Genomic DNA, 128622 nt, shown 5'->3' on the forward strand with positions numbered 1-128622 from the left:
GATATATTACAATGGATGAAACATGGCTCCATAACTACACTCGACAGTCAGCCGAGTGGACTGCACGTGATGAACCGAATCCAAAGCGTGGAAAGACGCAACAGTCTGCTGGCAAGGTTATGGCATCAGTATTCGGGGATGCACATGGTATTATATTCATCGATTACCTCAAAAAGGGCCAGACCATCAACAGCGATTATTACATAGCGTTGTTGGAGCGTTTAAAGGATGAAATCACGAAAAAACGGCCCCATTTGAAGAAGAAAAAAGTGCTGTTTCATCAAGACAATGCACCGTGTCACAAATCAATGAAAACGATGGCAAAATTATATGAATTAGACTACGAATTGCTTCCCCATCCACCATATTCTCCAGATCTGGCCCCCAGTGACTTTTTCCTGTTAGCAGACCTTAAAAGAATGCTCGCTGGAAAGAAATTTAGCACTGATGAAGAGGTAATCGCCGAAACTGAGGCCTATTTTGAGGCTAAAGAGAAATCGTACTATAAAAATGGCATCGAAAAATTGTATGACTGCTATAATCGTTGTATCGCCCTCGAAGGCAACTATATTGAATAATAAAATCGAATTTTGTCAAAAAAATATTTTTTACTATGTTAGCCTACAAACTTTTCAGCCCAACTGTTAAAACACCAACTCAATCAATCAATCTGATACACATGGCCTGTGACAAGACACACCCTGCATATAAATTTGATGTACATGGCAGTTAAGTGTTAATAGAAATATTGTGTTCAGGAGCAATATAATGTGTGAAACATGTCATACAAGCACACTTTCCCCCTACCTCCTTCCTGGTCAGTGGGGTTGTTACAACCCCGTCACATAGATTCCAAGAAGAGCAAGCAAAGGAGAGTAGAGAATGAGAGTAGATAAGTAGAACAGCTGTTACCTAAGATAAGGAGAGTTTGCTGGTCCAGTCAGTGCCATTACTTTGTGTTTTCTCATTTCTTCCTGGATTAAACTAACTAACTAACTAACTCTCTAGCCTTCTTAAACCCGAAGGTTCATGGCTGCAGCAACACAGGCCTTCCATGTTTCCCTATTTTGAGCAAGTTCTATATACTCTTTTCCATCCCTACCGATTTCCCTTAGGTCCATCTCAACGTTGTCCCTCCATCTTCGTCTTGGCCTTCCTACAGGTCTCTTACCATCAGGTTTCCCAACAAGAATCCTGTAAACTCCTCGTTCCTCTCCCATTCGTGCCACATGGCCTGCCCACCTAAGTCTTCTTGATTTAATTATTCTAATAATATCTGGACATGAATACAAATTATGTAGTTCTAAATTATGTAACCTTCTCCACTCACCTGTCTCCTCATCCCTCTTAGGTCCAAATATTTTCCTAAGGATCTTATTTTCAAATACTCTCAATTTATGTTCCTCTTTCAATGTAAGGGACCAAGTTTCACATGCATATAATACTACAGGCAAAATTACTGTTTTGTATATTTTAACTTTCAGTTTCTTAGATATTAAACGAGAAGACAAAAGTTTATGAAGAGAGAAGTAACATGCATTTCCTGAATTAAGCCTACTTTTTATTTCCTCTTTAATATAATTTTCATTTGTTAATATTACTCCTAAGTATTTGAATTTGGAAACTGGTTCAAACGAGTTGTTATCAATAATTAGATTTTGATTATTACCTAACACTTGGTTTCGGCCTGTAAGCATATATTTAGTTTTCTCTTTGTTAACTTCCAAACCTATCTCTTTAGCAGTTTTGAAAAATATTTTAGCATTATTCTTAATTGTATTCACATCATCCCCCAGTAAGTCTACATCATCTGCATATGCTAACAACTGAGTCACACCATTTAATTTTAGTCCTTCTTTAGTTTCTTTTACCTTCCTTATAGCATATTCTAAGGCAAAATTAAAGAGCAATGGAGATAATGCATCTCCTTGTTTTAACCCATCATGAATTGTAAATTTGTCAGACATATTAATACCCACACGAATTTTACTTTCTGTTTCACTGGTGCATACTTTTATCATACTAACAAGCTTCTTAGGTATTCCAAACTCAACTAATATATTATATAGTTTATCTCTTTTGACTGAATCATATGCTTTTTTGAAATCAATGAATAGCTGATGGACATTTTGATTATATTCCCACTTTTTTTCAAGTGTCTGTCTGATGTGAAAAATTTGATCTGTAGTTGATCTGTTACGTTTAAATCCACATTGATAATCACCTATAATTTCATTAGCATATGGGGTTAGTCTTGTTAAAAGAATGTTAGATAATATTTTATATGTTGTTGAGAGTAGAGAAATTCCACGGTAATTATTGCAGTTCATTTTATCACCTTTTTTAAACACAGGAACAATTATGGATTCTTTCCACTGTTGAGGGATTTCTTCTTTATTCCATATTAAACAGATTAATTTATGAATTTGATACATTAATGAATTTCCACCATATTTAATTAACTCAGCTGGTATTAAATCAATGCCAGGTGCTTTGTTATTCTTTAGCCTTTTAATAGCATCTTTAACTTCAGTCAAGTTGGGTTCTGGAACTAAAGGTTCTGCTGTGTGTACTTCATTCACTTCTGATTTATCTCCTACATGGACATTTAAAAGGTCATTAAAGTAGTTCTTCCATCTATTTAGAATATCACTTGGGTCAGCTAGAAAATCACCGTCTTTATCTTTTATCAAGTTTACTTTAGGTTGCCACCCCTTTCTAAATTCATTTACACCTTTATATAAATCTCTGATATTTTTATTTTTGCTGTTTGTTTCAATTTCGTTAATTTTGGTTTTCAAGTAATCTCTTTTTTTACTTCTAAACGTGCGGTTAACTTCTCGCTTTATTCTATTATAATTGTTTAGATTTGTATCATCAGAGTTATTTAACCACCTAAGTCTAGCCTGATTTCTTATTTCTATTAGATTATGACATTCATTATCAAACCATGGCTTACTTTTTCTCGGTTTATGGTATCCTATACTTTCTTTAGCTGCTGATTCTATTGCATTACGTATGTGCTCCCAATTCTTATTTACGTCTGTTTCATTTATATTTTCATCATCATTTAAATCCTGCAAAACATCAAATCTATTTGACAGTTTAATTTGGTAATCTTTCTTAATTCTTTCATCAGTAAACTTTCCTGTATCAAATTTTAGAACTTTTAGATTTTGTTGCTTATGATTTATCACTGAGAGTCTTTCTCTTAATTTAGCAATTACTAAATAATGGTCACTAGCACAGTCAGCACCTCTATGTGTACGAACGTCAATTATACTAGTATGCCTTCTCTTATCAATGAGAATATGATCAATCTGATTGTGAGTTTTACCATCTGGAGAAGACCAGGTATATTTATGGATATCTTTATGTTTAAAAGTGGTACTTTTCACAATTAAATTCTTTGAGGTTGCAAAAGTAATCAATCTTATACCATTATCATTACTTAAATCATGAAGACTTTCTTTACCAATCGTGGGTTTAAATGTCTCTTCTTTGCCAATTTGTGCATTACAGTCACCTAACAGAATTTTCATATCATACTGAGAAAATTTATCAAAGACCTGTTCTAACTCTGCATAAAAATCATCTTTAGTATTATCATCTTTATCTTCCGTTGGTGCATGTATGTTTATTAAAATAATTTTACACCACCTACCCTGTAAAACTGCATATGATATCCTATCATTAATAAACTCTACTGTTTTAAGAGAGTTAAATGTGTTTCACACATTTCTTCCTGGATTACACCATGTTATCCAAATTGCATGCAGTGTATCCATCTCTCCCACTATGGAAGCCAACCTCCGTGGCAGAGGGGTTAGTAGTGCATGCTACAACACCAGGGGTCCCAGGTTCGAATCCTGGGGAGTCTCTCTTCATCAATTTCTTCACATCACTCATCCCTGTCTTCGCGATTAGCCAAAAGTGGCAGAGAATTGAAGTAAAATGAACCAAACCCACTACAGAAAAATAGCCCAGTCCAGGTGATATCAAAGTGATAAGCGACACATGCAGCACATCATGTTGCTGTGATTTGAAATATTGCATATATTTCTTGAGATTTGTATCTAAGTTACATGTTCCTTGTCAATTTGGTGTAAAAGTTCCCTTAGGGAGATTGCTTATCAAACTGATAGGGAATTTCAGGGTTTTACACCAGACAAGCCACATTGTACTCAAGTTTTCATTTTTTTATATATCATGTGTGCAAAAGGAAGAGACTGAACTAACACACTGCACACTAAAGGAAACAAGGCCCAGTCCAATTGACAGGCAACATGTGCATCATGCTACATCACCCAGGTGTGAAAGCTGGCATGCATTTATTTCTGAAGTATTTTTTTTTACAAGTAGCATGTTACTTGATTGCCACTTGACATGGCAGATATGTCTTTGGTGTAAAATTTTCCTTTACCTGCTACCCCTACAAATAAAGGATATATGCAAGATAGGGTGAACATGTATCTCTTAGGCACAAAAGAATCTTGTATTAACTATATTTACTGACAACTTTATCAACACAAATCCCTGAGGGAGATTTCACACAGAAGCAATAAGTCTCAAATGGTCTATCTCCAAATTGTAAACAAATCCAGATGTTTTGGCTGTGGTCTATTTAGGATGCATTCGTTTCATTTTTTCTTTCGTCTGATGTCTACGTACAACCAATATTGATATATTGTGTTTTTGGTTAATCTACAAAATTTGGAATCAAAGTTACTGTTGCGTGCAATTGTTCTATCTGAAATTTGAATAATTAATTACAGCATAAATATTTAATCAAACAACAACTACTTTTTAAAGAGGCTTCAATTATCAGCCTTTTGCAGATGCAAACTTTCAGCACAATCGTGACAAATCTTCAATAAATACGTGGGTTGGAAATTTAATAGTGGCAACACTGCTGTATATACGCCATGAAACAGAACCGGGGGTTCTCACTTATACCACACGTTAGTTTGATACCTACTAGTAAATGGACTCTTCCTTCCAACACTAGGTGCATGCACAGTGACGAGAGGAATAGAGTATCGTTGGAGTTGGCTGTCTAAAGTTGAGTAGTCAGAACCCCACTAATGTGAAATTTTTGGTGATTCTTGCTGTATCTACAGGACAGACCATCAATGCACAGTACTACTCTTAATTTTTGGAACATGACCTGTGTTGCGAAAGAAGAGGGGCACTTTCTGCTGAATCCTCCCATCATTTTGCAGGACAATGCTTGGGTGCATCTAGTGCAGCCTGTGACCGATTTGTTAACTTGATGGGGCTGGCAGATGCTCTACCAGCCCCTGTGACTTTGATTTGATTCCTACGATGTAGCTTCTGAATTGTTCCAGAGATTCTTCAGGGAATATACCGCTCCATTCAAACCATTAACCACTGCTACAGAAATACGACGACTTCCACATTGCTGGCAATTGTTGTACACAATGCTGGTGACTACATCGAAGGGCTGTAAAAGTTTCACAAAGGTCTCTCTTTTGTATTATTTAAGAATAAATAGTTGCCACTATTAAATTTCCAACCCATGTATATCAAACTTTGAAGCTCTCTCCTGAAAAATTGGACACACAACATTTACATTCTCAGCGGATGATCTGTTGTGCGTCACTTGAGGAATTCACCAATCAAATTCTAGCTTGTGCAGCTTTGCATGCTGCTGCAGTGCAAATTGCTGTTGATTGGTTCGTTCTCAAGGAACAAGTTTAGCATGCTGTCTGTCGCTTCTGTGTGAAATTTCCCTTAGTGGTCCAACATTGACAAGTGTCATAACTCCATTCAATACAGGTCTGAGAAAAAGGCACATTTAGAAAACTTGGTTATATTTAGCTATTGGAACACAAACACAGTGGTGCCTCTACGAGCAAGAATTTGAAGCTAAGGAAAGACTTCTAGCACTGAAATGTTGATACTTCATAGTTATACACAACTCCATTTCCATGAAATGTGGAGTTACACTACTTGTGCTCTGAACCTCTCGTCTATTAAAGAAGATGAAGATTTCATTCAGGACATGAATAAATGTTTACCATTTTCCATCGATTGGTAATTGGTCAATTTTTGTATTTCTACCATTTTTTGAGATACTGTTGAACATACATAATTTATTCAACTATGAACATTTTATGTTGGTGTAAATATTACTAATGAATAAAAAAATATATATACTGTACATAGATTTTAATTTTAAAAAAGGACTACACTTGTAGGTGATACATATATATTTCCTTACAAAGTGGTACAATATCTTAAATCGTACAGAGAAACCTTCTTTCCATCATCTTTCAATGACATGGGCTTTGTATGATAACTTATATACAGTCAAATTTATAACAGTATGTTGAAAAATATATTTGTGCTACAACTCACAATTGTACTTGTAGTTAACAATGATAACATTTAATAAAAAACAAGACAAAAACAATGGAAGGAATTACATTCTCTCATTATCTGGTTCAAAAGAGTTATCACAGTACAAAAACAATTGTTAGTATATATTTACATCCACAAACAGGTGCATCAATTTGAAATAATGCATGTCTGTGTGAAATGAAGCTACAGCAGAATAGTTTATTTTATCCATAACAAATATAAATTAAAAAAATTAAAACAAAAACATTTTCTCCTGCAAACAACCAAAAAAGATATAACAACATGACTAGAAGGCTTTTTCGATGGACAGTCCAAAAAAAATTAAATTTTAATTCAGAGTAAAACCTCCTTATAATTGATATGCAGTAAAGCACTAGCACCTTCTCTTCAAAATACAAATTTTTGCATCTGCAAATATGTAGACATCTTACTGTCAACACTGACTGCATAGCAAGTTAAACCATCTTCCTAGTTCCTCTTGAATGGCACATTTCGAACAGAACATAGTTTACATCATTCCACAGTACCATTCTAAATACCCATTTACCACAGAACAGGCTTCTTCTCGTTAGAATATTTGACTTCGTCACTTTATCAAGTCCACTTTGCATAATGTATGTCTAAAAGATCATAATGGAGCATTTCTAATCTTCCCTTCCCCCCCCCCCCCAAAAAAAAAAGTCCATAATGTACTCAATTGCAGGATTGTTCAAGATCGAGGAATTGTAAATAAATTCAATTCCGGTCCAGGAGAGAAAATTAGAAAGTATAAATGGGTTCTGGACTGTAAAGAACCTTATCATCTTTGAAGTATTTCAATTCGGTCCCGGAACCTTTCTTCTGGATCAATTTACAAACAGTCCAATTTTGGTATTGAAATGAAACAATATGCAACTTGGACATAAATTTAAATTGAGAGAGGAAAAAGTTCCGGTCCTGTTATGCAACCCTATATAATTTATGGGTTCCTGAACATTTAACAACCCCAGGGTTATTAAAGGTCCATAAATTGTAAATAAATTCAATTTCCACCCGGGAGAGAAAATCAGCAAGTGTAAATGGGTTCTGGACCGTAAAGAACGTTCTTATCTTTAACGTATTTCAATTTGGTCCCGGAATCTTCTTTCCGGATCAATTTAATTACGGTCCAATTTTGGTATTGAAAACATATGCAACCTGGACTGAATTTAAATTGTGTGAGAAAAACGTTTCAGCCCTGTTACAGAACTCAATACAATTTATTGGATTCCTGGAACTTTAACATAACTGATCAATTATACATACCAGAAATGAAATAGTGTAACGCCACAAAAACACTATTAAATGGAAAGAAGATGGATGTTCAATGTGGCTATTTCTTCTCTTCCCTCCTAGAAGTTGTAATGAAGCTTGAAGGTGAGTTGTATAAAAGTTCACAATGTTATTTTTTTTTTTTAACGTGAAAGTTAAATGTCAACCAGGGGAAAAGAATTTACTTATCTTTAATTTGATATTACCTTTTACTACTTGGCAATCCTTTAAAACTCCGTAGAGAAGCAAAATTATTCTTGGATAGGCAAGACTATTAACTAAGTTATGTATTTCTCATTGCAAATATTCAAAAGTTAAATAATCATAATATAACTAGTATCTCTATCCAACATTTATTTTAAACCTTGAATGCAGACCAATTGCAAAATGTTACGTCGTCACTTGTAACATGGAAAAATTACCATTTTCCCTGTTGAGAAACTCTTGTAAACTGTTAATTCGGTTTCCCAACATTCAAAGTGAATTGGTCAACATCCCATACTGTTATAGTAACACACACTGGAAATTTAGCCATTAGTACATGACTCTGAATATTACAATGAGAAATATAGAGCGATGACAAACAAAAGAATCTTCGGCCAGAAGCCTTCGTGCATCTTCCCCTCCATTCATTCAGCTCGGCCCACAGTGAAGCCTGCTCCACTCTACCCCTCCCAAGTGCAATGCACAGGTCTTTTGCTTGCAGTTCCACTATACAAATCCTGTCCTATTCAAACAAACAATTGCCCGAGAAAAGTCTTATTCTTGTAAATGAACAAATTATATGCATCATATTTTTGTTGTTCATGATTATATTTTTGTTATTGCCATACACAAAAGATGTCATGGAAATATATTCCTGCAGGAATCCTGTGTTTATATTACCATCAGTGTCTGCTATTGATTTAAAACCACGAAAGATCTTACACATGTTTACAAGTAACATCTTCTGAATGAAGACGGGTACATTCGAAGGGAGGGAGGGGAGTCAGGACTGAATCATGTGAAAAGCAGGCACAAGTGTTTGATTCTATCTTCCCCTACTAACAAGAAATGCCAAAGTTGTCAAATGTAGAGATCTCTCGCTTTTCGTTGTTTTTAAACTAGATCATGTTTTTTTCACTTGCGAGTTTAATATGTTTGTGGATTGTATAAAGATGAACATGCACAGATTGAAAAAAAGGGGGAATATGGCTGTCAATATCCTAATCCTGTGGGGACAGATTACATTATCACGTACTCTAGGGTTAAGAGTACAACTTACTCATATGTCCACCTTACATACAAAGGCCAGTTGAGACTGGAGATACACATTCGTGCGAGATCCTAATCGCAGAAATGTAATTAGATCTAAGAACCCTGGTTTACATGAGAATAGCCATAACTGGGGAAATCCCACTTGAAAAGTTACTATGTTATCTTGAAATTAATGAAATATTTTACTAAATACATCACATCTGAAGCATTTATTTTCATTACTACACAGAGAATAAGATCATTTTGTTCTGCAGATATTCGAAGCTTTAGCAGCAGAAATTTGGACGAACTAAGGTGATATATTTTCATTATTAATTTTTAACTAAATTTTGAAGAATTGGCCAAAGTACTTTCCAGTATTTAAGGCTTTTTTCTTTTAATGTATGGAATTCCTTGTATGGAATACTTTCATACAAGGAACCACTTGCAATTGCAGTATAGCAGAGGTAAAAAATTTTGCAGTTACTTAGTTCAAGATATCACCAGCATTCCTGTGGTTGACAAACTTAAAAATATTTTTTTTTATCTTTGAGACATGTATTAAACTAACCTCAGACTCCCTTGATACGAAGAATGTATCATTTTTTTTTTACCTTGAGACAATATACTGGGTATAATATGATAGTATTACCTTAGCGTAGTACTGAAAAATTTCCATCACGCTAGTCAGTTGTACAAAAAGAAAAAGAAAAGATTCACACATTTTCTAATACAAGACTACCATTTTTATCACACAATAGTCAACATTTAGGTGTCAATTGCATTAAGGAATTACTACTAAGGTTGAACTGATACCAGCTGATTCTACTTCCGAGTACAGAGTGCCTGAAGGATAACTGTATATATATATAAAAAAAACACTATGATTGGCAATGACTTTCTGGTAGCCAAGTGGTAACTACTCTCTCTTTAAGCGTGAGCTATGCCAGGTTCAATCCCACCCAAAATTTTGGTGCGGACCAATTGCGGAACTACGAGTACTTGAAGAGAAGTAGCCCACTTGAATCTAGAATGGCAGATAACAGCAGATATGTGGACTCACCAAAAAGCTTCTTGCTCAAAAAAGTGTTCTATCATGGCATTAGTTACTCTCTGAATATTCTAATGATCGCAATAAGTGCATGAAGCTTTGAAGTGGTAAGTTTACCATTAGTGGCAGCGACTGGGTGACAAAACTGGGGAAGGGGACAAGCACAGTTTACTTTCTCTTAAATAAGGCTTAACATTAAACATTAAGAGGCCATAGTGTGGGGGCAACTCCCCCCCCCCCCAAATTGCCACCACCGGTTACCATGAATATTCATTACATCAGCATAAATTTTTAGACTAAACTTCAACTTTAGTATTAGCTCAACTTTAATTAAGTATATACTTCTACAGAAAAAATGAAACCTCATTTCAAACACCACAGCAACTTTTATAAACTTCCCACATGAAAATTTTCATCCCCTCCAAATGGAGCATGCTTTTTGTCACAAAACACACACAAGAAAATATTCAAACAACAAACATATAAAGAACAACAATTTAAAAAAAAAACATTAAGGTACATATGAATATGTACATATTTTTTTTGTAGACAACAGAATCTTATTTTATATTTTACTTAAAAAAAGTGTACATATAAAAACTGTATAGTAGAAAACTCATAAATTTTAACAAATCATTTACAATGGTACTGTTACAGTGGACAGTTCTTGCATCACTGTGGTAATATCAATTCCCAATTGTCTCTTCTGAGGGAAATTAAGATAGCAAATACTGCATGAATCATTGAAGCTGATAGTTGCTCCATACTGCTTTACAGTAATACTGCAGTAATGACAATTGTGTATGCAATCATATTTTCAATACATTGCAAACAAAAATGCATGTTGACAATTAAATTTCAAGATTGGCACACTGTAAAATACTTGCAAATGTGAAAACTGTGTGTACTAAAATAGGGTAGTGAATGAAATGTCAGCTGTGTTCTCTATGCAACGTTGGGCATGTCTTGGGAGAGAAAACCTACGGGGATATATTTGCTATTGGTATACAGCGAGGATACTCCACCCTGAGAAAGAATGTTTTTGTTTCATAAACAAAGGACATGTGTGTGTTCCTGCAACAGCATGCACTCATGACACCACAGAGCAAATAAAGCAATTGATAGTCTTGAACATGAAATGTTAGTTATTAATCATTAAATTGTGTATCTGATAATCTTAGAAAGACATGGCAACAGGACACATGGTCATTTCATTCAGAAATTATTTGTGCATGAGAACAATGCCTGCAACTTTCTTGGCTTCCAGAAAAACGATGTAAAGGAAATTATCTAGAAACTATAAATAGATATGGAACGTATTGCATTTCCAAAGAAACATGTTGAGGCACATCACATTTACTACATCGAAACAAGTCTGAGAGGGAGAGTGTATGTTACATTCTACCCAGCTTTTGGACACTTCAATAAAATATCACATGGAAATTTCTTTTCAGTACTGGCAATTGTTCAGCGAATTTATTCTCTGCAAAAAATGCTTTTTTATGAATAATGAATGCCTTTAAATAGAATTGCAATGAAATATTTGCACATGGCAGTTCAAAAGTGGAGTTAATGAACTCGGAATGAAGTAAACAAGACCTGAATTGTGAATCAATAAAATGTGATCCTGCATCAGGATAATGCACTCACACCTATTCATTGAAATTCATGGCACTTGGAAAATTCTCCAATTAAACATCCACCATACTTTCCACACACATCACTTGCAGTCTTCCAGCTTCTGAACACTTTCATCTTCAATGAAAGATTGCCCAGCCTTGAAAGCATTGTTGCGTTTGAAGAGAATTACTAGAACAATATTAACCCATTGACATCATGTTTAAATACCTTCGGAGTTGACCAAGAAATTGTATTTAAATTCCATAGTGCGGCAGTTTGAAGGGCAAAAATAAATTAAAATAAATTGCCTAGATTAAAAGTTGAAAATGTTGTTTTCCATAAAAACCAAACCAGATCAAAGGGTTGAAATTTGAGAATATATAAGCTTTATTGGTTCAGAACTGTGTAATAATCCAATATTTTTCTGAAAATTATCTCTGTTTTGGGATGTGTAGAAAACTAGTTTTAAAGGAATATTAGCATTGAACACCAGATTCCACGAAAAATCGAGTTTTGATCCTAGTGTCAAAATAACAGATTATATGCATTTTGAGAGGCTAAATATGCATAAAAATTCGAAAATGACTTATAAATGTAAATTGGTTACTAAACTGGGGAAAATGCGAAATTTTGATGCCATAATGGCTGAGGAGAGTGGCATACGATAAAGAAATGTTTTGTTTTTTTCTTACTTCACACAAACACATCGAGGGCGCCACACTGAGGAAATTTCAAACATCACATATCTGGACTTCGTTTTAGAATGAATACAAGTGACAGCTATGAACTACACACTGAACTACGTGCATTCCTATCAAGCAGTGTAGCATTGCGAGCTGAGCTCGTCATACGACTTATGTGTCATAACAGGTTAATGCAAGTCCTGCTCGTCATATGACGCGAATGGGTTAAAGTCTCACTCTTGTAATCTATTAATTTCACAGATTTGTCTCAAAACAAAACAGTCCTGTCTTTGGTTATCTAGCTTAGCTGTTTTCTTTTTCAACTTACAAATTACAATTTTTCTTATGCAAAATAGGATACATTTCTGCCCTCCTATTAACCATCCAAATTCTGAATTCAAACATACATTAATCCTTCCAAGAACTTACACAAAAATACTGTATCTTGTCCTAAATAAAAAAAAAACCTGGACTACACACGATTATGATGTGATTATTGAAATGTAGTCTTGCTACACAAAACAAAACTCTTATATTAGAGGATTTCAATCTGAAATAGACACAAACTTATTCCTTTTACCAACCAGGAAATATTAAAGCAGTGCTTTTTCAAAGATAAAATATGTATATAAAAATGAATAAAATGGTGAACAACATAAAAAAAAAAAAGACTCGCATATAAAAATTAATGTATATGGACAGAACGAATGCATCTTCTAGATTCAATTCCAAATTTTAGTCTTGTTATTGGAACTTCAATACTTATTCGGGAAAGGGAACCAGAGAAGTCCAGATGAAATCATGTGCTTGGCTATCCTTCTGCCATATTTAGCATCCCTTTTTGTAATTCAATTTGTCATGAACAATTATGCAAATTTATAAAAGAAAATGTTATTGTTTTTCTCTTTAAGACTTGTCATACAATGATTATTAACCAAGCAGCATTTAAATATTAATTTACCATCAAATACGTTTGTTCATGACAAATTTGAACACTGTAGTTCTTACAATGTTAACGAAACAAATATATAGTTAATGCTTTTTAATACAGAGTAGGAACAAAGTCACTTTCCCCCCAAAACATTTGATTTCTTCATTTATTGGGGAAAGCGACTTTGTGCCCACCCTAGTCACACATAGTTAACTGGGATTTAAATTCTTTAAAGTCTTAACTGGGAAGAACAACTGGTCCCCTTGCTTGCATGGCAATGATCAACTAATTAATTACATGCAAGAAAATATTTATGAATATTGAAAATGCTTCAGTTCTGTTAGTTACTCAGAAATAACAATGCTCTATTACAAAAGCAAATAAATACTGGTAAAGAAGTTCAATTTATATTGTAAAATTTTGCATTTCCTCAATGGACAGTCGCAAAAAAAGGTAAGTTTGGGCAGTTCCCATAACAAAAAAATAATAACTGTAGAATGATTTGGCATACTCCCTAGCCCATATCCAAAATTCATAAAGTACTTGATATTTTGAAGGAGGAGTCCGTAACAGCAGGTCAATATTAACAGCTCTACAAACAAGTTACATCAGACTACACTCTATTATCACAACATTTTTCTGAATATTGTGCAACCTCAATTTCGATAGTAAACTATTCTCCTCCTAGTAAGTTTTAAGGAAAATAAATGAAAGAGAGATAGGTTACAAAAATACTTGTGTGTACACTAAGAGAACAATATTCTTGAGCATCTCTATAATAACATGCTCCATTCTAGTTTGCAACACACATGCTTATTTTGTGTTTAAGCATAAGTCATGTGTGCAACAAAAATAATAAAAATGTAGAGAATAAGGAATTCCAAGCAATGCAACTACAGCAATATTTATGCAACTCAAGGCACCAATACAATACAATTAGAGCACCTCATTTTTTTAAAAAAAATGTCGGCACATTCCTGGAATGTTGTATTGCCCTTCCTTATTCTTGTGTTGTACGATCCTCCAGTTGATTCAAAGAAACATACTAACACTAATTGCTAGCACCATTACTTAAGTATGCACTATTGTCATAGCAACAACACATACAATTTTCTTTTAAAAAGTTTTGCTGAAAGAATTTCACATATTTAGTCACCCACTTTATCATCAATTTTCTTTTAAAAAGTTTTGCTGAAAGAATTTCACATATTTAGTCACCCACTTTATCATCTGTAATTGGTTAACTTTTCAATTATAATTAAGGATGGAAACATCCTTCAATAATACACATAGTTGGGACCAGGCATAGCCAAATACTTATTATTTTTTTTTAAAGGGAAAGGGACAAATCCATATCATACTCTTTGCTGCGTATGCATACTCTATGCAATGTTTCACTTTCTGAATCTTCATTAGAGTGACAAAAAATTTTGTATCATTAAGATCCTTGCATATTAGTTGATATGCAAACTTTTGAATTTATTTCCTGCCAAATTTGGAAAACTTATATTGTGCACAATACAAATTTATACCTGGGTCTTTAAAATTTTTGTTCATAAATTACCACAGTGACAGGATATAATAGGTGGTATCTTGTGAACCTTATGCAAAATAGAATATGATTTCCAGAAACAAAGTATGGTTTTGCCCACTCTCACATATTAGAAATGGCTGAAGGTCATGGATTTAATTTTCTAAGAGATCTACAATTGCGAAAAGAAAGAACATATTGTGGCAAGTATTAAATTTAATACCCAGCATGCAACACAGACAAGTAAGCAAGCAAGTAAGCAGGAAAGAAATACTAGAAAGAACACAAATATACATGTCTTGCTCAGAATTTGCACTAAATAATGTACAGGAAATAAGTTGGTGATTTTATTAAACAACTATTCAGAACGATTCAAAAATAAAAACAATTAGAGAAGTATTTTAGATTACAACTAAGATACATTTTAAACTTAGTTGTTAAGTTTTTAAACTTTTAACGTCAGCTGTTATTTGTTATGCCTGGTCTCAACTGTACAATGCTAACTAATAATTTTTACACAAGTTTAGCAATGAAAAATTTAAACACAACCCAATCACTTTATTCTTCATGGCTAATTTTACCATGTGCACATACTTGCATTACAATTTTAAACTGGAAAAAGGGAACCAATAAAAAGACCACCATATTTTACAAAGGAAGGGTATAACACACTAAAATACTGTTCTTACTGAGCAACGGAACCATGCATAATGATGTCAGTCATAAATTTTATTCCTGCTTCCCTTGCGGTCTTACCACCAGTGTCACAAGGGGGCGATAAATTGGCCAGAATGCAAACAGAACATGACCTGAAAAGTATACCGATTTGTACACATCCCACCATTTGTCAAATTGAAGTAGCACAAATGGGGCCAAACAGTAACCCATGAATATTGTTACGTAAGCCTTTAACATCAGCCAGCTGACTGGTCTTACTTTAGGATCCTTCAGGAATTCCTTTAGATATCCATTTCTGTCAAGTATATCTTGCACCTGAAAAATAAAGTTGCATAAATAGTTAATCAGCATGCACTATACCTTCTCCTTTTCTCTACACAGTGCTTGGTAATCTACTTCCTCCTCCATTAAATACTTGATTGATCTGGTTTATTTTCCAAGATGAGAACCAGTGATGGTATGATGGAGGGATACTCACAAATAACACCCATGCTGAGATTCAAACCCGAAACCCTTGGCATCGTAGCATGCTGTGCTAACCACTCCTCCATGTAGGTTTGCTCCTTTAAACAGTTGAAATGAATCACTACAAAATATAATGGACCAACTGTTTATTGCTGGCCTTGCGTTGGATGAATGAAAGCGAGCAGCTACTCCTTTCTCAACTTTTTGGGGCACACACTTCGGGTCTGAAGCAGGGCACATCCAGCTGCTGTCACTAAAACTAATTACTAAGAACTCTAAAACTGGTGCTCCTAACCTACAATTTTGTTTAGTTCTAACAATATATATGTGGTTAGATTAGGAGGGGCAGGTTTAACAATCTTAGCAATTAGTTTTAGTGATTGTTTCCAGCTGGAAATGCCCCACACGCTACACTTTGTGTGAATAAAATGGTGGAGAACACAAGGAACACCTACATCCTCTGAAAATACCTGCTCTAGTGGTGAGCTACCATTTTGATGTGAATTAAAAAAAGAGCAAGTCCCCTGAAACCATTCTGATGCTTATACGTACATGCACGTATGTATCCATCACGTTATACAAATATTATCTCTATCTTACATCATTTTTATTAACACAACCCAAACCCTTACAGGCTAAAAGGAATTTTCAAAAGAAGAAATAAATACCAATCCCCCCTCCAAAGAACAATAATTGCAATAAAGTCACATGAAACTCACGAATTTCAAATAAAAATAGATATCTCCATACATCTCATTGTCATTTTCCCTTCTTCTCTCACATGTGTCTCCTGTTCCTTGCATTTGCACTACCTGATATCCTTAGTGATAGTAAATGAGCCTGATAAAAGGTCCGAAACATTGTCAGCAATAAACACTTTGTGGTCAGGTTTTGCGATTCATTCAGCTACCGTATTTTCTCGAGTACCCCTCACCCTCGAATAAGCCACACACCTGGATTTCAGAGAAGGGAAATGCAAAAAAAAAAAAAAAAAAAAAAAAAAATCATGACACTATTCAATCTTACACTTCCCTTAAAATTTCTTAATTTGCTTGAAAATAGTATTTCTGCATATGTTTGTGCATTATACCTCTATTGAGTGATACCTTATTTTGTACAAAGAAGAAATAGCACACTTTAGCAGAAATGTGGAATTTTATTTCAAATTAAGGACACACAAAAAAGAAGCCATCTTTTACACTTACGACTACTCTTCTCCACTACTGCCATCATCAGAGCTTGCTTCCCCTGTATCACTGTCCCATTGAGTTTGTTTGATATGGAACACTTTTTGATACTCTTCTCCACCAACATGGGACAATGCATTTTTAAAACACTGACAAAGCAGGTTGACATCAGGATGCTTAATTTTCCCCCCTGGTGGAAACTGGTGGTTATTTGAGGAAATCCAATTTGTATATTGTTCCTTTAGAGCAGTTTTGAAAGGCATCAAGAGGTTGCAAAACTGATGTTAAGCCTCCAGGAATTATCAATTGGTCAGTCGTTTTTGAATCTAGAAGATGCTTAACTGCAGGGGTTGTATGGCCATGGAAACTGTCCATTACGAGCATGTTTCTCATGTTTAAAAGTGCTCCAGGTCGGTTTTGCCACACACGCTTGATCCAATCCTGAATTAGGCTTTCATCCATCCAACCTTTTTCTTGTGCTTGCACAAAAACTCCTTGGACACTAATTTTAGGAACAGTTTTTCTCTTTAGCACAATATATGGCAGAAGTTTTCTTCCATCTGCTGTAACGCACAACATCACTGTGCATCATTGTTTTTTCATATCCACCCGTTCGCACAAGAACACCTTCTTTCACCCTTTTTATTAACGGTCGAGTCAATAGCATTTCAAAATAAACTGGGGTTTGATCTGCATTACCGATTTGAATATACAAATATATATGAAGATACGATTTTTCCTCAAATTTATCACATAACGTTGGAAACGTAGGATTTTGATTTTATCTTCAAATGCATCAGGAAGTCACTGGGCTAAAGTTGTTGTTCTTTGTAAACTCAGATTGTATTATCTAAAAAAACGGACAATCCAACCCCGACTTGCTTTAAAACCATGAACTGGAACTTCTTTTTCCAGTGAAAGAGCCTTCAATTGACACATTTCTGCAGAAACTGCAAATACAAATTGTAGTTTTTCACATAGTCATGCAGCTTCCCTTCTATTTCCGGAAATTTAGCCTTTTGTCCTCGAAAAGCTCTCCAATTGCCACACGTTTAGCAGTATTTCCTTTTTTTCTCCAATCTCTCACACAACTCTCACTTATATTTATGAGCATTTTAATTTCCTCCACTTCTTGAATGACGTGTAACTTTTCATGTGCTGTAAAATATTGCAAATCTTCTTCCTTTAGTGGTCATCTTGCTTTTAGCATCCATGTGAAGCAAGATTTGAGTCATTGCAAGACAAAACAAGCCTTACAACTTCCCACACCCACACCCATGCAGCTGGACTGGCCAGACATAAACATCCAGCTGGTTGCTGTCTTCATCTCTTTCTTGGCGCCAGTGTGGCTGCAGAATGATTCCCTTGGCAAAAGGGAAGGAGAATATTCTTTTCCCTTCTGTCTGTAAGCTTTTCATAACTTAAGTTGACCCATTTTTTTTAAAGGAGGAGGAGGGGAAGAGGTGAAGAAACAACGCACATAATGCAGTGCACGGAGAGAGAACTGTGATTTAATTAAACCAGGACATAGAATGATTTTTTCCACTTGATACACGAATTATGGCAAACGTGTTTTGTTTTCTTTCCAAGAACACAGGCTGTGAGATAACATCTTGACCTCCACTCCTCCTCTAGTAAGCTTGTATAACAGCTTGCATACCTCCACAGGATAAATTGTTTACACCTGGTGATAAGATCTATACTCGAGTAAGCCGCGCACTTCCATTTTCTGCCACGTTTGTAAGGAAAAAAAGGGCACGGGGTATTCGAGTTAATACGGTATTTCAAGGAGCACCCATGAACTTAAATTTGGAAATTGGATCAAAACCAATCCAGTACTCACATACCTTACTAGAATGGCAAGTTGGGTTCTGGACCACTTCTGTAAACAGAGTATGTGTTCTTTGCACGATCAATGCTGTATATGACAAAAAAATACAATAAATCCCACTTTGGAAGTGGCCTTTTTTTTCTCTTATGGTGGTGTTTAGTTCTAGGTCCCCATAACTTTCTCAAGCTGACACTATCAAGACATAAAGGATGTCTGTAAAGAAACGTAAGATTTAATTTAAGAAAAAAAAAAAATATTTATTAGTTCTCAAAGTTACTACATTATTTGAAAGGGTTAATATTGCCATTAAATGTTGATTAGGATATTTGACAAATGTCCTCCACGATGCATTATGCTTTATGAAATGTCCAGTTGCAGTGACCGACAGCATACTGAGGTTTACGAACACTCCGCCACACTTGCTCACAACGGCAAGGTGATGTTTTCCCTGAACGGCCAGTATGAGGTCAGCCCATTTTTTTTTTTGTCGTCTCGAACCGTATCTGGTTTTTCAAATTTTTCAACTAGTTTTTCCCAGTTGTTTCATTTCTCCTATCACGTAATTTGCACACAGTCTCAGCGAAACATTCTCCGTACTTGTAATGAATTTTAACGATCGTCACTTGCTCCTTCATCATGTAGCACTCCATATTGACTAACCACAAAGTGTTTACTACAACATGTGACCTTGCAGAACATAGCCAACCCCACGGAAAAAAATGTCACACACAATTTAAATCCTCCATTAATTTTGGGACACCCTTCATATATAACCAACCTTATATGGCTGATCAATATACAGTAATAAATAATGATTTAGTTTGTGCTCTCCCTAGATTCCACCCTATGAAAATTGGCCTTCCCACCTCCCTGCACCTACTGTGGTCTTTGTATTATACTTTTAGAGCTCTCCAAGATGTTCATGCTTTCTCATTTCAGTAAAATGTCTTTTGAGGATTTTCGTGGTACAGCCATGGAAGTTCATGGCACACTCGTTGACAATTACTGGTGTACATGAAGAATCAGGCGAAACAATAAATAAAAGTAGGAAAACTATTATTCTGTAAAATATAACGACATGCTGGTAGTTGTAAGGTCTAAAGACAAAAACAATCAACTTACATCTCTCTCCAATTTCATAACCACAAATTCCATGAAAAAGCACATGTAGTATCCTGAGTGAAATCCATGCCACAATGCGAGGAAAAAGAGAGCTGCTGCTTGAGAAATATATCTGTTGCCAAGGAACTTCAAACGTTTGTACACATACCTGAAAATTTAAATTACTTCTCTGAAAAGGCAGGAAATAAGAATATTTTACACAATTCCTTAACAGACAAAATAAGTAAATAAACAGGCAACTACAAATGAAAAGAAATAAGAACAAGGGCATTAGTACTAAGTGACTACTTCATTTAAAGATGAGACACCTTACGTAAAACCAAAAAGAACAATAAGAATTTTGAGAAATAATAAAACGGTGTGTTACCTATGCATGTGACATATGGACATTAAAGGAAAGAAAAAAATAGAATAGCTTCTAATCTTTGAAATGAAAGTTTTGAGAAAGACAGTGAACTGGATATAATGATAAAACAAAGGAATATAGTGACAGAAGTAAAAATTCGAAGGATAGCCTTGATTGGCAATATCAAAAGGATGGAACTGTTCAGAGAATAACAAAATTGGAACAATTTGCAACAAGATTAAGAGAAAAACTAAAAGAAATGGGACGACAATGTACAATATTTACAGAGAATGAAAGTTAAGAAATTGCAGACAACCAGCAGAAGAAAGAGAGCAGTGGCATAATATTGTTGAGTTGGCCGAGACTCGTAAAAGAGTTGTAGCATGGTATAATGAAAGAAAATAATTTATGAAATGCAATAAGCTGCTTTTATGTGCCATTCATATAGTACAATTTAATTAAAATAGCATTACTGACAAACATTCCACAATATACAATACAATTTCATAAAGATAAATTCACTTTTAAGTATCATTAATAAAAAAAAAGTTTACAGTAAATTCAACATGATCAAGAATCGAATTAGTTAAATAAACAAATATGAAACATTTTGCATATCAAAAACCCTGGTAACACTAATATACAACCTATGACCAAATCCTAAGACCCAATTTAGTAAAATGCTCGCTTATCTCCATCTTGGGGACCTCTGTGATCTCTCAATATGCAGAAAAGATAATGGTGTGAGAACTTTTCTTCCCTAGATAAAACTGCAAACATGTTATGTGCGCTTTCCACGGTAAAAGATCATGAATGTAAAGTAGTCCACTCATTAAGACGTCTGGGAAGGGCACATCATAACAGATGTCAACAGTAAAAATGATAAGCTAACAAAAGGAAAGAGAAAAGAAGCCCGAGGATGAAATGTCGCAATGTGCACAAAATCAAAATGTGCATTTATTCTTCACAAGTAACACAAATTTGGTGTTTAATTATACCAGAAGTAGATATATACTTACTCTGCAATCCATGTGTTGGTATTTGTATTAAATGACTGTATTATGTGCCCAAAAGTGGTTGCACCTTCAAACAAGCCAAGTTTGACATTCTCCACACCATTCCATAAAGTCTTTCCTTGTGGGTCTTTCCCATTATACGTTAAACCTGAAAATAGAATCACATATTTCCTTTATACCTGTTAATGACATGATTAAAGAGTCTGTCAGAAGTAGTGATGTAATACTAATAGAGTGGAAACACGATTCTATATTTTTGAGGAACTAATATGAAAGAAACAAAAAAAAACAACTTAAGATGCAAGGAATATGTAAAATCTGGGGAAATTTTACAACATGCTTTATTGCAAACATGAATTTGAATGTACAGGGTGGCACGCGGGAGTGGGAGATTTTGATAATGCCATAATGCACAGTAATAATATATATATATATATATTGTTACATAATTCAGGACATAAAAAGGTACATGTATGCCATTTGCAAAAAACAAAACATAACTCATGTTTTGAAAATAACGTCCTCTAAATGGCATCTCTCCCTGAAGTAATGTTCCTGCATTCGGAAATGGAAGTTTCTGATAACTTTCTGCAGTACGAATACTGTTACGTGTACTCCTTAATACAGATGCACGGGAGAGGATGGTAAATCGGGCATCCCTCCCTGAGGTAACATTCCTGCATTCGGGAATGGGCGAATCTCATAACTTTCTGCAGTACGTTCTCAGTAATAGACCGAATCTCTTCACATACAGCAGCCTTTAGTTCCTCCAGTGTATGAGGACAAGTAGTAAACACACGATCCTTTAAATATCCCCATAAAAAGAAATCACACACTGTTAGATCTGGCGATCTTGCAGGCCAGTTCAAATAGCCGTTCCTGGACATGATATGCCATTTAGAGGATGTTATTTTCAAAAGGTGAGTTATGATTTGTTATTTGCAAATGGCATACATGTACCTTTTTATGTCCTGAATCATGTAACAATATATATATATTATTACTGTGCATTATAGCATTATCAAAATCTCCCACTCCCGTGCGCCACCCTGTATAATGCAGGAAAATTTGAAATCGGGGGTCCAGTGTAGTGACTTTGCAGTGAATGCTGCGAACTTGGAAAATTACTTTTGTTAGTGCACATTACAATCTACAAGAAACAAACTTTCCCTTAGTCTCAAAGGTTCAGCAGTGCAATCAAAAATGATAACTACCGGACTGCTGAATGCTTTTATGGGAGGCCCAGGAACAACTTTTAAGGTAGGTAATTTCAGGCACTAATCCCTCTTTAGATCATCATGCATAAATAGCAGTTTGTCACACACAGTATCTCTTCAATGAGTACTTTGGATCCAACATGCTGATCACATCACTTTCACTGTAGTTGAGATTGTGAGAATGTGTCGAGTACCACTGTCATTTCTCCTCTGAAACTTTCACGGCGTGGTACAACGCACAACTGACAATTTTCTTTCCTTAGTGTTTTTATAAGGGTTGTAGAGATACTGGTAGTTCAGTATCAGAAAATGCTGGCTCAAATTAATTTAATCATCGACACAGGCTGATACTTTTCTGGAGTTTATCCCCACTTCAGCTTACATGTGCAAGAAGCACTCAACAATCGATTCGGTGACAGGTGGATTGGAAAGAAAGGGCCTATTCCATGGCCTCCAAGAAGTGCGGCCCTTACTCCCTTATACTTTTTACTATGGGGACATGTGAAGAACATGGTTTATGCGGAGAAAATTCAAGATGTCAACCATCTAAGGCAAGGAATTATCGCTTCTGTGGCAACCATCACCAAAGACATGCTGGCCAGGACGTGGCAAGAAGTCCATTATCGTTTGGATGTGTGCCGTGCTACAAACTGGGCACACATTGAAATTTACTAAATTGTAAACAAAACTTGATAACATTACCTTCAAAAACATGTACACTACAGTCCCGTTTAACCAAATTTGATGGGACCGATGGTGCTTCTGTTGAACAAAAATTTGGTTAAACCGGAATAAAGGTTTTTGATATACAGTACGTACATTTTATTATGTACAGTATTTTGATATACAGTACATAAGTATTTCAGTATGCAGGCATGCTAAAAATAGATGGGGGTGGAGGAGTGGGTGAGTACAGCCAACGCATCATAACAATGAAGACACAAAAGTGCTTCGTCGGTGCTCCCGCATAAAACATGAGTAACAGCTTTTTTTAGTAATTCGGTTAACCATGAAATTTGATTAATCGGGATTCGGTCAAACGGGACTGTAGTGTAATTACTTTTTCCTGAGTTTGAGTTTATAATAAAATATTGAGCTTCAAAACCCCAGAGTTCTTTTATAGACACCCTATATATTAAATTATATTTCTTAGAATATGGCTGGTTGGTGATACAGTGGAACCCCGATCTTACATTCCCGGATTTTACATTTTCACATATTATACATTTAATCTTGATGTTTATTTTACATTTTAAGTTCTTTTAGCTTGGTTCCGAAGGCGTATAGGGGGTGATGTGGTCAGCACCCCTCGGGAGTTTCCACCAGATACCCATTTTATATGACACTGGGTGGGTGCTGGAGCTGCTTGAACAGGTGGAAAACATAACTGTTCTCCCTCGCCGGGGATTGAACCCGAGTTTCTCGCTTGGTCCCCTGAAAAACATAAAATCGAGGTTCCACTGTAATTAATTTTAGGCACCAACCAGCGTACCCATTGAAGGATATGACAGTGATTATTTCTTCCCAGCTGCCAAATAATCAAAAGCAATGCTGTTTCTGAACTTATGTATTACTTATAAAGGTAATTTTATTGACAACCAATGAATTACGAAAAGATGGGACTTCATTGATATTTTATAATGGAACATTCCCTGAATAATATAATCATGCATCATTCTCCCATATACCCCTTATGATATGCACACCAACTTTGAAAACACATTTCCACACCGAGTACAACACACATAAAGTCTTAAATCAGCATGCATCCTCCATTATAAAAACAATACTATATTTAGCCTTATCTGCATTAAATTAAGGATATAAATACAACACAGCACAAAAATAAAAAGGTCACGAAGTGGGTTCCAAAATTTGGGAATATCTCATGACTGATGAATTGAAACAAAAAAAAAAGGGAAAAATTCACTCTTCATCGTCACAATCAAAAATATACAAAATTCTTGGATTTTACATTTTGCAACATTTACGCAAAATAGAAGTTCTACCATAAAAGCTAAAAGCATTATTCACCTCCCATGAAACCATCCAGCATCCCCAAAAAATAATAAATTTGCTAAATATTATTATTGTGAACACACAAAATATGCACCATCCAGGAAAACGTCAACAACAATATCATCCACTCGAAAAATCTAACTGCATTGAACGAAAAGATTATGAAGTTACCTACCAATTCTTTCCAAATAATATAAACCTCCATTTCCAATTCTAAAAAAAATATGAGAGGGCTAATGATGAAATCTACAAAATATACTTTTAAAGGCTCAAGAGAATTTAGTATTATTATTTCTCTTGTAGCCTACGTTTGTTACAAGCATAAAAACATAAGTTTTTGTTGTGACATTTTAGGAGAACACACACTCCCTTCTTCGTACATACAAGAAAAATTAAGAATTTTATACCTCTTGAGTTGCTGTTTTAAGTTCACTTCATGCACAGATATGCTAATCAAGACTGGACCTGCAGTATAAAGCGAGATCTAAACCACTATGTGCCTCCACCAGGTATCAAACCAGGTTACAGGTCTCTCTAAGCACATTATTGAAAATTACAAAGAAAGAAACCGCAAAACCTGAATGGCAATAAATTCGGCAATCTTTATTTTCCTTGGGCTTTCACCATTAAAAGAAAAATGATTATATGAAAGGATTCTGGTTACAAAAAATATCATTGCCTGCAACACTGCCATGAGATGTAGTGGCTGAGATCAGCAGAGTTCCTGCTGAGTTTTAGGACCATTTTTATCATTTATCCTGATTATTGGGATGAGATATTCCGAATCAATGATAGCCCATTGTGGCATTTAGTTTCATGTGCCGTGTGGCTGTATTTGAATCCTGATTTTTAATGCAGGTTATTCTGATGTTAAATTACAGATTCTTTTATCTTTTGTGTAAGTTTTGAGTTGGCAAATGTTAGTGTTGCATAGTTTTGAGTTTGCAAACATGTTTTACAAGATAATCATAATCAAATTGAATGAAGAGTGACAGACTGGCAGAATTCTACAAATATAATGAAACAATTTACAAACTGAAAAGTATGCAACACTAAAATTTGCCATCTCAAAACTTGCACACAAACATTCTGTAATTTAATATCAGGATAACCAAATAAGATGGGAGTAAATTTATCACTCTGTTGCTGCAACAAATTTGCATGAATTGGCATTTTCCTTCTTTGCAAACTGAAAAAAGTTATCCACATTGCACAGATAGGTTAATCGGTACTGGACCTATAGTTGAAAGTGCAAGTCGAACTATTGTGCAACGTATCTCCACATCAGGGATCAAACCTGGGGCTCCTGGATTACAACGTAATTGTGTTACCACTATGCCACTGGGAAATCTCAATATTCCAAAGAAAAATAATGCATAATTTTTGACATGAAAGCAAATTACAGATGTCACATTTCACCAATACATCTACACTGGATAATACTGATAGCATACCAAATAATCTGACCCATTCAAGCTTCAGAGTATTAACTATAAGGTATGCCCAAATGAAAAGGAGACTACGGTTATATCTAAAGAATATCATATTACAGAATATTTGCATTACATAATATGTGAAGTAGTTAATGTGTAACATGATACCTACACATAATTGCCATTGAAATTGATGCACTGATTGCAGTGCGTAGGAAGGGAGTGGATGGCTTCAGTGTAGAAACTCCTGGGTTGCTTATGGATCCAGTTTTCCACGTTGTTCTGCACATCCTTGTCACAGGTGAATCGTTGACCTTTCAGTGATTGTTTTAAGGAGCCAAAGGTATGGGAGTCACATGGGAAAATATCGGCGCTGTACGGAGGATGTGTGAGGACTTCCCACTGAAATGTTCTCAGCAGGTCGAGGGTTGTCTTGGCCACATGTGGCCTAGCGTTGTCCTGGAGCAGCACTATCCCTTTCGAGAGCTTATCTCTGTGCTTGTTTTTTGATGGCATGTTTAAGCCTCAACGTGTTGCAGTACCGTTCAGAGTTCACTGTTTCAGGATTACAGCTCTCTGCGCTGATCTGGAGGAATCCATAATGCACCCGTCCACGCAAAACAGCTCTCGCCAACTGAGGAAACGGCAGGCTAAGTCATTCGCTACACCTGCAAACTGGGACAGACACCACACCATCTCTCGGCAAACATATTTACCTTCTTCAATTAGATACAATGCTGCTACAGCAAAGGTCTCCTTTTCATTTGGGCATACCTTATATCTATATTGTTATTTGTTATTAACTTAAATACAGTTGAACCTCGATTTTAAGTTTTTCAGGGGACCAAACTGAAAAAAACTTAAAATGCAGGAAAATGTAAAATCAAGGTTCCACTGTGTTACCATTAGTTCAAGCAACGTTTCTAAAAACTACTTCATACACATGTCTGCAATCATGCAATACTGTCCATTCTCACCTGTAGTAATGCATACTCCCTCTGAAAGAAGCCAACATGAAATATACTTGTACATTGCACCCTTTGCCCACAAGCCCAACACTATAAATCGCAGCAAGGCTGGTAGATCCTAAGAAATGAAAGATGAGAACACAAATCATACATTCAGATACATGTCATGACACACACATATTTGTCCCTGCATCATGCCCAGTGCTGTTACCTGATCCTTACCTACGCTTTCATTTTTGGATTAAAATAATAAAAATGCTTTACACACCCAATGACACAAAGCTTGGGAATTTTTGTCGTAAAACATGCAACAAAATTTACTGTCATATAAACAAAACTTTTGAGACCTCCTGTTTCCAATTGCCATCAGTTTTTTATGTCCCTCAACAAGAATTTCTTCACAACATATAAACAGAGTAACGTTCGTGCAACCACAAGACTGCTACAAATAATATATTGACTACGAATCGTGCACAGACTTTATATGTAAAATATAGGAGGAGAGACTATGAAAATACAGTGGAGCATGACTTCACTTATGAAAAGAAACTTTTCTAATTGATGATCTTTGCATGTATGTTTTTAAATAGGCAATATTTTTTGATATGTTCTAGTGCAAGCTGTAGTGTGATGCAAATTATAAGCAATTTTACCGATATACAGGACAATGCTGATAGGCCACCAATTAATGTGACCCTTACATTATGTACATGGTGATACAGTTCATCAATCAATGACAGAATACAACCAGAAAAATAATATTCACATTCAGTTAAACTTGGATATAGCACCACTGGCTACATGTTAATTTGACCACAGTTCTCCTTGCTGAACAAACACCTACATTTTAACTCTCACGTTTATAACCTATACGTAAAAATAAAAGTAAAAAATTACACTAGTTTTCAAAAGAATTGATTGATTGATTTGCTTTATTTTGTGCCACTTTTGGCTAATTTGCAAAGATGGGGATGAGTGATATGATGAAATTGATGAATGGATACTCACAAACATCCATGCCCAGGCCAGGATTCGAACCCGGGACCCCTGGCTTTGTAGCACGATGTGCTAACCACTACGCCACAGGGCCAGAAGTTTTCAAAGATATCCACAAGTAAAAATGTCCTGCAGATATTCAGCATTTTACTCAGTGATAACTCAAATTTTATGCTCAAATCAAAACAGAACCAGTCTCTAATATTTGAAACATAAATTTCAATTTATTTTTGGTTCACACATATCAGGGGATCACAATTTAAGTTCCCCTACTCAGAGCCCTCTGGAGCCTGTTCAAAGGAATGGATTGCACTGAAACTCGTGGAGGCTATGGAGACCAAGGGCAAGCAAATGCTGACCACAAAGAAGAAGTTGCAATTTTCACCACCAGGTGAAAATTTATTGCTGCAATGGATGATATTCTATGTGACATCAGCGACGCAGAGCATGATGGGAAATCTGGCCAAATCCGCACGTGGTTTGGCATCAGTCCGACAAGCCAGAGCAAGCGTGTCGCAAAGCATATGCTGCGTGCATGAAAATGACCCGATGTTTAACATCTTAATTGTATTTTTGTGGATTTTCAAATGAAGTTTCCTCTTCGTGAATTAATGAGTTTCGTGTGTTTGTGTTGTGTGCATTCCATTGTTTATGTATTAATTGTGAGAGAACATCATACCTTCATACAGTTTCTGCGGTGGGTAAGATGGCGTGATTTTTCCAATCCGGGGTGAAATATGAATTGAATTTTAAAGGCAAGTACTGTGTTTATTGATAGCGTTATATGACTTTTATGCTACTCTTTACATGCACATGCTTTACAACGTGTGTGGTAGCTGTACGATCTCTTACAAACAGTGCTCGAAAAATCTTCATCAGAGTTAGGTGCCAGCTCTGAAATTCAGGTGCCAGGAAACCACCTACTGGCAATTGTGCATACTATAAGAAGTTGAGCATCACCGTATTCAAAACATTGCTAAATCATGTGAGAAAGCAGAAAATTAGGGGTTGGGAGACAAAGAGTAAGGAATAGTTACTGATTCTATGAAATGTTCACAACGTTGATAAAAAAATCATAACACCATGATATGAAAAACTCAATATGCTGACCAAGGCAGAAATTTATTTTATTTTAAAACAAACCTTCTACTACTTGGTACAGAGTCTGAAGAAGACCTTGCTAGAAGGTTGAAACGTTACGTTTAATATGTTTTAAAATAAAATAAATTTCTGCCTTGGTCAGCATATTGAGTTTTTTAAAAAAAACATTTTCTAACTTACGCTGTACTGCTATTTGAACTTAGAATCATCAAAATTTCGTACATGCAAACTTAAAAGAACGGCAATATTACAACAAAAGATCACAGTCGCCACGATTTTTCGAGCCCTGCTTATAATGTTCACAAAGAAAAGAAAAGAAAATGAAATGCTGCTTATCAATCAGAGGATGCGTTCACAGTATACGTATATTTGTATATACTTTTCAGCATATCTTCTATGGCTATCTCAATACACATATGAAAAGTGACAATTATACATTACGGCCTTAAAAAATATAGTACACAATTTTGTACTTCGGAACATTTCTATAAATTATCATTTTCACAAGACAAAGTATGTTTTTAATTCACTATTTTAAATTTGTTTTCAATAGGGATGGGACCGATTAATCGGTACTCTATCGGTATCGCACGATATAGGCATATCGGTGTATCGGTAAAATTACCGACTATTTTACCGATCCGATATATCGATAAATATATGATAATTTAGTGCAAAATTCTGCCATTTTGTTGTAATTTTTATTGATAATCTCCATGCCCTACTTTCTAAAAAAGTAAATGTCAAAGTATGCAACTCCTTTTGCACTGCAGTCACCTTGAAGCACACATATATTAAGGAGGTCAATGAACCTTTCAGGTTCTTCAAGGACCATTTCTAATTTTAAATCGGTACTTTATCGGTATCGGCCAAAATTTCATATCAGCCCATCCCTAGTTTTTAATTACCCTCCACCGGGAATCAAATTTTGGATCCTTCGATTACAAGGTGATAGCATTAATCACTGCACTATCGGATAGGTCTGATTGATTCCATGAGAAACATGCTCCATAGTCCTGTCTTTTTTCGTATGTTATGTAGCTTTATACAACATTATTTTGTGGCAAATAGCATCTTTTTAGATACTCCGGTCATTGTTACGAGTCTTAGCAAAATGTGAAATACTACATTTGGCATATAACGGTTATATTTGTACCTTGAATCACTGCCACAAAAGCTGTGATCGCAATACTTAGCAAACGGGTTTCCAACATGCTCCGAAACATTTGCCGGAATAATGGGTGCGGGCATGCTTTCGCACAATGAATTGTGGGGGAAGTTGTTTGCTGAATATCGTCCATTAGCGAACAACATGCCAGGAAATGCTCCATGCGACCATTGGTAACACTCTCTTGTGCTTCCAAAGGGTCATTCACGTTGACAGGGTTAATATAGCACACTGCAGCACACTGGTGGTTGTTACTCCAGTGCCACATTTACACCTTGTGCTGAGTATTTGAACTACTATGGTCTCCATAGCCTCTATACCAAGTATCCGTTGTCTTGAACGGGCTCTAGAGGGCTCTGGGTAGGGCAACTATAATTGTAGCCACCTAGTATTTATATATCCTAAAACAGAAACTTAACATGAATAACTTGATCTACTACACAATTATAACAGTACAACAGTCTCCATTTCATTAACCACAATAGTTAATTTGTACTGAACATGGCCACATGATCGAGAGAACATGCACAGCTATCAACTCATACTTTCAGCAGGCTCAGAAACAATGTATTACAAGAATATAAAAACATCCATACTGAGGTGCATATAATGAAATTATAAATATCTAACATGAGAGATGAGAAAACAATTCTAAGCATCCGTGGCATAGAATAACTTCAAGCTTGCAAGATATATTTCCAAAAATGGTACTACAATTATAATTGAAGGCATTAAATTGGGAGTTAAACCCAAGTGCACAGGATAAGATAAAAAGTGATATTTCACACCATGCGTTGTCAACATCATAAAAACAACTAAGACAAAATCCAAACTTGTACATTTGTTTATTCATAATTGGGAGAAGAGAGACGTGGTAGAAGATCAATACAGATAAACTAGTACTCACTTCATCCACGAAACTGTTTTTTTTCGTCTTCTTTGTTCTATTAGTTTCAGTAATTTAATAGAAAGAAGAAAATAATAAAGTGAGTACTAGTTTCTCCGTATTTACATTTGTTTAGTTGATAGTCCTAATTCACGGATTGGCATCAATTCATTTTCAGCAACATAACAACTGCTTCACACATCAGATTACATTTGCCTTTTATTTCTCAGAATCACCTGCATCTTCGAGGTTATTTCCTTTCAGGTCAAGGAAGTATTTTTTGTAATTTTAGATATTTTACAGTGCACATACTTAGTCAATCGTCCTACTTTGTCAATTCAAACTTCAGAAAGTGTCTCGTCAGTCAATAAACTCTAAATTTCGTGTTTAAGAATATATTTTGCAGTTCATTTTGCATCATTTCGTGACAAAACAGAGGAAAATGTACCTCACATCTATCAGAAACATGAAAAATGAACATTACAGCACGTCAAAAACAAAATATGCATGCCTCTATCCACAAATAATATTCTTACCTCCTCACACTATTTAACAAGTAATGATCTCACACTATTTAACGAGTAATGATCATTCTCATTTTTTATTGATGGCCCTCATATTTATAAAGAAAATCATTTTTCAGATGATGTGCCATCAGGATATATTTCAAATGAAAGCGTGCACGTCAAATATTACTGACCTAATGATTGTATGACACCTCAGTATTAAAAAAGATTGAACAATAACAACATAAAAGTAACATGTAAGAGAGACTGTAAGACACACATTCAGGACAATTAACAATAAACATGCAGACAAATAGAATACCTGTTAGTGATCTTGTGCTAAATGAAATTTAAACTTACCTTATACTCCTCAGATAACAAGTAACTGTCAGGGAAAAGCTGTACTCCAACTTGAAACAGAGCAAGGTAGAAACAGCCTAAAAGAAAACGCCACAATCCAACACTAATGCAATCTGGTACATCGGTAATGGCTTCCTGTTGAAAGATATTTAGATAAATACACTTAGTACAAAGGAACAAAAATATATAATTAACAAAAGGTTCTCACTGTGACTGGAGATATGTGAAAAGTGTTGAAATACAAGATTAATTTTCATTATTCCGCATCATTCTCGCTTGGCTTGTGAGAGGTATTGGGATCGTTACCGAGCATCTCCACTACGTATCATTCTTACGAATGAGGGATCGAACCAACCACTCCTAATTTAGTTATTTGGGTGATGTAGCTCACTGATCATTCATCCTTGCGTATGGAGCAACTCTCTGCTCATGGTGAGCTTGATGGTAAAGAGCAAGAGGTACTACTGAAACAAGTTATACTACAAAACAACTAGAAAATAATTGAAATGGCAAATAGTCAACACATGGATTTCAAAACCTTCGGACCTGAATAATACATGGTGAGGTTAGGATAATTACGTGAAGTCTGAAGCCCAAATCAAAGATCGAAGTGTAAGCCTGTACTGACTTTCTCCAGGGTTCTGCTAGCTTGTCAGCCTAAATCAGGCAGACTCAACCTCGACGAAACACAACCAAAAGAGTCCTCTTGACTGTATCAAGTCAATTCAAAGTCTCGCTACTACTCAATTGCTCTGCAGTGGAGACTTCCTGCGTGCCGATTCGTCAAGTCTCAGGCTTCCTATTCCGTTGGCAAATTACTCTCTGTTTACCTGTTGTTACACCAACACTTCAGGAAGCCTGCTACTTGATCTTGCATAATAGAAATACCTAAGAGGAGCAACAGCTGGTAAAAACAAATGAATGACCCTTGGTCAGATTGAAGCTTTTTAGAAAATGTACAGGCTTACGCTTCATTATTATTCCTATTATATCATCTGTCACGTGCCAGTTCTGACGACACAATGAGAAATGCAAGGAAGAAATGTTTCCCGAGAGCAACAATAGATGGCAGCGCACCATATAAAGAGGAGCAGAGTTAATTGTAGAAACTAGGAGCGGAGAAGAGTGATTATATATATTATAGTAAATGCAAAATACATAAAGGAAGAGTATAAAAATTATAGGAGTGAATAAAATGAATAAATAGCCAATTAAGATAATTAGGAATATGCTCATATATGAAACGATTAGGAAAGTTAATAAGCGAGCAAATGAATTCAGAAATGTATCCGTTTTGATCCTTGTGATCAAAATCTTGATTTAATACCTGTGACGAGGAGAAAGTCGTCAGCTTTTTTTGTTGTCCATGCCTCGGTGGCGCTGTGCCCAATTAGATGCCCCGAAGCACTTACGGCTGCGCTCATTTATTAGAGGCACTGGGCCATAGGCAGCTCTTGCTGTTAGCGATCCTGGGCTATTCCCTTTAGTTGTTACATACGAGGTGGCCCCTAATCTTTCTATAAGCATAGCTTGTGGTGCTGTATAATGCTAAAGAAGCGGGGAAAGTGAGGAGGAAAGAGAGTAAAGGAATATATATTGAAAAAAAAGAAGACTTTTCTTAAATCAAAGAAAATAAAGAAGAAGAAGCCTTTTACTTAATCAGAGAAATAAAAGAAGCCTTATCCCAAACTAGTAGAAGAAAAGAAGAAGCCTTTTCCCAAATAAAAAGGAAGAAAAGAAGAAGAAGCCTTTTCCCAAATAAAAAGGAAGAAAAGAAGAAGAAGAAGCCTTTTCCCAAATAAAAAGGAAGAAAAGAAGAAGAAGCCTTTTCTCAAACTAGGAGAAGAAAAGAAGCAGAAGCCTTTCTTATTGGAAGAATAATTCATCTCTTTTGAAGAAAATGATTTCCTTTCAATGATACATATATATACACTATCTACCAAAAAGTAATTGGGCACCTATGATGGTGGTTAATTTTAGTATCTAATTTGAATCACTTAGTATCATTTAGTGGGACCACTGGTGGTTGTTCGTGGCACAATGAACTTGCAGGCATACTGTACAATACTAGACAATGAAATGCTTCCAACCTTGTGGTGTTTTTACGGAATGGACCCCTGTTACTTCCAGGATGACAATGTTAGGTGACATGTTTCGGAGGCTACTATGCAGTGGTATGCCGACAACAATGTTCACCGATTGGTCTGGCTTGCACAGAGTCCTCATTTCAATCCCATAGAACACCTTTGGGAGGCATTGGACTGGTGGGTGAGGTCTCGGGAGATGCGGCCAAATTCCATTGTTCAACTGAGTGACATCTTGCAAGAGGAATGGCGACACATTCCAATGGACATCCTCCACAAACTAGTCGAGAGCATGCCTGACAGAGTGGCTGCTGTTATAGCAGCAAGAGGTGTCTCCACGAGGTTCTAACAGGGTTCGCACCACCAGACAACCATTTTGTACACATGCCCAATTACTTTTTGGTAGATAGTGTATATATATTATGTACATACAAGCTTCGCTATATATTTTTCTCTGTATTGTGTACAGTTTTCTGAATATAGATCTGCATTAACTATATCCCTTTGGCTATAGAATGCTTTCTTATTTGGAATTCTCGAATAAAGAACTATCCCCCGAGATTAAGAATATTTCTATAGCCGTGGTAAATAACATTTATGTACCATTACACGAAGGGGGCGTAGCATGTGGCACCCATAACTTGGGGCCTTACCTTACCCACGAACGAGATGTAGCACACCAGCATGAAAGTAATCTGCATTAAGAACACTTTCAGTAAAAGTTCAGTTTCTAAGTCCACTCTGCACTCAGATATGCTAATCCAGGACTGGATCTACAGTTTAAAAAATACCAATATCAGTGTGTGCAAAGAATTCCGTTCTAATTATATGCATCAATTTACCAAGAGTTTTTCTTGAAATATTAAAGAATTATGTCAGAATTTAAAATGCCTAATCACAAAATTTAGATTTTCACAACACTGGAGCAAATAAGGGAAACTTTAAATTTTGCCTAATGTTCAGGATAACCAAACTTAGCAAGTGTAGTTTGGTATATTTACAGACCCCGTGAAAGATCGAAGTGCCAGGAAATTATTTGTTAATATATTCCAACCGATACAGTCCGATACCACTGGCATCAGTTCATACCAATACATCTTTCAATTAAAGCACAAATTAAAGCTAAAATAACAGACTCCATTTCAAGAAAATAAAGAAAAAAACACTGAAATAAGATGCTCACCTGCTTTGCATATTCTCCATTTACAAGATTTAGATACCGTTTCATAGGAAACTGGGGTCCCACAAGAAAGCTAGATGGAAAAAAAGCATGGCCTCCGATTTCTAACAATGAAGGTATTCCTTTCAGTGCATTAATTTTTTGGTAGGCAGACAGCGAAGACTGCAGGAGAGAAAAAGTACATCAGATTCAACTTTATTTTGATAATACTTATGTAGTAAAGAGTATAGTTAATATGAAAAATATTAATGGTTCAGTTCCAGAAATAAATTCAGATTAATTTCACATTAAAATAAAGGATATCATTTTAAAGAGGCCATGTATCTAATGGAAAATTGCCTGTAAATACAGTGGAACACTGATTATATGTTCCTAAATATTTTCTTTTTTTACTTTCTGGTGTCCACAAAATTTTCTTGGCTTTTACAGTTATAAATTTTCTAGAGCCTCAGTGTCCTGAATCGACATCTTACTGTATATACTAGGTATTAGCGATGTGACATTAATAGGTACTCTATGGGTATCGACAGACATAGGAATTATCTGTAATTTTACCGATCCAATATATCTATACATATTTTACAATGTACTGCAATATTCTGCATCTTGTTATAATTTTTATGGACATAAACAGATAATCTCCATTCCATACTTTTTAAAATAAATACCTATATATGCAGCTTCTTTTGCATTGCAAAAGCTTGGTTCATCTGGCAACAGATATTCAAGTATGTTTTGCTTAAAATTGCATCGTAAGTATGAAAATTATGGTGAAAATAGGGGTAACAATAGTTAAAAAATTGGATTTTTAAGCCCGATTTTTTCAATGAAGGGGTTAACATAAGGTTTCAATACTTGACTTACCAGAAATTGAAATTACAAGTTATGACAATTGAAAATCTGCGAAATCTCATTGCAAAAGGTTTGATTTATTAGGTACCCACGACCTGTTGGTATTGTCAGCTCCAAAACTGAGCTTCCCAAAACATTTTTTTAAATGTAGCAGTACATGCAGCTTTAGATAGGCAGTGGCATGCCCAGGAATTTCGAAAGGGTGGGGTGGGGGGTTACATATACTTTTTTAGTATACAGCCCTGTTTTTGCCACATTATCCTGCCTTTGATGTTCTTCTTGTTTGTTCCTTTTTTTAATCAAGAAAAGAGATTCGGTGAAGTAGATGTGAGTTCATAATTGGGAAAAGAGAGACACGGTAGTATATAAATACAGAGAAACTAGTACTCACTTTCATCTGCAAAGCTGGTGTTTTTTTTTTCTTCTTTTTCCAGAGGTCACTGCCACCATCCTCGTTGGAACTTGATGTACTGTTGCTTCGCGTTTGTCTTTTGTTTGTAGTTCTCTGGCTGCCACTAGGTGCGGTGTTGTTAACTGTGCATCTCGGTCTGTGTCGTCTGCTATTTCCGGGCGATAACTGTTGTAGTAGGGGAATCCAAGAGTGGTGCACTTGCCTGCTATTGATGTTTAGCTTGTGCGGGAAATGCTTATGGCATGCGTTTTCTTGATTTTGGTGTCTACGAGCGCGTGGGCAGTGAGTGTGTTTGATTTGAACCTTTTGAATTTTATGGCTATTGTATTTGGTATGTTTAGCAAGACCAGTAGTGGGTTGGGCTTTTTTCGCATCTGCTAGGTGCTGTTGGATTCTTTCATTGACAGATCTGATAGACCTGCCGATGTAATGAGCCTTGCATTCATACTCTGCATCGTATACACCTGGGTTATGAAGGGAGGAGAGGAAGTACCGTTTGTGTTTGTTCATTTTATCAGCTATTTTGGAATTGGGTTTGTGCGCTACTTTGATGCCATATGGGAGAAGGGCTTTGGATAAGCGGTTGGAGGTGGTGGGATGGTAGGGGAAGGCAAACCATTTATATTGGCTGCTGGAGGTTGATTGTGGCTGGGTTGCTTGCGGATGGGTTGATTGTGCTTGGTTAGGGTGTCTGACCTGTATTTCTGCTGTACTGCACCAAGTGGAAAGTTGTGCTTCAGTGTAGCCATGTTTCAGGGCTATTTCGGTGATGGTGGCCATCTCCTCTCGTAGATCCTCTTCTCTGCAACAGTAGGAGAAGGCTCTTGTGGAGTATCTCTTTTTCAGCCAGGTACATGACGATGTTGGCTAAAGGAGCCGATAGTGGATTGCCCATCGCAAGACCCTCGGATTGATTGTAGAATTTATCCTCAAACTGAAAGTAGTTGTGTTTTAGACAAACTTGTAATAGCCTGGTTATCTCTTGCACCTCTAGAGCAGGGATTGTGTTTGTTGTCAAACATCTTTCAACTGAACGCAGCGCTAGGTCCAAGGGGATTGAACTGTATATATCTACTATGTCAATGCTGGCTAATTTTGCACTGTCAGCTTGCAGTATTAAGTCACTAGATTTTTAGCATCGGCACTGTTGAGGAACATATATGTTAGTTTGTGGTTGAATTGGGATATTTTGTTTCTTAGCCAGTTTGTTAGGTGGACTGTGGGGTAATTGAAGCCAGCTATTATAAGGTGCATGGGGATTCCATGTTTATGAGTTTTGGAAATGCCATAGGCAATGGCAGGTGAAGGGTTGAAAAGGAATTTGTGGTCTTGTTCACTGAGTATTACACTCGATTTCACAGCATAATTCACAATTCTATTGTACCTGTCTGTGGGGTCCTTTTTGATGACACTGTAGGAGTCACTGTTCAGTTTGTCTATTACTTTCGTAGAGTAATCACCCTTGTGCATGATTACAAACTGGTTCGTTTTGTCAGATTTTAGACACCAAACTTCATTGGCGTTCAGCCATTTGCCAAACTCGGAGAGGACAGATGAGATTTCTTGGTGCACTGGATTAGGTTTCCTGGTTTCACTGTTGGTCATCACTTTTTGAAAAATTCCGGCTGCTGACATTCTGATGTTTTCTGAATCTTGGGGTTTGGGGGCAAAACAAGCTGTTTTTTTCTGCTGCACATATGAGGTCGAGGGTGGGGGGCTTACTGTTTTGAACGTTAAACTTACAGGGTGACAATTAATGAACTATATGAAATAAAACAGTCATAATTTCTGAACGGTTCGCGTGATGACGTCCAAACTGTGTGGTTGGCCACAGGGTATGATGGGAATTCGTATGCGCATGCGCACGCAACATGTTGATGTCGGCCATTTGCAAGTGAAAATGTCACGGTACAGCATGCAGGAGTGTATATCGGTGCGATATTCCTTGATGGCACGGTGACTACTGCATGATACGTGAGGTTCTTGAAAAATGATTTCATACCCATTATCCAAAGTGACCCTGATTTCGACAAGATGTGGTTCATGCAAGATGGAGCTTGACCCCATCGGACCATGAGTGTGTTTGACGTCCTGGAGGAGTATTTTGGGGACCGCATTCTGGCTCTGGGATACCCACAGGTCACTGGAAGGGGACTCGCTTGGCTGCCATATTCCCCGGATCTGAACACCTGTGACTCATTTTTGTGGGGCTATGTTAAGGACAAGGTGTACAGAAATAACCCCAAAACTATTGCCGAGCTGAAAACTGCCATTCAGGAGGTCATCGACAGCATCGATGTTTCGACACTTCAGCAGGTCATGCAGAATTTTGCTGTTCGTCTACGCCACGCCATCGCCAGAGATGGCAGACATATCGAACATGTCATAACCTAAATCCGAATGTCTGTAGTACCGTTTACATGATGTGCAATACAGCTTGTGTACTACGTGGTTTGTCACTAATTTCCAATTTATTTCATATACTTCATTAATTGTCACCGTAGGCAAGGAGTTCTTTGAATTTGTTTGGGATCGAGAGATGACAGATTTATGATGTTTTTCCTTGTCTGCGATCTGGGTTGATCGTTTTCTCACTAGGCCATGTTCCTCCCAGGTGGTGGTTTGTTGCGGAGAGACCTCGTTTTTTGGTTTTCAAAGATTTGCAGCATGTATTTGATGTTATCCTTTGCATGTTCCCACCTAGCAGGTGGTAGCGTGGTTCCCAGTTTATTTTTTTGTTGTTCGCATGCGTGAGACAGTTGGCGAATTTCAGCATGTTTGTCAGAAATGACAGCTGATAGCGCACGTTTTTGTGAATTATGAATGACGTTCTTCATTCTGTAACTGCTATTTTGCACTTTCCACTGGATGAACTTGGGAAAAACATCGCACCGTTTGCACGCTTTCAAGAATTTTACGTCCAATCGACACACAAGTAACTTACGTTTGTTCTGTTCGTATTCCTGCAATTCCTTCACACGCAAATGTTCTGTATTCATAATTGGGAAAAAGAGAGACCCGGTAGTATATAAATATGGAGAAACTAATACTCACTTTTATCTGCGAAGCAGTTTTTTCTGTTTCGATTAATTTCAGTAGCCACTGCCACCATCCTCGTTGGAACTTGCTGTACTTGCTGACAACAAACAGAATCCCTGCTCCAGAGGTACAAGAGATAACCAGGCTATTACAAGTTTGTCTAAAACACAACTACTTTCAGTTTGAGGATAAATTCTACAATCAATCCGAGGGTCTTGCGATGGGCAATCCACTATCAGCTCCTTTAGCCAACATCGTCATGCCCCTGGCTTGAAAAGAGATACTCCACACTCCAGAACTACAATACATCCGATATGGAAGATACGCGGACAACACAATAGTCGTATACAAAAAGACAGAACAACTCAACCTTCTAGTGAACAAGCTAAATAGCATCCACCCCAGGTTCAACTTCACCATAGAACAAGAAAAATATGGTAAAATCAACTTCCTGGACATCACCATCAGCCGTGCACTTAACAAATTCACAACCACTGTCTACAGAAAACCGGATGCAGGCAACCAGTACATACATGCTCTCTCTAGCCATCCCCCCAAGCAAAAAGCCAGTGTGTGGCTGAACTTTATCGAAGAGCCTTCTCCTACTGTTGCAGAGAAGAGGATCTACGAGTGGAGATAGCCACCATCACTGAAATAGCCCTGAAACATGGCTACACTGAAGCACAACTTTCCACTTGGTGCAGTACAGCAGAAATACAGGTCAGGCACCCTAACCAACCAATCCGCAAGCAACCCAGCCACAATCAACATCCAGCGGCCAATATAAATGGTTTGCCTTCCCCTACCATCCCACCACCTCCAACCGCTTATCAAAAGCCCTTCTCCCATATAGCATCAAAGTAGCGCACAAACCCAATTCCAAAATAGCTGATAAAATGAACAAACACAAATGGTACTTTCTCTCCTCCCTTCATAACCCAGGTGTATACGATGCAGAGTATGAATGCAAGGCTCATTACATCGACAGGTCCATCAGATCTGTCAATGAAAGAATCCAACAGCACCTAGCAGATGCGAAAAAAACCCAACCCACTACTGGTCTTGCTAAACATATCAAATACAATAGCCATAAAATTCAAAAGGTTCAAGTCAAACACACTGCCCACATGCTCGTAGACATTAAAATCAAGGAAACGTACGCCATAATGCACTTCCCGCACGAGCTAAACATCGATAGCGGGCAAGCACACCACTCTTGGATTCCCCTACTACAACAGTTATCGCCCGGAAATAGGAGAAGACACAGATCGAGATGCACAGTTAACAACACCACACCTAGTGGCAGCCAGAGAAGTACAAACAAAAGATGCACGCCAAGCAACAGTACAGCAAGTTCCAACGAGGATGGTGGCAGTGGCCACTGAAATTAATCGAAAAAGAAAAAAAAACAGCTTCGTGGATAAAAGTGAGTACTAGTTTCTCCGTATTTAGATGTGAGTCATGCACAGCAGAAGATTCAGAGACATGTTTTGATAAGATGTGAGGCAAGCCTGGAATTGATCTGTGCATGGACAATCTCTGCTGTCATTCTTTCTTTGCCTAATGTGCCGAGAGTAGTGACTTGTGAATGTTTGTTATCTGGAACTGGATATGGAGTGTTCTGTAGAATTTTTAACTAGACAGGACTATCATAAATACTTTGGTAAGGTTGCCAAAGACCTAAAAAATCTTAATGAACTCGGTAAAAATGATAAAACACTTCTTAGGTCAAGACTACAGGTGGATGGCTTAGAGACAATATGCAAATACCATTGAAAATAGTTTTTTATATGGTAAAGTATGTTGTGATCTTCAGAAGTACCACTTACAAAAAAAGGTTAAGTAAGGGAATTTTTAAAATCAATTTGCATCATATGGTAAGGCAAAAAGTGTCAAGTAAGCCTTATACCAGTTAAATCAACATGCCTGACATGTTGGAGTAAAATTTTCATATCTGGAGAAAGTGACTCACTTAAATGCCAGGATGGAAATGATGTCTTTATGCCAACACAAGAAAAACGAAAGGAAATGCATGAAGTCTATTCTGTTTTTGATGTATCTGCTGTTTCAAAACTAAGGAGGTTGATTGCAGAAAAACTAAAGTGATCTTGCTCGAAAAACTAATCACATCATACGATGAGTGCAAAGGGAACTGGAAAGTTGCTTTTCACAAAGTATTAGAACTGAAGAAAAGGAAAGCAAGTGTGACAATCCTTTGCATGGCCAGTACAATAATATAATGGAAATAATAAGAAGAAAAATGTAAATGAGCAAAAAACTAATGTTGAAAAGGCCAGAATCATCAGTTTGATTGCTACCACTTGGTCAAGGAAGAACATATGTGATGAACTGAAAGTTTCTGATAATTTACTTAGGAACTTAGTGAAAGAACAAAGAATTCTGCCTGATTTAAAGATAATGAATACGAAACTGGAGCTGACAACACCAACTGGTCATGGGTATTTAATAAATCAAACCTTTTGCAATGAGATTTTCGCAGATTTTCAATTGTCATACCTTGTAATTTCAATTTCTGGTAAGTCAAGTATATAAACCTTATGCTACTATATTTTCTGACGCTTTATTTAACCAAAATTTAAAAAATAAAACACTTCATTATTCTAAGTATGGGATGTAGCTTAACCTTACTTTGCAACATCAGAAATTAGGTGACTTACATTACCTCATATTGACCAAAACGAGTTGAATCTAAAAGTTGACAGTTTTACTGTGAGTTAGGTTCATGCAGGGCTTCCTTTGTGCCAAATTTCAGATTTTTTCAAGTGGACCAATCTGAGAATTTAACCCCGAAAACTGTAATCTGAGAATTTAACCCCGAAAACTGTTAAAATTCAATGAATAGTCATGTTTCAGCCCATGCTGTAAAAAAGGATTGTATTTCTAAGCACTGCAGGCAGGTCTACACATGGAAAAAAATCAAGCCTTAGACTAAACCCCTTCGTTGAAAAAATTGGGCTTAAAAATCCAATTTTGTAACTATTGTTACCCCAATTTCCACCATAATTTTCGCACTTACGATGCAAATTTAAGCAAAACATACTTGAATATCATAGGAAGTATACTTCATTAGCTACAAAATGAATTTTGTGTCAGGTCTCTAGTTCGAATGGTTTTTGAGATATTAAGGTTTCCGAAAAGTGCTACATTAGCAAAAAAAAAAAAAAGCCATGCGCCATGTTGGAAAAATGGCTGCCCCAGGAGAACAAAAGTAAATAAATGTTTTTGAACATTGGTTTCGATATCTAGAAACATGTACAAACGCATGTACTAAAAATGATTTTTTCCTAAAATTGTCCTGCAACTAATTATTTTAAAATTGGTTCATTTGGCATGGAATGACCCAAAGGTCAACGAACCATTTGGAATTTTATAACAGATCTGTCGAATATCGGTTACCGGTATTGGTCAAAATTTCATATCAGCCCATCATTAGTACAGTGGAACCCCGATTTTACGTTCCTCAATTTTACATTTTCCCTCATTATATGGTCCAAACATAGCAAATTGTTAAGAAATTTTCCTCGGTCTTACATTTTCCTGCATTTTAAGTTTTTTTCAGTTTGGTCCACTGAAAAATGTAAAATCGAGGTTCCACTGTATGTATCAAGATAACAATTTCGATGTTGCAATATTCAACATTTAAACTTCAGCACAGACCTAAATTTCTTTGAATACAATTATGGTACAGACTATTATGTGTTACTTAAAATACCATTTGACATCCTCAAAATATTTAGAAAAACTTATGTACATCTTTTGGTACCAAACACACTTACTTCATTCTTTGTCCCATCATACACATCAAAAGCAAGTCCAATTAAACGAAGTGTCACTACACACTGTGGCATACTCCATGTGATGTCATAGTGCTCTGTGCTAGTCATGTAATATCCTGCAAGAAATATGAAAAATTGTAAACAATTTGCGAGTTTTTATGGATTCTATAAATACCAGAGAAAACTAAAATTCATAATAAAGGATGGTAAATACAGCAAAATCATCACAGATATGGCAGAAAAACAAAGCATCTGGGAATCTAATCAAGCATGCCATCTTGGAATCATTTAAAATGCTTTAATTCATATAAATTCTTTATCAATATTTTGTAGCAAAAGTGGATTTTGTGATTACCGCTAATTATGCTAATAACTAAGACAAAATCCTAACATGGTTGGTATATTGTATCAATAATGCTCTCTCAATTATATTTTCACTTGGCCCCCAATTTTAATATTAATCTTAATATATGAATATACATTGGTGGCCGCGGTGGGTCAGTCGGTAATGCGTCTGACTACCATGTTAAAGGTTCCGGGTTCGATCCCCGGCCGGTTCAAATCCGGGAACTTTTCTAACGATGGAAGCGGCTCCGGCGCACACCCAGCGTCGCATAACATGGGTACCTGGGGGAAACCCTGGGGGGTAAAGGCGGTCAGGGGTGTGATGCTGATCACATCACCCCCACTCACGACCGGATCAAAATAGTGTGGGCGTTACACCCACACCCCCTATACGCCTTCATGGCGTGGTGCTAAGCACAGGGGAGCACTTTACCTTTTTTTTATTTTTATGAATATACATTACTAAAATCATTTATATATTTTACATCAATTCAATAACAAAAAATTATGCAAAATTAAAAATAAATATGGCCCAACTACCAATTGCTGGATGCTAGCCTCATCACCACACATGTACCTGTTCTATATCATATGAATTTGATACATATCTAAATACACATCAATTACACAGTGTGCATTTCTTAAAGAATGAATTTTTCTGTTTTATGCATGTGTTCACACCACATGGCTCTACATCCATGACTGTGGCCTCAGATGGGGACAAGTCCTGTCATCTTGAAAACATATATTGTTTCCTTATTTGCAGGTGTATTCAGTTATGTATTGCAGAATTAAATCTGGTTCCATTTACATATTCTGCCATTTTTACTTTTAATGTGAGTAGGCAAGGCAAGCTAGGGATGATTGTATAAACTAGTTGACCTTAAATTATCCACAAAAATTCACCAAATTCAGGCATTATGTCCTATAAAAAAATGGGACCAAGATTAAGTTCCTGGAATTTTCTAATCAACAAATCTAAACTTGGGTTTAACTGTTGTATTACTAAATATTTGTGATAAATAAGACATGTTGGAAGCATGCATTTAAGGCAAAATCCTAAGAGGGCAGAAAATTAGTTCACAAATCCTGTTTCAAAATCCTCACGAACAAAGAAAAAAAATTATTTGCTTTTCTGAAATGGGTGGTAATTATTATTATAAATATTTGTTGTTATTCTTTATTGTGAAGGATTACATCTTTATGGATCACTGATCCAATCCAATCTCTAGCCAGCAATATTAATAAAACCAGTCCTTGGTATATTTTGCATTCTCCTTTTTGATACACATTTCTTGCTTTCACCAATATGCATATTCCACAACCTTCAAGTATGAACTCACATTAATTTGAAAACTTGTCCATATTTTCCTCGTCCTCACTTACACCTTGCAAAACCATCCAACATACAGAAGAATACTGATAAATCAAACTTACCGAAAAGAAGATGGCCCATCGTAAATATGAATGTTATAAGCACAGAGGGCACATTGCCACCCATTACTGACAGGTTACAGAACATCAAAAAAACAGTTGTAACTGTATGCATTATGTCCCATCCTTAAAAGAAAACCAATCATAATTATTATTAGGAGCACATTTGGAGTGAATGTATCTAATAAACTTATACATAAATGTGTGCTGATTGATACATTGACATTGATCTGAATACTTTAGTTACATATATATTTAAAATGACAAATGACAGAACACACACACTAATATGACAAGCAGTCTTATGGATTTCTCAATACCGGTACTGTAAGTCTTAAGCATAACAGTCTGTTATAGAGAAAACACATTTTACAGGAGAAAGTACTTACGGAACTGAGTTTCTGTAGACTTTTGAAAGGTCGTGGAAGTGTTTTCTCCCTTCGATCAATTTATTCGACCGGTAAAACATGTATTTTTCAACATTAATGTCTCTGAAATGCACAAAAGCTCTTGCCTCCATTACCTTCGACTACGTGAACTAAATGTTCCGTGTGTTCCCCCGGTCAGCGTTTCCAACGATGCCATTGTTTTCCCAGAACATGACAATTTTAGCTATGTTTGCCTAACCTAACAGAATCTAACCTTGCCGTGAATGGTTCGTGGGCTAATCGAATGGTTTGTGGAGCTATCCGTGTACGGTTCGTGGGGTTTTGGAACCCGTACAAAAAAAAAAAAAAATCTGTAACATGAAAGTAGGAATTTTTCGGTTAAGATGGTTTGAAACACTGCATACCCACAGATGATAGACAACGCTAGTCAAGATTTGCCCGCCATATTGCATGTAACAGAAGCGAAAAAGCAACGAATAATAAATGCTCGTAATGTGAAAAATTACAATTATTTCAGTGAAAAAAGCAAAATCTCACCTTAAATAATATTTCGCAATGCATAATAGGTAAGTACGAATGTAAAAAAGATGAAATGGATGAGTGAAATGTGTTTTCCCTATAACAGAGTGGTACCCTTTATTAATTGTCAGTCGCCAATGAGAAAAATAATAAAAAATGGAAGTACCACATTACATTTTCCCACATTGGACAGTTAATCTTTAACACCATTAACCCTTGTTTCCATGCTAACCAAAAACTCAATATGCTGACCAAGGCAGTATTTATTTTATTTTATTGAGTTCTTAGTTAATCTTTGTACTGGTAAAGCAAAATATTATAAAATTTCCCTAGTTTTTTAAGATTTTGGTAACAGTATCCTATCCACTGAACAGATTTATTCATTTTTACAGAAGAAACTACTTACCGAAATGAGTTTCTGTAGCATTTTGAAGGTTTGTGGAGGTGTTTTCTTTCATCGTTGAATCTGTTTGACCGGGAATGCATGTATTTTTGAAGATAAGTATCTCTCCGATGCCCAATTGCCATTGTTTCCTCTAAATGAACCAGATGTTGCACACGTTTAATGATGTAATCTCCTCTCATTGTTTCTAACCACGGCTTTGTTTTAGAAGAAAATGAAGTCCCCCTTTTTTTTTTAACTGTATGCCTAAACGAACCAAACCAAATCTAACCTAACCTTACCATGAATGGTTTGGGGGCTATGCAGGAATGATGTTTTTGGGGCTATTCTTGATTTGTGTGTGGGGTATTTTCCGGTTATAACCCCAAATTTTAACTGTTTGCCTAACCTAACTAAACCTAACCTTACCATGAATGTTTTTTTGGGCTATGCGGGCATGATTTTGGGGGCTATGAGTGAATTGTGTGCGAGGCATTTTTCAGTTGGTAAGGTTGGAAACACTGCAAATCCACTACGCAAGTCAAGCTGTGCGGAAAAAGGAAGAACAATAATAACTGTTAATCTCATAAATTGAAGTTATTTTCGTGAAAGAAGCAAAATTACACCTAAAAGAATGTTTCGCAATGTACAATAGGTAAGTATGAATGTAAAAAGTGATGAAATAAACAAGTGAGACGTGTTCGGCAGATAGGATATAGGTAATAAGATTTTCAATTTGGCCCCCTGAAAACATAAAATCCTGTTTTCATCACTCAATATATTGGTGAAAGGTCCCCAGCATATATTCAGGTTTTGTCGGGAACCTTGACGAACTGTAGCCCCTTGAGAATTACATGAAATTTTATTAATCAATAGATTTTAATGTTTTATGTGATATAAAATATGTTTCAGGGTGCAGAAACCACATATAACAAAGTATGGCCCACTGTTAGGTTCTATATTCACAGACTTCAGGGTAAGATAAGAGAGGTAAACAACTCCACCATAATTATCTCCGGAAGCTAAAAACACCAGAAAATATCCATAACAATCTCAAACACCATGCAATTTTTTTTTCAATTTCTAACAGAGGTACAGAGAGTCAAGGGTATCTACAACTCTTATTTCTGCTCCTGCTACAACATGCAACTTCTCCACCTCCCAGGCGAGTGTTTACATTTTTTTTACAACTGTGGTATGTGTATTCTGTTGTTGCTTCTTCTGATTCTATATATTTACATTAATTTACAATACGAGATCATTTCTAGTCCAATGATCTTTAAAACATCATGGATGTAATTTGTATTCAAATCTGAGAATGTTATTCTCAGCAGCAAAATGAAAACAACAAAAAAAGATGGGTTCACTGGCAGACTTTTCATAATTTTATTCGGTATTCTAGTTGTGATTTTTTTTAATCATGGGCCAAAAGTATGTCAATACATAGAGAAGCACAATGTTTTCTTGTCCAACAATTACTTCCCTCTGGGAAGCAGTTTCTTCAATATGTGTGTTAAAAAAATTAAAAAATGAATTTACTTTGAAGCTTAAAATAATGTTGATGTAGTAGGATTGCAAAAATATATTAATGCATTTCTTTTGGAGATGATTTATTACCATAATTGAAGTATCCAACTCCAATTCCAGTAGCTATGAAGTAAAGATGCTGAAGAAGTGGCGCTTTCCCGTTTAATGTCAATCTGTGTATCAGTGCTACTACATATCCTGAAAGAAAAGAAATTTTCTGTATGATACACGTGATATCTTATTTGGAGAAAAATTATTGAATTAGTCCAAAGCAAAAAGGCAAAAAAATGACCCTTTAAAATATCGAAATACAGGTACTACGTAAGTCAACATGGTAACCAATGGAAATCGAGATTTGAAGTTAACTTTAGCTACTTTATAGAGAGATATGTATCATGTTGAAATTTTATGTGTCATCTATTTTGTCATACCTATCAAGATTGAGAGCAGAAGCCGCACTGCTGGCTCCGAGGGGCCGAAATATGTTGATAGCTTCGACACAAATCCATCCGTGTGACTTTCGCTGTCTGCCATCTTGAATTGTGTGACGGAAATGTACGAATATTTCCGAAAGGACGGTATTTCCCATCATGCATCCAACATCCTGATATCGAGAGTGCTTGGCTTGGTGAAATAAGACGCTGGAAGTTTATAATTTTGTGGAAGAGTGGTGACGCAGTTCGTCAAGCTGCATCCTGAAATGAGTTCGTACCTTCAGGTAGCAGAGGATGAAGGCGAAGAACCTATTGAGTTACCAACAGAAGATGATGGAACATTATTACTATCGACTCTTGCTGCACAATTTCCTGGGACCTGTGGGTTGAAGTACCGTAACCCGGAATCTCGCGCAATGAGAGGCGTTCGTTTAGTGGAAGGCAGACTTCATCCACCAGAAAGTGGTTGGGGCAATTGTGTTTATTATTGTGTTTTCCCCAAAGGTAGAGTTTACATTCACGCTGATTTTCATATAAATGTGTGTGTATCTATCGACTAGAAAGTGTACGTTTCAATTCATGGTAATGTGAGTTGGCCTGTTTGAACCCTGCCATCATTTTGCCTTACTGGGCTTATTCGCACTTTTACAGTGTATTTCATGTGTGGAGATAGTTTTGTGGAGCTCCTGTGTTTCCTATAGAATCAAATTATAGTTGTCTGCATAGGATAATTTCAAAAGTTGCAAATTTTATAAATGAATATGTGCTGTGCATCCTATGCTCGAGTGAATTGCCATGGTGGACCTTATAATCTCCACATCTGGGAAACAAAGTTTTTCATTTATGTTAGCACACGTGCTATCAATTTGTTTTTGTCACAATATTTTATGTGGCATTAACCCTTACTCTCTAACAGGATAACTGACAGCTCTGTATCGCATGGATATCATGGTGCTATATAGTGTGTATACTGGCCGATTTTTTATGTGAATTTTGAGTCCTACTTAGATGATCATGATTTTGTCAAGATTTAAAAGTTTTTTTTAGTACAGAATTTCAATTTGCTTCTGATCAAATCAAAAAGCTTATGGGGCCAATGATTAGTGAACCCCGCCCCCCCACCTCAAAAATTAGATTGTATTTCTTAATCAATATATCCATTTTACATATAATTTTTTCGGTAAATGTCTGTTATATCGGAGACACATTTCTATCGGATATTTTCAGTTTTAAATGGTTCATACTTACCAATTGTGTATTGCGGAACATAGTTGAAGGTGCCATTATGCTTTTTACACGAAAATAACTTTGATATTTCATATTACGAGTAATTCTTTTGGGTCCTTTCTTCCGTTGCGGAACATACAATATGGCGTGCACAGCTGTGGATCATCGCACGTCGTGCTTGTGTTTTGTCGATTTGGAGTGGGTATGCAGTGTTTCAACCTTCTTAACCAAAAAAAATACCTACTTTCGTGTTCATTATGTCATCACAAACCATTGATGGATAGCTCCACGAACCATTTCCGGCAAGGTTAGGTAAGCAGTTAAAAAATAAAAATAATAAAATTCTGGTTAAAAAAGGCAAGTTTGGAAACACTGGCGAGACCGCGTGACTTTCGACACTCGCGCCATCTGTAGGTACATAATGGAAACAATGCCATAATGTTGTCGCTTTGCACAAAATGCAAGTTTATTATATCAAAAGTGCTTATTTCTTGTTGTGTAGCATTCTACGGTGAGAAAATACTACAGAAACTCATTTCCGTAAGTAGTTTCTTTTGTAAAAATGAAGAAATGTGTCTCCGATATAACAGACATTTACCATTTTTTCAATGCTGGGACTCCTTCCCCCAACAAAAAGCAAAAACATTTTCGTCCCATAGTGTGACCCACATAATGCCTAAATCCTAACTTGCTTGGTTCAGTACCTAATCATCAATTTTTTAAGACATAAAGAAATTCAGATACATAATTTGAAGTGTTATTTGTTCCCTTGGAAAATATGTGTGATCTGACATTGGCAACTGTCAGTATTGTACAAAAACAATTTGTGCATGTTGCTGTCATTTCTACATTTGTGCAATATAGTTTGCAACATTTGACATTCTGGTGTGTTAGGCAATTTTTGTGCATCAAGTTTGTTTCCTGCTAGCAAAATTTGCACAACCTTTACACATTTAAATAGCACAGACAAGTACGGCATGTTTCAAGTGCAACATGATATCCACTACAAGAAATAGTTTACAGTAAATACTTCGGTAACACTTCAATATGGTCCCTACGGATTTCTTCATTTTTACAGAAGAAACTACTTACGGAAATGATTTTCTGTAGCATTTAGAAGTTCGTGGACTTATTTTCTTTCATCGCGGATTGTATTTCACCTGGAATTGATGTATTTTTCAACAGAAATATCTTTCCGATGCAAAATTGCCATTGCTTTCATTTTCTTCCACTACGTGAACCAGATGTGTATGTTTGATGACGTAACCCCCTGTCAGTGTTTCCAACCACGCCGTTGTTTTGCAAGGAGATGACAGTTTTCACCGTTTGCCTAACCTAACTTTGCTGTGCATGGGATATGTGGCTATCCGTGAATGGTTTGCGGGACTACGCGTGATGACATTTTTAACTATGTTTGCCAAAGCTAACCTAACCTTGCCGTGCATGGTTTGTGGGGCTACGCTTGCATGGTTCGTGGGGACTTTTTGGTTGAGAAGGTTGGAAACACTGCATACACACTGAACATTATTTACTCATGTCAGAACTTCAAGTTATTTTCGTTAAAAAAAGCAAAATACCACCTTGAAGAATCTTTCGCAATGCAGAATAGGTAAGTACGAATGTTACAAATCACGAAATGAAGGAGTGGGAGGTGTTGGGACCATACTGAAGTAGTAATAATACTTCTCTACCGTAAAAACTGAATTGGCATCCTCAACATGCAGTGAAACGTAAATCATTGGCAGACGTTATAAAAATTGGCAAGTCCATGCTCCAAACCTCAAATTGACTGCAACGCTAGTATTGCAATGAAATTATCGCTACTCTCTGTCCTGTCTATTTAAACTCGCGATGGATGGTCATTATCATTAATCTCTCACTGAGTGAGTTAATGTCCAATATTATGAAAAAAATAGTAATAATAAATACGTAAATATTTTAATATCATATTTACTCGAATCATTCAATTATAAAAGCAAATCACTTTCTTCAAGAAATGACTTTTCTCTTCCAGCCCTACTAAATTTTCACTTTCCATCTACTGATTTATACGAAGGGGTGGCCAGAAAGTAATTTTTAATTAATAGGGACATTAATTTTTGGCAAACGCTAAAACTGTGATAAATGGTAATTGCTGTGAAGTTGTGTTTATTAATGTGCAGTGATGTGTGGACACATTTTTCGCCCGTTCGAAATATTGAAATAGTGTGAATTGTTGGCGTTTTTAGCGATTTTTTTAACGAATGTCCTAAAACCACGAAAAATTCCATGAAATCCAACATTCTTGTCATTTCTAGGCCATGTTTGTGTACATAGAACGTGCACGTTTTCCAACATTTTATTCAAAAGTAAAGTATAATGCTTGTTGTACATGGAATAACTCCGACAGCCACATTAAATCATGTATTTCCCACGAATTTTTTCAACTTTTATCAAAACCATTTGCATCACAGAGTAAAGTGGCTTGGGTCTAACAGGAGATCGAGTGTGTATCTACCGCAACACGGGAGCTACAACTTCAGTATTTGTCGTGCGTGATGTGTTTTGAATTACCAAGCTAATTGTGAACTCAGTCATTAGGGCATCTGACTACCATGCGAGAGACCAGTGGTAGATCCCCTGCAGGGGGGAAATGGGATCTTTTCCACCTATTTAAACTGCTCCGGCACCCACTCGGCATCATTTCAAGCGGGTACCTGGAGGAAACTTTGAGGTATAAAGGCGGCCAGGGGCGTGATGCTCATAACATCACTCCCACCTTCAGCTGTGATCAAGTAAGTGTGTGGCCCTAACTACACACCCCTATACACCTTCATGGCAAAGTGCAGGGGAGCACTTTTACTTCCTCAAAAATCTGTTCAAACTGTCACGAAAATATGTACACCATGTGACCTTAAATATAGTTAGTTAAAATAATAGTTTAAAAGCACCATGGAGTATTAAGTTTTGGTATATTTGCCAGAAACTTAAAACTAAAAAGTCAAGAAAAGATAATGCCAATTTTTCGTGCCATAATATATGGGTATCTGTAACGTGAGATTGATTAATTTAATTTTTTTGGGTGCGTTGCCACTTATGGTCATTATGCACCCTTCAGTATATACGTGGAAAATTCCATTATCTAAAATCCTTACCTTGAAATAAAAAAGGTGTATCGAGATATCAAACTCGCACGAAGAATCAGAAGTAGGCCATGTGACTTGCATTTTGAAACAGTAGTTTAAAAACGCCATGATGGTATAATTTCAGATAGTTGCCAGAATATGCACTAAAATGAAAATTTGAATTTTGGGGAAAATAACACCGAATAGTAAAAAATAAAAAAATACACCAATTTGAAAAAATATAACATAAAATCAAGGTTCCTACCGATTAGGAATAAATAAAAGAAGAATATCAGTTGTAATTTATTGCATTAGTAACAGTGAGTCCTAACCTAATCACCACCGTTGTTCTGGCATTTGTTGTAGCATGGCACTACATTTTGTATGCCCATGGGATATGTATCTTGACAACAAAGACTGGAACTACCTCTATCGCAGTGTAGCTGTCAAATCCTTGTCCTGCCAGAAACCTCTTCAGTTAAACAAAGAGATGAAAGTCGGTACATGCAAGGCCAAGGCTGTACAGGGAGTGGTCCAAGATCTCTCACCTGAAGTGATGCAAAGGGCCTGCGTGTACTCAGCTGTATGGGGTTGTGCACATTCGATGGGTCTTCCGTGAATTGTCTACACCATTGTCTGACCATACTATCACTCGCGACGTCCAGTCTGCACACCTGACACGATTGCTGGTGGCTCTGTGCCAAATTCTGAGCGTGCAAAAATCTGATTACTACACGTCGGTGGGAGACTGTATGAGAGCTGCAATGTTTAACCTAGAACTGTCCTAAAACTGCTGCATTGCAACAGCTACATGCCACTTCTTCCTTCCTGCATGTGTGTGTGTCGCTCTCCGACCACTAGTGTGTGCTGCGTATAGACACCATTGGAGCTTTTTTCAGGTTGCCCCTCATATAGGAGCTCTTATTAACAGTGTGTTACTGTTTTAATGTGTGGTACCTGTACAATGCAATTCTATAAATTCCCTGCATTAATTTTCTAATACCTACATACTCTTTTCGTTACCAATAATGGTATAACTTCACTTGGATATACTGTACTGAAGCAGAAATCCCATTGATAATGTAAGGAAATATGACCCTTTCTTTTGTACAATTCAATTGTTTCACTTATATGCAAGAGTTAAGTTATTTGCTTTACAGAGAAGAGAGAAGTAGCTTTATGCATCGAGAAATTAAGTCTATTTCGTAGAAGATAATATTGGTACTTAACAAATCCATACTTGGATCTGTATGAGTTTATTATTTCCATTTGCAAAAACATTGATTTAGTTTCTTATGTAATTATCAGGGAAAAATGTAAATTTTGTCGTGGACAAGTCGGGGAATTTCATTTCTGCTTGTTTGTAACCACCCTGAAATACAAAATGATAAAATATTTGTACCTCTTTTAAGAAATACGTTCACAAGTTTCCACTTGTTTGAGATAAGTATTTTTAAGAAAAGATTAATGCTTTTCATGCACCAATAGTTCTGTAGTACCAGTGCTGACTTGTGTGTTAATTGGTAATAGTTAGGGACCTTGATTGTTCAGTCTTTTTTTTTCTTTCTTCCAAAATTAGCATTTTTATTTCAGCACACTTTTCTGACAAATATACCTAAAATTACACTATTGTGCTTTGAATTTGGTATTTTAATTTGTATGTCACGTAGCTTACGCCTCAGTTTCGTACATTGGAACCTATTTTTGAGGGAGTTGTTTACCATTATCCCTTGCACAATAATTACTGATATTGCCCTCTGGCCATAGCTGTGCACTTCATCTCTGCCAGATTACACCAATTCAATTGGTATCTCAAACATTCCTTACACAACAAATACCAATGTTAGAGCTCCCATGTGATAGTAGGTGCATTATTACGTGATTTCAAATTCATGAAAAATCACTAAGCTGCTGACCAAGGCAGTTTATTAAGATGTAAAACACTTAACACACAATGTTTCAACCCTGTATTAGGATCTTTCTCAGATGAAGAACTAAACTAAAATGATAAAATATACTAGACACAGAAAGGTTACATACACAAAACAAATCAGTTTGACAGTCCTTATCTTGGAAGATTTCTCCAAAGGAATTAAACATATCAACTCTTGACAGTAGACTAATGGGTCTACCACACTGACAGGTTATTGACAGGTCAAGATTAGCAAGAGTCTGGAACCACCTGTTTACCATTCCCCACCCCTCCTGCCTTTTTGGATATGGATGAATACCTCCTCCTCTGGTCATCTTTTCTTCTCTTTCTTCCTTGTTCATTCTTCTTTTTTCCTTCATTCCTTTTCTTCATCCTTTCAACTTTCTCTAAAACGGTCTTCCATTCCTTGTTTATCTTGAGTCCTCCATTCCAATTCATGATGTATTCTCCTTTCTTTTCTATTTCTTTGGCCTCCTTCCATTTTCTCACTAGTTCTCTTTTCCTATTCGCCTAGCCGAATCCCATTTGACTATGACATTCCTGTCTCTCTTCAATCTCGCATCATCCATGTGTTGCTTTAACCTGTCTTTCAGTCTCTTCTTCATTTCCCCTATATATACACTTTCACATTCTCTGCACTTCACCTCGTAGATAACCCCTTCCTCTTCTTCCTCTCTCTTTTCTTCCTTCTTCTTGCACTTAAAACCGTGCATCCTCCCTTCCTGTAAGTTCTTATACCCACTTTCCTCAGCACTTTGCATATCTTCTTTGTGGCATCTCCCATACTTCTTATACCAAACCATCTCTTTTTCTTCCTTCTCTTCCGGTCCTCTCTCTTTTATTTCTTTCCTTCTTCTGTTGATGTTGTGTCTGTCTTTCTTTTCATAACCATTCTCTTCCAGATGTTCCCACAGGCTATTAATATTGATTTCTTCTTCCCCTTTCTCTGTGCATATCTTCTTTATTCGGTCTTCCTGTCAGTGTGGAAGACCCATTAGTTTACTGTCAAGAGGTAATATGTTTAGTTCCTTTGGAGAAATCTTCCAAGATTAGGACTGTCTAACTGTGACTAGTGACCCTGCTATGTGTGTGTAATCTTTCTGTGTCTAGTATATTTTATCATTTTAGTTTAGTTCTTCATCTGAGGAAGACCCTGATACAGGGTTGAAACGTTACATGTTAACTGTTTTTACATCTTAATAAACTGCCTTGGTCAGCAACTTAGTGTTTTTTAATATGGAAACTAGGCTTAATTATATTACAATTGCTCATGAAAAATGTGTTTTGGACATGTCACTGTACATACATAAAACACTTTTTTTTTTTTGCAACAATTAACATTTCTCGGTGTATCGCATTTGTTAAAAAATAATGTCCAGTGTCCGTGCGTCAGTGTGAATTTTGTAAGTGTTCACAATGTACCTACATTTAATTTTGGAAATGTGCTTTTGGTACACTGCTACAAGGGTCGTTCAAGGTTGACTGGGATTTTCGTACGTAAAAAATCGATGAATATCCGGATCATGATGAAACGTGCGGGTGACGTAATGTATTCCTTTGCGAGTAACTAGCGCCCGGCATGACGTATTTCGCGCATGCGCAGCAGTTGCAGCGAACATGGCGGCAAGCAGTGTGTCTGTGGCTGTGGAGCAGCGGTGTGTAATCAAATTTCTCGTGAAGGAGAAAGTGAAACCAGCTGAGATTTTCAGACGATTGCAAGCACAGTATGGTGAACAAACGATGTCGCGGACAAGAGTGTACAAACGGTGTGAGCAGTTTCGCGAAGGACTGGAGCTGGTGACAAATGAAGCGCATGGACACATTCGCCCGACTGCAGTCACACCAGTGAATATCGCACGTGTTGAGCAAATGATTCTTGAGAACCGGCAAGTAACAGTGCGGGATATTGCTGCCGAGTTGAATATCAGTGTCGGGAGTGTTGAGACAATCATTCACAACCACTTACACTTCCGCAAAATCTGTGCAAGGTGGGTTCCCCGCCAGCTGACATTCGATCAGAAGTGGACACACAGGACGGTCTGTGAACAGCTTCTGAATCTGTTTCGAGCAGAAGGTGATGAATTGTTGCACTCCATCATCACGTGTGATGAAACATGGTTGCACAATTCAACCCCAGAGACCAAAAGACGCAGCATGGAGTGGTGGCATAAAGGTTCCCCCCCCCCCCAAGAAAAGCAAAACTCAGCCATTCGCTGGAAAGATCATGGCAAGTGTCTTCTGGGACATGAAGGGTGTTATCCATGTGGATTTTCTGGACATTGTTGAGTGGTGCTGTACGAAAGTCCATTCGCAAGAAAAGACCTGGGATGTTTTCTGGAAATGTCATTCTTCTCCATGACAATGCCCGCCCTCACACGGCCAATGTGACAACAACAACTCTGGCCGACATGTGCTGGGAAGTTCTGCTCCATCCCCCCTACAGTCTGGATTTAGCCCCCAGTGATTATCATTTGTTTGCACCCCTTAAAGACCATCTGGGAGGGAAGAAATTCACGACAGACGAAGCATTGCGGAGCGATGTCCTCCAGTGGCTATGACAACAACCAAGTTCTTTCTACGCCAAAGGAATTTGGGAGCTGCCAGAACGATGGCAACGGTGCCTCGGCGCGAACAGAGAATACTTTAAAAAGCTGACATAGTTTGGTGTTTCTTCTGCTACCTATTTCCTCTGCAGAAATAAAAGTCCCGGTCAACCTTGAACGACCCTTGGCAGGGGGCGGGTGCATTTTCTACATAAATGAATTATGTGCTTTTTAGGCTGTGGACACTTTTGTTCAAGCCACAGTAGGGCAGTGCAAATGCACCATAGACACACTTACTTTATTCAGTGATATCCCATAACAATTCAAGATAAAATGCAAATTTTTCCTTATGTTTATATGCATACTAATTACATAGTTTGCACAAGTAGCAACAAGTAGATCAAGTTAGGTGCTAATGTTAAAAATTACTGTTACATTTTGTTACGTGTGACGACAAATTTTGAAACCCTAGTTCTATTATCAATTTAATGAAATGTATTAACCCAATATGATGGCCATATGCAGCTAGTAGCCAGAAAGAGGGCTCGGTGCGCTAAAGCTCCCACCCCCCCTCTGAAATCCTACACTTATCTAATTTAAAAAGTGTAGTTTGGCGGTAGTTAATTTTACTACTTTATCACGATTAAACATATTGTACAATAAGTTGTCACTTCTGCAAAATTCATCTTCTGGGCTTCTGTCCACCCACTTTTTCACCTTTTGATGTCTGCTGATGATTAGGGTTGATACCCCTCTGAAATAAAATTCTGGCTACAGGCCTGGCCATATAGTTACTCTAGATTTACTGTGACTGTAAATATCTGTGATTTGTGTAAATAGCAACCGTTTAATTCTTCTGCATGTTGCACAAATCTTTGCAGGGTGTTTTGTTGACAGTTGTAGTAGAACTAATATCAATAAAGGAAGCCAAGTACTTTTTTTAGGTTGTTTACTAATTGAATTCAAGCAATTGTGGGAATTTTTGCCACCCTTCATTATTCATGAATTCTGCATGTATTTTGTCACTGACATTAAAAAAAATTCATGTAAGGAGATGCAAGTTTCTGAAACAATTATATGTACACATTACTACTGTATTTATCGTGGCTCTTACTTCGTTTCTGAGTCAATCATGAAAATCTTGTTTTTGTATTTTTTTTTTGTTTGAGCACAAACAATTTTCATGTACATATAAGTTTGTTATTATTTCAGATTTTGATTTGATTTATTTTACTTTGCTTCTTGTACCACTTTTGACTAATTTGCGAAGATGGGGATGACTGATGATATGATGAAATTGATGGACACTCACAATCATCCATGCCCGGGCCAGGATTCAAACCTGGGATTCCTAGCATCGTAGTGTGATTTCTAACTACTACACCAAGGGGGTGGCTGATTATTTCTGATGTTGAATTCATTAACAACAAAGTCTCTCAACCCATTCCATGTGACAAGCATTTTTTTAGTTTTATTTTCTGAAACCTTTTTATGATTTTATTGTAAATATTTGTTTGCTTGGAATGTTACTCTCAAATTAGGTTATTAGTCTCCTTTTATATCCAAGGTGCTTAAGTTTTGTTGCAGACACAGGTGAATTGGGCACATTCTATTTTAAACCGCAAATCCATTCTGGATTAGCTTATTTGATCATGAGCTATACTCGAAACTTTGTTTTTGTCACTTACTATTATTTGGAGAACATTTCTCTCTCATTTATTAATATATCTGAAGTGTCAGTTTCTCGTCCATGTACACTGTGAAAATTGCATTCTTGGAGGCTAACGATATACATCCAATATAATCCCTTACCGAGATTGTGTTCTGTTTATTTTTTTTCCCCTCCTGAAATTTATCCAATCATCATCCATTCTCATTGCGATTATCCAGAAGTAACTAGTGACAATTTTCATCAACATAATACTTTAAAAGCTGTCAATACATCACACCTCCATGTTTGACCTTTCTTAATTGAAACTGCCTATTTTATGATTATTTTAAGATCGACAAATACTCAAATGTCCTTACTTCACCCATGATATCATGCAAATTTTCAGTAATGTTCATGAGAATAACGATTATATTCCAAAATTGGCAACCTACAAAATTGAGATAGAACACCAAACAAAGATTGGACCAATTTTACAATTTGTGGCAACTAATATCAAACATGATCCTGAACCCATGTCAGTTTGTATGTACTTATTCCTATCCCCTTCTACCTAGTGTGTAGAGGTTTTACATCTGTCATGATCTTCATTCATTCCCATGAAGTGTCACTGTGTCAGAATTATACAAATGTCATTATATTGAATGTATAATGCACAAAATTAAGCTTGAATAATTTAATTTTAATTTCTATATGTATTGTATATGAAATTATATGGTCTGATATTTTTTCTGTTTCAGAAAATAAAAGAAAATCAGATGACCACTTAGAAAATTCAACGGCAAAAACAAAACGTATGGAAACAAAACAAAAGTGTTCAGATTTAATAGTACTTGGTTTGCCGTGGAAAACAACAGAGCAGCAGTTGAGAGAATATTTTGAAGCATTTGGTGAAGTTCTTATGGCACAGGTAAGAACTTTTGAAATTTCATTTACCATATTTGCTGGTGTATAGGATGCACCCCCCTTTTTTGCACACCTTTATCACTGAATTCATAGTTAATGTACGGTATTTCAAATATAAAGAAATATGTATATCTTCTTTCAACAAATAACTAACCTAATCTAAGTAGGAAAGAATACATTTTTAATCTTCTTCGTTACAAACAGGAAGAAAGAATTAAATAAATAGTCTAACTCAGAACAGAGAAAATTTCCGGAAATGAAGGTAATCAGAAACTGAGTATCAGCATATAAGACACACCCTGTTTTTCAGACCTATTTTTAAAGGGAAAAAAAGTGCATCTTATGCCAGTAAATGCGGTAATATTTGTCTCAGTCCTATTTACCGAATCAAATATTACCTGTTAGTGGACTCACGTAAACCTCTTGAGATGGGATTCCATCGCCCATGATGGTATCTGGTTCTTCTTTACTGGTTATGTTTTTTCTTAAAATAATAATAAAAAGGCCTATTCTCTTGTTGGAAGGTAATTTTTGATATGCCCTTCACAATTTACACAAAAATTATAAAATATAGGACTGTTATGTTCCTACAACCATGCAAAGTTGTGTTGATAAATCATTCAATGGGAATTTTGGAGCCAAATTATTGTACTGAATAATGCTTTCTACAAAAATTTATCTTAAAAACATCTAAAAACTGTTTACTTACGTATTAGCGAGTTTTTTGTTGTTGGAGCAATGTTTTGGGGTTCCTACAGCCCCCTTCTTCAGGCTTCACTTGGCACTAGTTTATCCTACATGCTGCGCCACTTTTTTAAAAACAAAGTTTGGGTTAAAAGGTACTATTGGAAAATAGAAATGTTTTAAACAAACATGCCTAAGCCTTGGTAAGAAGCTTCTCAAACCCTAAAACTGTTAAAAATGTCCCGCACACAGTCGCCCATAATGGTATCTGGTTCTTCTTGGAATGCAGGAAGTTGCATCCCTTCCACTTACCCCCCCTCCTCCTCCCCGCCGAAGCTTACGTCACATCCACCACAAAGTCCCATGTTTCCTGACTGCCTGGATAACCTCGGGCGTAACATGGAAACAAATTCTGTTTTTCTTTTTATGTTTTAAACATTATAACCCAGATTTCTTCTACATTCCCATCATCCCTGTTCAATTTCTTGTGTCTTTCCTTACAAATGTAGGCGGCCTCATAAACATTCCTATTGATTGGTTTATTTTCCCTCCTGATAACCTCTCTTTTTCTTACTTTGTGGGATTTTTCTAATATATGTTCCGAAAGACCTGTTCTGGGGACTCCCTCAATTATATTGTCATGTTCTTTCCACCTTATCCCCATATTCCTTCCAGTTTTGCCGATTTATTTTTTGTTACAACTACATTTTATTCTATAAATGCCCTTCTCTTCTTCCTCTTTTTACTTTTCCGTACCTTGCCTTTTATACTCTGTGAAATATTTCTAGATACTTTGGGGGCTGTCATCCCACATTTTATGCCGTACCCCTTAGTTATTTTCTCTATCTTTTCGGAGACTCCTTTGTAATATGGAATCCTTGCGTGCCTATATTTCCATTCTTCTTCTTTGTTATTTTTCTCTTTCCTCTGTATCGCAAATTTTATACGCTCTTTTATGTGTCTCCTTTATTTCATTTTCTCCATACCAGTTTCTTTTTCCTATTCTCATAACCCATTTTTCCTCTTTTATTATTTATTATTTTTTATTAACTAAATTGGTTTCCATGTTACACCCGAGTTTATCCGGGCAGCTCAGGAAACATGGGAGTTTGTAGTGGATGTGACCAGAGGCGTATATTCGGGGCTATCTAGGCTATCTTCTAAGCCCAGAAAATATCTATCAGAAAATGTGCATAAAATGGTTCATTTCAATAAGAAGATGAACCTGATTTCTTAGGAGTTGAAAACATTGCCTGCTTTCTTTGAATTCGCGAGACGGCTGGCCCAGTGCTGGCTGGCAACTCCACAGGGGTGAGGGGCAAGCTTGACAGGGCTACCTTAAGAATCACCCGATCAATGTTGCAAACCAATTTTTCCCAGCATGTAATTTTCCCAGGAATGGGGAATTTTGAAGCCAAATTATCGCAAGCAAGGGGAAAGTGTGTCATATGGCAGGGACAAGAACATCATTGAACGCTTGCAGAGGAGTTGAAAAAGAGATCGTTGACCTTCAAACAACTAGAGATACAGTGGGGAGCAGATAATTGTTGGCTGAGCGGGAATGGTTTATGAGTGCATCTAAAAATTACCGAAATGACAAGGACCAGTTCTAGTCTAGGTGGCGTCGATTGGTTTGGGTGCTTGGAATTTTTTAAAGGCAGCGAGTGAATACAGTAGTGAGTGGATTTTATTTTTGTGAATGATATGTGTGTGATGTGTAGTGAACTGAAATGAGGGATATAATTAACAAGCTGTCTATTCGGCTTGCGAATGACGATAAGTTCCAAATCGTTGTGGATTTTTCTTGTATGTCCACTTTATGAACAGATAAGCTAATGGGGATCGGACCTACAGTTAAAGTGGTATCTAAACCACCATGTATCGAACCCGGGACCCCTTAGTTTCAAGGCAACGACTGTACCACTGCGCCAACAAGGAGTACCCGAACTTAAAATGGTGAAAATAGGTAGGTTGAAATTTTATTTTTATTCTCGTATATAGGCCTACATAATATTTCACAATATGGGCCTCTTATTTGTACAAATAAGAATAAAATTCTTGAAATCCTTTCCTTACTGACAGTGTACATTTCCATGTTTTATTTATGAGGTATATATTTTTAATCCCAGAGTCACATCACTTCAACCTGCCACCCCCAAATCCCCAAATGGGTTAAAAAAAAAACACCCCCATCAGCAAATGTTCGCGTCCATTCGAACACTATGATATGGTGCGATAGTCCAGGTTCTTAACCCAGTATATGCCACTGGATGTGACGTAAGCTTCGGCGGGGAGGAAGAGAGGGTAAGCGGAAGGGAGATATGTCTGCAACTTCCTGCATTCCAAGAAGAACCAGATACCATTATGGGTGACTGTGTGCAGGACGTTTTTAACAGTTTTAGGGTTTGAGAAGTTTTTTAAAGTCTTCGGGGATTCTTGACGGGAGTAATACTGGTTTTGAGAAGCTTCTTACCAAGGCTTAGGCATGATTTTTTAAAATAACGAAATACTCTCTAATATGTAAGTAAACAGTTTTTAGATGTTTTTTTAAGAAATTTTTTAGAAAGCATTATTCAGTTTGCCACGAGTGAGTAATTCGCACATGTGCAATTATGATTTCAAATTATTATAGGAAGGGAAAAGGGAACAGCAGGGAACTTCCCCTCTGTGACAAGAACATCACTGCTCCAATGAACACTTGTATAGGAATAGAGAAAGAGGCCGTTGGCATCTTCAAACAAGAACAGCTTTGTTTTATGTCTTGGTGACATAGAATATTTACCCTTCCTAAGCAGAAGTTCATTGGCTTTCTTGCCATGGCAGTTTGCAACAAAATTGGCAGCCAAAAGTGTAATTTCGAAAATTATGATTTTTCATGTGGTAGCATGGTCAATATTTGGGCACACGTTGCCACAAAATTGTGGATTGCTAGCTCTGCTGAACAAGACCAATGCAGCCAAAGTATCACTTTTTCACTTTGCCTATAAAATCATTATTCCAAAATCCATTTAGTGTTGCTGATGTCCTTATTTGTTGCAAAGCACAAATTAGCTGCGTACCAGTAACAGAACTTTGAATTATATCCCTTTCTCTATCTTGAAATTTCCGTTCTTGAAAGAAAATGGTGCGAGCCGTTTATATGCCAAATTAATTACTCAAATTATTTTTGTCAGACAAAATTTGCGGAAAAATATAATACCAGAGGTGCAACCGCAATTTTTGTCTGGGGGGGGGGGGAGGGCAAGTACCAGGATAAACGTATCAATAATAATAATATTAATAAAGGCTTTATTATTACTACTACTGCCAGTAGTAGTAGTAGTAACAAAGGCTTTATTATCCTCATAAATTACGCAAAGGGGGTAGAATTCTGTGCTAAAGCATTTGTTTGGAACAAACTATATGCAACATTTTTCAAAACCATCAATTTCACATTAGCTAATAATGGAAAACAAGCACACAAACTGTATTTTTGAATGGCAGAAAATGAATGATAAATGCATCCTGAGGATACATGTGTAACTTTCATGCACAACATATGTTTTACACATATGCAACATTGAGTGACATAAAATAGAAAATACATATTCAAGAAGCTAACACTAAATTGTGTACGTATTGAAAGCTTATTCAATACAAATATACAACACATTTTATTTAAATACAATACATTACAGAGAACAAGCAGAATGTGAGCGAAGCGAGGATGAAAATTTGTCAGATCCAATTTTTGCAGTTGAAAACAATATTGATTTAATAGGGTGCAAGTAATTTCACTGGACGCCATGGCATTCTGTCTTTTACAACTTTTTTTTTAGATCACTCTGCACCCATGGCAGACTTCCGCCACCCCTAACTAAAGCTCTGAACTTGACGAAAACGAGAAAAGCAGACAATGCGAGCGAAGCAAGAAAATTTTACAAAAAAAATAAAATTTGAAATCGAAGGGGTAATCGCTCCTCTGTGATTCCCTGCAGGTGCCCTTGGCTGTCAATGTTTGCCCCTAATAAGCCGCAAATAATATCACTGCATGCAAGGCATTCTCTCTTTCACAACTTTTTTTCATTTAGATCATTCGGTGCCCCTGGCCGACTCCCACTACCCCTAGCTACAGCTCTGAACTTGACGAAAACAAGAAAATTACATAATGCGAGCGAAGCAAGCAAGAAAATTTTACAAAATGTATTTTTATTTGCATAAAATTTGAAATTGAAGGGGTAATCGCTCCTCTGTGCTCCCCTGCAGGTGCCCTTGGTCGTCAATGTCTGTACCCCCTTGCTACCCTAGAATTGACTTCTGTCGAAGGTTGGGGGGGAGGGGGGTAATGACACCCTGCCACCTCTGTGATTGCGTCACTGTATAATACAGATATATTTAAGCAATATATATTTACTTTAGGCTCACTGCCATTATTAGTCAACCTTATTCTGCACAGTTTGTCTGCTCGACTAATCTTGTATTAATGTGAATACCCCCCCCCCCCCCTCCATCCAAACCGATTCAAAAGGCATAAGAGGTGGTGTTTCATTTCAACCCGATCACACATAGGTAGGTAGAAAAACTCAACATAATAACCAAAACTAAAAATCAATAACAAGTCAATGAAACGATACAATCCCCCCATTTTTGTGTGAAGATATATAGAATTGATATAAAATTTTGTCCCCCCAAAAAATTCCCATGATGTGGGCGCGTCATGAAACCCCCATGGGCACCCCTGTCAAAGCACATTAGAATTTTCCAAGAAATGCAATGCTGTAATTAGTTTTATGGTAGCTGTAATGGTATAACAGTTATTGACACTGAAAGTTGCCTGTGATCAAATACCCATCACAGATGCTCATGCAGGTCCATGCAGAGTGGATCTCACGACTCGACGAGTGTGTTTAGCACGATTGAAACCACATTGAGTACACCGTCTAGGACATACTGGTGTGTACCGTTGCAGCTATCACAAAACTAATTACATTTCATTTTTGGGAAAAATTCTAATGTGTTTTGATACCCCACATGACGTGCTTTCCATTTAAAAAAATTGACCTCGATTCAATATGGCGGACTTCAAGATAGCGGGAATCTCCCGGAAGCAGATGGGTCGCATCCACAGGCCGGATTCTCAGGAGAAAATTTGTCACGCTTCCCCCAGGAGACTCGAATCTGAGCACATCCTGTAGCTAGAGTCCAAAGCATGATGCCTTAGACTGCACGACCTAGGTGTGGGACTTAAAAGGTGCAGGTATGCTCTGATAAGAATTTATGTAATTTGTACATAAAAAAGCATGTTACATATTTCCAAAATTTTCAGAAAACCCCGAGGAAGCTCCAATTATGGTTAATAATAAGAAGAAAAATATAACCACGAAGATCTAAAACCATTGCCGCATCATACAATGAGAACTTGATGGAAAAATATTTTTTATACCTAATTTCGATATACACAGCATAGAAATTGAAGTGGAATGTTTTCATTATTTTACAAACCTATTTGTTGCATGAAGGATTGGAAACTGGCCAGTTCTCATCTGATCATTATCTTGTCCATAGAAATCTTCATATGTTGCATCATTTCAGAATGGAACATGTGGCTATAGTGCTAGGGTAACTATGGCTGTCAAGTAACTGCGTATTTGAAAGGGGGGGACTTAACAGGTGTTGAAAACTGGTTACATGAGTCACATTTGTTCACTTGGCTGGGCTGGTTATCATGGAAACTGCTCATTGACTAAGTAGATAAAAAATGGGCATTTGTACAGCTTGGACAACCATTTATTCCACGCAGTGAGGCACTGGGGGCTGATTACGAGATTTAGATTTAGTTAGTAGCATATGTTAAAAATATATATAATAAAAAGTGCAGTAGGTGACCAAATGCCTGAACTTTCGATTAGCTATGTGCATAACACATAACACAAACCTCATGCACAGAAAAACTGGGATTGGAAGTAAAGGTGTCTCAAAAATATGGGACATATTTGAAATGCAAAATAAAAGATGATGATTAACTTGGAAGCAAGTATTTTCATGGAGATGAATAGTACGGGGTATACAATTAATTGTAAACATGTTATTCATTCACAAGATGGCCTTCATGTTTTGATGATGATGTCAGGAAGATGGGTACCGTTTGGCCAAACAACTGTCTTAATGCAGCAATTGATTGTGGATGTCAGAGGAGGCCCATTTTCATCTCAATGGCTTCGTCAATAAGCAAAATTTCTGATATTGGGCCCTTGAAAACCTGTGTATACTGAAGAAGTGCCGTTACACAGCAACAAAGTGACTGTATGAAGTGCAGTGTCGTCGTCTGACATCATGGGCCCTTATTTTTTTGAAGTTGGTTATTCTTATAACACAAATAAGACCTCTCTCTGACTTTTTTGTTTAAAGTCCACTTTATGCACAGGTAGGCTAATCAGGAATGGACCTGCAGTTTCAAGTGGGATCCAAACCCTTAGCAATGTGCCTCCACCGGGTATCAAACCTGGGGCTCCTTAATTACAAGGTGATGGCGTTACCACTATGCCATTGGAGAGGCCTTAAGATCTCTTTTCTACAGGCTTCCTACACAGTGTAATGACTTCCCATCAAGTGTTGATATATTTTCCTCAGAGTATGTCTCCGGTCTTCCATCAGAACAAATTCTGCAAAATAATATCAGTAGTGCCACCTTTGACTTCTTTTTTTGTTTTATTTATTTTTGTTCATTTCATTCTTAATGATTTCAGCATAAAGTGGCCATTTGTGCTGTAAGTGAAATTTTCTCAAACAAATGAATGGTCTTGTTCACCCAGCATTAGTGGAACGTAGGGGGATATAAGGTATCAAGTGACTTATTTAGGAGTGGACAGTGGTCCATTCGTACCGACCTAATATACAAAACCAGTTTGAGGATGGATAAGGAGTCTGAGAGTACACCCAGGTGTTAGCTGTGAACTATGGGAGCATGCAGCAGAAGAGTGGAAATATTGAGGTTTCTCCTACCTGTCTCAACTAATGCGAATGAGCCAATCTGCATCCTTATCCAGGTTCCTTCTGTTTATAGTGCATGTGCTTACAAGGTGGCTGGAGATTCAACAAGACCTGTCAGGTCTGGAGAACATGCTGGAATTGAATAGCCCTCCAGCAATTTGTGGGTTTTGGTGATTCCTCACCATGTGGACAATTGCACCCAGTGTTTGAGTTGATTGAATTGTTATTTTAAGTCCACTTTATGTGCAGATAGGCTAATTGGGACTGGACCTACAGTTTAAAGTGGGATCCATACCATTGGGCAATTTGCCTCCACTGGGTATCGAACTCTTGATTACAAGGTGGTGGTGATTCTACAATTCATCAATTTCATCACTCATCCCCAGTCAGTGTTGTACACTTACACACTTCCTAAGGCACTCAGTGCTTGATTGAGCTATCTTTTTTTTAGGAAAGTCTATATATGTAGCCATTTTTTTTGTAAGCAGGTTCCATGTATTGACAAGAAATGCGAAGATAACTGTATTGAAAGCTTGTATTTTCAATGGTATATTATCTGTTCTACAGAAGGACATTGTGTTAGTAGTAATATAATGAGTTAGTTTATTGATACCTCAGTGGTGAGTGGTTAATTCAACATTTCAGTATCAAATTTAACATGTTCAAGTCCTGCCGGACGGTGTGGCCGAGTGGTTAGCACATCGTGCTGCAACGCCAAGGGTCCCAGGTTCGAATCCTGCTCGGGCTTTGTTGTTTGTGAATGTCCATTCATCAATTTCATCACTCATCCCCATCTTCGCAAATTAGCCAAGAGGCACAAAACGTGAAGTAAAATAAACTCAGTCAATCAATCAATGTTCAAGTCCTGGTCTGCGTATGGGAGTTTTCCTCATTCATCCTATCAAGGAATCCTCGATTTGCTAAATATGTGCAAGCCATCACCTTCAGCAGCTGCAAAACACTACACAAGTTCTCACAGACATCATCATGGCGATCTTTCAATTTTTCAGTCTGCTTGCATGGCACCCACCTTGCAGAAACTTTATTGAACTTCAGAACATCATGGACAATATTCCATTCTGATCCAACTGCTGCAATGGCCTCTGTCAAACTACTCAAGGTTCCTTATCGAGTTGAGGAGTGTCTGCCACAGAAGTAGTACTGTTTAGAAATTTCGGAGTACATTTATACACTTGCTGCAGTGACAATACATGCATCACCGTACTTCACTTTAATTATCCAGTGAATTTTGATATGTTTGATCCCTCCACTACTCAAAAATCTTGCAACACAAATGGTGTTCCTCCTTGGTGTATATTGTAAGTGGAGCTGCCATATTTACACTATTCCTGTGAAAGCCTCTCTAATTTTGACATGCTTCCATCTGTCGGTCACTCTTCAAACCATGAGTATCATGGTTGCCAAATTACAGAACAGTCAAGTGCTGTTTGGATTTTTTAAGCACATAGCAATACATTATGTGTGTGACATTCACACATAAGATGTAAGGTTCTAGACCTGTGATTGGATTAAAATATCCTTGATGAAATGATTTCATAGAATTTTGAAGCATTTTGCGGTGTCTGCTAACAAATGAAAAAATTATGTTGATATATCTTGAATGCATGAAAATCATTAAAGAATATGTGTTACGTGTGTGCTGCTTTAAACTGTAGCAAAGTTTGACTTCATTTGTCTGTGAAGCATACAGTCTATATGTTAATAATCATTTGGTGAAATATGTAAATTCACAAATATTTAGATCTTAATACAATTAAAAACAATAATTACCATGATTCATTTTCTTATATCCATAGAGTAGGAGAGGAATGCCCAGTATAAGGTTTCCATTGTACTCACTTGTAAAATAAAATGTTAAAAAAATACAAAATTACCAAATACTGAATGGACTTTTATAATCTCCATCTATGTTGAAATCACAGTATAGTAGTTCTGGATGGTACAGGAAGTACAAGGAACAGATATACTGCTTTTTAAATTGTAGTTACCATCACTGTATAAGAAGACCAACTTTTCAAAACAAACTACTTCTCATTACAAACTACTTCTCATTCTTATACAAAAGTGAGTAGAATTTTTTCATGTCAATTTGCCTGTGAAAGTAGGTTTTTTACTGCCCACAAGTATATTGCTGGATCAATTCATCACATTTTCCCTCACTGTATCTCACAATTAGAATATTGCTCTGCCTTTACATGTTGCTTATATACATTAAAATACATTAGATGTACAAAATACCATTCCACCAGTAAAAAAAGCTTTAATGTAAGAAAGAGTGAAGCAGGGCAAGTTTCTTCTCTTTTTGGGATAATTGAGCAAAGATCTAAAAGAATATTAAACAGCTTTTTCATATGTCTGTGTTGCATGGTAGGGGCTCACTAATAGATTGCTTGGCATAGGAGGAAGATATGCAAGGTGCTGTTTCTTCCTGCTTTTTGTCTTACACTTCTAAGAATGGCTGACCTCCATGCAGTGACGGAGCCAGGGAAAAATGATGGAGATGGGGGTGACAAAATATTGTGGGGACAGTCACATTAAAATGTCCGAAAGCACTACATATACAGGGTGGGGCACGGGAACCGGACAAATTTGAAAAAGTCACTACAAAGTTAATTTTTGCTGGAAAAAATTTAGTTCCAGAAATATATAGTGAAGATCATAGCATTTTATGATATACTTTCAAATGTTCCGTTAGTAGTAGTTACTAGTATTTTTGTTTCTGTTGGATTACCAACAGCGAGTGAACTTTGCACAGGGAATGCTTACACGGTGTGAGGAGAATGAAGACATGGTGTTGTTGAGTGATGAAGCTCACTTCTCCTAAATAGTTCTGAAAATAAACAGAACTGTCACTACTGGGCTGTGAAAAATCCCCGACAACTCTATCAGAATCTCCCCCACAGCCCAAAAGTGACCGTGTGGTGCGCTGTAGGTAAGGTTGGCATCATTGGTCCTTATTTCTTTGAGGACAATGGTGTTACTGTAACTGTCAACACTGATCGTTACATGCAGATGTTAAACACATTTTTGGTACCTGAATTACGGAGGAGGAGGAGGATTACTCGTCAAGCAGTGTGGTTTCAGCAAGATGGCACCACGGCTCACACAGCCAGAGCCTCAATGAATGCTCTGTTCTGTTCCTGAACCGGGTCATTTCCAGATTTGGAGATGTTCCATGGCCCCCTCGATCCCCAGATTTGTCTACGTGTGATTTTTTGTATGGGGTACCTGAAGTCTCACATCTACAAGAGTGGGTCATGCACACTAGATCAGTTGAAGGAGGCTATTCGTGAGACCATCGGCCAAATCGACAAAGACATGCTGGAGAAGGAGGAGGCCAATTTCCATGATTGCCTTCAAAGTTTCTTCTGCAAAAATGGACTCCATTTGTCCAATGTAAATTTCCGCACATGACTAGCATAAAATGCTATGATCTTAACAATATATTTCTGTAAATATTTTTTTTCCCAACAAAAATTAACTTTGTAGTGACTTTTTCAAATCCGTCTAATTCCCTTGCCCCACCCTGTATATACGTACTATATATAATAATAATAATAATGGTTTGTCCTTTATTTAAAGTGAACATTTACTGCCTAAATTTACTTCTTGATTATGAGTCTCCATATGATTCGCTTTAATAAAGGCATTAATTCTTTTTTTTTATTATTTGTGGGAACTGCCGGAAGTTGCGTTGTTTCTAATGGCCTATTTCAGTATTAGAAAACATTTATAATTTTATAATTCGTTGCCTTTTTTGAGATAAAACTACTGATATAAATATTCAAGTTATAAGATGATAATATAAATGACAAAAGAATTGTTTCAAAGAGTTTAATTTTCTTGCAAAGTCAACATGATGTTGGAAGATATTAATCTTCTTAATTATTAGAACAGGGTGGCTACTCACCGGGAATTATGCGTGAATTCTGCTTGAATTTTTCTCGGTAGATGTGAAAAATTACATCTTTTATTAATCCAAATCCTATTGAAAAGTATCGATAAATGTCCTGAAGGGAGATTTTCACAGTTGAGTTTTTATTTTTATCGAGGAAGGAAAATAATGTGTGAACAATAAAACAGAATTCTCTCTATCTGTTAACTTTGTTACTGTCCTTTGCAGAACAATCTGACAGATGGAAGATTATTGCAAGATAAGCTTTCTTGAAGATGATTGGGTAGATTTGAGTTTGAAATTCTTACACAATCAACAACATTGGAATCACACAGACACTTCATATTGTTACTATACTTCTGTGTGCATATCAGTGGTGCAACCACAGGGGGTATTCCCCCACCCCCCAACCTTGAATGGAAATCAATTCTCAGGAGAGCAAGGGGGCAAACATTTACGGCCAAGGGCACCTACAGGGGGCACAGAGGAGCAATTATCCCCCTCAATTTCAAATTTTATGCAAATAAAAATACATTTCACAAAATTTTCTCGCTCTCTTTGCTCGCAATGCATGCTTTTCTTAGTTTCGTCAAGTTCAGAGCCATAGCTAGGGAGCAGTGGGAGTCACCCCTGGCCGCCGAACAATCTAAGTTATAAAACTTGTAAAAGAGAATGCCATAGCGCCTCGTGAAATTACTTGTGCCCTATCGAATCAATATTGTTTTCAGTTTGAAAAAAAAAAAAAAAGAAAGTAAGAGATAAAGTTTTTTGTTCGCTGCACTCGCAATATGATCGTTTTCTGTAATGCATTGTAAATTACCAGAGAGAGAAATAAGACTTCTCTTAATGGATTTTGTCTTAAATGCATGAACAATTGTTGGGAGGAAAAGGAGCGTGCACATTTGAGACACAATTTACGTAATTTTTGCTGTTGGTTTGCTACTATTTATATTTTGAGCCTTGGCAACACTGATTGAAGTTAGGCACGATTTGACGTTTGCACGGGATCGTCTGGCATTATTGACCATAACGTACTTCAAATATTTTGTCAATAGCTTGATTTGTGTTGTTTATGTTGCCTTGGAGATTGTGCTACAACAATAAAATGTAATTAACTCGTGAACATTTTCGTGCGATGATTTTTTACGATTTTCGACATGGATTATCAAGATAAGAGTGCATCGATCAACTTACTTCCACATTTGGCGATGAAGCCCCATCCATTGCCACTGTGAAACGCTGGTATAACGAATTTAATCGTGGCCGCCATTCGCTCACCGACGAGATTCGCGAAGGTCGTCCAAAATCAGTTGTTGTTCAAGAAAACATTGATGCTGTGCAAAACCTAATACTGCAAGATCGTCATGTGACATACTGTGAGATTGAGGCAACCATAGGCATTAGTTCCACCAGCATATATAAAATATTACATGATCATTTAGCTGTGAGAAATGTATGTTCTCGTTGGATCCCACACAATTTGACAAAAACTCAAAAAGACGCTCGCGTCAATTGGTGCAAACAAATGCTCAATAAATACAATCGTGGTGCTTCAAAAGGCACAGTTGCCTTTGAGATTGTAACAGGTGACGAATCATGGATATATGCATATGAGCCGGAACGTAAACAGCATTCGACTGAATGTATATTTCAAGATGAACCCAATCCAACAAAAGTTGTTCGCGCTCAAAGCACATCGAAACAAATGGTCGCCTGTTTTTTTGGGAAAACTGGTCATGTGGCAACTGTGCCTTTAGAGGAACGTAGAACTGTCAACTCTGAATGGTACACAACAATTTGTTTGCCAGAGGTCTTCGGTCAAATATGGAAAACAAACAAACGCCATCGGATCATTCTTCATCAAGACAATGCCAGCTGTCACACATTTCGTCTAACAACAGTCAAAAATTCGAATTGATGGGTCATCTGCCATACAGTCCTGATTTGGCATCCAATGACTTGTTCTTGTTCCCGAATGTCAAGAATAAATTGCGTGGACAACGATTTTCGTCGGTGGAAGACGCCGTTGATGCGTTCAAAAACCATATTATGGAGGTGTCTCAAGAAGATTGGAAAAACTGCTTTGACAAATGGTTCGAACGAATGCAAAAGTGTATTGACCATAAAGGAGAATACTTCGAAAAACAATAAAGCAGTTTTCAATGCCAAATTCCAGTTTTTTCATTGTTAGGCTCAAAATATAAATAGTGACCCTCGTGTATATATATATATATATATATATATATATATATATATATATATATATATATATAAACTTTGAATACGTACACAATTTAGTGTTGACATGTGTTTTCTTATTTTACATCACTCCATTTTTGTTGTTGTACATGAAAGTTATACATGTTATATGTACAAAAAGAATAATACTCGGAATGCATTTATCATGAATTTTCTGCCATTCAATACAGTTTGTGTACTTGTTTTCCATTATTAATGAATGTGAAATTGAATGTTTTTTTTTAAAAAAAAAAAATTGAAATAGTTTTTTCCAACACAAATGCTTTAACACAAACTTCTACCCCTTTTTTGTGTAATTTACTAGGAGGATACCCCTTTTTTGTGTAATTTACAAGGAGGCGAACATCTTTGACACTACTACTAATAATAGATATAATAATGTCATTATTATTATGTTTATCCTGTTACTTGCCCCCCCTCCCCTGACAAAAGTTCGTGGTTGCTCCTCTGGTGCATGTGTATGGATGTTGAGAGGCGGCAATATGCAAGGTTGAAATACAGAAAACATCTGCTTGTGGCCTTGAATTTTTTGAAAATTTGCCTTGAAGACCGGGAATTATACTTGAATTTTATCATGGTCCTAGAGTAGCCACCCTGTAGAAACAACGAAAGTCACTTAGTGAAGTGCAATTCTCCTGTAGGAGAATTCTGCTCTCTGTGCTTTGGAGAACACATTGCCCACCTTCGGTACGTCCAGCACTTGACAATTCTTCTCAATAGCAAAGACAGCCAAATGAGGCAGCTAGCATCCTGGTTCAAGCAAGGCTTTTCAAAGGTTTCATAGACAAAAAAGGTTATTTTACGTGTTACATTGGAAACTGGATTTGTTAGAGAGAATACAACTAGAGAGTGAACCTTGTGAAGTGCCAGTTTATACTTTCCTAGGATTTCGTTCCATCTTCATAATGCTAAAGTGTTTTGGGCAAAATCTGAGTTTCACTTTTTAGGGAAATGTTATCACAGGAATGAAAATCTGAAAAATTCAAGAAATATTGTGACCCTGGTGCATATCTTACTCTACCACTCCAGCGCTTGTTTGTGCTACGCAAATACAGTCACCTATGGAGTTCTTGGGAAGAAGTTCTTTTTGATATGTATGAGAAAGACCGAACCTCCATCTAATGATTGAAGAGCGGCAAATCCTAAAAAGCAGTGTGGACATTATGCAGATTAATTTGTTTTGAATCGAATTTTGAGTATAATTTGCACTTTAAGGTTCAAGTTCAATACATTTCAGAATAATATCCCCTCATTTTGAAATTAACTTCAAGAGTATCGAAGAAATTCCCTTTGTTAAGTTTAACATCAGACTCATCATCTCAAAAATCAAGTCCCTGAATAATAAGAAACCATGATGTATGCACAACAACTGACATATAGTGTTGGATTTCTTGGATCACCTTTGGTCCCGGGCTCGGTCCCCGGTGGGGCCACTAAACTGTAGGTCCAGTGCCAACTAGCCTTACTGTGCATAAAGTGGACTTAAAAAACACCAAATCTTGAATTGCCTGTGAATGTCATTTACTAATTACCGTTGTCACTAACGACCCACAATTAGAATAATTTGCCCGTACTACAGATGATGTTTTGTGTTCCTCAGAAAGTTCGTGATGTTTTAGAACCATCCACATTCAACGATTTTGTCCAGTTCTTAAAACTAATTAAGACTTGGATTAACCGCGACGATTACAGGACATGAATGAATGAGAAATCACCTTTGACCAGGTCGGTGCTCGAATCTTGAATGAATGTCACACACACACACATATATTAGATCAAATTAATATTTGATAGTCAAGTTAGTATTATAAGCAGGAAGAGTGATATAATGCAGAATACACCACTTAGAAAAGTTTAAAATCGTTGGACTCTTATAAATGAACTCTCTTATTATTCAATATTTAATTAGCTTCAGATGGGGGGGGGGGATGAAGTGTCTGACAGGGGTGTGCCTTCCCCCTTTGGCATCATCACTGCCTACATGGCAGAGTGCGTAGCACAACATTCTACAATGCCAGGAGTCCTGGGTTTGAATACTGGCTTGGGCATGGGTGATATTTGTGAGTGTCCCTTCATCAGTTGGAGGCACATAGTGGTTCGGATCCCACTTTAATCTATAGGTTCAGTCCCAAAAGCTGTAGGTCAAGTCCCCTTACTGTGCATAAAGTGGACTTAAAGAACCAAATCAATCAGTCGATCAAAACAATACAAGTGTATAGCGAAGGGTGGGCTAGCCAATAAAAACAACTGACACAAACAGACGTACGCTTGCCAACATTGTAATGGGAGAGCAACGTTACCCCTAGAAATTTGACTTCGAACTGTGGTTATTGACACTCATCGAGACACACATCCCTAAATATGATTGGTGGACAGATTAGAGAGCTGTGTAGCAAAAGGTAGGTCAGCCACCAGGTGGGCTTGCAATCAGTATAATTCCTCTTCTTTTTTGTCTTTTCCACCTGGAATCATAACGCAAACAAAGACCTGTTTGTTTAATCTTATCTTTGACTATATTAAGGAACTCTTTAATAAACTTTTGATTACATGTGTCTTCTTTCACTTTATTTTACAGGTTAAAAAAGATCCTAAAACTGGACAGTCAAAAGGTTTCGGGTTTATACGTTTTGGAAATTACGAGACACAAATGCGTGTTTTAGCACAGAGGCATATGATAGATGGACGGTGGTGTGATGTGAAAATCCCTAATTCTAAGGTGAGTACTCTGATTTCAGCTTTTCTTCATAAAAGTCTGCATGTGTGACATTTCTTCATGCTACCATTTTTATTATATGTTGCCAATGCTGTGTGGGAAAGGGGTGGGAGGGGTCATGTAAGGATAAGAGAGACCTGTACAGCGATTTGTTAGCAGAATTCTGTTACATAAAAGTTAAGAGGCCAATTTCCACCAAATTTGATGAAAGTATCAATGTGTAATCTAACTATTATTGACTCACTGATTGAAAACAAAAATTACCAATTGGATAGGCCCTATCCAGCTTTCGTCGGAGTATTTAATGGTTTTCAAATATTTCACCGTTGAACCAAACAGCATTGTTCTACCAGTTGTAAATTTTCCGAAAATTTGTCCATGTGGCAATGTCGGTTTACCATTTCTAAAGAGAATGGGTGAATAAAACCACAAGTTTGGAGCACAGGCGAGTCTCACTTGTTGTTTGCAGGAGGTTGTTTCATATAAAGAGAAACACTACTATAAGAAATTGGTTGGTGCTAGCTTATGAATTTTGCTGCAGTTGCATTTATATTTCAGCTGGAAACATTTGTTGAGAGTAACTTTCAAATCAAGAAGGTTGATGATTGTGAGAGTATTTTTGGATCGTTTCATACAGCTACTGGACCATCTCCAAAGTTTTGTTTTTAGGAGAATGTTGGGGGGGGGAGTGGGGGGAGGAACAGAATATGTTTCATTTCTGCACTTTTTCGATTGTTGGGTGGATGACCAGGTCATGAGTTTGGTGGATTTGTAACTTTCCTGCTGCTCCATATTCTTTTTAATGTGATCTTTTTCGAAGATATAGTCAGCAAAACAATTTCCACAGTGATATGCATCTGATTTAAACTCTTTTTCACCTAATAAAAATTGCAATGTTTGGTATTTTTTCACATTTTCTTCAATTTTCAGCTATAGCACCTTATCATTTTTTTAATCGTATTTTTCTTTCAAATAACATCTGCTGAATGAAATTTAATGTATTAGTTTTGAATAGAGATAAATAGAAGCCAAATGAACAGAAATCTTAACCTTTGGTTGTTTCTCCTGGTCATGCTAAGTGGGAGTTACATTTTTCTCAAAGCAACATATCCATATAATCCAAATGTGATTTGAGAATATGATACACTGTATACTATTTTGCTGTAACCTTAACTGTGCTTGTTGTCCATGAAGAAATTGAAAATAACAAAAAAGTGAAAAATTTACTATTGTGCCCAAAACATCTTTAGTTACACCAAGTTGTAATGAAATTTCATTATTTTCTTAAAAAACGAAGCACATTTTTTATCAGGTTTCAATATCTCATTGCAATCTGTTAGACATTCCACGAGGCAGTATATCTGGATTTAGTGTTTTTTGGTCTTTTTGGCACAAAGTGTAACAACTTGCAGGTGTGAAGTTGTTGAGTACAGGTAGAAATTAGATGCAAGAACAGGGGAAGAGCTAGGATAAGTTCTGAAGCAGCCAGATGTAAAATTTCTGTAAGTGAAGTCTGTAATGATATTCAATTTTGCACTATTTTTTAAACCTTAGACACTGGGGCCAATTTCCCTGCTTTTACCTTAACCCCAGGAGTGTCGTCAAGCAGAAAGTTTTAAATTTGCCAAGATTTGAATAATATTTTTTATCTTGGAAAGTATGAATGCTAGAGTTGCAAATGATGCCTCATTTTGTTCAGTCAAGATTAGGCTATAACCCTATAGTCCAAAAATGCTAATTTCCATTTACCAAATAAGAGAAAGAATGTAAGATTTTTTTTTTTTTACGGAATTGTTTTTGGCGGGAAGTTTAGAATTCCCCCAAGGTTTTTAAAAAGAAGTTTATATTTCAGAAACTGTGTTTGCTAGTGACAAACTATGCCTAGTTTTTTTCAGTACAGACTAGGTTATAAGCTTCTGATTGAAAAACCTAATTTTCATTTATCAAGTAGTAAAAGATGAAGACTGAAGTAATAAAAAAACAGATTTTTTTGTGACAGATTCAAAATGGTACTTGCATATTGCTTGATATGTTTTCCATTCTCATGGTAAAAATTGTGCACTTACTAATGATAGTTTCAGAGAAAAAAGTAATTTTTAATAGAAAGCTGTGATTTTTTTTTTGGCACAAATGCAGCGGAATCTCGATTTTACATTTTTCAGGGGACCAAGCCAAAAGACTTAAAAAAAAAGGGGGGGGGTTAATATCGAGGAAAATGTCTTAACATTTTGCTATGTTGGCACCATGAAGGTTGAATGTATAAGGTGGGACACTGGTCTTCGTGCCGGGATTAGCGACCATACCTGCGGAGGACACAAGGAAATTGGCAGCAAATATCTGAGTACTTCTTTGGGAAGATGATGTCTACCATTTACTGTAATAAAAGCTGCACTAACACCTGTGTATGTTGTAACTAAAAATAGCTGTATATAGCTACTTTTTTATGGACACACATGCAACATCCCAAGATTGTAAAAGGAAATTTTTATGTTGGCATTCTCCATATCGGGAAGAATGAGACGTGAGAGACCAAAATTTACTCTTAAAAACTGAGTAATATGTAGTCTGTGGCATATTTCTTCAGTCACCTCTCAATACCCTCTATTCAAAATATAAAATTATCAAGTGCCTTTTCAAAGGCATATTTCAAAAATACACTTTAAAATGTTTATTACAGTTACCCTTAGTAGAATTATGAAATTAAAATGGTTCTGGATGATGTAACGTTCCTTCTCCTGTGTTACTAGCTTTTTGCCCCATATCCTTGTGCTTTGAGCAATGATACTCCATACTATGCTACATACACTTAACCTTCCCACATGGAGAGGACACTAGACACTAAATGATGTAAGCTTTCGAAAAAGGATTAGTGTTGTTTGATTGGCATTTTAAAAAAAAAATGGCCCCTGATCCTGCTGCAGACCCGTATTTATACTGATCTGTTGCCGTGGAACTTCCATTGGTTTGTAGGGAAACCATCATCGTGTTTACTTTTGCTGTTCTGATGCTAGTGAGCATCATCTTCTATAGTTGATATTTTGCCTTTTGTATAACCCATTCATATATTGATTTCTGTCCAAACTTCCATCTTGTTTTCCTTCTCTTTCAATGATTTTCTATTGAGTTTATTTCTAAACTGTTTATATCTTGTGAAGATTTCCTGGTTGATATCCCGAGAAAACATCTTCATCATTTGCTGCCAGGAAAGCTTCAAGAATTATATCTCGGCTTGCTTGCTTCTTTCTTTCATTAAGTTTAGAATCTTCATCATTCTTCAAGGCTTCTCAATTCCTTTTATCTCTTTTCAATTCCTTCATCTGCACCATTAAATTCCTCCTGTTCCATCCTCTTCCATATCTACTAGGTGCATGTTCTAAATCTCCTAATTTTTCTAGAGGACTAAGTACACTAGAAAGCTGAAACTGCTGTCGTTTCTCAATATAATCTCTCTCTAAACATACACACATACACAACTTTCATGGCCTGATTCCATGGCCAATACAAACACTTCTAGGGGTCTGTTGAAACCAATATAAAATTGCTGATGCAACGCCATTGTCTTGGGATTGGTAAACTATACATATCCATACCATTCCTGCTATGATCATATCAAACACCAGTATTGTTGTGATGGATTCAGGCTTGTGCTCATCTCTCAGCATTAGCAATTCTCATCTTGAAAAACTTACCACAGTTACAGGTCTTCATGCCAGATGGTGATATATCTCATAGTCGATCAACTTCCCCCAAATTAACTTCTTCTACATGTGCAATATGTTGTCAGACCAGCTGATCCATGGCATGGCTGTCTTGGTTCGTTCTTGCAAAATGTTTGGCCTTCTTTGAACTTCCACCACACCCATAAGGGTAGATTCTTAACATGCTTCACCCAGCAGAGGATGAATATTGATGGATGTCCTTCCACAAACGTGGCAGAAACAAATGAAAAACTGCTGTTCTTATAACCTAAACATTGTCATCTTTAATGTCTAAAGTGCTTCCAATATCAAGCAGAGGATGGTGTCATCTTTCTTACAGAACCATAAAGAACTCAGCATCTTTTAAAAATACTTTCTTGTTTCTATCAGTTCCCATTTTTTTAAAGTACATGTCCTACAGTTTTCTTTCCATCTTGCTCTTTTCATTGGTGCTGCATTCTGGTCTCAGAGATTTTTGTCTCCTATCATGAATTTGATAACTACTTCTGTATCTTTATACAATTACTGTATATTTTGGCTGAAATTTCAGCTTCATCATGGTAAACTTTCCATGCTCATTTCAGTTAATAATTTTTATGACACCTAACATTAGTTCTTCAGTCATCTGCTTCTGAACAAATTATCCTAAATTTGTCACGGCTAAACCTTGTGGCCATTTGACATCTGTAAGATATCTCTCTCATTTTCACATTTTCCACCTGGAGAAGTGATGTTACATTCCAGGTTTGACATTTCTAATAAGTTTGCTGTCTTTTATGTACCCTATGAAATCTGTACATCCAATTGGAGGATTATTGTAATTCCATAATGTTTTGCTCATGAGTATGCCATCTTAAGAGCTTTATATTCTTGGAAGGGATAATGCAATTGTTTCCAGTTGGCTTTCATATACCCGTATTTCAATTACTGGAATGGCTTCTGCTTTCCTTCAGCCATTGCTATTTTACAGAGTATAGACTTTATTCTTGCCAGCTCACTATTTGATTGGAGGAACACACATGCTGTTGATCAGCAGGTGCATCAGACCTAGCTAGGAGGAATGTTAAACTGATCTTTCTGCTACTTGTGGCATGCTTCATATGCAATAACAGACCAGGTCATAGGATCCAGTGATGACATTGCAATATCAACTTAAATATGAACTTGCTATGTACCATTTTACATACAAGTTGTTGAACAATATATTCAACCAACATTAGTTTCAGTGCTTAAAGTTTATCTATGCATGAACACAACATGTTCCATAATTGTTCTTTTTTGCTTTAGTTAAGACTCGCAACATGTGGTTTTCAAGTTCTCTTTAAGAACTAGAGAATACAATCTTGAGTAGACTGAAAAATCCTGAGATTATGGGACTAAGGACACTTATCCTGGTCTTTCATTCTGACAATTAATTTGTCCCCTCCTTTTGCCACGTTCCGCGTACATCTTTACTCCGCTGAATAAAAATCTGTATAAAATCAGTTTCTCAATGTGAATTGACAACGATTATGGATTTTAAAAACACATGCAAGGGGCTTGAAAACGAAGACCAATATTGTATTTGTAGGACTAACCAATACTAAGAAAAAGTTGTTTTGCAAAATTGATAACGGTTTTTTGACAAATTCTTAAAATCTGAAAATTAAGATTTATGTTTAAAATTTTTCTGCCTGTACCATACTAAAATTTCATCACGATTGGACAACCCGTTTTTGATTTATAGAATTTCAGAAAGAGTGATCGTTTGTAAGACTAAAAAAGACTGGCCCTTTTTTGTTCTCACGACGATAAAAAAAATATAAGGCATATGTCGTGTATGTATGCAGAGGTTAATTAATGCATACACGTAGGTACTTATATGATATAAAGATTAACGCGAGGATACAAAATAACAAAGATTTAATAATCAACTTACAAGACAATTTCTAAGATGGCTGAACATGCAATCTCATAATAAACAACTTTTCAAACAATTCAGATTCAGATATTATGCACACTTAACATCCCCTTCCCCTCTTCCTTATTTAATTTACTTATAACTCGGTCTATCTGGCAGTTTTATTTGTCGAGAGGACCTTCTGTACTGCTGTTGCTGTAGGCTAAAGGAATTATCTGAATGTGACGTAGACTGTTGGTCACCTGGCGTTGAAACTTCAACTCGCACTGTACCACTTATCGTTTTCATATCTTCCAACCATGAATAAGTCTTCAAATTTGTTCCTGAGAATGTAGGAAAATCATTTGCTGTGGCATTTTGTCACCTGATGCATCATATTCTCTTCTCAAAGCCACCAATACTCTCTGCAATAATTCTTCAACATTGACATGCGAATTCTTATTCAATTGCTCCAGTACAGCACAGTCTAGCTTTGTTTTCACTGTCTGCGCGTAGCGCTCAACCTGACCATTGCTTTCAGGATGGTACGCAGGAGAATGGTACAAATTGACATGACGTTCATCACAGAATGTTCTAAATTCTGAAGAAGATATTGGGGGACCATTATCCACCACAATACACTTTGGAAGCCCGAAAATAGCAAAATGTATGATTAGATAATGCTTTACTTCTTTAAATGAAGTACATGAAACTATCACAATCTACCCATTTGCTGTAGACATCTACTATTATAATATAAGTGATGTTTCTGTGCACAAAAAAAATCTGTATGCATCCTTTCCCATGGATGTCTGCATTCAGTCCATGCACTATACTTCTTAGCGCTTGTATTTGGCGTGACAGCCGCACAAACTGCACATTTATTTACATACTCTTCAATAGCCTTATCTATTCCTGAACACCAATATATCTCTGAGCATTACTTCAATTTTTACAAAACCGCAGTGATCTTCATTTGCTCTCTGAATAATGTAATTTTGCACTCCTTTAGGAACAACCAGTCTCAGACCCCAAAACAGTAACTCATCCGTGATGCTCAATTCTGCCTGTCTTCTCTTGAACGCCAATAGTTCCTTCAATTCATCTCCTTTGAACCCTTTCACATCTTGCGGATTGATTGATTTGCTTTATTTTACTTCACCTCTTGTGCCACTTTTGGCTAATTTGCGAAGATGGGGATGAGTGATGAAATGGACATTCACAAACAACAAAGCCCGAGTGGGATTCGAACCTGGACCCTAGGCGTCAGCACGATGTGCTAACCACTCGGCCACAGGGTCCGACAGGACTTGAACATGTTACATTTGATAGTGAAATGTTGAATTAACCAGTCATCACTTGGTCACTGAGGTATCACTAAACTAACTCATTATCTTGCTACTAGCACAATGTCCTTCTGTAGAACAGATAAGATACCATTGAAAAATACAAGCTTTCAATACAGTTATCTTCATCCCAACGTTTCATTTAAATAAATGACGTTCTAATCGTGGTACGCATTTCTTGTCAATAAGATGGAACCTGCTTACAAAAAAAAAAAAAAAAAAAAAAAAAAAAAAAAAAAAAAAAAAAAAAAAAAAGCAGCTAGAAATGTAGACTTTCCTTACAAAAAAGATAGCTCAATCAAGCACTGAGTGCCTTAGGAAGTGTGTAAGTGTATAACACTGACTGCAGGGCCTCCTCAATCACATTGTAGCAACATCATCATGGCACAGTGTAAGCATCGTCACCTTGTAATCAAGGGGTTTTGGGTTCGATACACGGCGAAGGCACATAGTGGTTCGGATCACACTTTAAGCTGTAGGTCCAGTCCCAATTAGCCTTACTGTGCATAAAGTGGACACCATAAAACACCAACTCGACAACTGTATTTTCTATTTGTGATTTTTTTAAAATCTAAAAACTTCAAAGGTGACCTGACTTCATTATGTCCATTGTGATGCATTTTAAACCACTACTGTAGGCATGGATGCAGTGGACCACAAAGCAGCATGGAAATACAAAATCTTTTCCATTTTTATAATGTTATAATATCTAGACTAGAACATAAATCACTGAACTTGTATATGTCAGTTTTTGAAAGATGGATGACTGTGAATTTGCTCAGTTATATAGTATATATTTTTTATTGAACACACTTAACACTAGTTTACTTCTAACATTACCATGTACATGCAACACTTATTCCAAAAATACTTGCCATAATCATGTTTCTAATTGTGCAAGATTCTGTTGCATATTGGGCCATGTGCACATAGGAGATAGTGAATTGTCAGACTGCGATCTCTTGAAGGGATTGGAATTGCATGGTCAATGCTTCCAAACAGGAATCTTTTGGAAATCTCTTCAGTGTGTGCACATCTTTCTTGTGATAGAATTTCAATCACTTGGTTATAAAATCAGTTATGGACATTTACAACTATGGATCAATTGACAGGGATCTCACCCATGCTTTCAAATGGCACTGGTGAAACCAGTCGGTGATAATTGTTGGGTAGGAGCCGTAAATCATGCAATCCATGCTTTTTAACAAAGCATTCCATACGTTGTGCACTTTTCTGAGCCCTAGTACTAAATGAAGATGAAAGCTGCCACACCCAAGAATTTTATGCAGAATTGGCTTGTGTATACGGTCTACAGACTAGTATCTTCTAGTCCCCTTTCTCTCATGTACCATGACTTTAGTTGAGTTTCTGACATCTTCTGTCGGTACAATAAAGTACTGACATTATGTGCGAAAATGATGATGGTTGTGACTGATTTGTGTTGATGCTCAGGGAAATGTGATATTGTAAAATTTTCACATTTGCAATCATGATCACATAATACTGTTGATAGTAACGTACTGTGCAAGTTGGCAAACATGTTTTGATACTTACAATTTCAACACCAACTGTCCTGGAGGTTTATATGATGTGCATTTTCCGTGTGAGGAAATGTGTTATTGCTAACCAAAACATTAAACTTCACAATATTATTTGTGAAGACTCATGAAAAACTAGTCACAGTTCAAGTAAGTAGAAGGAGAGAGAAATAGAAAGTTTAAACACATTGTTGCACCGAAGCATCTACACAAGAAATACAGAAAATGAGAACAATTGTTGCATCAAGGTGTCGATATTTCTCTATTTCCCTCCACCCGTTTTTGTCTCATTATATAGATTTACTTACAGTGGGATTAAGTACGTTTCAGTGTTTGTGTTGTTATTGCCAGTTCAGATTGCAAGAAAAGAAAAGAAATTAGTTTGAAGCGGAATGTAAGACTGTTGCCAAGTATTTTCGGTAAAGTTTCATTTTGAAGAATTTTGTTATAGTTACGGCTTGAGAAGAGTCTGTGTGAATGTACGTTAATTTTGTTTTGTTTGGTAACAAATTGTGGTCACTAAGTTGTTTTGATAAAGTTGAAGCAATTTTGTATTTATAGTAATAATACTGCATACACGTAACAGCTGATATTCAGAGCGTTATCCTTCCAGGATTATAAGACTGTAAAGAAATGTCCTGGAATTTTATTCTCTGAAGTTGGCTAGCCTATTGGTGGGGTTAACTTTCAAGTCTAATCATGATAGTTTCTTAGTGTACACATATTTTGAGATATGATACCTGTTGCTAAAGGATATTGGATATTGTTGCATTTATGTAATGTTTATACACACATTCATCTCAGTTGATATTTTCACTCTTGGAACCATATGAAGAAAAACTTTCCTTCCAGGTACCTCTCTCTTTGTTTGCATATCTGCTTTTGGCATTTTCAATATATTTCCCATATATAGGTTTGATGGTCTAGGTATTAATCCACTTTTGGTAGCTTAAGGGGAAGTGTGACAATTTTGCACCAATTGTGCATTTATTTCATTATCGTCAGAATGGGCACTGCTACTAAAGAAACCTCGACTATACAAGAGAGTATGAATTTCTCTCCATGTTGCAAGTAACATATTGGTTACGTGCGTGTTACTCACTATCTATAAGTTTACACTCCAGTTTACCGTAGCGGTGGTTTTTACATGTTTTATTGTGAGTTTTAAGGGGTTTTTAGCAAAGTGGTTTTAATTCTGTATAGGTCAAGCACTATGAAGTGTTTTTAACCCGAACCTTTCACCCAGTATCCTTACATGACACTTCTCTGACATGGCTTGATATTCCGAGCTGAAAACGACAACCTGAGGAAGGAAGCAGTAAAGCTTCCGAAACGTCGTCCACATAAGAATACATACTCACTTGCGTAAGTAGACCAATTTGAATACTCTAACGTATTTTTGTTCATGTTGCAAGTGGAAGCAGTTTTTTAAGGTGATCATTAAGCTAGACACGATGTTTGAAATGAAAGATATGATCAACAAGTATTTACAGAATCCCATGTATTCCTTATGGGAAATCAATTCTATCTTATGGCTGAATAAAATAATGCTCCCATAAGCGTAGTGCATTTCTCCTTGCCTTCTACGGTCATCCTGGCATGCCAAACCTGATGGACATAAAAGAGCTAAATTCCAACTTAAATGAAGCTAAAGTTGAATTTAAAGAAGCTAGATTAACGAAGGCTGGATAAAGTGTCTCTTAGAGTAATTTTAGGTGTCAGAGGGGTGGTGGTGCTGCTATTACAATTAACTTTAAAGTGATGACAATGTATTCTTAGTTTTCAATGTCTAGATTTGGCGGCTTCACCCATCTCAATAATCTACTGATGGTCATATGAAATCGAATATAAAGGATTCCCGGATAACAATATTTTTTCTTCATCTCAGCCATGGCGCTACATAAAATTAGCTGGGGAGGTAAGAGTGGGTGGGGTGATGCACCAACAATATCCAGTGCAAAATGTACATTCATGGCAAAAGTTGGTCTATGTGGGCTGGAACCAGTGATATGCCATAGTGGGGCTGGAGGTAAGGTGCCACAGGTCACAGCCAAACGAGGGCACGAAAGTACCATATCTTGCTCCAAAGGAGCCAAGTTGGCAACAGTGCTCCCCAGCTGCCACAGAGAAAAGGACCTCGGGGCAATTGTCCCTTATCCTCTTAAGGCCAATTAAGTTTTCTATTTCTTTATGTATATGTAAAACAACTTTGCTTATTAGATACTTAATTTCTGCATCGTACATTTCCTGACTCCGCTAAATCATAAAAGTTCATTTCTTCAGGTCATACCTCCAGACCATGTGACTTTGTAAGTAAGACTTTGTGTAAATTGAAGCAAAGTGTTTTAGAAAACAAAGATTTTTTGAATAATTAATAAAAAGAGAAATATGAAAATCTGTGGATTTTTCTGCATTAAATAGTTAGAACTGGTGTAGAGCCACAAGTAACATCACCCGTTGTGTGCATTTGCATGTTTGCTTTCTTTGCATTTAAATCCTGGGGTGACTTAGTCAGACACGAATTTCAGCTTATTTTGAAAATCTGCAGATAAATATTAAAATGTTCTAATTTGCAAGTGACACTGACATGCTTTCAACAGATAAGTAACAAAATGTTGAGTCATATTTTAACAATAGACAATAAGAATACATACGACGAGAGAACAATATTATAGTTGGTAGGGACATTTTTTATATATTTTAATTATTAATGTACTAGACAAATAGTGTCTATCTCAATTTGTTGAATAATTATTTTCCTGTAATGAAATTGTCTTATTAGATGAACAGAGTTGTTCTCCAATATTTACTGCATAAGTGCTGCACATGTTTTGTGGCTAGCAGAGTGAAAACGGTTCTGTTGTGATGGAGATTAATGTGACATGTGGTTCTTGCAACTCCCGGAGATAATTTTTTTTCAGTGCATGGAAGAAACACCGTGAAAATCAAGGGCATTGGACAAAACCAAAGAAATAATCCTGCAGTTCTGCATGCAGAATCTCTGAACATTCATTCTGTGTCAAGTTGAATTGGACAAACTTTTTATTTTTCGTATATTGATTGTGCAGAATGACATGTAGAACGTGTTATGTCCTCGCTATTGCATACAATCCAGCCAATTACAGGCAGAGGAAGATGTTCATTATTAATTATTTGAAGATGGAACCAAGATTTCCTGTATTGAAAAGAAACAATGTCTGTGAACATGAAAGTTGTCAGCTGTTGAATCTTGGCTCAGAAAATCCACGTGCAGTGCATGATCACCATTGGCATGTTTAGCATGTAAAATCACAAGGATTGCTATTAAGACATACCCTACATTTGCCATGGAATGGTTGAAAAATTCATAATTTGGAATAAACTTCAACCACATTTGGAGCAAGAAATTCTCATTTGAAGGCAATTTTCCAAAAGGAAGAAGGTTAGTTATTTGCATCCCTTTGTCTCGTTCATTGGCTACATTAGTTATGGGGTGTTTCGAAGATGAAATTATGACAACTCTATGTGTAACCAGTAATTTTTGGTGTTTTAAGCATATAAATATATTTGTGATGTATTCAAATATAAAGAAAAAAATTGATATATTACCATTGAAGGGCATAATATTTGCCCTTTCCCAGAGGTACACGAAGAGGAAACCAATGGACACATGAATTTCTTAGATATTATGTTATATAGCAAAGACAATAAGTTTTGTACTAACAAAAAATTCAACAAAACCCACGGCAGCTACTGTGTTTTACATATCACTCTTGACCAGTAACTGCGATAAAAGATAAATATCACAAAACTTTGGGACAAGCCTTACTGGTTTGTGCAGAGCCTGAGGGATTAAAGAATCAACTGAACACTTTAACTGAATGGCTTATTGCAGAAAGGGACCTGAGTCACTTTTGTACAATTCTGAGAAAAACAATGAAAAATCGTATAATATTAATAGTGTAAGAAAGAAATGTGCCGTTGTTGGCTCAAATATTCAACATAATGAATAGTTAATTTTGCAACCCTCAATGCACCCCCCTGCAGTATGCTGCTAGACACAGTGGAGATGAAAAAATTAACTCCAATACCTCAAAAATGTGACTCAGGTCCCTTTCTGCAATAAGCCAATCAACTATAAAAGCTACAAGAATTGCTACAGTGAAAAATCATTGCACATGGAGAAATGAAAATAAAATGTAATCTGATAACGATACTGAATGCAGTAAAATAAATAGACAAAAGAATGGACCGGAATTAGAAGCAAGCAATGAGGGTGGAAGGTGGCTTGCATACATGGAAGAAAAGCCAGAAAAATACTTATGAACCTCTTTAAGAAATCAAGACATGTACCATATTACATGTGAATGTAATGTACATCATCTAGTGAAAACAATGTTAGACAGAATTGCAAATCATTTCTCATAAATAAAAACAGCGAAAAACTATCTGGATTTCCACCCGTATCAGTGAAACAGGCTGTAAAGTTTCTGCTAAGTAACAACTCAAAACTGGTAGTTATGTTCAACTTCAAAATAGATATATGTAAGAGAGAGCTGTATTCATTACATGTGACAAAAAAAGGAATTACATCCAGATATCTTTGACTCATTGTCATTTTGCAATTCATTCAGGAGGTTCCTAACACCATCTTATCCACATGACAAGTTGTATTGACCAGTGTGAGGACATCCATTTTTCAGTTTCCACAGTGACAGTGTCCGTGAGGAGTGGACAAAGATGTTTCTTCAAAGTATCGTGTGATAGTAATGTTATTGTATTCTGCAATAAGGTGATAGAATTTATCATAAAGAAGGATTTATAAAATATTCAGGTGAAGATATCTGTTACTTTAGCATCTGTAAACATAACAACTGTGTATCCCTTGTTAATAAAATCTGACATGCCTTTTTCTGTCCAGAACATAAAAAATACTCAATACTATTCGTAATGAACAGATTTCATAGAATTATGAAGTACTTTGTAGTGTCTATTAACAAAATAAAAAAAAACAACTAGTGTAGCAAAATTTAACAGTCATTTGTCTCTGAATCACATAGGCTACATATGCTAAGAATTTTTATTGGTGAAATATGCAATTCATATGCATTCACAAACATTTAAACCTTAATACAATTAATTTACATGGAGTAGGACAATTTTCATAGAATGCCCCTGTATTGGTGCATTCAGTTGGTTGACTTACTATGCATGGTGAACCACTAATATTCATTGATTACATAACTAATTCCTGTTTCATATTCAATGCAGAACATTGATATTGGTGTGGAAACTCTTAGCACATGATTATTTGTGATGAGAATCTAGAACAAGTTCCAGCAAATTATGTCTATTGATATAAAAATATTTTGCATTGTAAATGGTTTATATCTATTCTTCTTGTTTTTACAAGCAATAGAAAAATTTGTTGACTATGTGACCTAATGGAGATAAGCAGGTCCTTGAATTCCAGTAATTTTGAAGGCATTATCAGCACGTGAAATTAGGTTGTTAATTCTGCATGATTTTTTTTCCACACATATTGACTTGACTAGTTGGTTGCTTCACATAAATAACATGATTTATTTCTATTAACGTAACCATTAGGCCAAACGTGGATATTTAAAATTACAAAGTGGGCTCAAGTGGAAAACATTAGGGGCACCTTCAGAGGTGTTCATTAAAAGCATCATAACAGCAAGAAGTATTAGATTTTTACACATGATGCTTGTTGTCGAGTATAGCATTTTTTCACTGTGGGCCAGTGGCGGGGATTGAGTTCCAAAACCTGGGGGGCAAAGACAGTATATTTCCCTTTGTATATAAGGTTTAGAATAGTGTGGGGGCAAAAGTGGTGAAAATTGGGGGGGGGGGGGCAACTGTCTTATTAAATAAGATATGGCTTGCATCATGAATAAGATACCATATATATAGACCTATCCTGATTCTCAACTTTTCCATCTTACCTTCCTTTCCCAACCTTTGTATATTAAGAGATTGAAAGAATTAGTGTGGCTGATAACTGCTCATTTGTACTCTTATCAGTTTATGGGTAAAAATTAACAATAATCTTAGCAACCAATCATTGTTTGTATGATGGTTCAAGATGTGACTACATCATTCATGTATTATTGGAAATACTTGCTTGTTGAATTGTTTGCCGTACTGTGAATGGAAAAGGAGCCCTGAGTTAATATGTAGATATATTACTCCCTTCCGTAAATGGCTCAGTTATGGAAACACTTGTTTGAGAATATATTTTATTACAGCAACTTTGTCATTTCCAAGATGAAGGATCTCCCCCCCCTCACTATCTCTCCCTCGCTCACACATAGAGGAGAGAAAGAGAAAGTAATAGTTTTGTGTAAGCATTCTTACCTATCGGCACCTCAAAATCCTCCAAAGTTGCAAATTTGAATTTTTAAAGCTTGGTGGACTTGAGAACTACCAATTGCAGATCACTTAGAATGGTTTTCATATGTTTTTCAAATCTACAACATTTTCGATATTTATGAACTATCGTGCTAGATATTTTATGCTGTACATAAGATCGTAGAAATGTATCTCCATGGCAAAGTAAAATGCTAAATCATGTTCTTCCTTCTATCTTTGTAATTATACAAGCTGGAGGGTTTTACTGCATAGAATGTCCTCATGTGGGTCAATAATCTTTGCATTGCATATAGGGTTATAAGAAATGACCTTCTGAGAAAATGCTGAAAAGTCAACCCCTCTACAATGTAGTGCACCTTGGAACAGTTTGCTTGCAGGTTAATGAGGCTCTGGCATATGGACCCAGAGTCAGTATAATCCTCGGCGGGACTGTGTCTTTCCCTTGTACAACCTCTGTTGTTATGGAAATTTTAGTTGCCCTATATTTTATGACGCGAGTTTGAATTGCAAAGTTTTTTTTTTAATTACTAAGACATACCTTTTGGATCATTAATGATGATGGGCTTCTCTCTGTGTATTGTGTTGGGTGCAAATAGCTTTAGTGCTGAGTCACCCAACATTTTACTTCTAATTAATCAGGATGGGATATCAATAACTGAAGCTACTGATTAGTACAGTCACCAAATTTAATAATACTGGTGTTAATACGCTTATTTTTCTTGCTTTATAAATATGGCTACAAGAAATGTGGAAGATTGATTGTAAAAAGAATAGAAAATATGGCATAACTTCAACTTAGTGATATTGGTTGAATTGTACACTTTGCAAATCTGCTGTCTATAAAGAACTGAGCTGTGAGGTCATTGTACCCATAAAAGGTATTTTCATATGTCATACATATAGCTCCAACTTATGGATTTTATTTATTTGTTTGTCTTTATTTTTACCTCCGTGGCGTAAGATGGAAATAAGGATTTGGTGTGCTGAATTCTCATGTTTGAAGGAATGGATTTAAAATCCTGTCTCTGACTTGCCTCTTTTCTGGCGAAATACTGCGATTAACAATTGAACAGTTCAGTTTGGCCTGTGTTATTACATATTACCATTTGAGCTAGAAGTGGGTTTATAAGTAATCTTTGCTTTATTGCATGGAATTGGTTTGATTGATCAAATTAGGTTATTTCACATCACTTTCCTGCCAGTTTTAGCTAATTGCAATGACTTTGAGTGTTTGATGGGCAGGGTCTCAACTAGGAGATGGGGATCGAAGGGGCTGAAGCCCCATTGCCTTCTCTTTCCTTTGAATTACGCAGTGTGCAACACAAGCACAAGTTCATGCACAAATGACCAGCAAGGAAGAGGAAATCAATCTCATGGCATTTCCTCCTTTTTTTAAATGAGAGAACCTTAGAAATTAGTTGCAAGTTGTTTTTATCTGCTAGTTTATTTTTTTATTTTCGTTACCTATAAAACATATTTGAAGCAAGCTGCAATGTTGTATTTCAATGTGTGTGTGTGTGCCTGTGTGTAAGAGGAAACATTTTGTAGTATCCTCCCCCCCCCCTGTTGTTTATACACATTATGAGCTTGTATGTTTTCCAGCGATTATTTCTAAACCCATTTGTTCAGCTTGTTTAAGCACTTCATCATTGATATGCCTGCCCCTCCCCCCTAATTACGTACTTGAAATTATCTATTTAGTACTCATTGATGTAGATAATTTACTGTTCATTTGATGATTTGCTAGAAACAAAGAATCATTATTGCACTCATTTCGCATGCAGCCAGACGATGACCTCAGGTTTATATTGTCCTATCTCTACACTGGATCATCAATACATTTAATTAGTATGGTTAATTTTTTATCCATTGCTGGTATCAACCCCTCCTCTCCCATCTTTTACAGAAATTAAGTATTGTTATATTAAAAATATTAATGCACACAAACAGAGATGTACAAAGAGAACAGATATATTATAAAGTATATAAGAAGTCATATTTTAATACTCTCATCGACCTCGTCTCCCCCTGTACTTTTTCATTGCTCTTGGGGTAGTTGTTACATGATATCAGTATACAACCATAAAGATAAAATGAATATCTCAAAATGTGGTACGTACACAATATGGTATGTAGTCTAAAAATATTCAGTCTATCTCCCCGATTGATAACCGTTACAATGCTATTCATTTGTGACATTTCTGCATGGCAGAATGGTCAGTTTGATATGCTATGAAGCCATAGGTACCAGGTTTGAACTCTGATCATGTATGAATATGTCATTGTGTTTCTCCTAGCACTATTTCATTATAATGTTCTTCATCCTCATCAAAATCAACCCAAGACGTAGAAAATAGATGGAAAATAATTAAAATGGAAGTATAATACAATTGATATTTAGATTTTAACCTTGAGATTTTGTATTTTGGTCATTAGTAATTTATTGAGCCATAATTAGCATTTTTATTTTCCACTGCATACATTAATCTCAAAAGTCTTTTGTTTGTGCATGCAGCTCTATTAATTTCCATTGATATCTTGATATGCAAAACAAGATGGAATTTATCCACTAATGTTATCAGTAACTGCATTTCTAAGCTAATAATACCACTGTTTCTAACTTCGTTTACACTATCGTCACCAGAAAAATGTTGTAAAGGATTCTCGGTAAGTTTTGGTAGACACTTGGTTTTGTTTTTAAAGCTAATTCATTTTGTGCCACTTAAAATCACCATGAGCTTGTGTGAACAGTTGAACAAGAAAGGAAGTGAAAAATGGGGGTTTGGATGTGAAATTACAAATTACTGTAATATAGTTATCAATAATACATGAAGCATATATTACTCTGAATATACTGTGATATCTTTTTCTCCTGGGATAACCTATTTCTGCAAATACAAGATGGCATGTAGATGTTTCTGTTGAAACTTGAGTTTCTTCTTCTGTACTCCAAGATTACTTTGTGTAAAAGTGTATGCTGAAATGGCTAATTATATATGTAGCAAAGTTGTGACCTGTCATTTGTAGTTTTTGCTGTACAGTGTGAATGAAGTGTGGAAGGATTTGTTTGTGTTCTGGAATACTTGTGTTGTGAATGACAGTGTGTACAAGTGAAGTAATGCATTAACAAGAATACTCATCAAAAAAATATTACCTTGAAGAATAATGCATTGAACATATTTTTACCCAATATTGAGACGAACGTTTCTGAATTCACAGAAGATGCTGGATCGAACAGATTATTCAGACGACTGGAGAAGCTGGTCATATAGCAGTGGTTCATCCTACTATTAGTCCCGAAGTGAATCATCTTCAGACTAAATGTCACAGACCATGTTCCTTCAGTTTTGTGGACAAAGAGTGCGGAAGAATGTTACTTACAGAGTGTTTGTTCTGGGAATATGGAATGGGAACATTACCTTACCAAAAAAAAAGGAAAGTGAAGCAATTAAAAGTACATTGCATCAGTTCAAAAATTTTCTGCTGTGGTAACGTTTGTTACAATTATTTTTCATTACATGTGGATAAATTTCAGTTTGAAATAACATAAATGTGTGGGGGGGCTAATATGTAGGCTTTTTCAGAGGTTGTTACCAGTAAATTGGCGATAGTAGTGTTTTGTACATTGCGGTAGTACGTTTCACACAATATGCAGTTATAACTATTGAACATTTGTGTCTGTTAGGCATATGGATGATTATTTTTAATCATTATAATGTATGTAATGTATTTGTATTCAGAACTGGTACTTTTGTCTTGTGTTTTTGTGTTGGAGTTCAATTGTTGTTTTTTTTTGTTTTTTTTAAATACCTGATAGACTGTTTTTGAGTATGAGCTATCTTGGATTTCTGTGTATTCTTTGAAAAATATTAGAGAAAGACATTGAACATAAAAAAGTTAAAGCAAGTATTCATTTTTCTGTATAAAGTTTGAGGACTTCAATTGTAGGGAGGAATTTAAAAAAATAAAACTGATGCTGCATTCCTTTTCATACAAAGGACTATATAAAGAATATATTCATGGAACACTTTATATATATACACAGAAAATAAGACCATGTGTAACCTATCAATATAATTGTTAATGAGTGATGTTTTTAAATGCCTTATTTAATAAGTGTCACAAGTAGTTTAAATGAAAAGGAAAGGTCATATATAAAGCAGAGCACCTTTCAGTAGCAAATCCTTCCTGAAATGTAACTGTAATATGTATTTTCCAACATGACACACACACTCACACAAACACATAAAATTTGTCACTTAAGTATTTCATATATTCAGATATGGTGTAAGGATAAGCCGTATTTTGCTTAAATTGTGCAGTTGAAAACATGTTCTTTATTTGCATATTGTATTACTGTAGTGATTTTCGTAATTGCAGGGTGTCAAATTATTCACATTTTTGTCTTGATATGTGTTACACATTAAAACTTAGCATGCCAAACTATAGCATTATACTTTATTAATAATGAAATCTTTCAACTACTTTTTCAGGGATGGGCATATTTTAAGTTTGTTCTGTTGATACAATATACTGGTTCAGAATTGGATAATGTATAAGAAATAGAAGTTTTATATATTTATTTTTGCAATTAAATTCTGTTCCAGTAAGATCATAGTTTGCATATTGCTAGATTATTGGTAACATTGTTACAGTACTTTTTTTTTTTGCCCATTCCTGCTTTGTTTCCTGTAATGACATCACAATAGGTGTGTGTTTGAAGCTGACATTAATTGAAAATGACGAACTTGAAAAGAAATATGACTGTGATTCACTGTAACAAATGAATGGAAAGCAGATTATATTTATAACTAAAGGCTGCATTATAGTCATATTTTATATGTTCAGCAAAACCCTTCTGTAATGAGTGATGCCTATTTGCAGTAATTCTGTTGTTATTTTTAATGAGCCTTAAGTTTTGAAGTTATAAATTTTCTTCCCGAAAGAAAAACTGAACTTTTTTTTTTAAGTGAAATAAAACTGAATAAAAGTTGCTATGTGAAGATAGTAACTTAGTTGTTTTTCATTTTCCTGATGAGGATTCTTGTAAATGCTGCAATAATGAATCTATTAGTAATTTTCCATGCCATAGGGCAAGTTGTAGTTTCACCTGCAATTTTGTCTGCAACATCTTTAATGCTTAGTAATGTAGTAATGAAAAATGCAAGTGAAGGGAAATTATGTATAAGGATCCTGTTATTCAAGGTGATGTACCATTTAAGAAAGCAATTAAGTTTATCGTAGTAAATGTCTGCAGATTATAGTTTAAATCCCATCTGAATCATGACTTTCTTGCATGTATTCTATTAGGAGAATAATGAATATCATCCAGGATAATCAAATATATTCTGTAATTAATAATAGTATAACTTGCAGGCAATGAGGATGTTTGGTAATAATATTTATTTGGGAGCATGCTTTCCTCTAGAGAACATATTTTCTTGACATGATAATTACACAGTGACATTGACAATGTATAGGTAGATATGAACCAAACTTCACAAGTTATGTTTTTCAGTGATATTAATCATGTTGTGGCTATACAAAATTATTCTGCAAATTGAATTTTCTACGGTTTTGAAAAAAACAAGCAGGGAACCATTTAAAAATATTAAAATGGTTTCTGAAGCTATATAACAATATACTGTGAACAATATAGTGGCTAGCATTTTCATTCAATAATACAACCAGTGCTTCTAAAAAATACATACAATACTGACCACCAAGGAAGGCTGAAGCAAAATAATTAACTATCTATAGGAAGAAATGTGAGTTTGAGAACATTTTATTTTTCATCATATTGATATTGGAAACCCTTTTATCCAGGCAAGATATCTATAAGTATATCACATGCAGATTATACCGAGTGTTTAGTATCTGTATTTAATCATTGACATCTTATAGCAATAAGCTTGTCACTGTTGGCACAATATTTTGATACAGAAATTACCCATTGTAATATCAGAGCTTACAAAGGAAAATACCTTTGCTGTGGAGATGGATCTCCAAATTGTGCAGTGCAAAAAACTGAGCTCAGTTCAACTTTGCTAAATAATGTACATTCTTATGTTGTAATAAATTTGAACTCCCATTCGCAGTAATCAAGCAACTTTACATAAATCCACATGCCATATTTGACTACAACTGGGACTTAACATGGAAAATTGCCAGCATTGATATCAAGATATTTCCCTTCCAGCCGCCCCAAGATATAACCATGAAGAGTGAAAAATTATACTTGAGAATAAAATTGAACCTTGTCCTTAAGTTATTTTTAGATTTTTGCATTTCTAAACAATCTTTCTAAAAATAAGTTAGTCGCAGGCAACCATTTATTGCTTTCATTAGCCACACTATTTATACAGTACACACAACAGCACAAGGATATGAACAGGAGACCTTGAAAAATGGTATTTTATATCCTCTAGGTCAGTGGTTCTGAAACTCTGGTACAGGTACACCCCCAGGGGTAAATGAACATCTTGAAGGGGGTACGCGATCAGCTCTGAAGAGAAATGCGAGAATACCCACATGACAACATTTTTGCTGCAGATGTGTAGAGCAGACTTCATAGCTTTAAACACTCAACAGAAAAATAAGGCAGAGTTTGTTGCTGACGTTCTTATCTTTGTTTCGTATGTTTTGAAATAAAATACTCGTTCGAAATCTCTACCCATGTCATTCTTCAACTCAAAAACCCACAAGCATTTGTTTAAGCAGTGGTTCCCAAGTTTTTCGTTTCATGGCACCCTTAGAGTTTCAAGATTTTTCTGCATCACCCAAGTCAGAATGTAGGCCTATCGAACACTTGAAACGCTCCGTTAGTGTGGTTAGGCTGCTTGCCTTAAGTTAAAAAAGAAATACATATTTCAAATTTAGAAACATTTTATGTGTAAAAAGTACGAAATAAGCACATATTTGTAATAAGTGTTGTTTCAGTGAACATTTCGCAGTGCTCTTCTAAGCCAGCCACGGTGCCCCAGGGTGCTGTCACACACACTTTGGGAACCACTGTGTTAAAGTGTAAAAACGTCACGAGTACGACTAGGTATATTTTTTTCATCCATGGTCTACTTAAAAAACAACTACCAAAATAGACTAAATTTGGAACAGAATCTCCGCTTGAAACTTTCAAGTGCACAACCAGACATCAAGAAACTGTGTCAGGCTATGCAGGCACATCGTTCTAACTAGAAGCCTGATGATTTACACTAAAAACTCCAATATTGTGCTTGACAGTTTGTTCACAAACTTTTTTTTATTCTTAACTTTTGTTTCAATAACTGTGGAAATATATATAAAAATTAAAGTTTTTTTTATGTACTTCTTATCGTACATGTGTTTCACATTTTTATTTTTGAAACCAATCGTGAAGATTGTAAACGTAGGAACACCAAACAAAACAATAAACACAGGATTCTAATGTTTGTCAACCATATTTCCACATACAGCCCAATGCCATTTTGCAATATTGCAGATATGCACCTCCAAGATATGCCCCACTAATCAGGCATCCAAAAAATTTCCCCAAAACCCACAATTCTGAGAAAACCTATGGTGGAGGCTACATTAGATGTTTAGTTACGACTAAAGGGTACAACGAGAAAACAGTTTGAGAACCGTTGCTCTAGGTCATGTCATGCAATACAATTTGAGGGTCGACACAGATTTTTTTTGTTGAAAATGTACTGGAAGCAAAATATCCTGTGGAGACTGCATCATTCCAGTACAGAATACCCCTTTAAATCATGCTTGTATAACCATCCTAAATGAAATTCACTATTTTATGCTTTTACACTGGGTAAGGGTGTCATATATTTTGTCTATATATATTCACATTTCATAGGTTGGCCACGAACTTTATTGCTCGCACAGTCTGTTACTAGCATATTAAAATTTATGTTAATGTCAGTGATGACAACCATTAACCAGTGATGCATGGCTGCATACATACAGGATAAAAATGACATTTTTTAAGGGCTTGTAGCTTTGAAAGGAAGCTTTAACAAAGTCCCACTTACAGATGCACTTGTTTTTGTTGCCAATGTAGTTTCTGTGAACTGTTCAAGTTACAGTAGTCAAATATCCAAACAAGAAACTTATATTATGTTTTAATACTCGCAGGAGATGTACAATTGTACACTTCATGAAAAGTTCTGGCAAAACCAAGGCTCAATTCGTAGAACAATGTTGTTCTGAAATAGTGTTGTTTGACTTCTGGTCAGGAATGTATTTTGCACCTAAATTATTACAAGAAACATGTATGTAGCGAAACCTTGATTTAACATTGACAGTTTTCATATATAATACATTTCAAGTTCTCGGTACAAAAAGATGATTTTTTTTTCTGCATCCAGGGTGTTTTTTTCCCCATTGTGTAAGACAACCTAACCTAACCTAAAGCTTGTAGCATGTGAGTGATAGTTATTCAATTAAGTTGTACATAACCCTGTATAATAGTGCACTTTTTCAATTGTACTATTATTCAACTTTATTATTATTACCTTTTCAATTCAATTTTACTCTTATTTTGAATTCATCTTAATCTACAACTGTGTTCAAGTTTATGAATTGTTGAAAACTGAATAATCTTGAGGGGAAACCAGGACTTGACACCTCAAAACTTTGTTCTGCATGGGTGTTTCTTTAGTGCAGAAGTTGCAAGTTCATTTCCATTACACTTACATATCTATAATTACACTCATGCTCATAAATTAAGGATAATGCAGGAAAATGTGAAACCGTGTACAAATAAAACTGTGAAATCATGTCCAGGTACCGTACCAAACAATCTGCAGTGACTGTGTCCTTGGGCAGGTGTGTGGTGGTGCTGTAAGCTGACCAATGACTCACAGTTGTGACTGCTGTCCAGAGTTCGGTGCTGAGGGGGGCATGCAGTTGTTTTAAGATTTGCAAATGGTGACTGTGTGTTGGAAATGACACAACGAACACATCTTGATGACGTAATGAGGGACAGGATAATAGGGGAACTGGAGGTGGACCAAACACAGCAGAGGGTGTCACGGGAGCTCCAAGTGCCACAAAGCATCATCGCACGATTATGGCAACGATTCCGCGAGACAGGCAACGTGTCATAGCACTACAGCAGCAGACATCAATGGTGTACACCACCACGAGAAGACAGGTATCTCACAATCAGTGCCTGTAGATGCCGACTGAGTACTGCAGGGGGCCTTGCTCAGGACCTTACTGCTGCTACTGGAACAGGTGTTTCCAGACACTGTGTACAGACGACTTGATAGGCACGGTTTATTTGCCCGGAGGCCTGCAATTTGCATTCCACTGACCAATGTCCACAGAGGAGCCTGTAACACTTGGTGTCGAGAACACCGTCCATGAACAATGGACCAGTGGTCCCAGGATCTCTTCACAGACAAGTCCAGCTTTAGTCTCAACAGTGATTCTCATCATGTAATCATCTGGCGTGAACCAGGAATCTGATACCTTCCTGCTAACATCATTGAAAGGGACCAGTATGGAGGTGGTGGTGTTATGGTGTGCAGGGGCATTATCTTGGGTTCACGTACACCCCTGCATGTCTTTGACAGAGGAGTTGTAACAGGTCAGGTGTACCGGGATGTCATTCTGCACAACTACGTCCGCCTTTTCAGGGGTGCAGTGGGTTCCACGTTCCTACTGATGGATGACAATGCACATCACACCGAGCTGTTATCGCGGAGGAGTACCTTGAAACAGAAGACATGAGGCGAATGGAGTGGCCTGCCTATTCCCTCGACCTCAATCCCATCGAGCACACCTGGGATGCTCTCGGTCAATGTGTCGATGCATGTCTTCCACCTCCTAGGACTCTTCAGGAGCTCCGACGGTCACTGGTGCAAGAATGGGAGGCCATACACAAACAGCTGCTTGACAACATGATCCAGAGTATGCCAACCCGTTGTACTGCATGTCTCCATGTGCATGGGCATCACATACCGTATTGAACCCTATGTACATGCTCAAAAACCAGTGGGACAGCAAGTTACCATTCCCCTGGCGTTGTATCACATGTGTCCTTCGGCTTTGTTCGCACGTTTTCGGTAATAAACGGGGTATGTGGATGTGTCTCTTGTGTGTTACACATATCTCTATGTTATCTAAAGTAGTTTGGTGCAGTGCCGCATCATGTGCCACCTTAAGCTCCAATTATCCTTAATTTATGAGCATGAGTGTAAATAGGGTAGGTGAAATCCATTTACACAGTAACAGAAATAAAAGCACAATTGTTAATGAAACTAACACACCTTTTCCAGAACATTTCTAATCTCATCTACTGGAAATTGTCACTATACATAATGATTTGATCCATACATGGCACTAACATGCAGGCAAGTATGCTGTATGCACTATTACACTGTCTAGGAAGATGTCACTACAAAGTTTGTGATTTGTGTTAGTAGTTTGGGGTAGGTAAATGTGTTGATAAAGACATGTATTGCTGATTCTGCCTGAAGAGAGTGCAAAATGTTACACCGAACAATGATAGAGTAAAACTTACTTTTTAGACAAGATTAACTTATAAATGTGTTCCCGAAAATTGTTAGTAGTGTTAGTTATTATGAATAAAGAAGCAGTTAGTTTTATTTTGCTGTCAAAATCCATCCTGAATTAACATAAAGTGGTGATACTTGAGAGCAAGAAATCTGCTGCGGTGTTGCCAATTGCATGACTATCATAAATGCTTTTCAACTCAAAAGGCTTCTGCTAAAACCTTTTGTAACCTCCCCCAAACTAAAACTACTCTAGAATTATGAAAGTGCAGCAAATTTATGTTCCCTAACCAAATGTGCATTCACCATGTTTTGTAAGTTAGGTTTAATAAGGTAATCTCTTAAACCTCACTTGTACCACAGCCTTTGTGGGCTTAGTCGTTGGCCTTGCATGTTTTGAAATCATACATTTTTACATAGGTTTAATTGGATTTATTTCCCATAATAAACCATCAGTTGCTTCATGGGTGTTACTGTCTGTGAATTGCCCTATTGTAAAATTGGGAAAAGTTATGGCTGAAAAGGAAACGGCCAGTAATAATAAAATTGACAAGAAAGGTACACTAATGTGGAACAACTCACGATAGTTCCATTCCCACAGTTGATTCACAAAAGTATAGATTCACCATATCCCCTTTGTGGCATGGCTGATGTTCAACCTGTATTTGATCTCTCACCAGGTGTTCTGTAACATCTGTGGAGTTACCGATGCTACAGCAATTCGGATCCTGGCAACAGATCAGGCAAGTCTCTTACTTTGCATTAAACACTTATTCGAAATTCTAATTCCGCTAATCCATAACAGCAGTGTACTTTTGCTGGGAATATGAAACGTACCGTGTTGCAATTACTAGATCGACTTTGCACATGCATTGTAATACTGTTATCTGAAAAAAGCAGAAAATGTTAGGGACTCTTATTTACATTGTTCACTAAATTAGTCATATATTACTTGGCACTGAAAATTTCAAGTCATGTTTATTGTTTTTTAAAAAAAAACAGCCTTTTTTTATCATTGACAGCAAAAGATTCTGTATATTTTTAAAATGAACATTTAAATGGTCATGTATTTGAGATATTACCAGCAGTAATTGTTCAGTTTGTTATTTTATGTTGCTTTTCTCTCTCAGGTTAATCATGATGATTAGGGTTAATGATGAAATGGATGATAGGACAACGATACAAACAAGAACCACTGAACTTGCAGCATATGATAATGACCAATCTGTCATGGAAGGTTGCTAAAAAATTTAATGATATTGAAGCAATTCAATCATATGTTAAACTGAGTAAATATGATTCGAAATTTCTGAACTGAATGTGAAAAATTGCTGCACATGATATAATTTTAGTGGAATGACTTGTTTTTATGTGCATATCTCTTGTGAAGAAGCATGTGGAACATTTTATCCAAGTTGTTTGCTTTTGAGTTTAAACTTTGGGGATTTAGTCACTTTAGAATGGTATAGAATGTATTTCAACTGAAAACTGGTTTTGTAGAGTGAAGAATATGGCAACTTCATGGTGTCGTAATTGTGGCTGTTACTTAGTAAAATTTCATAAGAATTGGGAAGGTTTCAGGAAACGGATAGCATGTGTTCTGAATACCATGCAGTGTTATTGTCAGTAAAACAATACAAAGCATTTACTTTTTGTCAGATACCCAAGACAACATCAACATACTCTATTTCATTACATCTGCTGAATTGTTCATGCTGTTGGCTGCTATGACATAGGCAAACGATCATTAGTCCATTACATCAGTATTAATGTGTTGATCTAATATTACATGGGAACTGGAATATGTAATTCATTCACTTCCTTAGTGTATACTGTCATGACAAAAGATTAAAGATCAGATTTCATTGTGGTTGTATCCTAGTGTGTCAAAACTCTTACTCGAGACTTATTAATTTGAAGTAGCTATGATTTTTCACTGAAGTAATAATCAATTTAAATAATATAAACATCTTAGAAAGGTGAACCCTACTCAAATTAACAACAAAAAGAACTTTTTTTTCACTTTCATCGTACTTTTATGCATTGTGCATAATCTTTATAAATATATCATAAAAGATAATATAATTAGGTAACTTCTTCACACAGCAAGTTACAGGGTTTTGATACTTGGTCTATCAGATTAGTAAAATTATCAATAAATTTACCATTAACCAATATGGTATTATTGGATGATTATCGACTAAGCATTTAGTTCCATTTTTATGTTCAAATGTTGCTTCAGTTGTTCCAGAAACTTGTAAAGGATGAGAAAATAACACAGGGAGTATGTAACAAACCGGAAAATACTGTGCTTCCATAGCCATAGTACACCCTCCCCCCCTTTTTTTTTTTAAGTGCTCATGAAGTTTAACTCTGACATTAACCCCTGCATGTAAACTAACTAGATACATAAAAAAGGTTTTCAGTGAATTATAACTCTAAAATACCTACTAACTTGTGTGTGCCAACTTACCAAGTCTTCAGAATTTTGAGAGAATAACAAGGTAGAATACTGACTCGTGGTAAGTGGGTAGTAGTAAGGCTAGCTTAGGATTCTCCAGTGCTGACCCATAAACTATGATTATAAACCACCTTCAAGGTTGTTGCATATTGCTTACATGGACGATATGTAATTTGAAGATGATGTGGCATATTAAGAATCATGACAGCTCATTTCTGAAAATCACTCAATGAAAATGAGCTTCCTATTATTACAGTGGATTTAAGGAAAAGTATGTGTAGAAGATCAACAGAAGTGGCAAGATCATATTCTTCAACATGGTGATTGAAGTAGGAATTGTTAGCTGTGATTTCCCTCCAATTTGGGCATAGCTTCAACATCAAAATACTTAATAAAGGGGCCAAACATTATTTTACTATTAGTTACTTGAAATTTATACAACAGTAAGTACTTACAAGTGAAATGCAAAAAGATAATGAAAACTTAGGTCTTTCTTACAGTACTTTGTGAAAAATTATGTGCATTGATTGCACTGTACCACAAAGTATGGCTTTACACATTCTTGATCTTGGCTACAGTGGAAGTGATGCAATGAATATGATGCTCTGGATGCTTCTTTCCTCCAGGAAACAATAGTTAGAGCCTGGGTGAACCACAAAATGACTTTATGCAGTGGCAGAAAAATTTTCGGATCTCTGCATAGGGAAGGGAAGTCCAATTCCCTACCGACTAGGATAAGATATACTTGTATTCACATGTATTATAAACAGACAACTTCCTAAAATTTTTTATTAATTCCAATGTCAAAGTTTCCATGAGACACTTCTTACTTAGACATTGTTATACATTAACATAATCCATGCATCATTTTAGCTCCATCTAATCCTAACAGCCAAGTCACAGAATATTAACCTATTTGCTCATATGGTCATTTGCTTCTTAAAGGTGCACAATAAAAAACAATAATTTTATTCTCATGATTAAGTTATGTCACCTAGTAAACTCGAGTGGCCTTCATTTTTTTCTAGCAAAGGGAAATATTTCTAAATTTTAAATAATACAGATAAAAGTACTGATATAAAATTTGCTAATACCTATAACACTAGCCTGCAAATCAAAACCTTTTATTCTGTGGTATGAACCTCAATAGGCGACTTTTATTAATTGTAATGTGCTGATTTCGAAAATGTATTCCGTTTTGTTGTATCACGTCGGCGAATTTCACAATGTTATTTCATTATTATATCAATTTACCCCATTTAGATATAGTGTAGAAATTGCAAATACAAGATAAATACAATAAATTATAATAATATAGTAACATAGTACATAAAAATTATATATAATTACATTTATTATGTAATATATGTGTCTAATTACATAAAATAAATTATATATTCTATGTTAAATGCAAGGAATAACCAACCTCATATTACAACCAAGTACTTTGAACTTGTCCAGCATTTCTCACAATATCTTTGTACAGTGGCTCCTTCACATTACCAAGAAATTTCCTTGCAACTTTTTTTTTGAATGCTTCCCATGCATCTTCTTCAATTTTGTTCATTGTCTTGTTGAAATCGTCATCAGCTTACGAATTTGCAGTCTATCAAATACACCTTCTCTGACTTGTGATAATGTAGGAAATTTCATGCATTAAGTATTGGAAACATGGGCCACTTTTGTCTAGTGCCCTTAAAAAATGTTTCATAATTCCAAGTTTTATGTGTAATGGAGGAAGAAGAGTTTTCTGACTATCTACAAGACTCCCTTTTGTAACATTTCTTGATCCTGGTTTCAGTTCCTCTCTTTCAGGCCAATATACAGTATTCCAATGTTTGTCTCTGGCCCTACTATCCCACTCGCACATAAAACAGGAAAATTTCTTGTATCCTCCCTGTTGTCCCAGTAATAAGCCAATGACTAAGGTCACCGCATATTTGCCACTGATGCTCCTGGTACTTTATTTTGTCCAGAACTAACTGCAGTGTTTCACGTGACTCCGCTAGGTATGTAGAATGTGCAAGAGGAATGGATGTTGATTAATTGCCATTGTGTAGCAAAACGGCTTTAAGGCTTCGTTTGCAGGAGTCTATAAAAAGATGCCAGGAACAGGGATCATATGCTTCCTCTCCTATCTGTTGCACAAGATTAGGAACATCGATACAAAATAACAGTTCACCTTCTTATGTGCGGTATTTCCAAAAATGTTTGTCACAGTTTCTATACCAAGAAAATGTAACCACGGGAGCCGAGAGATTCTTTTCATGTAGACTGAGCCAAGTAATTCACTCTTTTCTTCCGTGAGCCTTAGGCCACGCACCAAATCATTCAACTCAGGTTGGGTAAATAGTTTACGTGAAGTGTCTAATTCTTCTGTTTCGGTATACATTTCATCACTGCTTGAATATGAGGAACTACTTTCAAATTCATTCCCACTTGTGGTGGTTTAGGTACTGGCAAGTCTGGCCATATTGAATAGGTTGCCTAGCTGATGGTAGATCAGGGTATTTTATTCCTTTCTTTTTTTGTTGTAACCAGTAAGCTGGGACAAACAAAAATAACAGTCATGATGATGATTTTTCGGTTCGCACCACACCATTGGTATTGCGGAAAGCAGTGCGTTCTGTTTTCCTTCATACTAATAGCATAGTTAGGGTTACCAGATTGCTGTAAGGGAAATGTAGGACACAAAACATTCTCCATAAATAATACATACTTCTATAGAGCACGTTAGAAAGTAGTTGAAAAATTACACTTTTCAGTTTTTTTTAAAAATGAATTCATTAAAATTTCAAGACTTGCAATCATACTAATCAATGCACCTCTTACTACATGATTTAAGTGTTATACTTCTCTGAGGAGACAATTTTTTTCAAAATTTCAGGTTTAGTCAAACTATATTGATGTTAGAGTAGACAGCCAAACTCTTTGAGATTATAGGGACCAGTAACAGACATTTTACAGACTTTATGAAAAAATAATTTCTCTCATTAGTCTGTTGTGCTGATGGTAATAAAAGTACACTCTGAACATTTGAATTAAGACCTGTAATATTAAACAAATATTCAGCAATTACCGTAATTTAAAGTTCGAGAAATTTCATCTTGGGTAGTCTTTAGTTCAATAACAGGGTGTCTACCAAAATAACACATCCAGAATTCTTGACTTTTTCTGGACTTTTCTATACCTTTTTCCAGTCTTTCTTAACGTTTATTTATCCGACCCCTACTTAGGTAAAGTTGGAACTTAGTAATTAAGAAAATAAATATTTATTTATTGAAAACCCCCTACCAAAGGGCCAGTTAAGATGAAAACTGAAGCTGAATTTAAGAAGAGAATTAAATCTGCTTTCTCGTATTAATGCATACTGAACTGTGTTTGGCAGACAAGCGAGGCTTTGGCATCTGGACTCACAGCCAGTATAATCTTATGTGGGGCTTGTGTCGGTTGTCCCTATATGTTTGTGACTGTCCCTTCATCCATCTTACCTTACCGCCATTCATTATCATTTTCGTGATTAACCAAAGGGACAGAAAAAAGTTAAGTAAAATAAACTAAATCAACCAATCAGTCATTATGATAGCAAAAATTCTTGACCACAAGAATAATTTATTGACTTCTTGACCTATTTGTTGATTTCTTTACTTTTTCTTGACTATTCTGAATAACTTTGTTCTCTATACCCCTGCTTTACAATCAAATTATATTGAATAAGAATGGCAACACCTTGTTCCATCAGTGTAAACCCTAAGACAAGAAATTCTGCCAGGCATTGAACAGTGACATTATCAGAAAGTGGTCCCAAAATATGTTCATTAAGTGCTTCCGTTTTTTTGTATGTTTAATAGCAGGACAAACTTTTTTTCTTTTTGGGCAATGACTGAATCAAAATAAATTTCACCATTGAGTTTGGAAGCGCAGTCCATGGACTTGTAACTTGCATGATTTTTTTTCTGCTACCTACTTTCCTAATTAATATTATGTGACGCTCAAAATGTAAGACATTTATGATATTTTTCAAATTCCTCCCGGATGCCGGATATAAGGCTAAAATGTAGGACATGTCTGGGAAAAATCCGGACGTCTGGTAACCCTAAGCATAGTCCCTCGACACAAGTGTTACATGCACTATGTGGAGCAAAATATTTATCATCATCACCTACCTTTACTCTGAAACACAAGAAGTACAGTTTATTCACGGAAGAATCTTATTTTCTGTACATTCCCATTGAACATATAACACCCAGATATGTTTCTACAGTGCCATTGTGCATCAAATCTAATGTATTTCTCATTTCATTTTTGTTTCATTCAAGATCTTTGTTCATATTCAGCATAATGTAGAGATGCGGTAGTATTACCATGCTGCACACATAATGTAGCTATACAAAAGGAAAAACATAAATTGTGCAACAACTGGATGTGATACACAAAAACTGTTGTTATTTTCAGATTTAGGTCATTGATGCCTATTTGAATCACCTATTTTCAATTTTACTGCAGAACCATTGCAGGCTAGTGTAATGGATACCCAACAAAACCATTATTAACAGACAAACATGCCCTAAAGAACCTGAAGGGTTTGTTCACCTTCTTAATTAATACATGTTACAAATTAACAGCAATGCATTTGTCCCTAAAAAAAAAAAAAAAAAAAAAAAACACATACGGGAAATTTACTTTCAAAGATGCCAGGGTGTGTGAATCACACCTTTATATTCATAAAAGCATAAAAATGGCAGAATTGTACACACAATTAGAGGTTATTGTGGAGATATTGGATTGGTAAAATTATTTGTTGTTAATCCTCTAAACCAGTGGTCTCCAATAGTTTTCGATTGACGACATACTGTACTGAATCCCTGTCATCTTGCGACAGTTATTTGGAGCTTGAGTTATTATCAGGGATGGACAGGAGGGAAGCAAGGGGGAAATTCTCCTCCCTAACAATCAAGGGGAGGGATAAAAATATAATTTGTACCACCCCTAAAATTCAGCCTAAATAGTGGGCTTTAGTAAGAGTGTACACCACTTCCCCTATTATTGAAAAGTCCACACCTTCTGTGTTCCACAGAATTTGTCACATAGCCTTATGGTTAAACTTAACTTCAGCATTCTTGCAAGTGTTCACTGTTTGGTAAGGTCTGTCTCAATTAAATGTACAGTACGAAAGATCTCATGGTAAGTACAAAATAATAAAAGTCTTTCTGAATGGAACGAATATATTTGTGTATATATGTATGTGTACATATACACTCCACAGCAAAGAAGAATCGCCCCCTAGTGATAAAATCTAATATTTTCTTTCAAGCAGTATGTTTTATTTTTTGAATTATTTTGACAATTGTACATACTGTACGTAATTTTAACATTTTCTGTTATTTTACTTACTCTAACAATGAAGGTAATAAGAAGAAATCAACAAAGAAAACAGTTGATTAAATTGTTAAGCTTTATGGCCTTTATTGCCTTCCGCTATTATTTAGTTACCTTTGTTTGGTCTGATGTAATGTTCAATTGTTACATTTGTTTAGGGATTGGTTTCATAACCTCGCTGAAAGATTTCTTCATCAGAAGTCTTCCTTCTTGCTCACACAGTATCACCAAACCTAATTGCAGTACAATAATGTATGATTTCACTTCTGCCCGAAGTCAGTATTTCGTATGTCCACCTTTTGCTTTTCAAGTTGATGAGCCATGCTAGCAACTAAACGGGAACATGTTTCAGAGTCTATTTTTTGGTACCAGATATTAACAAGTGCCTCAATGAGCTCCCGTTGATTACTGAAGTTCTTGTTCAGGAGATGCATTGTCATTATGTGCCATAGATTTTCTATTGGGCTCATGTCCGGTGAATTGGGTGGCCAAAATAATGTTCGAACGCCCTGCTTTCTTCCCATTTCGATTTACTGTACTTTGTGTGAGCAAGAAAGAAGACTTCTGATCAAGAAACCTTTCAGGGAGGTTATGCAACCAATCCCTAAACAAATGTAACAATTGAACTATACATCAGACCAAACAAAGTTAACTAAACAATAGCGGAAAGCAATAAAGGCCATAAAGCTTAACAATTTAATCAACTAACCGCTTTGTTTGTTGATTTCTTCATTATTACCTTCATTGTTAGAGTAAGTAAAATATCAGAAAATGTTAAAATTACGTACAGTATGTACAATTGCCAAAATAATTACAAAAAAATAAAACTTACTGCTTGAAAGAAAATATTAGATTTTATCACTAGGGGGCATTCTTTTTTCCACGGACTGTATATGTATATTTACTTTGTAAAATTTTACAACACATCTGATGGAGCTTCTTGTGTGAGTGGTTGGGAATCGTTGCTCGAAACTACTGAATAATCTGTCACATAATTACTCTGTGCGAATTAAGCTTTTTGCAAGGGGGGGGGGGGAAGATATATGTTACCAGTCAGTAAACTAAACTATTGCCTTGTGGTTCTAAGTGCCTTAGAACATTGAGTCTAACCTAGGTCATTAAATCTTTTGATAACATTTGCACAAAATTTCTAAGAAAACCCAATCTCTTGCACAAAAAGAATTATCGAACTAGTAACACTGAAAGCTTGACCTTTCCTTGGCAGGAAAATGTTTGATCACTGGACCATTAATGGACACAAATAACTTCTCAATTGTGTTTGTTACATATGTATGTAGTCATATACTATATGCTTTCCATTCAATTTTTCTTTGATGTGGATAAAAACAACTCTGGCAGGGATAAAAATAATTTTATTTTGCCTGGGACAAATTCTTTTGTGGGGGCGGCAATCCCTGCCTTCCCCCACCCCTGTTAATTCACACACTGCATTATTAGCATGTTGGGTATCTCATTTGTGGTATGCATTTAACAGAAGTAATCCTGCTAAATAATTTTTACTTATTACATGGTCTATTTCCAGAATAAAGTAAACATCAATAAGTTAATGTAATCAATCTGTTATAATCAGAAGGGGAAAAGATAAATTAAAAACTTGCGAATGTAAGATAAAGCTAGATTAATAACTGAAGAAAAGAATATGTTGAGATACTTATTAGGCAGCTGTACATCAGGTGTTCCTTTATCCAGCAAGGATTGCTGTATAGTTTTGGTAGTGTCATAAAGAAATGTTTAGATTTGTTAGACTTATAACTAACTGGACCTCGGATTTTTAGGTTCTAAAAAGTGTGCTTTTAGGTTCCTAAAATAGGCTCTAAAAATCCGAAAATAGGTTCTAAAAACCTTAAATTAGGCTCGAAAAATCCTGAAATAGGTTGCAAAAAGAGTTAGTTTGGTACAAAATTCCTGAAAAATACTGATTAGATACAATCGTTAAAAACAAAATTTCACAAGAACCGTAATACCAAATATTAATTTTCTAAACAAATTTTCATTTGTTTATATCATTTTCAAAATTATCTACAAATTATTATAATACTGCACTTGTGCTGTTAGAAAAAGTTACTTGTTGATATGAAAAATGAATTACGTATGTATAATTTGCTGCACAATATCAGGGTGGCTACTCACTTGTAATTCTTGTAATTCTAGGAATTACACGTGAATTATTGGTACCGGATATTATGCGTGAATTATTGTATCTGGAAATTATTCATGAATTTTGGCAAGACACGAAATAAGGTACAAGCGGATGTTTTCTCTATTCAATTTTTTTCTCCGTAGACGTGAAAAATTGCAACTTTTATTAATCCATATCCCATTAAATTTATACATGTTTATAAATGCCTTCAGGCAAGTTTCTCTCAGTTTAGCTTTTATTTTATTAATTTTTTGAGGATGAAAAAGAAAGCTACACAGAAAATAAAACAAAATTTTCTCATTCCGTTTATTTTGTTAGTGTCTTTTACAGAACAATCTATCTGACAAACGGAACATTATTACAAAATAATATATCTTGAAGTTGATTAGGTAATTTTTTTTGTTACATTGGAATCATACAAACCCTTCATATTGTCAATATTGTTGTGTATGGAAGGGTGGGTGAGAGTCGTTAATACGTAAGGTTGGAATAGAGAAAACATCTGCTTGTATCCTTGAATTTTTGGAAAGTTCACCTTGTAAACTAGGAATTATACTTGAATTCTATCATGGTCCTAGTGACCACCATGAATCTTTTTGCATTATCCACACTAAAACTCCACCTTTTGTCTGTGAGGATCTTTTCATGTGCTGAAAATTATCTTTCATCAGAAACATAGTCAGTAGTGCTAATTTCAATGCTGAAATATTACTTCGCAAGGTGAGAATGCCAAAATGGACTAAACTGATGTGAAAGTGAGCAAGGCCACACAGATCAGAAGTTTGTACTTGGGACTGTGCAGGCAGTAGACGATTGGGTGCCAAAACTGAGAATGGGGAGGGGGGGACAAGTACAGTTTACTTTATCTTAGTAGGCAAGGCTTAGCATTAAGAGTCTATAGTGCAGGGGTAAAAAGTAGGGGGGAACTAACTGTCCCCTTTTGCTGCCACTGTCTGCAGGTAACAGTAACGTCAGACATTTTTGTTTTGTTTAAAGCTTTGATAAACATCATATACTTGGAGGGAGGGTAATCGACAGAAAACATGTTTCAAACATGCCAGTCATTGAATTATTTCCCCACCAAACCTAGTAAATACCTCTGCGAGATATAAACATCCTGTAAAACCTAAAAAAATTATAAAAACATTTAAAAAGGTTTAATTTAGACACATATACCTAAAATAGGTTCTAACAAGCAAAATAGGTTATTTTAGGCACTTTGTCAGTTGTTTCATTTTTTTATGAAATGCCGATATAACATTTCTTATTTACCTGCAAAAGAAAAAATAGGTTAAAAACCTAAAATACGAGGTGTGCTTATAACCTGGCTTTTATTTCACTTTTACATTATTCAAATGTATGATGATAGCCATCCCCACAGACACAGACACACACACACACACACACATGCAGGCATGCATATCAGCAGTTCTTAATGTTATTACAAGTAACAGGGTTTTACGTATTTTTTTACTATTCGAAGTTACTGAAAGAGAAAACAGAGAAATTTCTTGGTTTGTGTGTGTATAATGAATAAAGAGAAAGGAATCCTGACCTATTCTCAATAAAAGCTACAAACAACAAAATAGTAAAATAATAATTCATCTTCTTTACCTATTTGTGCCACTGGCATAGCTGCAAACTTCCTATGAATGTGTAGGCACCTCTAAAAGGCTGGGTTAACCATAACCCATTTTCAAACAATTCCGAAGTTATCAGGAAAACTGGAATAAAATTATAGCACTAAATAGAACCAATGTACAGTCACCCAAGTATGTATGTATGTTTGTATTTGTTATTTAGCATTCTTTGTCTTCCACTTTTGGCTAATTGTGAGGATGAAGATGAGTGATTAGATAAAATCGATGAAGGGACAGTCACATGGTGTCGAACAAAGAATCCCCACACCCAACTGAAACCCGGGACAAGACCAAAAGTCAACTACTTAACGTTCTTGGCCAGCTAACCCAAGCACAATCACCCAAGAGTACATCTTCAAGAAGTGTAATGTTTGAAGTATTTGGCATTTAGCACAAATTCTTCCATTAAACTTATAGTTGTTGCCACTTGAACATAATTGTCCTCTGAATTTATAATATACTTGAACTGAGTAAGTGAATGTCCAAAAAAAGTCACACAACCAAGACTTCGAAGGTACATAACTTGGTTCAGAAAGCAATGGAGACGTGAAAGTTTCACTGGGTATTAACTTTGTCTGTGGATATTTTTTAAATATTACGTGCCGTTTCAGTATGTGGAAAAAGTTACCAAGGTTTAAAATAGATTTTGTACAAAGTGAAAATAAACATGAATAAAAGAGAGCTGTGGAATCAAGTGCAAAAAAAATTCATATGTATTGATGCTCTCTTTGGGTTATTATCGAACTAATAAAAGAATGACAGAGACAATTCCACACAGGCAAAACAGCTACAGCGAAAAATCAGACAAAGTCAGGGTTGCCTTGGTATCTCAGTTTGTAGTGAAATGACACTATGCCAGATACCCAGGTTTGAGTCCTGGTCAAGCTTACATTTTTCACTGAAATGTCTACATTCAGAATTTTACAGGAGGTAATTATTTAATCACAAGATCCACATCTCTGCACATTGCTGCTGTCTAAATAATTAAAAATTATGCATTTTTTGTGCATATTTTGAAGAATATTTGGACTCTATGAAAGTGTAGTCAATCCCGTAAGGTAGCTGGAGTCCAGATAAGTATTGCTCTCAGTTACTGAGTTTCAATCAATACTTTCCAATACCTATAATGAATTGGTATCAGCTCAGCCCGAACTTAGTCCTATTTATTACTTCTCTCCCTGTATATATTAGTATCAACCCATGCATAATATATGATAATTTACACTTATGTTGCCATTTATTTCTTTGCAGGAGGGTCAAGTACAACAGGTACCATGTAAAGTGTTTGTTGGTCGCTGTACAGAAGATATGGCAGCTGATGATTTGCGTGAGTATTTCTCTAAATTTGGAGAAGTGACTGATGTCTTCATCCCTAAGCCTTTCAGAGCATTTGCCTTTGTAACTTTTCTTGATCCGGAAGTTGCACAGAGTCTTTGTGGGGAGGACCACATAATAAAAGGAGTGTCGGTTCATGTGAGCAACGCTGCACCCAAAAGTGACCCAAACGCTAGGGGTCCATATGGTCGAGGTGGTCGCGATCAAAAAAACTTGGTTGGCGGCCCCTTCGGACAGGGGCATTATCAGGGGTCTGGCAGCATGGGGATGGGGGGAGGAGGGGGTTGGAATCAAGGAGGTCCTGGGAATAGGGGGAACATTGACATGCCAAATTTACAAGCCTTGGGTATAACGAGTAACATGGGTCAGGGAGGCGGACAGGGGAGTCAAAATATGAACAACCCTTTGGGTATGGGAACGCTTAACTTGGGGGCTCTTCCGATGAACCCCGCGTTGGTAGCCGCAGCTTTAAATCAAGCAGGATGGGGTCTCATCGGAAACCTTCAAGGCAATCAGGGGAGCCAAGATGGTCCGCAGGGCTTTGGTAATCCCTCGGGATTCAGCGGGAATCCCAACAGCCAGTCTGGGCAAGCAGGGCAGAACGTCCCTCAAAATCAAGGTGCTGGAGGTGGCAGCGGGTTCCTTAGCTGGATGAATCAGGGTGGTGCTGCAGGGGATGCCACGGGGGCGCACGGTTCAAATACGCAGCAAGCGCCGTCATGGCCCCAAAGAGAAAAAGGGGGCAGTTTCTTAAAGTATGATGTGTAATTAGTCATCTGGAGATGGGTGGGTGTTGAAAGATCTTTGTAGATACTGTGTGGGTGATAATTTTTTTGAGTGACGTGAGCAGAGATGGGTGGTTCATAACATTATCTTGTTAAATAGTACACTTGTTCACATGAGTTCACATTTTGTACATTCAGAATTTATTGTATGAATGTGTCCAAGATTGCACATTGAATGCTTGAAAAATTCTTGTAAAGCAGTGAATTGTGTTTTTCTTCTTTTAATTTTTTTTTCTGTTTTGTTTCAAAGTCTATTATACAAGACCTGTCTCTGCTACAGCAAAGTCAGACAGTTAGAAATCCCTGCCATCTCCATGATCACATCATCAAATTCCTGTTCTCACAGCTCTATGTATAATGTATTTTTACTTGATAATGACAAATTTTTTCATGCTCATTTTTTAAAGTGCAATGTGAGATGCTTTCCTGTAAATGGAAGAAGTTCCGTGAGGTTTCAACTTGACATAACAGACCCTCTACTATTTGTAGGCATATGTACAAAATTTCATATCATCAGAATTTTTTAAGAGAGAAAGTGTAGGACGTGCAGTATTACTTTCTGCTTGATAACATCTTAAATGAAACCTTTCCATACTTCTTCCAGTTCATTGTATTGCATTAGTAGTTGGATGTATGCACTTGTCAATCACAGCATATAACATTTTTTTTTCCCTGACATGCTCCATTTTACTCTTAGAAGGATCTGCCATATTACTTTGTGGCATTAACTGAATTTTTAATCACTCTATAAAGAAGATTGTGAGACAGGTTTGATGTAAATCCAGTGATAGAATCAAGGAGAGTAATGCATAAAGCATGAAACGATGAAATTCAAAATTCCTAGAAAAAAAGAGGAATCAAGAAACCTAGATGTTGCCTATCAAATGGTTAATAGAAGGTAGGGTTTTTGATTATGCTTTTCATTATTCTTTGTTTTTTTTTTAGTGTGAATTAAATGAGGAAAAACATTAATTTTTTGTTGTTTTTAATATGACTGTGTGATTTGTATTCATAATTCATGTCAAAATCTCATCTGCATTTTTCTCTCCTTGTTGAGTGGTACATGGAAACATACTCCACATGTAGTGAAAAAGAGTCTTTACATTGTTAAGTGTATAGTATTCATTGTTAACATGGGGTGAACTTTTATGAAGATGAAGTGTGAGGTTTGAAAAACTTATTTAACTGTTGTTTAACAGGGATGTTTGGATTTGGTGAGTGGAGAATTAACATTATATATAGATATCTTTGAACGATGTGAATGGAATGAAAAACAGAAGGCAAGAGTGAAAAGTTTGTAAAGATGGGTATTTTTGTTTTGTGTGTGTTTGATCAGTTTTGAAGTGTGATGAATCTTTTTGAGTGAGGCTTGAACTTTACCACCACTTGGTACAAACTGGAGTTTGAAGTGTAGTCGAAAGAGTGCTTTCTGTGTGAAATATGTGTGTTTATAAATTTATGAACAAGAATAAATATCTGTCTCCTGTGCATGTAGATCGTGAGCTTCATTGAGTCTGTCTCCTTCCTATGCTGGAATGATTTGCAATTTACATTTAAGTATTTTTTTTCTGTAACCATTATTGGAAACCCATGTAATTCCTTATAATAATGGGCTTAGTGTCTATTTTTTAAATATAGTTGGACTCTTTTCTTTTATCTTGAAGATAAGCCCATTTTTCTGTTTGTTCAGCCATGGTATTGCTGCATATAGTGATCAAATTTTAACATTTCAAAGTTGCAAATTATTTCAGTTGTATCCCATGTGGAACTTCAGTAGAAGTGTGATTGGTGGAGAGCAGTGTGGCTGAATGTGTCATAAGGTGAGAACATATGTGGAACTTATTTTAAATTCCAAGAAGATTATTAAATTCTGCCTTTCTCAAACTTAATTAAGTGAAACTGCAAGCTATCCTAATTAAAAGAAAAAAAAATCTTTATTACAGTTGTTTTTAGGCAATATAGATAGGACTTATTTAATCAACAAATTATCACTAGAACACCAACTTTAAATGGACGCATTGCAACACTTTTTAGTAACAAAAGTTGAAATATTATGCACTGACATAACTCCCGAGTGAATTGTCATCTCAGTTTTCTAAAATATGAAATGTCTTTCTTAAGTTCTGATTTGCATACAGTACAGCACTTGAGAATACAATATAAACCCACTGTAACATGAAGATAGTTAACATAAATGGAAATGCTAATCAACATAGCAGCATATCAATCTCCTTTGGAAGCATGTAGTCAAAACTTTTAAATGCTTAAATCCAGTGTACTGGTTACATTCAGCCAACTCTATAAGCCCCAGTATGTAGAGATAGAACCATTTTTGTGCACTATGTGGGAAGCCTGCAGCTACCACATTAATAGTGTGATTTTTGTTGTTCTTTAAGTAGTAGGTTGTGAGTGAGTCAGTAGTAATAATTCTTAATGCATATTACTCGGAAATGAATGGAAGATACATGAACATGAAAGCAGTGCTCTGAATAGCTAAGCATTATGCAGCAGTCTAAATGTGTTATACAATTCAACAGCTTTGCATGGTTCTGCATTAGGATACAGATCAAAAGTCCCACTTAACTGGAAATGCCAGGGAAATTATTGTTATTATTTCCAGGCAAGGAAGGCTTGATGTAAGAAGCCCACTTTCTGTTTTCCTCCTACCAGCTTCTTGATTTGAGAACTTTTGTGTGAAAAAGTTGTTGTTATACTTTTTAAAATTTACTTTCAGCATTGTTGAATAAACTTCATTCATTTGAATAGAATTCAATGTTGAAGTCGTAGCATGTATTCATGGCTATGTTAAAGCATTATGGAGTGGTCTGGAAAGTTGTTTTTAAATGTCTGGGAATCTAGTTTGGCAAGAGGAGTAGGAACACTAAATGTTTATTGTGGAAGTATTTTTCAAATCCATCTTCTAGATAACTAAATACATTCACAAGTTTACCTGCCTTGGTGGCTGAGTAAATTAAATTTACTATCTCAGCTTGAAGATATTAATTCTTGGATGTCAATGCACACCTTTTGGATGACATTCATTTTGGTTCTAAATCAAATCGTGTGATGAAATATGTTTGTATTTATAATTTACAAATAAATTTTATTTTTATGAAATTGTAGACACACTGTTTTGATCTTTTTTGTTTTATGTTGCAAGATAAGTCAGATGTGAATGATGATGTCACTGTCAGTTTACCTAGCCATTTATAATTTAAAATTCATTTATCTATTTCTTGTGTTCCAACTTTCTACAGTTATCCAATTGAAAGTGTCTGACTGCTATGTAAGAGCCTTGTGTTCAGTTTTCTAAATGGCTGGTCTTTAATATGAAATTTCCCACCAGTGGTAGCACTGGAACTCACTCAGGCATCAGCACCAGCACCAGCATGATGCTGCTTGTGTCATGTCCACTGTTGAATGCAGATTGACAATGTCCATGTTCTATAATTGCACAATGAAAGTAATTTTTTTCCCCTTTGTCATGGATGCCTGTAACACCATTCATTTCTTCCAAGTCATTTTTCATTTCACCCCTCTTTTCTTTTACCATTTGTTTAGCTTTCCCCATGTTTGACCTTTTCACACATATCACAGTTTAACTATTATTTATTATATTCATGTAATAGAGAACTGTAATTAAATTAGAAAAAAAATAATCACATGGATTCATGGGGAGCCTCAAATGTATCAAGAGAGAAATGGGAATTGGATGAATGTATACCATTCAAAGTGTTAATCAGGATTCTTTGTAACGTCCATCTCCACCCACAATGCTAACAATGTCACTTTACTAATGATGCCTTTCCCCATGATAATATGAATGGTCGCAGTACCCAATGGGAGTCAAACCTATTATCACTTGAGCACAGGTGAGACCATTTCTCAGCTCTCTACCTTTTATAATTCCTGCATTCTTTTGGTTTCCTGAGGATAAGATTCGAGAAAGCAACAAGTTCAACACAGTGCCACAGAAAGCACATCATACCTCTTGAATTTTTTTTAATCTTCACTTGTATTCCAGAAAATTATATGTAACTATCAATAATTATCATACTTAATTTATCATTGAACAAACCAAACCTACAGGTTAAATAAAATGCACGCTGCCAATTACCATTCAAAAAGTTAACTATGAAGGTGTACTATCAGTTACTGTCATGAGAGACAAGAATCTTGAGTTTCCCTAGGAGAACAAAGTAAAAATTAAATTCAGACATAGTGAGAAGTTAAGAAAACTTTGCACCTACAGTGCTAAGAAGTGGAAGCTGCTCTCATCTTTTCTGTTGTTTTTTTTTAGCTGGTAATGTTTTTAAAAGTAGGTTACCAATATGCTAGACCAAACGTTTGGTTTTAACTGTACACTTTTGAAGCAATTTATAATGTACACTTAACCCGAAACCTTGATCAGCGTAATATATAACTGCCCTCAACTTCATCAAATAAGTACCACTTAACTGGTATTCTACAGAATAACTCTGAAAGTGCTCTAGAATTAGTGTTGCTTAGTTTTGAGTTTTCTCCTATCCTTTCGTGTGGAGTCATAGTCATAGTATTATCATTATACTAAATAGTTGAACATATTGCAAGAAGGGTTTCTTCAATGGCATAGTGGTAATGCTGTCACCTTGTAATCAAAGGGTCCTGGGTTCAATTCCTGGCAGATACACATTGCAAAGTTATTTTGGATCCTGCTTCAAACTGTAGGTCCATTCCTGATTAGCCTATCTAAACATAAAGTGGACTTGAGATATACTTGGACATTCAATTGCAGGAAAAATAATGGTATTTTTTTAAGTAACAACAACCCATGTAAGTGTAAGAAGAGCAGAATTGTAATTGTAATTTACTCCGTCTATATGAAATGTAGAAAAAATTATAGAAATTGTAGTTTCATCAGAAAGAAGATGAAAAATATGTTTGAAGTTATTTCATTAAGGCATAAGGAAGATTACTAAACCACACCCCATCAACGAGAGGAATATGAATCAAATGCACTATTTGCAACAAATTGAGGTTGTTGAATTGTATATTTTTAGTATAAATAAAATTTCTGCTTTAAAAGAAGATTGTATATTTCTTGTACAGTATTTTAAGTCTCCAAATGGTGCTTCAGGTGTTTGTTAGTAAAATTTCATGTTTTATTAATATTAAATTGCTCAAATTTATCTTGAACATGAATTCTTGAGCACTTGAAATAAAAATATGTTTCATTTAATTTATTCAACCCCATTCAAGTAATATTTTCATACAGGGAAAATTTATTTTGAAAATGACATTTAATGTGCCTGATTGATCCCACTGTGAGGCTTGTGATACATTTTGTGAAATGTGATTTTATGTTATATGGTATTATACACATAATGGGTGTGTGAATAGCATTATTCCATCACCCATGTATCTCTTACAACTGTAGTCTCTGTCATGATTTGTATTCATGACTACTCAACAGAGGTACAGTGCATTCGGTTTAGCCTGGGCTCTGGCATGCGCAAAGCGTGAAATGTTTGTTGTCTGCTGAAGATGGTCTCGTGACTCATAGGAGCAGTGTTGCAATTTGCGGAAGTTACAATTCTACTATACATGAAACTGGCAAAAGCTATATGCTGTTGTCTCATTAAAAAAAAAATTGCATCTAAAGTAGGATGCTCTCCTTCATGATCGTGAAATTTTTAATTGTTCTACGAATAAGAAACATGTCAAATTTGTCCACATAACTTTTAAATTTCTTTCTTGTGTGTGTTTTGTTAGGCGTTACTAATCCATTCCCAGTTACTTTGTTGCGATCATTTTTGTTTAAAAGGCATTTCAAAGTACTTACTGACACACCAGTAGCCGCGGAAACATGCTTTTGCACTTGTTTAACATTCAACACAAGACCACTGTCAGTTTCTTTCTTCATAAACTTATGCCCACTGAGATAATTTCTCTACTCCAATATCTTTCCAGTTTTCATTTTCACCTCAGCTTCCATTGAATAAAAAAAACAGTAAACAACACAGGACAACAATCACCTTCCTCGTGATAACATGATCTGCCCCCCTTCCCCCAGAGAGGAATAGGAGGAGAGGGAGAATGCCTCCTCTTTCACCGAGGGGTTTCACTGACACAAAGAATCCTCTGTCATTGTTTTCCTTGAACTATCACCTTCTCGAACTGTCACTAAAAAATAAATAAATTAAAAAAAAAAAAAACACCAGTAAGTCCCAAACACCCGTACTAATAAACTCTAAAGTCAGATTATGGATATGGGTAATTGTTAAGGCAGTTAGCAACTCTGACCTCAGTGGAACTCTTGCATCGTCGGGCTGGGAGACAGGCTTCTGCGCATCTGAAGGTCAGAGCTCAAGCTAAACCAAATGGCCTGTAGTCAAAATCTGAGAGGAGAGGTGAAGAACATTGACTTGGAATTAGTATTTCCGACCTCCGTGGTGTAATGGTTAACATAGTTCACTGCGATGCCAGGGATCCCAGGTTTGAATCCCAACCTGTGGTTGGGTGTTCCTTGTGAATGTCCCTTCATCAATTTCATCATATCATCATTCATCCTCATCATCACAATTAGCCAAAAGTGTCAAAATAGTAGTAAAATAAACCAAATGAATGATCAATCAGTCAATGAAATTTATATTCTCGCCATGGCTGCATAGAGTAAATCTTGGCCAGATTATCTGTATAGTCATAATGATTGTAGAATTACGTAATAACAATAATAATAGTGATGTACTTTTAGCACATAATATTTGTATTTCCTCAACATTTCAACACACACTGGAATGAATTTGTGTCACAGTTTAATGACCTTTGGTTCCTCTATGCCAGGGGAAACCACAGCAATAAATTATGGGTCTTAGGAACCACAGACAAAGCAGGGCTGCTTCTTTGTTGCCGAGTCTCCCTTCACCAATTTGGAAAGCGGGGGGGGGGGGGGGGGGGGGCGGAGGCTGCAAAATGTTCAAAGTTTGTTTAACTAAGTTTGTGGAGAAGAGAACAAGATGTAGCAACATTTTTGGATTTAAACTCTTTCATTGCGTATGTTTTACAGAAAGAGGGATGAGGTAGGGTCATCAAACCAGGGAAAATTTTAACATTTTATACATGAGATTAATTGTCAGCTACTAAAAATATATATCTTCATTTATGGCTAGTTATAAAGTTTTGAGAAACCAGCAAACTAGTGAAGCACCCATCCCAGTTTGTACAAACCCTCTTGACATGCTATTTACTGTATATCAGTAATCACCAAAATGTAAATAGAACTTTTAACACAATATTACTGTGAACTGTGGTTATTATGATGTTTGTAGTGATTATTATTCATCTTTTGGATTTGAGCTTGCCTGCATATATGATGTGCAATGCCACAACATTACAGATAGTCGTATAGGCTTTTACGATAGTTTTCCTCTCCTGTTTATTAAGACTTAATGAAAGTTCTCTGTTGTCTCATATCCTCTTTGCATTTGAGAAACGTGTTGAACAATTAAATAGGATAGTTGCATTTCCTTTGACATGTACTCATCAGTTTTACGAGTTGCAAAGGTTTCATTGAAATTCCTCTCAGTCAAATGTTTAAGTAGAGGCCACATACATGACTCCAAATAAATAGACATAAAAAATGAAAGTGACTATCTAGTTCTGTTGAGCCATGGTGGTCTGGTCGGACTGCCATGTTGGAGACCCAGGTTTGATCTAAGGTTGGAATTTTCCCATCCTTTTGTCTGCATGTGGCTCTAAAGTTTACTCAACCTTAAATAAATGGATACCTGGGAGGTTAAAGGCAGCCAGAGTGGTGCTAATCACATTACTTCCAAAATGGCCAAGATTGAGAATACCCTATCTTCACATCCCCCCCTTACCCCCTATGTGCCTGCATGGCATCGTGCTATGTATATTTGTATTTGATTATTTAATTGATGTTCATGTTCAAGACAATCACAGTTAGATTTTCAATCTTTTGTGAATCTATTATTTGCACTTTTAGCTTGTCTTTCAATGTGTTCTGGATCATGCAGTACAGATCATCTTATTAAAGTCTATTTGTTTTGTAGCCTACTGTGCGAGAGTGGTGTTTTTTTTTTTTTTTTGTAATGATGGCTGAGCTGATATCACTATATCAATATTTGATGATAACATGGTATGTGAAAACATTCGTTCAAATTTAATCACGGGTATTTTCACAGAATCTAAATATCGTGGTAATTATGCAAAATTTGTGCGAAAAAGAAGCGAATTCAATGATTAAATAACAACTGTGTTAATGATCGGATTATCTCATTTGTGAATCTCGGATGATTTTAAAAATAAATTTTGATAGTTTATTATGGTATAGCTTGCAATTGGATACATATATATATGTTAACATTTGTAAATATGTTGAAGAGCTAAATTGTTAGTGTTCAAGTTGGAATCAAAGTGGTATCGGCTCAACCTTACTTTTTCTTTGATCTGAGGAATACTTTGTTATTTTTTATATTGAATTTTAGCTTCTCTTTACTAATGTTCTACAAGTAGTAGCATTATCATAAGGATTCTGTACTCGAATTTCATGAGAAAACCAACATTCCACTCAGAAATAATATCTTGCTGTAATTAGTCTTTGTCCTGTTACTAACAATAACAGTTCTCTTTCTAGATACAATATCTGAAATAAACAATGGTACAGTGTAAGCCACGTTGTGTCTTAAGTTTAGAATTAATGTAAAATGTAAGCAAATCAAATGAAATAATGTAAAGCTAATTATGAAATCAAAATCTCTCAAAATAGTGTACAAGCAAATAAGTAATGTTAAATTTGCACTTTTAAACTTAATGTTTTGTAATGTATTTGATCAATGTTGCATCTTGGATTTGTTAAGGGCAGGAGTCAATATTACATTAAAAAGATAATACATTTCTATTCTCTGAAGATTCAAATTAATAATGGTAACTTGCATGGATCGTTCTTTTACAGTAAGTCAAATCTGCATTTTCTCTCCCTTTGAAAATATTTGATTTAGGTTCCCTTAATAAAATTGTGATGATTGATTCCAATTCTCAAGTTTCCTTTTTTTTTACTTTACATGTAACCCCATTTCTATACTCCATTACGGATTTCATGCATGTGTAAATCTACTATTGTTCCATGAGGAGGGTACCTAATGCAAAGAATTAAAACATCATTTACACAGTTGCTTTTGAGAATTAAATAACAAGTTACTTATAACATGAAATGATCCACCTCTCCGTAAATGGATGAAAGAGTGACTTATTTCATGGGCCTTGCTCATTACATTTATTTCAGATTCACTTACATAAATGATAATAGCACTTTTATGCAAGGTCATTTCAAGCTGAACATAGATGCTTAGTTCCATAGGCACAAGAAGAACTGTGATGCAAAGAATTACTCGTGGAACATAAGAAGGGTTGCCACTAGACATGCTGTTATTGGAAATTTAAGACAATATAGTCAATACATGTTCGGAACAACATATTGTGATGAAGTTTCTTTTGAAAGAAAATGTGAAGCTAATGGAGATTTTGAAAGATTTCAAGCATATATCGTGATGAGATGGTCATCTGCATTATAACATTTGAATGGTGTAAACAGCTTCAAGATGGGCATATATCCACAAGTGACAGTTCAAACCATGGTGGTTTGAAGCAAAGCAGTCGTTATTCTGAAAATCCAGTGTGTAGAATGTCTGCCTGAAAAGTTTTGATCGGTAATATATTCTAAACTTACAGGAAAAAAATATTGCCTGGGGACTGTAAACATGGCTGTTAACAGTTATTTACGTTTCTAGAAGATTAATACAGGCTGGATACTGGGGAAATTATCTGAATTTGACTAGTATGGAAGATTACAAGTATGCACCAAGTTCGATAAATGTTTGGACATAGAAGCTCAAGATTTCCTGGATCAAGTTGTCACCTGTGATAAACCTGGGTGCATCATTTCACTCCCAGATGAAAAAAAGCATCAAGACAATGAAAGTATAGAGACTCACTACTGCTCCCAAAATTTCAAGCAATCAAGTCTGCAAGCAAAGTAATGGCAAGTTTTTTGAGGGGTGGATTTTCTTCCCCATGATGCCATCATCAACAATGAATATGGTGTCAGGTTCTGAAATATATGCATAATGATCTGTAGGAAAAAGAATGGTTTGATCATGAACAGTATACTTCTTCTGTAGAACAATGCACAACCTTATACTACCCCTGCATTACGTGCACATTACAAGATCTCTACTGGGAATAATGCCTCATGATCCTTGGGAGTCCCTCCGTGAGTGTTTCCCATGTTTTGTGGTCTGTCAAAAAACTTCTTGCGAGGTCAGATTTTTGACAGTGAAGACAAATGAAGCAAAATGCCCAATCCTGACCTTGACACCTTAATATACTGAAGAAACTTTCTGTGCAGATGATGTCTGGCCATTAGTTAAACACTGAGTCAAGTGCATAAATGTAGCAGGGGATTACATCAAGAAATATGTATTCCTTACAACCTAAAAGCTTGAATACCTTTCTGATATTTGTGATTTCTAAAGTTTATTATTATTGTATTCTAAAAATGATATTAACCATCATATGTGTGAACATTTCTTGTGTTGTTTCTTTTATTGTGATTTTGGTTTAAACTTGTATGCCAATGCCATATTGCAGAAACATAATATTCAAATAGATAATAGTAGCATGAAATTTTTTCTTCAGTTGTGGTAAAGATATTCCCATATTTGATTATTAGCTCTATCTACCAGAATAAATGCTCCATAACAACTTATCTTACAATCTGATTTGCTTTTATGTATTTTAATACAGAGTGTTTCAAAAGTCGCGGAACCCAAACTTTGAAAATTTATATCACGAAAACCGTAAGAGATATTTACATTGGGCTTGCTGCATTATAAAGCTTCTTCCTTTGAAATATTTTTCAATGCTTAACATTATCAATTTATTCCATACAGAAAATTAAATAAATTAATAACTGGCCGAAGGCAGCGTTAAATTTTTTTCCAGAAATGCACTTTTGTGTGAGAAAACTATATAAGAAATTATCGGAGAGTCACAATTAGATGTCTGATGACTGATGCCATATCAATCTGTCATTTGCAACCAATAATGATCATGTGCAGCATTTGATTGATTTATGACTGGCGATTTTATGGATTGAGTGAAAAAGTGCCATATTTGGGACATATCTCCGTAGCTGGCAAACATGTCACTTTTACAGGAGATGTTCAAAGCGGGTGCCCTTCTCATGGATAGATGCTCACACTCTTCTAAGCATGTTGGTTTGAAACTCGGTGAAGTTTTTCCTCCTTAATGTTCAAAATTGCAGTTTCAATGTTGGTCTTGAGTTATTGCAGGGTGGTTGGATGTGTCCAGTAAACTACTCCTTTGAGGTAATCCCAAAGATAGAAATCTAGACAGGATAAATCTGGTTATCTGGGGGCCACAAATTTTTGGAAATAATGCTTTTGTGAAAAAAAAAACTTGTGCAAAAATGCCATAGTTTCGTTGGAGGTAGGGCAAGTAGCGCCATGCCATCTTGCTGAAACCAGCAATCGCGTTCATCCTCTTGAAGCAGAGAAATAAACTGAGGATGATATATCGGTACACAATACCATCCACTGTTCACTCAAATATAATGGGACTCACAATACATCGTCGGGATACGGTACACCATTCTCCAAGTTTTTGTGGATGGAGCGGTACCTCATGGAACGCATGAGGATTTTGAGAAGACCATTTTCTGCTCTTTTGGCTGTCGACGTAACCATTCAAATGGAACGAAACTTCAACAGTGAAAAATAAGGAATTAATTAATGATGCAATTTTCTTCGATGAGATATTGAAACAATCTGCAGTACTTCCAAGCGTGTATCCTTATCAAGGTGTCGCAGTTCTTGAACAGCGCGAATGCGATATGGGTTTAGGGTAGCTTTCTTCACAGCCCTATGAGTCAGCACTGGAAAGTGACAAGTCCGCTTAAGATGCAAGTTTCCTCAGGCTTTTGGTTGAAGATTGTTCCAGGTGTGTACGCACATCGGTTAAAAACAGTGGTGACCATTTCTTTTTTCTCCCATACACTTCCGGTTTCTCGAAATCGACACACTTGTCGTAAAACAGTTGCTTTGTGAGGTACAGCAGAAGCAGGATATTTATCTTGAAAAACTTCTTGCACATGAGTGTAAGAATGAGTAGTAAAATACTCTTCAACAATGCAAAATACGCTTCTCCAATGAATACGCCATGCTGAATCAACCAGACACTGTGGTGGCGAAGCGTGAGCGAAGAAAATTCAGGGTAGCCAGGGGCAGGATAGGATTCTCACAAGAGTCCAATTTTTGCTACAAAATCATGATTTATGATTTTTCACGTGAATGTATGGACAATACTTAGGCACATATTGCGTGCATCTGGTGACAAAACTTCGACCTGCTAGTGTTGCCAGCTATGAAGAAATGTTCGAAAAATAGCACTTTTTCACTCAACCCATAAAATCGCCAGCCATAAATCAATAAAATGCTGCACATGATCATTATTAGTCGCAAATGACAGATCAGTCATTAGACGTCTAATTGTGACTCTCCGATAATTTCTTATATAGTTTTCTCACTCAAAAATGCATTTCTGGAAAAATTTTAACGCTGCCTTCTGCCAGTTATTGATTTATTTAATTTTCTGTATGGAATAAATTGATAATATTAAGCATTGAAAAATATCTCAAAGGATGAGGCTTTATAATGCAGCAAACCCGATGTAAATATCTCTTACGGTTTTCGTGATATAAATTTTCAAAATGTGGGTTGACAACTTTTGAAACACACTGTATTTATGAGAAAACTTTGCCTGCACAGTTATCTGAATATTAAGAAAATAATAGAAAAATATTTAAATGTGTGAAATAATATGAAATATATCTTGGAAATAACTGCATTAGTGATTGGTGTTGAAAATTTAGTAAGGTCTGCCAATAAGAATACATTATTAGAAGAAGGTATGTGGAAGGTTGTAAAACAATTATTTCTTTTGTTATTATTGTTTTGTTGGTAATTTATATGATTTCAGGAACATAGCAGGGCTAGTCAAAAAAGAATGAGAATGAATTTTTTACTTACAAAATACATTAGGCAGGGTCCAGGTTGATATCTTCTTTTTTGAAGTAGTCCCCATCAAGTTGTATACAC

At 36.1% G+C, this 128622-nt stretch overlaps 2 protein-coding genes across 3 annotated transcripts; one reads left to right on the forward strand and one right to left on the reverse strand.

Annotated features, from left to right (window-relative positions):
• Nucleotides 1-7804: 7804 nt before the first annotated feature.
• On the reverse strand, nucleotides 7805-48541 carry nes (lysophosphatidylcholine acyltransferase 3 protein nessy). The gene is made up of 10 exons (XM_083135321.1): nucleotides 48417-48541; nucleotides 48076-48183; nucleotides 45172-45294; nucleotides 43390-43505; nucleotides 35293-35451; nucleotides 32026-32160; nucleotides 27018-27126; nucleotides 21375-21519; nucleotides 20010-20157; nucleotides 7805-15719 (listed from the first exon to the last, which is right to left on the reverse strand). Exons 1-10 carry the CDS (start codon nucleotides 48517-48519, stop codon nucleotides 15456-15458), a joined length of 1410 nt encoding a protein of 469 aa, XP_082991447.1. The 5' UTR covers nucleotides 48520-48541; the 3' UTR covers nucleotides 7805-15455.
• Nucleotides 48542-48561: 20 nt separating this feature from the next.
• Nucleotides 48562-116935, forward strand: TBPH (TAR DNA-binding protein-43 homolog). Of its 2 annotated transcripts, XM_083135312.1 has the most exons (5): nucleotides 48562-48923; nucleotides 59636-59805; nucleotides 76205-76345; nucleotides 102367-102429; nucleotides 114579-116935. In XM_083135312.1, the coding sequence occupies exons 1-5, from the start codon at nucleotides 48686-48688 to the stop codon at nucleotides 115428-115430; spliced, it is 1464 nt and encodes a 487-aa protein (XP_082991438.1). In that variant the 5' UTR covers nucleotides 48562-48685; the 3' UTR covers nucleotides 115431-116935. The 2 variants fall into 2 exon arrangements, with proteins under 2 accessions (XP_082991438.1, XP_082991439.1); XM_083135313.1 differs by lacking the exon at nucleotides 102367-102429 and having other exon boundaries at nucleotides 48563-48923.
• The last annotated feature ends 11687 nt before the right edge of the window (nucleotides 116936-128622 follow it).

Source organism: Lepisma saccharinum, chromosome 14, assembly GCF_977018435.1.
Source record: "Lepisma saccharinum chromosome 14, izLepSacc3.1, whole genome shotgun sequence".
Classification (NCBI taxonomy): Eukaryota; Metazoa; Arthropoda; class Insecta; order Zygentoma; family Lepismatidae; genus Lepisma; species Lepisma saccharinum.

Coding starts and splice junctions, on each gene's coding strand:
- nes (XM_083135321.1), bottom strand. CDS start 48,519: ATGGCAGACAGCGAAAGTCACACGGATGGATTTGTGTCGAAGCTATCA. Junction 48,184..48,416: donor TCTGCTCTCAATCTTGATAG/GTATGACAAAAT, acceptor CTTTTCTTTCAG/GATATGTAGTAGCACTGATA. Junction 32,161..35,292: donor ATGGAGAATATGCAAAGCAG/GTGAGCATCTTA, acceptor ATCTTTCAACAG/GAAGCCATTACCGATGTACC.
- TBPH (XM_083135312.1), top strand. CDS start 48,686: ATGAGTTCGTACCTTCAGGTAGCAGAGGATGAAGGCGAAGAACCTATT. Junction 48,924..59,635: donor TTATTGTGTTTTCCCCAAAG/GTAGAGTTTACA, acceptor TTTCTGTTTCAG/AAAATAAAAGAAAATCAGAT. Junction 102,430..114,578: donor GGATCCTGGCAACAGATCAG/GCAAGTCTCTTA, acceptor ATTTCTTTGCAG/GAGGGTCAAGTACAACAGGT.